Source organism: Danio rerio, chromosome 17, assembly GCF_052040795.2.
Source record: "Danio rerio strain M-AB ecotype USA chromosome 17, GRCz13ab, whole genome shotgun sequence".
NCBI lineage: Eukaryota > Metazoa > Chordata > Actinopteri > Cypriniformes > Danionidae > Danio > Danio rerio.
In genome coordinates, this window is record NC_141037.1 from 50,849,256 (window position 1) to 50,993,434 (window position 144,179).

The following is a 144,179-nucleotide window of genomic DNA, read 5'->3' on the forward strand; positions in this document are numbered from 1 at the left end:
AGGAGAAAAAAAAACAAGAACTAAAGAACTTTTTAGCAAATGGCTGCAATATAATAAGGAGTCAAAAAGGTAATGGGGTCTGAATACTGCTCATGTATAGATCATGTTCAGATAAACAAAAACTAAAAAAGGCTTCTTTGCAGAAGATGAAAGACTTAAATATTGCATGAAGAAAACAAACAAACATCTTTTGCGGGCTGCTTCTTATATCTGAGCTTGAGGGTATGTGTGTGTGTGTGTTTTGTTTGTCCCTCAGGTTGTTGTGTCTGTCTACATTGTATGAGCTCCACACACAACATTGGTCTCTCTAACTGTGCTGAGAGGGATTTGGCTCTCCTGCTGCTCCAAAGAGAATCCACTGCCGTTCCCTCTGCAGGATGTGTCTGTCAATGGGGAGAAGTGTTATTGCAGATTTACCCTGCGAGCTCACACCTCAGGTCCCGCTGCTCGACTGTGAATTCTTATTTATTTATTTATTTGATCACATCTGCGCTGGGTGATTTCGCTTCACCTTGTTCATCATTGTCCTTCAAGAATTTTTTGTATTCCATCCCAGTAGGAAACACAGCTGGATCGTGCTGCTGAAATGTAGCCTGAATGCATTTCGAACGTGTCAGTGAATCCTTTGCACAATGAAGCTTGTCTTACGCGGCACTGTTAAAGAGATCTCCGTGCATCTGTGACGTTTCCCGGGTGTATTGAGCTAATATTGAACCCGGCCCACAACTCTCACAGTGTCTTTTTTTCCATACCTGCTGGGAGACATTTGCATCTTGTCTGATTTCATCACGTCCGAGACCCAGCATGCCCTGGTTAGCCACCAATCGGTTGCTGGGTTGGATGACTGTACTTGTGGAAGTGGATGCTGGGAAAACAAGGGTGTGTGAACATAGGTCCACCGCACTGATTAAGAGAGTGCCTGCATAAGAGGAAGGGTTCCCAGAAAGAGGAGAAAGGGCTTAGGGTGAGGGGCATCTGCGTTTTATTATAGGGAAGCAGATGGACACTTGTGTGGGGGTCCTATTGAGTCTTTCCATTTCTTTTGAGCTGCTTTGAATAGATCTCGTTATTACTGTAACAAGCTTACAGTCTGGTAAACAGTCTTAAAATGCATTTATTTGTCCTTTGTTTAACCAGGTAAAACTTTCAGAGTTGGTTAAGGTGGCCTGGGGCCTCATGTATCAACGCTGCGTACGCACAAAAACTTTGCGTACGCCAGATTTCACGCTCAGAATCGCTCACGTTTGGATTTACTAACAATGAACTGAACGTGGGAATGTGCGCAGGTTCACGGCAGCTTTCTGGCAGGCGTACGCACATTTTTTGTGCGTGTCTGTTTTATTTCCATTGGCGACTCCTAGAGGCAGTTGTGTTAAATTCTTCTCTACAAAGTGTCTGATCCTTGCAATGGCGTCTGTGTGAGACGGGTTCATATAGTAGGTATGTAAGATTTCCATACCATACAGTTGACCAGCTAAACATTAAAGCCTAATTTGCAGCGGTCGCCTGTTTTCCCAATGTAATCTGAGCAATCTACTGCACACACATTGCTATAAAGACACTATCTGAAGATGAATTTGCATGCGTGAATCAGAAACATTTTCATTTAATAAATGTGCAAATAAAATATGATGCACAAACTTATTGATGATTCCTACTTGTCTTTCTCGTGATAAATAGTGGGCAAAATCTGATATGTAGCGGGGAAAACAAGAAGAAAGAATTCATCAGACGCTGGATTCGAACCGAGTTTATGTTTGAACGTGTCAGTTCATGCTTACATGCTTCTTATGAGGTGCGCCACTGAGACTGGTAAGGGTTACCGCAACATTTTACAGATATAAACCACACTATTTCTTTTTTAAATGCACTCAGTGCGATGTTCAGACCCAACTGTGTTAACCGTATCAGCTAAACTCTCCCACTTTATTTTTTTCTTTTGTTGTTAATTCCGGAGAACAAACTTGCAAATAACACCGCTTTTCTCCGGTCTACCTCCGAAAGCAGCACCTCCAATTCACATTCTGTTCAAAGTTTCTCTTTTTGCTTGATTTTGCCGTTGCTTTTTCGTTGGGTTTTGCCATTAGCATAGTCATTAGCATATTCATACGGGGGAGGAGGCAGGGAGGGGTTTTGTGCTCGTGCATGTTGCGCTCAGTTTCACGTTCATTCAGATGTACAAAAGAATATGCGTGAGATTCGGCGTACGCAGTGTTTCATACATCTGAAATTTTTTCTGCGTACGCACATTTACAGCTTTGTGTGTACGCAATGTTTTAGTAAGATTTCCACGCAAGTCTTCGTACATGAGGCCCCAGGTCAAGATGCAGAAGAAAATATACACAAAACACTCTAAAAAAACACAATAAATAAAAACATTTATAAGTGAATTTGTCATAATAAAGCCCCATTATTAGGAATTATGGTCAATTATGATAAGGTCTTCTTCAGGTTATGTTGTAAAGTTATCACATCATTGGGTGCCACAAACCGAATAGGATGAAATGAAAGAAATCAGACACAAGATCTGTGTTAGACTCTTTTCACAAGCTGGTGATTATGCTTTTAATGTAAACACAATTAATATTTAGATTTTTTTAATATATGTACATTAGTATTGTCACAATACTGGGATTCGATACCAATCAGTACTGTGATTTTTAAAAACGCTAATTTCTCTAGCAATTGAAGGCTGTTGAGCTCTTTCCTAAACAGCACTGATTTGCCCTTGTGTTGACATGCTTAACAGAAATGACTGTGATTGGCCGTGAAGGTTTACTGTTTACTGAGTGCAAAAACAGATAAAGGGACACTGGAATGCTTTAAAGCTGTGAAGATCAGTCGATTCATCAGCGGGTCATTCGTAGGTCATCTCATAAACAGACCAGCTGATATTCACCGTTTTAAAACCCTCCATTGTCCCTGAATCTGTGGTTACACTCTGTAAACATAAACTCATTTGTCGATTAAATGATGACATTCACAGCCAATCACAGTTGTTTCTGTTGAGCTATTAAATGTTTCTGTTTACCCAACTATGATGACTTCCTCTGCTGAGATAACCGGAAATGTGAAAACTGTTTGGATTTACAGAAAAAAAAACGGTTCCAACTGAATCTGTTTTCCTAATAAGTCAAAAAAATAATAATTCATTAAGACAGTGGCCTTTAAAAACCGGGCCTCAATCTGATACCGCTCCGTGGATCAATTGGTACCGGGCCGAACAAAGAATCTTAAATTATTCCTGTTTTATTTATCATTTATTAGTCTGAACAATGTTTTTCTTTTCAAAAATCTTGTATTTTGAAAAAATTATCGTATTCTCTTGCTTGCATATTGGTGACTTGACAAACATATTTGGAAAGTTTCATTGCTAAGGAGAAAAGGTCCAGTGAAGGACCAGTGAACTGCCAAGAAATTGATCCGCAACTCATTTGTCAGCAAATCAGATGAATCCATCATGGCTGTGCAAGTAGGTGCTGTTGGAGATCGCAAATGATGGTGGCCTTTTAGGGGCCATTCGTGTATCGCATTGTTTCTAGAGTTTGCACAAGTTTGTTATTTCAAATGGAAGTGCAAGGCTGGCGAATGCAGCGAGCGAACCGTGAGTCACATGACTAAAACTAAGCGATCAGCTTGAGCTTGTATGTAATAGACACATTTCAATAGACTAATTATCTCAGACAAACACAGAACACCCAAACACTGCAGTGCATTGCAATTTTCTCCGTAAATAAAACTTGTATCAGAGTGACAGCAATGTTTTGTCAGATTGTCATCTTCGGAAAAAACGATTGATGGTCGCCTAGCAACCTAACATCAAAACAAAGTGGAAAAATTCAAGCATCGCCCTGTCTGTGGGGATAAAAAAGATGGGGGCCACTGCATAAAGAGACTGGTGATTAACATATTACATTAGTATTGTCACTTTTTATGCCTTGTGAAATTTCGCTGGCAAAAAAAGATCAGTTTTGGATCATCAGCTGGTTAGTAAGGCGAAACTGAGCCACACAAATTCCGCTTAACAACAGTAATTTAAAACACATGAATCAGGTTTAGCTTAAATAAGGTTCATTGTCAATTGTCTTAAGTGCAATAGTGTGGATCTGATCTCTCAGAGTTCAACAAGCAGCTCTCTGTTGTTCAAAACAGCAAATCCTACAAACCATTACATGTGCTAATTGTTGCCCCAATTGTAAATTCTCGAGCATGTGGATTCCTGTTGAAATCACTAAATGAAAATTTGCCAAACAATGATAAACCTGGCCACACCTTGAGGACTGTCAGTTGCCAAAAGTCAGTCTGGCTTAATGATTAAGTTGTGTGCTGGAAAAAAAAAAAAAAAAAATGGGAGACCAGCTGAATCCACCTTTTCCCCAATCATTATTTGAGTAAGAGATTGCTAGGAGTGCCATGGTGCTAAATTGTGAGAGTTATGGCAATTGTATTTGGGCGAGATGCGGCTGTTTTCATAGCCCTGCTCGTCAAGCACCTCGTCTTACGACCAACTGTCAGAGCGTTTGGCTCATGATGAATGAACACTGTCTACATGATAAAGTCTTCTTGGGCGGTCGTTTGCTCACAAATATCTTCTCGGTCTGGCTTGCGATGCTTTCAGTCATAACAAAACACACCGGATCGACCGGCGGCCTGCTAGCCGCGAGGCTTTATGGTTAATTAATCACGTGGGAGACTATTAATCAAGGACTAATTTTGCTTTAATGATTCCTATCCAATTACTCTTTACATTGGGTGGTGTGTAAGTACATGTTGAGAACATCTTCATCTCCAGACTTGCAGAGGTGATGAATTAATAGATTCATTTATTTATTACTGTCTGCTACTCGTGATATTCATTAAGGTCTGTTGAGCACTAGCAGAGGCACATATCTCAAGAGTTAAGTGAAGTTAGTGAGAGGTTAAATTATGTTGTGCCTTTGCAGATGGCTCGCCAATTAATCAGAGCTTTTCAGTAAACAGACAGCCAGATGTGTATGACGATTTGTGTGGAATACAAAAGAGATTGTTAGAAGTTTTGGCAACACTTTGTTTTGATGTTAAAGCACACTTTCAGTACAAGTCGTTTTAAAAATGTGTACTTTTACTTTCTCTTGAGTACATTTTAGTGCAGTATCGTAATTTTACTCCACTACTTTCCCTCAAGCTGTAGTCACAACTTTATTTTTCCTTATCTATGGGGATTGGCTGAGTTGTCTTTTGATTCCTGTCCAATCAAATCGCACTTAGAAGCATCATAATGAACTATCTCAAGACATGGACGATTTATAATTGCAGCAAATTGTTTGGAAGCAATTAAAGTGTCCAAGAATATGTCCAAAATCTTTACACACATTGACCCAGATGAGAAGATGACAAATGTTTACTGTATGATTACTAAAAATGGCCTTAAACACCCAGCAGGCACAGGACGTCAACATGACGTCAGTTTGAAATTTTATCATAATGTCGCGAGGACATTGCTTTTTGTTTGGAAATGAAAATCGGGTTAATGTCAGAACTCAACATCAATGTCCAACCTAAAATCAACCAAATATTAACGTCTAATCATGTTACAGCTTGATGTTGTGTGGATGTTGCAACTATGATGTTTATCAGACGTAGGCCTACCTGACAAATAAATGTCAGTATCTGACGTCATGACGTTGGTTTAAGATGTTGGCTCAACGTTGGGTTTTGGACACTTCCTAACAACCTAAAATTGACCAAATATCAACATCATTTGACGTCATTATTGGACATCTAAATAACGTTGTCCTTAGACGCTGGCTAGACATTGAATTTTGGTCACCTGACATCCAGACTAAATCTAACCTAACGTCTTATCATGTTGTGTGCCTGCTGGGCAATAACTAGATGCACTACAGAATGTTACGTTTACACACATCAACAAAATACATGTGAACACATCAGCTTTTTACAGCGTAATACTCACTACTCAAAACTCTTGAGTACTTTTGAAAGGGCTACTTTTTACTCATACTTAATAGTAATATTTGCAACTAATACTTATTCTCTACTCACACTACATTTTTAGGCAAGTAATGGTACTTTTACTTAATTCTGATTTTTTAGTACTCTTTCTACCACTGCAGGCTAGTTTGTTTGGTGTGTTTTTCATGTTGCCTCTCATCGGACTCACATGGGAAGTAGTTTGCCCAATTCAACATGTAAAATTGTTTGTGAAAAAGAATACTCTGATTGGCTGTTTAGCTACGAATAAGAGCTTGAGAACAAAAATTGAAGTGACAAAACCACCTAACAACAAAAGTCAAGATGGAACACATAAATGATGGCTGTCATTTTGTTTAAGTATTTGCTAAACAATATGGATTATCAGACATATTTGCGTGAGCTCTATGTGGTGAGAGAAAAGAACAGTAAAAATGTTGAGTAAATGCTGCTTTGTTTAGGTTTGTATGTTTGGAGCTTTATTTATAGTTTCCCTTTGTGGGATGACAATACCAAATGCACAAACTCATATGGAACTGACACGAGGCACCAAATCTATTAATTTTTTTACCACTAGTTTTTTTAAATGAACATGGTGTGTCCTGGGCTTTAAAGGCCATGAGTCCCATGTTAGCAGACCACTGTAATCCACAGATGTGGGTCCACACACAAGCTGTGCTTTCATTGCGGGGAAATGGAAACAAAAGCTTCATTGCGGCCTTCATTTATAAACACAACACTGACGACACATCTCTCCAAACAATTTTTCTACTACCCTTACTTCAGGGGTGCACAAACTTGGTCCTGGAGGGCCGCTATTCTGCAAAGTTTAGTTCCAACCTCGATCAGACACACTTAAGCTAGCTAATCAAGCTCCCACTAGGCTTTCTAGAAACATCCATGCAGATGTGTTGAGGCAAGTTGGAGCTAAAATCTGCAGGACACTGGCCCTCCAGGACTGAGTTTGGACATCCCTGCCTTACTTGATAGGAGTTGTCGGCACTGGAAATCTGCAACTGACATTATGAACACCCTAAGACATCGACCCTTGTGGTAAGAGCAGGTGATGGCTCTGCAGTAAGTTCACCCTTTATCTTCACCCTTTACTCTCCCAATGACACCTTTGCACCTTTCTTTGAGAGTGTATCCACAAGCAGGACAGTTTGCTAATTTGGTACCTTTCACCACTGCAGACCATGAAAGTTAAATAATATCATACTGTACTGTTCTGACCTGTACTAATAACTGTAGCCAATAAAAGTACCAGCCGGGTACAAATAATATTACCTCTGGTACTAATATGCACTCTTTTGGGGGGATGTAAGATGTCCTCTTGAGGTAATTGACCAAGTGAGAGACTGCTGTAGCCCTTAAGGAACAATTTAGCAGGTTATTAGTACTTAAGAGTTACTTAGTGAAGTGAGTATTATCAAGTATGGTTTTACTCATACTTGAAATTAATCCTCTACTTTTTACCTGTCCAAGTGCACACACACATTATGAGTGAGGAGCACCGTGTGAACACACACTAAGAGCAGTGAGCCCCAGGGAGCAATTAGGGGTTAGGTGCCTTGCTCAAGGGCACCTCAACTGGGTATCAAAGATGAGAATTCTAGGTCATTTGCTCCCCCCCACCCATTTTCAATTCCTGCTGGGATTGGGAATCGAACCTGTAACCTTTGGATTACAAGTTCAAACCAAGATCATTAGGGCATAACATTCTCCTAAGCAGACCCCTCCTAATATCTGCTCCCATATTACGCTTTTAAAAAAAAAAAAAAAAAAAAAAAAAAAAAAAAAACTTTAATACTTTTGTATTAATGTGAACAAGGGCGTGGAATTGGCATGGACTAAGGGGACGTGTCCCTACCAATAACTTAATTGACTTAAAATAAAATAATGCTCCATCAACTCTTGGTAACCTACATGTGCACAAAGTCAAGTTTGCCATGACAAGTTCACCATAATACTATTAACCAAGGCTGTGCAGTTAATCGAAATTTGACTTCGATTTTGGCCTCCATGATTATGAAAAACCATAATTGGAATAAAACTGTTAGACTGCATCACACACCTCTCTAAATTTTTCTACATTCATACCTCTTCAAAGCTCAACTGCAGTAAAATCATGTAAATTGACTTCTGCAGCATTGGACGTGATTGTTATTTGTATTATTGAGTGTTTGTTTAATAATATTAATTAATTTATTCATGTTTTAAAGCATAAGAATTTGTGCTGTTTAATGCATGAACTCTAGGGATGGATGCCCCCAACAATGTTAGGAGCATATATATATATATATATATATATATATATATATATATATATATATATATATATATATATATATATATATATATATATATATATATATATATATATTAGGGCTGTCAAAATTAGCTTGTTAACGCACATGATTCATTTTAAATATTTAACGACTAAAAAAAATCAAGCAGTTTTCCTGTTGTGACTGACGTGTGTTTAGTGATGGCGCGTGCATAGAGGCAACCTATGGGCCTTGGGCAACAGAATAGTGAGAGAACACCCCGGTCCTCACTTTTATCCGCTACACCCACCCCCTCCCTCACAGTCCTTACTTTCATCTGCGATCTGGTCACTTTCGGGTTGAGGGCAGCATGATTGCTGTTTTGCTAGAGTGCCAGTTCAGCTGGCTCCGACCGTGTGTGTGTTTAACGTGCAAAGAAATTTGGATAAGACCAAGGACCCACTTTTAGAAAGAAAGTTTCAGTATAAAACAATTAATGTCACATCACCAGGCTATCCTGAGTTTTATGCAATTCTGGGTGTTTCATTTTTAATCTTTAGACTTTACTTGCAGTTCAGCAATTTACTTTTATTTAGCATGCAGTATTTTCATTTAGGATGTTTTAATGGTATTTGATACCGCATGACGAATGGAGAGAACAACCTCCGCATTTCGGGATCCGCGTGATCCTTTAAGGTAATCAAAAATTACTGCTTACAGTACATGTTAGGCCCTTAATCAGTATTAAAAGCGGAGTATTGGTGTCGATGTAAATGTACTCAGTGAAAAGGGGCAAGCTGTCAAAGACAACCCTATTCTCTGCGTTTAAGCTGCTGTCATGAGCCCTCACATTTCATAAGTGTGATGTGTTTCCCCATACATGCGATTTTTTTTGTAAAGTGTCTGCTTTATGTTGCTGTGTCAGAATCCTTGCTTGTAAAATATGGCCGTACTTTGGAATGCTTAGTTTAATCAAATTTGATGTACATGATCGTGCGTGTTAATAAATCTGAAGGTATCCCTCCCTCGCTCACCACATGCGCTGTACTGGGCATGTTGCTTGTGTCTGTGTGTTTGTGTGTTGTAGTCCACTTAGAATATAACATGTAACTCATTTTTGTTTGTTATTGACATTGATTATTTTGAAATTCAAATGGCTCTTACTTGCCTGTGTTTTTGTTTCTAAAATAAATACGGCGTTTCGTGATTAATCATGATTAAATAAAAAAAAATGTGACTTACTACTATTTTTTTTATAATTAGACAGCCCTAATATATATATATATATATGTGTGTGTGTGTGTGTGTGTGTGTGTGTGTGTGTGTGTGTGTGTGTGTGTGTGTGTGTGCAAATTAAGCCCAGTAACATTTCTTTGTCCATTACATTTCCTATTTTTGATGTAAAACACATATGAAAATTTGTCCTGTTTTTAATATATTGTGCTTCAGATGAATAATGAATATCATCCTTTGGGATTTCTGCCTTGGTGACTTCTCTTCTAGTCAAGAAATTCCATAGAGAATCCAAGCTAGCTTTCTCTCTTTATCGTTTCTTTGTAGTATCATCTTTGTTCATCAGTTTTAATCTGACTGTCTTGTTGTATTCTGTGCAATAGACTGAGTTCCAATACAGTGAACAATTAGCAATATGCTTTTTGGAAACATGAATTTTAATTAATTTCTTAAAGTATGTTTGGTTATGGCTGATCAATGTACTGTATTAGATCCTTAAATCCTTAACTATTCCTAAGATTTCTTAAAATCAACCATTTTTGTTTGCGATTTGCATGAGTCTTTAAACCTTTTTCTAAACTATTAGGGGACAAAAAAAAATGAAAGGTGGCACTGTAGCCCAATAGGCAGCACTGTCACCTCACAGCAAGAAGGTTGCTGGTTTGAGCCTTGGCAGGGTCAGTTGGCATTTCAGTGTGGAGTTAGCATGTTCTCCCCGTGTTGGTGTGGGTTTCCTCCAGATGCTTTGGTTTCCCTCAGAGTCCAAAGACATGCACTATAGGTGAATTGAACAAGCCAAATTGTCCGTAGTGTATATGTGTGAATGTGTATGGGTGTTTCTCAGTTATGGGTTGCAGTTGGAAGGACATTAGCTGCATAAAACATATGCTGGATAAATTGGCGATTCATTTTACTGTGGCGACTTCTAATTAATAAAGGGACTAAGCCGAAAAGAAAATGAATGAATGAAAATAAACACATTTCTCACAAGAGTCACATTTACTCAGTAGAACTGCCAATTCCTCTGACTATTTCTTTAAGGAGTGTTAAAGGATATGAATTCAATCATGGGCTAATGCACAGATAATCTGCACCCCATTATAAGATACCTTATATAAAAATAACAATAATTAAACATCTGCTTTATTGCAATTAGCTCCACTTGTATGAAGTGAGAATGCCCAGCAGCAGAGGACTTCAGGCCGTCTTCGGTGTACGTCCCGAATGATATATTGTGAATAATCAAGATCATTATCTCTGCCATCAACAGTGTTTTTCCAGTGGAACTGCTATAAAAACACCCTTTTAATTGGGCCTCTAATTACATGGGGGAACAAATGCTCACTAATAACCTAAAAAAAAAAAAAGAAAAAAAAAGAAAACTAGTAGTAGAATAGAAAGGCATTGTATAATGAAGAGGAGGTTTGGTAAGGCCGCTAATTAATTTTCCCTCTCTTTGACCCTACTTTTAAAACAAATTTTAGCCAAAGATTTCTTGGGTTAAAGTATAAAACATGATGTCTGACTTCACTGTGAATTGTGGAAGGTTTAACTAAGTAAAACACATTAAACAGGGTTGGAGAGCATTTAGTGGTTGGAAAAAAAAATCATTCCCACTCTCTTTTATGGACTAGAGGGCTCAAGCAATCCCAAAGCCATAAAGCACTGTAAATCCCAGGTTAACGTTAGTGTATAATCTATAATGATATTAGTGAGCTCTGCTCTGATAGTAAATACCAAGGTGAGTTGCTGGGCTCATGATTTGTTAGCATTTGAACCTCTGCTGAAAAATAAACTCCCCTTGATAGAGAGATGTATCCGAGGTCTTTTTTACATTGAAAATAAATACAGTTGAAACTAGAATTATTAACCTCCCTTTTGAAATGTACTGTTTTTTAATATTTTCCAAATGATGTTTAACAGAGATAGAAAATTTTCACAGTATGTCTGATAATATTTTTTTTTTCTTCTGGAAATATCTTATTTGTTTTATTTCAGCTAAAATAAAAGCAGTCTTTAATTGTTTTTTAAATGATTTTAAGGTCAAAGTGATTAGCCCCTACATATTTATATAGATAGTCTACATATACCTAGTAAAATAACTAGTAAAATATTAATTGCTGTCATCATGGCAAAGATAAAATAAATTAGTTATTATGAATTAGTTATTAAAACTATTATGTTTAGAAACGTGTTAAAAAAAAAAAAAAAAAACGTCTCTCCGTTAAACAAAAATTGGGGAAAAAAATAAATAGAGGAGGGCCAAATAATTCAGGGGGTTTAATGATTCTGATTTCAAGTATATTTATATCTTTATTTTGACATATGAAAATAAGCTATTCATGTTACTTATTGCAGTAAAGACACACTATGTACTTTTTTTTAGCTATTCAGAAAACACTAGAACAGTTTGCTGTCTTGTGTACATATTTCTTCCCAAATATTTCAAAGAATGTTCAGCAGGTGCAATGATATTAGTCCCTTCGTGACCAGCACTACTTTTTGTGCGGAAGTTAGCTGAGTTCATGGAATTTAGGAATCAAAGCGCTTGATTTTTATGCCAGAACGAGAGAAAATAGGAACTTTTAATTTTCAGTCAGTCTTAGTACACTTTGTAACTACAGAAGAGACAATTATTAAATAAGACAATTATCTAAATTCTTTATTAATTTTTGGGCAAGATGCTAATGGTCTAATCTGATTCAATAATTTATGCTAAGCCTAGCTAGAGGTGCTCTCGCCAGACCCAGTTTTTATTTTCAATTCAATTTGTTATTTCTGTAGCGCTTTTACAATGTAGATTGTGTCAAAGCAGATTAACAAAAGTTCTAGTAAGGCAAAGCAAGTTTATTTATATTGCACATTTCATACAAATTGGCAATTCAAAGTGCTTTACATGAACAGGAATAAAAGAGACAAGTACAAGAAAATAAAAACAAATAATAAAAGTGATTACAAACAAATAAAAACAGATTAACAGATTAAATGTGTTAAAACAGGTTATAAAAGAATAAAAATGAAAATAAAGACATAATAGTGCAATCTGTCGGACGAAGATCAGAGCTCATTCAGTAAAGGCACAGCTAAACAGATGTGTTTTAGTAAAATTAAATTGTGTCAGTGCAGTCTCCAGAGTTTAAGTTCAATTTAGTTTAGTTCAGTGTGGTTTACATTTCACTTCTGAAAGTCCAAACACTGAAGAGCAAATCCATCAATGCGCAGCTTCACAAGTCCCAAACAAAGCAAAACAGTGACGACAGTTGCGAGGAGCAAACTTCACCAATTGACCAAAGTGGAAAAAAAAAAAAAAAAAACTCCAGAGAAAGGTTGACCATTTTTCCTCTGGCCAACTTGAAGTCAACTCAAGTCAAGAGTTTTATTTGTCACATACACAATAATACAAAGTATTACCAGCAGTAAAACGTAGGTCAGGTCCGCTTCAAAGTCTGAAGGCTGAAGAACACTGGGCATTCATTGTGGAGAAGCTGCAGGTTTGAGTAGGTCACCGGTGGGTGTTCAGGTTCGTGCACGGGATCAATGCGGAGACTTGTCTGTCGTTCGTTAGGCTCTCCACTCCTCCATGTCCACCACAGCATCTGCTTAGGATACGGCCTGGTCTAGGATTATGGAGACCTCGGGATAATGAAAACATAAGTGTAGATGCTGTTCAAATTATGATGTCTTTTGGAAAGTATTCCCGGCTGACCCATTGATCAACTGTATAGATTCAAAAATATAACAACAAAAGTTAAAAACTAACAAAACTTAAGTGGTCCTTTCAAAGCATTGTCGCTTCAGCTTATCTTTAAACAAATGTATACGCCATTGTGGATCATCTAGACATTGAGATTTAGGAAATGGAATTAATACATTTCATTGCTCGCTGGATACCTGACTTTAGGAACACACCAAGCAGATTTTTGTATTATTTTGAAGCATAAACACCTTTAAACTGAGCTTTGAATATTCCAAAGTTTTTTTCTGTGGTGCTAAAACCTAAAGAAGTCAGAGTTGCTGCTGGTCATCTACATTCAAGAGGAGGTGCTTTCGATATAGTAGTTAAACATTAAGCTTAAATGTATTTACATTTTTTTTTAACATCAGTTAAATGGGTAAAACTGGTAGTTTCACATGTTCCATGCACTTACTGTACTATAATAATTACTATAAATTATGCTCATTTACATCTAACTAACCCAGATCCTACACTGTAAACACAGTATTACAAAGCACTTAACTGGAATATGAACTGTATTTTACTGTAGGACAGATATGAAGTGTGTTACTGTATTTTAAATTTGCATTTAAAAAAAATACTGTATATTTTACAGTAAAGGTATACATATAATTCATCGTAAATACATGTACTGTAAGATAAATAGTGCTGTAAATGTAAATACAGTATTTTTTGCTGTATTGATTGATTTACAGAAAGTTACTGGTGAACTGCTGCCAGTAAGTTGCTGTAGATTTTACAGGATTTATTTTATTTGTGATTATTTATTTATTGCAGAACAAAGCCAGCATACATGGCTAGCAACAACTATATACAAGCTAGGGTTTGCATTATATGAAAATACATAAAGCCATTAAAAATACTAGTAATAGTAAAATAAAAACAATGAAATAATAAATGAATAACAATACAGAGGAAAAGAAAAACTCTGGGGGTGAGAATTATCTAGTTATTATATAAGAAATGTTCTCAATAAAATCAGACCATGCTTTGATTGTATGGGGTTTAGCTCTGTTAATTCTAGCTGTAGAACATTCAAACAGAACATTATTTTTTGTTCAATAAGGCACATTTTTATCCGCTGGGAATGTGGGTTCGTGCCATACTTTAAATATAACCTTCTTGGCTGCAGTTAGTGCAGTTTGAAATATCCTGCATTGGGAAGTGTTTAAGTTTAGATCATACTCATCATTTAATAAACAGATGTTGGGTAATACCTTATCCCAAAATGTACTGATAAGTGGACATTCAAATACATATGCTTATATATCCCCACAGAGTTAGAATTACACAGTGTTCAAAAAGGTGTAGGTAACCGCTTCGTCCGGTGTAGCACATATGGAGTTGCACAAGCCTTGTAGATCTCTTTATTGTGTATAAGTTGATGGGCAGGATTCTTAGACATCACCTGGATACTCAACACAATCTCACGGCAATTTGTAACTTTTTAATTTAGTGGCTAATTCGTACGAATTCATACGATCTAATACGTACATTTTAGTATGATTTGCTCATCCCCCAATGACGTTAGGGTTTAGGGGTGGGGTTAGGTGCCACGCCTCCTTTTTAAAATCAAACAATTTTGTATGACTGAACTCGTACGAATTCATATGAATTAGCCACTAAACTGCCAAAATGTAAAATACTTATGTATTCTCGTGAGATAAGGCTGTATTTTACAGAGTATTGTTAACAGTGTAACCCACATTCTAACCCCAACCGTACACTTAAATACATGTAATTAATTAATATTACTTAGTAGCTAAATTAATAGTTACACTGTAACTGCATCACCTGAAATGAAAAAGTACTATTAAATGCACAATTTTAGAGCCTTTTTCTGGGAATGGTTTTTAAACTTGACTTTATGATAAATTGCTTCCCACACTGTCTGCCCTTGCCTGCACGCAGCTCATTAATAAAGGCAAAGGCCAGGTCTGTGTATTTGAGTGAGACTGTGGATAGCACATGTGTATTAAAACCAATTTTCATTTTTCCTCACTCTTATTTTTTCGAATTGGACTGTTGTAAGAAGGGGTGCAACAATACAGACTTCTCAAGGTTCAGTTTGGTATTTCGGTTTTAGGGTTTTGGTACGGTTCGATATATGATGTGTTCAGTAAAAAGGCACTGTAAATTAATAACAAAATACCACAAACTTAAACCTCTACAAGCAAAATACAACACAAAATTAATACAATATGATTCATTCATTCATTTTCCTTGGGCTCTATTTAAGAGGTCACCAAAGCGAAATGAAACGTCACGTATTCCAGCATAGGATTTACGCAGTCTTTCCATCTTCATCTAGTATTGGGAAACACTCATACACACTTATTTACACACACTACGGCTTATTTAGGCCCCGTTTACACTAATGCGTTTTAGTTTGAAAACGCAAACGTTTTGCTACGGTTACGCCATCCGTCCACACTACGCCGGAGTTTTCGAGTGCCGTAAACGGAAAGTTTTGGAAACGCTGGAGAGGCCGTTTTCATTCTAAAACGCTGCTGCTCCATCTCAGTGTGGATGAAGGAAAACGGAGGCATCTGAAAACGGAGGCGGGGCAGCCGAGATTCGCTAGCTGATTGGGGCTTTTGTGTCATTGCGTATCCTTCCCTTATTCGTCAAGCCCCTATCGCATGACTATAACACACGGCTTTAACGTTACCGGAAGACAACAGACCAGCCTTCGCTGTAAACAACAACATGAACACAGAAATGAGAGCGTTGTTTGCACTATTGTCTGTTTTAGGCGCCATTGTGCAGTTAAACTCTGCCTATTTATACAATATAGTAAAGATAATAATAGTTATAGGCATGTACCAAACAGTAGTTTTCAAATTATTGGTCATAACTTAGGCTTATTTTGTGCATCAAATTCAGCTGTTCAGATATGAGCGCTTTTCAGATTTCCTGGTTTAAGCAAGTTTGAAGGCAAGTGATTTTGAGGGAGTCAGAAAAGTCCCACGTGCGCTCACCCTCTGACATATGGCTGATGGTAACTTTCATTTTCTTGTGACGGTATTTCCTTATTTTAGTGCTCATGGATGGGGAATTTACTCACGGGACGCTGTGTTTTAGTGCATGGACTTGCATAAAATGCACAGCGCCAGTTCAGAGAGTACAGTAATTAAAAGAACTGTCGAAGTGCAAAATAAAATGTGGTCCCACTTTATATTAAGTGGCCTTAACTAATATGTACTGACACAGGAATTAATAGTTTACTATAATGTACTTATTGTGTAAATACATGTATTTACTGTGTACTTATGCTTGATTAAATACCAGTATGTAATTACATCTGTAATTAACTTTTGTAATTACATTTGTAAATACAATGTTGACCATCCCTTACACCTTAATCCACCCTTAAACCTACCCATACCACCAAATCTGTCCATAACCCAACCTCTATCCCAACTCAAGAGCACCACAAGTGTTCTCAAATACATTATGAACACAGTAAGTACATTGTATTTATTTTCTGATGGAAGTACATAGTAGTTAAGGCCACTTAATATAAAGTGGGACCTAAAATGTTTACATTTTATTGCAAAACCATAATATCCATGTGTGTATTGAACCATGGAAGTCATTCCGAATGGTTCAATATTATACAGAGGATTGTGGCATCCCTAGTTGTAAGTATGGCAATGCGATACATGCATCAATTATTTTCTAATCACAATCACACAGTATTGCTTTCTCATTTATGCAGAGGGGTTGCCAATATGCACCACTGCTCTGATGTTTCCAGAGATGTTTGCTATTGTGCCAGGAAGAAAGAATCAGCCCCTCTGAGAATAGGTTGGGTAACTTTTTTTTTTTCCTCAGTTCTTGGTGAGCCTTTGAAAAACTGTTTGTTGGGGAAGGGGTGTCCTTCACTTCAACGCCTGTGCCATCACTGCTGAATTTAATTATCATTACATTTAATTCTTTGTTTCTCTCTCTTTATTTTCCCTTTTCTGAAGAGGGTGCTTAATTTAAAAAGCTCTAATCTTAAATGAAACGGAAATTGACAGTTATTATTTGATGTGCGCAGGAATGAAAGACAAACAATAATGAATGAAGAATGAGGAAAGTTTTGATGTTTCTGAGACAGACATGTGAAGTAGAAGCTCAGTCCTGACATACTGTTTGAATTCAAGGCAGCTCACAAGATAACATTACAATTTCTGAGTGAAAAAAAAAAAATGTAAGCAATATATTTTACTAGAGATCCCTAATTAAATATATATTTTTTTTATTAGAAGTGCTTTAATATGTTTGTCACAATTCATAAATCCACTAAGCTTGTTTTCTATGACAGTGATTTTCAACCGGTGGGATTCAGTAATCCAGCAGGTGGGCTTTCAGATAGCTTAATATTAACTCTCAATGTTTCACTATAATTTTCAGATTTCAGAAAGTAATAGACTTTCTCGTGTTACGTGATTGATTACTCCAAACTTGGTGCAAAAACAGCTTCATGATCGCGTCTGAGACAGGTACATGCAAGTCTGTTCATTCACAAACAGCGAGAAGTGAAAGTGAAATTCTCTCTTTGTGTATTTTTTGTGTGAACAATTTAATATATCCACATAGCTGTCCAAATTAATGTCCTCAGAGTGTTTTATAAAGGACGCAAGGTTCAGTGGTGTTTCTGCGATAGACTGTAAAATAAACGTGAACATGTGCTTCAGACGCGGTCTGGTGGAGCTGTTCACTGTTTCTGACAACCATTTCCCAATAATATACCGCTGCAAACTCAACCACCATCAGATTGACAGTTTGTATGTTTATTTTAAATAGGAGATATTTAAATATAGTATTATAAAATATTTATTATTAATAAATATTAAATACAATATTAAAATATTTTTTTATAAAATATAAAAACAAAAAAAATGTAAAAATAAAGATAAAAATAAAATAGAAAGAACAACAAATGTATATATTTTAGTTAATAAATGAATATTTAAATGAGCATTTCATAGAAACATTTTAGAGAAAATATCAGACAGGTGGACCAAAAATTTATCAGAAAAAGAAGTGCGTCTCGAAGTGAAAAAAAGGTTGAGAACCCCTGTTCTATGTCACTTTGAAATAAAACTTATTGTATTTACAAAACTCCTTTTAAGATTAAGATAAATTACAAGTGATAGGAATCAGTGGCAAAGTTGAATTGAGTCTCATCTGCTCCCTATGCTGCATTTCATTCTTTTTTTTTTATTATTTCCATTTAATCATTTACAGTGTTTATTAAACATTTTTATATTTTTTTTTACAGCTGAAAATGGTTTTGTTGATTAAACATTGATTTATTGCTTGAGTGACTGATTCATTGACTGATGTGGAAACCACAATGCACTTTTGAATGAATGGTAATATTCAGATTTTGTCCATGCTTTCTTTTCTAAAACCAAATGATTTTGCGTTCTGAACTGATCCAAGTTTGGATCGATGATAGTGATTAAATCAGTATTATCAGTGCACGTTTCTTAGCAACAAACCTGCATAAACATCCATAGCCACTAAATTAAAAAGTTACGAAATGCCGTGAGATTGCGTTGCACTCTTAGCTCACATCATTCAAAAGAAAAGGTTCACATTGTCCCTTTATAATATCAACAGACAGGACTGTTTTAGCAACTGACTAAACTTACAGGAGGACTGAGTAAAATTGTTTATACTTTATAATTAACATTCCCAACTCACAGCAATACAACTTTAAAATGAGTACAATTGTTTGTAAGCTACTTAGTACTTTATTATTATTATAATTTTCCATTTTCCATATCTGCAATGCCTGTATTTTGGCATTTTTTTGCAGTCCACTTAGAATCCATTTTTTGCTTTATTGGCATTGATTGTTTTAAAATTCAAATAGCACTAACATGCCTGTGTTTTAATTTCTGTGTTAAATATGGCAGTCAAGCCAGGATCTTGATGGTTTATTGTGGGTGTGTTGTTTACATGAAGAAATCTGTGTTACAAGTCACACAAACATTCTAATAAACAATTATATTTAGAATTTAAATAGTTTTTGTTTTGCATTTACATTAATTTTACATTTGAAGAGCCAAAGTGACAAATTTCAGTCTTTTAAATGTGATTAATCGCGATTAATCACAATTAATTTTCAAGTAAGGTGCGATTAATTAGTGAAACATGCCATTACAAGAAGGTATTGAATTATGAGAACACTGTTGGACATGATGTCAACAATTTCAAAAAAATCATAAATCAAACAGAATAAAGTAAAACTGTACACAGTTTCTTGTGAGGATTGGGTTTATAGGGGTGGTGACATAGAGAATAAAATTTAAACATTATTTAAACCATTGAAACCAATGTAATGTCCCCACAATTCACAATAACAAATGTGTGTGTGTGTGTGTGTGTGTGTGTGTGTGTGTGTGTGTGTGTGTATGTTTGTGTGTATGTGTGTCATTTACCAAACATATTCTTGTGAAATGCCAATTTCTCAACTCATTTCATAGCACTACAAACTATTGGCTCCCGAAATGGCATACGTTGACCTTTGCTCAGATATCTGGACATCTCGAACCTTTAATTGGACCATACAATCAAATTCTAGCACAAATGGCAGTGCAATCGCAGCTCAAAGTATCAAATCTTTCATTCTCTCTGAGATGCAGGTCTTTGAACATATTCAAGTCCACGTCTTCCAGCCAGCCAATAAGCTCCTTCCCCAGGTTCAGCCCGAAAGGGGATCCTTTCTCCCAGAATGCCTCTCTTCACCGGGACGCAGCTGGAGAGAGCAGATAAGAGAGGCATGCAGGGTCTCTGGCTCTCAGTCATACCACTGAAGGGAGGAGAAAGAGCTGTAAAATAGGAGACAGAGAGAAATGGGAGAAGGGAAAAGTCAGAATTGGAAACCTACAGCATTAATTATCACTAAATTGTCAGCTGTTCAATTATTATTATTTTTTTCTGTACAATTTAAAAGATGTCAGGTTCCACACAATCCCTTCATATTTTCCAAAACAAAAAATAATTAAGTTAACTTATTCATTTTTACAAATATAAGTGAATTGAACATAAAAAAGTTGTTCCCCAAAAATCAGAATTGAGAGTGTTTGTTTCACCTCATTTTGAATAAGTAGTTTGAGCAAGCAGCAAATCCCAAATCACATACTTATGCACTACTCTACCCCATTTTGTAGTATAAATAGTGTAAGTAGTGCAATCACACTGAAAACTCTAAAAAATAATAAGTGCACTTGAATTACCCGGATGATGCACTCATTCAACTGGTAAAATGAAGTGTGGAATATTGGACAGTTCACGCACTCAACGGACGATGCTTTGCTCAAGTAGTGGAAAGGGCAGAGCTTTCGGGCACTGATGTTGGATTACTTCAGTTATTTTAAATACATACATTTAAATGCATAAGTGCATAGTGTATAGTGTGCCATTTGGGACGCAGCTAAGATTCTGCTACAATCATTGTTAAGAGCTTATGAAAAGAGAAACTACTTTGTCATGTTGTTGCTTAACAGTCTGTATGTTTATGTGGACAGCAATACTCTAATATTAACATGATCAAGGCAATACTCTGATCTAGAATGTATACAGAAAATTCAAATTACTTTATTCCAGATGAAGTTGCACTTAGAGTAAACACAAATCAAATTAGGTTAATTTATGTTTTATGTATTAATATTATGTTCATTTATTAATTTATGTAAATCAAGAGTTTTCCCAATTTAGTTGCATTTTTGAGTGCAGTAAAGACTTCTGCAGACCTTAATAAGACTAGTACCATTGTGTAGGATTTTTTGCGCCTCATTTTGCCATATTTTACACACATGGCATTGGTCAACAGCTTGATCCCAAAGAAAAGAGCAATATCATACACTCAAAATATTGGTGTGCTTCTTGGTCAAACAGTTTATTTAAATGAGCTGTAGCATTACGATTCTTGAGATTTTTTGGGACAACTTAAAGGGCCATGAAACCCCCCACTTTTTGTTCAGGTCTACCTCAGAATTTTTTTCAAAAGATGCGTGATAATGGGCGTGAAGCTCCGCGAGCAAAGGGCATGAGTGGGTGTGGCCAGCAGACCAGGGAAGAAGGAGGGGAGCTAACAACTGTTGTCAGTTAGCTCAAAATGAGACGCAAGGAGATGCATGATTTTATGGTTTACAAAGTTAAAATGCAAATAAATAAAGAGTAATTTAATGCCCTGCTACATTTGTTATTTATTATTTCATATACAGATAATCCCAATTTATATCTTTTAAAGATAATCGTGTTCATATAAACACTATGAATGGGGACTTTTCCCTAAATCCCTGGGTCTGAATCATAGGTCTGGATGCAGACTCAGTGCAGCAGGTCTCTTGCCCAGTCTATTTTAACCATTAGCCCTGTTGGTAATCTAGAGGATTTAGGTGAACACAGCAGCACGGCGATTTGTCTAAATGTGAACAAACTCCTCATAAAAGACAACGTCCGCCATTCTTCAATTCTCGTACTGCTCTCCCGACAAAAATGCTTTCTGCACACAAACAGCTTTGCTGTATCGGCCCTGACAGCATCGCGGGGAAAGACATGCAACAAACCCCATGGATCATGGAAACAAACACATACAAACCTTCATGAACAGCTAAATACTGTGTGCCGTGGGTCCGTGTGTCACACCTATGCACTGGCAGGTCTGCCTTACCTTCGGAAAGCACGTGCAGTCATGAATAATAAAGATGCCGGCTCTTCTCATAGGATAAGAAAACTCAGGTATGAATAATAATGAGAAACCGACGCGTCATCTTTGCACTTGCAGTTTTGCGCTACATCGCAGACTTTGATCCAACCCCAAAAATCATTTTAAACCCAGAAACTGAAATTAGCTGACAAAAGCTCAAAATTATCCTATTTTTCCCATAATTAAAGCTGACAGGTGCTAACATTGTATTAACTGATGCTCAACACACACAAGTCTGTTAAAATCTCTAACAAAGTACTCAAGGGTTTTATGAACCTTTAATTGTTGTTACAGCTCGGCGTTTAGGGTGAAGATAAAAACAAAGTGCGGATCCAACAGCGTATAACAGAACTTTAATGAAATAACGATTTAACAAAAAACAAAACTAAGAAAAACAAGATCATGAACACACCAGCATCATAGAAGCAACAAATTAAAAAACCATGATCAGAGTGAAAAACAAACTAGAATATACGGTTCTCCTAATAATTAGAATGTTGACCACAGCTGTGTCTGTGTATGTGTTTGGCCTCATGCGCTTCAGCTGGGACCAGGGAGATTAGTGCAAGGCATGCTGGGAGTTGTAGTGTGTGATTATTATTTTATGTTCAATCCACTTAAATTAGTAAAAATAATTATTTTAACTTAATTGGTTGGTGTTGGGACAACATAAACAATTTTAAACACGTAAAAAAGCAAAAGTAATTTTTTGAGTGTAAAAAAAAAAAAAATAACTAGCCAAAACTGCACTTTAAAAATAATGTTTGGTCCAAAGTACTTTTTTAAAATTAAGCTGAAGCAACACAATTCTTGAGGTTTTATTTTTTTTATGTTTAATCCACAATTCCTTCCTGTTGTCCCAACCCAAACCGATTGTGTGGAACCCAGCATTTTTTTACACATGTATGAGGTACCCAGGGGCGCAACTGCACATTTACTGATGGGTATGCGGCTTCAACTTTTGCGCGCCCCCCTTCAATCCAACTATATTTTATAACAGGCAAGTGATAAAATGTGGAAAATATTTCCATCAATAAATTAAAGATATTTTTTCATAAAGATATCAATATGCTTAAAAAAAACAGTTTCGCAGTTCTGAACACAACTGAAATAGTTTGAAGTATAGTAAAAGGTATAATTACATTAAGCATGTTAAGTCACAAAGAAATGCATCTCATACCACCCCAAATTTCTTCTTAATTTATTTTCACTTACTAAATGATTATAGCACCTTGACTAGCCTTGCTTTTGGACTTTTTGTAGTACCATTGTCTAAACAAAATGATAGACATGGGAGTCCTAAAGGGCAAAAGAACATTGCAATTACTTCTCACATTCAGACTGAGGCAGAAGGTCTGTCTTTGCAAGAACAATTGACTGAAACTGCTAAAAGTGAAATAAAAAAGACTGTCAAATGTTTAGTGTAAAAAAACAGAAACAAACAGTGTGAAATGTTCTATTTAATTGAAATGTTATAACTTTGTTTGTAGCTAAAATTAAAATAGTTTTGAGCTAAGAAGTTACCAAAAGGCCTGATGAATCAATATGATACATAATAAATTCATAATAACATGTGGTATAAAAATGGGGGGAGGGGTGAAATTATTTTTCAATTTAATAAAATACAATATTATACGCGTATAAAATGCTAAATACATTTTTTTAACAAAAAAATATATATACATTATTTGAAACTTTTAATATGGATAATTTCAAAAATAGTTTTGGCACAATGGCGCCCCCCCCATGTGTGGCGCCCCTATGCACTGCACATACTGCATACCCCCTTTTTGCGCCACTGGAGGTACCATAACTATGTTAAACTGCTCTCTGGAAAGAATGACAGATTTCATCGCATGTGGACTTGATGTGTGCCATTAATCAATCAAATGTACAGCATATAAAATTGGAACAAGTAAGGAATACTCTAAAACCTCAATCACAAAATATCATTTACTATAGCAATTACCAATTCATCTAGGATTCTGCATTTTGACAACCTGCTCTTTTTTTATTTTTATTTTTTTAATGGACATGGCTGAGTAGCTGTGAGCGATTTGTATTAAAGCCCAATCAGTTTACTGTGTGTTTCAGGCCTTGGTGAGTCTTAATTAAAGTGCAGTGCCTCAGTAACTTACAAATCAATAAAGCATGGATGAATAAACCCCTTTGCCTTTCTAAGCTGAAAGGTACACATCAAAGAAAGCACGGACAAATAAATGAATGTAATAGCCAGTTAAACCGTTTAGACCACCAGTTAACAAAAAAGCAGTCTGTTTCTTGTATTGATACCTGCATGTCTTGTTAATTATTATAAATGGATAGATTCAGAGCTGAATGCCAATTGGCCAATACTCAATGCAGCGTTTGAATACATGGTATATAATACTCAGCAGCCAACACAAAAAGACCAATTGTTAATCTTTAATGGTGCTTTCACACCTATGAATTAATTCAGTTGTTCTGAAACAGGGATTAAAATTGTTACATTGTTGCTTTTTGTTCTTAGTGCGGTTGGCTTTCACACGGCTAAACGGACCAAAAGAGTTAAAACAAGTCACGTGTGAGTAAACTCTCCTCACATTGGTCAGAGTCTCACGATTTATTTTGCAGAGTTCGCTCAGCTGTCAGGGGAGGTGGTGGTTTGGTGGTGTTTGACAAGGTGCGTCTGAAGAGCAAGGAAGTATGCTGTTGGGAGGGGTGAGAAGGGTGATTACCGGAAAATTATCACTCATATGCGGGTATCCGCGAGTCTCTGTGCATTTGCGGGAGACTTAGCATGTCTGTTGAATGACCTCCCGCCCTACTCGTAATTATGTATTCATATAGCCGTATGCTTATTACATATCCATATCGCTTTCTCACTACAATCGATCCGCTCTAGAGTTCGTTTCAATCGAGCCGACACAACCTTATTCAAGCGATCTCAGAGCGATTGGTGGATTCACATATGCCAAGCGAACCGCGCTAACTGGGCAAACGAGACAGGTTTCAAAACAAAAGTCTAGTTGTGAAGGCACCCTTAAACTCACATGGCAGGAACTGTTGACATTCATTCATTCAGCTTTAAGACACACCACAGCATATTATATCAGTGACACATCAGTCTTTAAATGTTTTTACATTTTTTATTTGAGTATTTTTATATTAAATATATTAAAAATATATTTTATCTCGCTAAAATAAAAACGTACGGTATTTAACTGCAAACTATTTTTTTTTTTTTGCATTAGCAGCTTTCATACAAACCTACTAAACATGTGCATTATCTTTTATTCACGTGATAAATTCAGGATCTTTTGCAATATATTTGAATTGCACAGTATAGAATTGCACAGTATAGTTACTTTTGTTGTCATAAAGCAGTTAAAAAAATAATTGAAGATTAAAATGGCTATAATGTAAAATCAATCAAAAAAAAAGTTAAACAGCACAAATTCTGTATTTGGAAATATGAACTTATCAGAAATAAAGGAATCTCAAAACATAAAATTTTATAAAGTATTTGATTGTTTTGGTACTAAATGTACAAATCTTTACAAAAAAAGCAGTATTTTTCACGGTATTATATTGAAAGAGCAGAAAAATCCCATGCAGTATTATCAGAAATAGACAAAAGACTGTTTACCTTAAGCATTTGTATGGGATATTTTTGAACTGGAATGTGTCTCTCTTTTGTTATCTGTGATCTGATTGAGCAAAATATGTCTTGTTACCGTGTAAAGAGGGCAACATCAGTGATGTTAAATTCATAGAGTCCCTCTGTCTCATCTGCATAGTCATCCTTGCCTTTCTCATAGTAATCTTCATAAACTATCCTACATACAGTGCGTGATCGCCTTAATAATAAATAAACTGACTGCATTAAAAAGACCCTCAAATTGTGCAATGACAAGAAATAATATAGATTGTGCCACCAAACACGTAAAAAATGGAGTAACGAGCCTGATTTAAAAATGTAAGGAGTAGAAAGTATATAATTGTGTAAAAATGTAAGAAGTAAATGTAAAGAAGTAAATGTAAAATGTAAAATAGTGGAGTAAAGTACTGATACAAGAAGAATCTACTTAAGTACAGTAACAAGGTATTTGTACTGTGTTACTTCCCATATGTGCATTTGGATGTTTTAAAAACTTGACTATATAAAACCATTTAAAAGTTGATTAATCCACAAATTTAGCAGACATTAGCTATGTTTCCATCCAAAAATGCGAACTTTGTGCACAAAACTGGATTATTGCATAAAAGATGTGCGAAAAAAGCAGCGTTTCCATCCAACCAGTCAAAGCAAACAAAATAATCAATTCCTGATTATCTGGTGCAAAATTTCAACAGTAAAAATGGAATTTGCTGTGATAAGAGAAGCTGTGTGAATCGTTTCTTTGTTTAATAAATGACTTACGCCTCAGAAGGCAATCCTGACACGCAGTGAACACACGGTGGCATTTGACCCTTTTGACACTAATACTGAAATGTTTTAGGCATTTTAGAATGAACAAAACAACATTTCAGATGTTTTACAATGTGCTCAGCTGCTGGTTTGTCCATTTGCACACATTTTCAACATCACATGATCTCTTATTACAAAATCACATATTCTTTTTTTTATATATTTTTTTTTTTATGCACATACTGCAATTTGTTTGGTAAAAGTGTTTCCATTATAGTTTATGCACATCTATTCATATCGAATAAAAAGTTTATCTTCAGTTATGCTGGTATGTTTTTTATACACAATTTCAAAATGTATGCACATCTTGGTGTTTCCATCAACTGGTTTCTATGTGCATATCCAAAATGCACATAAAAATAGGTGAACTGAAATGTAGCTATTTATACTTTTGATTAACAAGAAAAAAAAATTGTTGTTACAAAAAGTTTTCATGTTCTCCTCGTGTTCGCATGTATGCTCCGGTTTCCCCCACAGTCCAAAGACATGGGGTACAGGTGAATTGGATAAACAGAATTGGCTTTAGTGTGAGTGTGTGTAAATGTCAGTGTGTATGGGTGTTTCCCAGTACTGCCTTGGGACTGGAAGGTAATCCGCTGTGTAAAATATATGCCGGAATAGTAGGCGGTTCATTCCACTGTGGCGCCTCCTGATAAATGAGAGACTAAGCCAAAGGAAAATGGATGAATGAGTAATATAAATAAATTTAAAATACTAAGATATATCTTTTTTTGGTAGAGTAAATTAATTGCCTAAATCAAAAAAGTGCACAAATGTGAGTTAGTGAAAGCCCTTGAACATAACAATTATAAAACAGCTGACTTGAAAAATATGGCCTTAATAGCATGAAGTCTATTTCTTTAGATACATTTAGTGGTTTATGAATGTCTCTGCTTCTTGATTGTGCAAGCTAGTAGACGGTGCAGGATCGTTTTGCAGAGTTTTTACAGCTGACTTTACACAGCAGCTCTATTGACTGAGAGTGAGGAGAACAGTGGACAGGGACTCGTTTCCGACTCCTGATTACAGCTGTTTTGTGACACCTCTGAGAGTGATGTGGTGGATGCTTTAAACCTCCATAAATATCCAGGGCAAGTTTACAGTGTGTGCTGAAGTGCAGGCGTAAAAATCAAGCTTTAATGACCACTCACCACTGACTGAATGGATTCCTTTCTCAACCTCTGCTGAGTAGGCTTGATGTGGGGGAATTAGAGGATCTTAGATTCCCATTTCATTACTGGGTTATACTGTCTGCACGGACAGGGACTTTTTCTAGTGGGACAGCTGACTTAAAATTAAGCAAATAAACAACCATTATGGAAAAAAGAGATCGTTTGGAAAGGTACTTTACAATTTATAGTTATGTGTTTGAGTAAAATGCATTTTTTGTAATGTAAAATAATAAGGGGTGGGAAGGTTCACAAAATTGTCAGTTTGGTTTGAATCATGGTTGCGTAGTTATGATTTGTGGCTTGATTTGGCTTACATTGTAAAAAAAAAAATCCCCTATTATAACATTTATTTAGAAATACCATAAATCAGCATAAATTGCATAGCCTTATAATCTGCTGCATACAGTATTTTTTCATAAGTTATTTGCAGTGCCGGCAGAGCTGCCCTTACTAATTCTGTTTATAATTTTTATGGACAGAATTTCAAAGCACAACCTTGGGCTGGAGGGGGTGCAGTTTGGGAACATTCGCAGAAAATGTTGTTGTAAATGTTGTAAATCTATGTTCCTACTCTTACCTATGGTCATGAGATTTGGATCATGACCAAATGAAATACATTTCAGATATATTCAGCCAAAAAGGATCCTGGACACCTACCTAGAGTGTTGTTCCAGGCATGTCCCACCGGTAGGAGGCCTCTGGAAAGACCCAGGACATGCTGGAGGTCCTATGTCTTTCAGCTGGCCTCAGAACATCTTGGGATCCCTTCGGAGGAGCTGGAGGAAGTGTCTTGGGGAGAGGGAGGTCTGGGGTTCTTTACTTAGATTGCTGCCCCTGTGACCTAGCCCTGGAAAAGCGGTTGAAAATGAATTAATGAAATTTATTAATTTGCAATGCCATGTGTTGTAGTTTCAGCCTTAGAGTTTTAGTCTTTTATTGTTGATTAGTAGAACATTCATTTTGTCTGCTGTCATGTTAGAGATTTCTGCCATGATTGTCTACCATCACTTTAGACTTAGTCGACAGTTGGTTATTCTGACGTGGGTATATGGGTATTCTGAATCTGATTCTGATGTTGTTACATCAGACTATATGTTGCAGTGCAAGAACATGGTGAAAAGCATTTGTGAGCTGAGAAAGGGTGAATATTTAGTTTCTGCCATGTCTTGCGCTGGAATCTTTAAAATTATATAACAAACGAGATAGCAGAATTAACTGTGAAGAATTGTTGTCCATCATTTTTATAGACAGAAGTGATTAAGACAAAAAAGAAAATTTAACATGAAGAATGATTTTAATGTTTTTTTTGTAAAATAATTGAAAGTGTCTTGATTTAAAAAATCAAACAAACCAAAAAAAAAAAAGCTCTTCAGACTGGGTTATTTGGACGACAGTAGCAGATTCTAACATAGGCATTTTCAATCTTCAGAGGGGCTCTCACCACACACATCTCTCAGATAAGCACTCTAATTTTGTGCCAACTCTCTACCCGCACATCCCACGGAGAATGATTGGTGTCCTAGTGAGGAACTGTTTCTAAGCAGCTTACGAAAAAATTCATGGACACCTCAGATTTTGTGCACCTCTGGAGGTCTCTGGAAAATCTGGGATTTTACAAAAAGCCCTATTTTTTAAGGCAGTAAAATATTATAACTTTTGAACTTCATCTAAAAAATCACTCCACAAACAGTCCAGAGCTTGTCCTAGACAGTCTGGACACAAACATCCTGTTACATGTTGATGTCAGATGTTGAGATTACTACACATTCAAATGAAACCTTGAGTTTTTTGAGACTTTGCGATTTCACTAGTACCATTCTGATAAACTATACAACACTTATGTGCTTTGTGTGACAAGAAGCTCAAGCTCCAGACTGTTGCACATTATTATTATTATTTTTATTATTGCTGTGGATTATAGATAACAATAGTGTAAACAGTGGTTAGTTTGTTGTGCAGATAGATTGTTTTACTTTATAAGACCTCAGTTATCATCAGCAGCCACAGGTATTGACTTGTTTTCATTGTATGTGTTTTAATGACTCCCAACATGCCCATTATATTAAAACAATGTTTTTATAACATAATCTTGCTTTCTACTAAACAAAAAATACTGTTAAATGGTGACTCTAATGCAATACTGATTGCCAGATTGCCCATTCGAAATATGACAACATGGTGAAGAAGAGAAAACATTAATGAGCAATGTAGTTTTTAAGACTCTCATTTATTTATTTTTGGCACACACATGTTTGTTTGGAGCTTTCTAGGATTTTGGTTGAAACTCTGAAGTCACATGAAATGTTTTGACAACGTTTTTGGTTCTTTTTTCTGCGTTTTAACCCTTGCTTTCTGAAGAGGGTCAGAAAGCTTTCAGATTTAAAATAAATCTAAAATTTATTCAAAAATTTGATCTAAAAATAGTTCCGAAAATAATCAAATGTTTCGAGGCATTACAATACATGAGGGTGAGTAATTGATAACAGAATTTTCATTTTTGGGTGAATGAATCCTTTAAAAATGCAAGTCAATGTCATAGTTTACAGTGTTACAAATAAAATGAGAATGTTCTCACTGTAAAGTCGAGCATTTACACTTTTTAATTAACGTTCATTGTACTTAATAGAAACAATTTACATGGACTTACATTTTGATTATATTAGACTGAACTTAAACTGAATGAGTTTACCCAACCATGCAGATTTCTAGTTCCCAGGATATTTTTCCTCAGACTAGAAAATAAATGTGAAAAAATAAGTGTCTGTGTATTTTTTTAGCACGATTTACAGAGAAAAATTATTTGGACTTTAATGTTGTGTTACTTTGAGATTTACAGAGGCTTCTGCAAAAATTTAATTGTAAAACTTTACTAACTCAGATTACAGATCCAGTTAGGTACCGTAAATTATTGTAGTAAACGATACTTAGTATAAGTAAGGGATTATTTTTTAATATATTGGTAAGTAAAAATACTCAATGCAAAAAATTTAAAATTACTTAATTGAATCAAGGCAATACCTCTGCACAATTAAATTGAGTAAACTTAACAAATGTACATTTACAGTGTATGTTCAATTGAAATGTGGCCAGCAATTGCTTTAAACTTGACTGAAAAAAAAAAAAAAACATCTAATGCTATATGTATTTTGAAATGCTCCCATCGACTGCTTCAACTCTCCATTGTTATCAGATCCTCCCACTGTTTTATTGACTGTCTCACTAGTTATGTTCTGCATAAACAGAGTTACTGGGATGAGGTTTCAACTGACTGGATTTAGAAGTTTTCTGGGTTTTTTTTTGTTGTTTTTTTTAAGCTGGAGGAAAGGCAGCTGGAGGGTCTGGATGTTTCTTTCTCTTGGCAGGTACACCATCCCTCTGATCATAGATCATTGATCATGCTCGTCAATATTCGCAATGCCTCTTGCATATCAATGCTCTCCTCTATCTCTGGATTAGGATGAATGGCCTCCTTTTCTTCCTCAACTGGGCGTCCATTGATTTAGGATGGCATATTGGGATGTCCATGTAATTAGAGGTCCAACTTCTCTCTGTGCGATCGTCTGGCTGGCTTTAGTTTATCACCACTTAAATCACTGTGCTGGCACACAAAGCTGGCAAAAGATCAAGAATTGAAATACAATAAGACCCTGGTTTTAGAAAGAGAGTGTTGTGAGGCATAGTTCAACATATGCTGCAGTTTTTGTGCCATTATTAGTGATTGGATGAAACTCAATTGACAGTTCTTTACATAATGAAGTAATTACTAAGACATGGTTGTTTCACAGACTGATAGGTGTTTCATTGGGTTTATTAAGCTTGGTAAATCTTGCTCAGAGCTGGGTCCAGCAATCCCATTAAATGCAAATTAATTTCTGAAGAGTCTTATTGCACCAATATGGTCAAAACACTAAACACAATTTAAAATACTATTACAGCATTTCCTTCAGCTAGATTTGTGAGCTAGGGATACCTGATATAGGATTTTTGCTGATATCTAATATGCTGGTGTATTCAGCTAATTTTGGCCAATATTCAACACCAATATTGTAACAATGGTGTGACAAAAAAGGCGAGGGTCCAAACGCGATTTATTTACAGCTTAGTCAGGCAGGTGATGGTCAAACAGGAAAAAATAGTATAATAAGGATAACCCAAAACGGCAAACAGGATAAACACAGAACAAAACAAGGGTCAGGAAACATGGCAAGGCTATACTAGGGTACACTTCATAATGTTACAGACAAAAGAAGACTCCGCACTGTGTGTGTAAATGTGAGGTGTGTATATTTAGTGCATGTTATGCATGTTTAGTCTTCATGATATACAGCTGTGTGCAATTAATCAGGGGTGATCCGGAACTGGTGTGTTTGTGTGTGTGAGGTGCCTGATGGGAAATGTAGTGCAGTTCGGTGGCAGACTTGTAGATTCACCATATTCTCTAGTGGCATTAGTGCACTAAATACCATTTCAGTTACACTATTGTATCACAAAACTATAATTTGCATGTTATAAATAATTAACTTTATACACAACTAAATTGACAAAATCAATAAAAAAATAAAAAATAAAAAAAACTGTATTTTTTTCTCTTTTGTCTTAATTTATAAATATATAAAAGTTTTGGAATACACTGTAAAAAGCAACATGTAAAAAAAGTCACATGATCACTGCCATAATGACGCCCTTACTGTCTGGAAACTTGGTCCTAGGGGAATTTAGGATTAAATGGGGTCAGTGCCCCCCCTTCACCTGGCTGGCACGTGTACGGGACGGCAGAGACAAAAAGCTCATGAGGGAAAAGACAGAAAGAGCAAGAAGGGGCGTGAGGGGGTTGACCTTGTACATAGAGGGGTGTTAGGCCGACCAGCCAACCATCTGTCTGAGCTGCCGTGGGCCTGACCCATCATGATTGTCTGACCGAGAGGTCAAAGGGATGAGATGACGTGATCCGAAAGAAGAGTCGAAGAAAAAAAAAAAAGGTTGATTATACTGTCATGGAATTAGGTAGTCTTTTCTCTCAAAGGTGAATCCATTACCAGAGACGCAGCATACCCATTTTTTCCCCAATAATGCAGCAGAGAAGCAATTTGTGGAAGTTTTGCTAACCTTTACCCATTTTGAATGTCAGCACTGAGCACAAAACTGCACACATTAAAACAGGTGATTTTTGTCTTTTCCCAAGATAAGGGAATAATGCATGACCATTTCAAGCTGACTGCAAATGGATGTTAAGTACAACACTTTCTCTCTCCAAGCACTTTGCTCTTGAAGTGCACTGTTATTATCTGCAATCTAGGAAGCTTTATTTATTTAACTATTTAATTAAGTAACATGTTTTAAGAATGTGCAATGAGTTGAACGAATACAAATCAATGTCGTTTGATTGAGATGCATTGTCTAATATTCATCATAGTATTATTAAACATACTGAAATATTTTTTATAATATAAAATATTATAAATAATTAATACTACATGCTTTTGATTGTAAAAAATGTTTTATTAACAAAATTATATATTTTAATACTTTTGTAATATTAAAATAATAGTAGACACTGGCTTAATATAATAATAAAATATAAAATACTGCAGTAAAATACTCTTGCCATTATTTGCTCATCATGAATATAGTTGGTGGAGATTTTAACACATAAGCATGTGAATTGTTGTTTTTAATTACTTAGGTTTCTCAAGTTTTCTTGTATTGGTGAGTGGTTCTGCTGGTTGGAGTCTTACCTCACCGGCAGATCTTTCAGCGTAGCCTGGAGGGGAGATGTACCTTCGCACATTAGGTCACAGGGGTACTTCAGGGATCAGTTCTTGGTCCCCTTTGATTTTCAATTTACACCACATTGCTAGCACCTATCATCCAGTCTCGTGGCTTCTCTTATCACTATAATGCAGAAGCAACACAGCTCGATCTTTCATTTCAGCCAGATGATCCAATGATAGCTATATGGATCTCACACTTTGTGGACATCTCGGCATGAATGAAAGATCATCACCTCCAGCTTTAATCTGGAAACAGAACTTCTCTTCTTTCTTGCAACTCCAGATATTTAATGTAATTTATCATATTTTTCATCATATCTAATATTAACCTATATAACTCAGAAAAGAATCTTGGGGTGATGTTAGATGACCAGCTGACTAGCAGTGTCCTTCAAACAGCACACTGCTAACTCAGCTCAATCAAGCTGGTTTTCACTTTACAACATCAGAAAGATCAGACCAATTCTGAGTAACTGTGCAGCACAATTTCTAGTCTAAACTCTTGTGATTTCAAGGCTGAACTCTTAAACCCTTGATCTAGAACACTGCATCTTGTCTGGTCTTCAACACAGAGAGGCTTGAAGGGTGCTTTCACACTCGGTTCAATTGCCTGGACCCAATCCAAGTTCAATTGTGTCTCCTTACCACCTTCTCGGCTGGTTTGTGTTCACACCATCTTTTTTCCTTCTGAACCCGTTTGTGTCATCAAGTTGCTGTTTTGTGGACGGCTGTTGCTAGTTGATGGCCTTGAAAACAGCACCAAAATGGAAACATCCACATATTACAGTAATTCTGCTTTTACTAAATCTTTTGGTCTTGCTACCAAAACCAAAATACAGAGAGCCACTTGCGTCTTTCTGTCGCAAAAATATTATAAATGTTCAGAACATCATGCGAAGTCTGGAGAAGTCATCTTTGGTGGAGACAAGCAGACATTAATTACTGTTTGCACTGGGTCAGTCCCGCTTGTCACCAAGGTAGGTGATGCTCAGACATACACACACACACACACACACACACACACACACACACACACACACACACACACACACACACACACACACACACACATTAACATTATGAAAACTAAAGTTTGTTGTACAGTTGGTGGTTCAATTCCATTGTTTGGTACGATTGCATACATATTAGAAGTGAACTGTAACAGAGTTCGCACAAACCATACACCAGACCACCTCTTTTAGGCGGACTCGAGTATGGTTCATGTGTGCGCATCCTTGTTCAGAAGACATGTTCATACTAGCTAAACGTACCATATTTTGATGTCAGGCAAACCTGAGTGTGGAACAAAAGTGCTAGTGTGAAAGCACCTTAAATTATTTTCCAAAACAGTTCCATTCACTGTTTCTTGCTGGTGGAATGATCTTCTCAATCCCAAATGGACTGCAGAATCACTGGTATCATTCTGAACTGTTAAGCCCTTTCTTCCATGAGCACTTGAGTACTTCATAAAAGAAAACCACCTGCTTTCTCTCCTTACTCTAGCTCTTACATCTCTAAGCAATTTCAGTACCTTTGTAAAAGTAGCCTTTCTTGCGTGTATTGCCTCCTCATATTGAATCGCTGGATCCCTTCCTCATTTGTAAGTCGCTTTGGACAAAAGTGTCTGCTACATGAGCAAATGTAAATGCATTTGCTGACTAACCATGTCATTATTGGTTGGTTTAAAAGCAATAAAACAATAAAAAAAAGTATAAGCATTTTGCCAATAGCTCTTTATTTCAATATAGATTTCTGAACTAAACCATTCTTTTCACTTATTTTCATTTCTTTATCTTCACAAATCCATAGCAGTCAGTTCTGTAAATACCAAATTAAACCAAATTTTCCATCAGTTTTGAAGCAAATGTTAACTATCCTGCATTTCCATCATCCCCTGAAACCTCTGCTGCAAAAAAGTGTAATCTTCCAGTTCACATGAGTTATGTTGCGTTAATCCAAATAGTGCACATTCTGAATGAAATACACAGGGGAGCTTAACAAATTCAGGATCTTTTACAAGAGCGAGGATTTTATGGCAGTGTGCAATCCAGACTGTGTTCCAGACGGCTGCTAATTTGTAAGGACGTGCTCTTTGTGAGTCTGTCCACACTTCTGCTCCATCTTAAGCCATATTTCATTCTTTGTCTGTCTGCTCTTTGTCAGGCGGAGTCATTTAACTCTCGGATGAGCGAGGCTTGTCACTTATGTGGGACTGACACTGATGTAGAGCTAACCTTTAACCCCAAACGCTTGTGTCTCATTATCACCTGCTCCTCATCTGGGATCAGAAACATTCCGGTCTGTTGTCACACGCTGTCCCATCACAGACTCCTGAGCTGGTGGAAAGAGCACAGCTGTGCTGGCACTATGGGATCAAAATCCCACCAAAAATAATACGCGCAAATCAAGAAATGTACAATATGTGTAAAAATAAAAACGACATTTGTAGAAATGTTCCTTGAATTCAGGTTTCAGTTTTGTGCTATATAACTCTAAACGCATTTTCATGTTTAATTCATGCTTATTATCTTCGGGTACATGATCTTGTTGTTTTTAATTCTGTATTTAGTTTAAATTTACGCTTATAATTTTTGATCTGCGACCGTGATACAGTTGGCATGATTTTGATCCCATAAGGCACTTTTAAATGATTTCTGTAAAAAGATATCATGCAAATATATTCTTATGCAAAAATTGTATAGTTTGCATTCACCTAATGGTAATTACACTTCTGTTATGCTGTGTGCTAACCAGTGATGGAAACAGCGGCACTATAGATGAATTACCATGTTAGTAAACATTCAGAATGCGCGCATGTCGAGGTTGCAGAAAAAAAATAAAAATAGCACTAGCGCTAGCATTTACAGCGAGGGAATGACATCTGCTGTGGTACAGAGTTTGTTGTCTTAGTAATAAGTTATATTGATTACATATTATGGTGACGCGGGGGCGCAGTAGGTAGTGCTGTCGCCTAACAGCAAGAAGGTCGCTGATTCGAACCTAGGCTGGGTATGTTGGCATTTCTGTGTGGAGTTTGCTTGTTCTCCCTTTGTTCGCATGGGTTTCCCCCATGTGCTCTGGTTTCCCCCACAGTCCAAAGACTTGTGATACAGGTGAATTGGGTAGGCTAAACTGTTTGTAGTGTATGAGTGTAAATGGCACCTGTACGGCAGTGTGGTGTATGGTAAAAGTTAAGTTTTCTATTTTTCTAATTTGGCATCCTACCGCACAACACAACATGTTTGCTATTGCAACTGGGAACCTGTGTGACGTCATGTTCCTCTATAAATAAATGGCGTTACTAACGGCGATACTTTATTCTGTAACGAGTAATTAAATGATTACTGTTTCCCCTGCTACAATGCCATTGCTTTTACTGACAATAAAATGTACAAAACTGTAAATGACTACACTGATGCGGTTTTCATGCAAGCTAGGGTTGGGCGATGTCGACCAATTTGTCATCGTGCGATGTCTAATGTGAAACATTGCAATGGACATCGTTGTCATAGTGAATTCATTATTTTTTAATAATTAATTAATTCATAAAACATTAATTATTTTTATCCTACCGTTTCAACTACCTGACCTGCATTGTCTTTGTTTTACCCATAACCAAATCATAAATAAATAAACATAAGTTACACACAAATTACCACTTGTCAATAACTTTTTCGTGAGACTCTGGCATGAATAGACAGAGTAATCTGTGTCAATAATAATGGTTTCAACAAACTTGGTTGGTAAAAAAAAATGTGCTCAACCAACAGTATTTGAGGTTTTTAAAAATTGAGTTGTTTTCTAAAATTACTAAGTACAAGCATAAAAGTGAATGACTGAAGCAGTGTACTGCTCTGACGTTTTATCCTGCTTAAAACATATGCTGGATAAGTTAGCTGTTCATTCTGCTGTGGCAACCCCAAATTAATAAAGTGAGTAAGCCGAAAAGAAAACTAATGAATGAATAAATGAATGAAAAAAAAGGTGTCCAAAACAGATGCTAAGATACTGCAAGATTGTATGTCGATCTTTTAGCTGTCTTCGTTCTAAAAGCATTTTTGAATAATTTTTTTTAAAGGCGATGTACGAAAACACCCCTCACTAAAGTCACAACGTCTAACATTTAATTTAGAAGCAAAAGCATTTTTGTTAGAAATTCCAGTAAATTCACTTCTTTATACACATATGTTTTACTTTAAATCCATAGTTCACACATACATTTTGAGATTTTTTTTTTTCTTCTGTTGTACACAAAACGTCTCGGGTTACGTTAGTAACCATAGTTCCCCGAGAGGGAACAAGACACTGCGTCTAACCACAACGCTAGGGGATCACCTCTAGCGTTCTGGTTAAATGCAGTGTTGAAGTTCCTCAGATGGGGAACATTATATTTTAGTAAAAGGCACCAATTTACCTCCATAGTCTTTTTTTTTTCTACTATGGAAGTTGAAGCAACCAGCATTCTTTAAAATCTCCTTTTCAGTGTTCTACAGAGGAAAGCAGCTCCTAAAGGTTTAAAATGACATGAGGAGAGCATAAATGATCATGAAATTTTCATTTTTTAGGTGAACTATCTCTTGTACATAAACAGTAGTATTTTATGTAAATAACTGCTAAACTAACCCAAAATTGTCTTGGCATCTAGCTGCTAAATCAATACATATAAATGTAATTTCAGTTAACACAACAAAAATAGCATTTAGTCCAGGCATAACTGTAAAAAATGCTAGGTTCAACAAAATTCCTTCAAGTTGTCCCAACACAACTTGTTAATTGTTTTTTACAAATTTAAGTGGTTTGACCAAAAACAACAAAGCTGTCCCAGAAAAAAAATCCTCAAGAATTGTGTTGATTCAGCTCATTTTAAACAAGCAGTTTAAAGAAGCAGCAAAAACATTTTATATTCACCCATCAAAAAAAAAAAAAAAAAAAAAGATTGAAGAATACTAATTCATTTTAATTATATGGTAATATATAAAACTAATATGATTTCTACCCTTAAAAAAAGATATGAATTTAATATTTGATGTAGTGTTGTAAGACTGCTCTGGTTTAGAAGGAATGACCCAGTGGCTCTTTTTACAGCATGTGTTAAAGTCTCTGCTCTGACTGATTAGCGCAGTTACACGAGACCCGCTCTTGTAAAACGAGTCTCTTTCGGGGAAAAAATGGGGCACCATGTTCTCTGATGTGGCTCAGAGATCCATAAAGCACCATGTTGTTGAGCATTTGGTGGCAGTATGCAGAACACAGTCATGGCCTTGCCTAATGAGACTACTTTATATTCACAAAGAGAAAGGCCGGGACGGGAGTTTTAAGCCTGATTAACTTACCAAAATCTGCTTATGTGTTGTTTCTTCTTTTTTTCATGCCAGACTTCAAAGGCGCCACTTTTTCTTAAATTTCCTGGACACTGGTATTAAGTGGACTGGTTTACAACTTGTGTCTTGATCTTCAAAGAGCGCTTGAACACTAAAGTGAATCTGCCGCTGTCATAAGTTCACAGGACATCGACAAGATTAACACAATTTGTCAGTAGAGAGGCTAAGAAAGAATGACCAGGAGTAGCAGGAGGGTAATGAAACTCTTTATGTGTGGGAGTTTAGAGCTTTGTGTTGTAAAATGACCTGTTTTTTTTTTTTTGTTTGTTTTTTTAGCTGCCGGCTGTCTTTCAGTGTAGTGTAATTTGGAGTCTAGTGGTGTATGACCGAACATGTGTTGCGTTCAATTGGCCAGAATCGTTCTGGTAAAGTGGCCAGGTCTTTTCTTGCTGTATATCAATTTGATGTTGCTATTAAAGAGGTGACAAAGATGAGGACAGGAGTTATTTGGAGGATGAGCAGATAGCATGTCACCATCATTACACTGTTATCACAAAATTATATACTGTAGACTTGGAGGCTTGTGGTTTGTTGTATAGATAGCTTAAAAATAGTATAATAATACCAAAATTTCACATGTAATTTCATGTATATCGTCACTAAGATTATTTTATTTTATTTTATTGCTTTTTATTTTGTAGTTGAGTCTTTGTATTTTTTGATCAATTAAATAATAATTATATTATATTATATTATATTATATTATATTATATTATATTATATTATATTATATTATATTATATTATATTATTCATTCATTAATTTTCTTGTTGGCTTAGTCCCTTTATTAATCTGGGGTCACCACAGCGGAATGAACCGCTAACTTATCCAGCAAGTTTTTACGCAGCGTATGCCCTTCCAGCCGCATCCCATCTCTGGGAAACATCCACACACACATTCACACACACACACTCATACACTACGGACAATTTAGCCTACCCAATTCACCTGTACCACATGTTTTTGGACTGTGGGGGAAACCGGAGAACCCGGAGGAAACCCACGCGAAAGCAGGGAGAACATGCAAAACGCCAACTGAGCCGAGGATTGAACCAGCGACCCATCGACCTTCTTGCTGTAAGGCGAACAGGCTAGCCACTGCGCCACTGTGTCGCCCTTATATTATATTATATTATATTATATTATATTAAATTTTATATTATATTATATTACTTATAAATTTTCTTTTCGGCTTAGTCCCTTTATTAATTTGGGGTTATATTTTCTTATATTATATTATATTATATTATATTATATTATATTATATTATATTATTTTGTTAAATCGCATCGTATCGTATCATTTATCATATCATTTAAAAAAAAATATATATACATATATATATATATATATATATATATATATACTGGGCTTTGTATTGATTGCATCCATTAAAAATGAACTCTCACAGGACTCTCCGATATGAAAAGAGATTACTTCCAGAGTCATGGAGATGAACTTCCCATTTTGGAGTTGTGAGAAAAGCACAAGGAATGAATCCAGCAGTATAATGAATGAAGTGACACCCAACTAAAAATGTCTGGATCACAGTGACCTTTTCTCCAGTGTGAATGAGGTGGAACGGGTCCACCTGTGACCAACATCAAGTGATCAGATTCAGCTCTCAATGTGTCTTTTGCCCCCTTTGTTTGGTTTGTCAATGACCTTGTGTTCTTCTTTCAGAGATTTTTGTGGATTGGCTTATTTATTTTTTGTTAATACATGTCTTTTGTTGATGTCTTTAGCAATCACCATACATAATAAAAACACAAATTTAAATTGTTCCAACAACAAGCACTGATTTAAATTTGCAGCACAGTCTTGCTATTGGTAAAGGGTATATTTACTTCAAAAATCTAATTATTTACTTGTTTCTGATTAAGACAACCGTATGATTAAGATGTTTGCATGAGTTGCTGTTATAATATTATTTCCATCTTCACATCTTACATATTACAGTATGTATATCATCGACTAATGACAACATTTTGTTCCCACACAACACCATCCGATGTTCCCTGACTAACAATCTATTACTGTTTTTAAATATGTGCCATTGTGTCAGACACTGTACATAATTCACCCAGCAGATACTTTAATATAAAGTCCCATGACAAAGTCTCTAGTGCACTTTATGGCATTTAACTTTTTACTGAAATCTATGTGATTTTCTAGGTCTCACATATGTGGAGCGGGTAAAGTGTCTAAACACCAGTTAATTTTTCACAGTTTGTCCATATTGGTGTCCTTTTGTCCTCTGCTTAACGTCTTGACTTTGACAAATGAAGTTTTTAGCTTTTAGTTTTAGGCCCTTCATAGGTCGTGCATCTTGTGCAAAAAAGTGCCATCTGTTGCCATTGAGCTGTCTAACAATACATTCAGTTTTGTCTTCACTGGCTTTTAGTTTTGGTATAACTGGACATTCCCCCATTCTTGACAGACCCATTAAATATTAAATATTGGTTATGTTTGATATTTTGTTGCCTCTTGATTTCTGATGTAAAATCTGTATTAAAATGCAAAATATGCCTAATATCTAAAAATGTAAATTCAAGCTTGTTGTTTGCTTAATAAATAAGAGTAACATTTATTATTAAGCCTGTTTTCTAAAATGAGTTCTAAAATGTGTGTATTGTCTTGTTTTTTGTTTTTTTTTTAAAAATAGAACTAGGAAACAATTATACGTTTTTGGATGTTATAAATATAGATGTATTAAATGGTTTAAATAGGATATTAAATGTATTTTCAAAACTATTTCTTATGCTATTTATTTAATTATTATTATTATTTTTTTTATTTTCTATCCATCAAAGGAATTAAAATGGTTTCCACAAAGTTATTAATCAATCATGATTGCTTGATAAATTACAAAAATTCACAGTCAGTGAACAAATCATACAACCTTCTAAATAAATGAATGTATATTACACCAAAAACAAAGTCACGTATTACTATTGTGTGTTATTATTCCGCATATTAACTAGGGCTGGGCGATAAAATCAGAATTTATTGACCAAACACCATTGTCAATATCGATAATAAAAAAGTTTGATATGAAATTTCGGAATGAGGCGTTTTAGTTTTATTAAAATGTGACTGCTGAGTGGCCTTGGAAGCAATGCATAGCTGCCTTGGAAGCAATGCCAATAAGCTTAGGGTGTCAGTTTGCCATTTCCAATGGAGGCGAACATGGGAGCGAAGTACCAAGTTCCAGGTATACCTAGTTGAAAAACATCAGAACTTTTCCGAATGCCGCAAGCGCACCATGATTCATGTAAGTAAAACTAACCAATCTGTTTCACACTTTGTATGTAATATACACAATAATAACAGCAGACTAATTACCTCAGACAAACACAGCGCACCCAAACACTGCAGCACTTTTTATTTTTCTCCGATGAATTTGTCCGTTTGTCATCCTCTGAGAAAACGGTCGCAGAGTTACGAGAGACGCCATATAAATATTTGAAGGAAAGCGCTTGCTCGTGCTAGTCACTTCATGTCAAAATATCAACACATGCAAAAATGAGTGGCGTATAGCAGCAGTGAGGAGATTGTAAATAAAAAGGATGTAAGTATGTCGCCAGAGTGGCTGTTTGGTTTCTTTTCTTGTGCATCCCAGCCACCAGCACCCCATCTGAAATAGTTTAGCATAGTTAATGTAGTCATTCAAATTCACAATCTGTAATGTTGCAATATGTACTTGAATAGTGATGGTTGGCTCCTTTACTTGAAAGCTTAGATTTAATTATCATATTTGGTTTTGTTTACAGAGTTTGAGGTTTACTGTATTATTATTATTAACACCTTACAGATGTTGATGTAGTTGCACACACTTAGTAATATTTTACTGAGAACATTAACACTTATGTTTATTATATTGTAAAGGGATGAGATATTTAGTTTAAATACTTTTGTTTATGACTATTAAAACTACTTGCCTCAGTAATAAAGTGGTTAAATAAAAAAATCCTAATATACCTAAATATATTGTTAAAAAATTATATTGTTACAAAAAAAAAAAAAAAAATATATATATATATATATATATATATATATATATATATATATATATATATATATATATATATATATATATTTGATAATTATCATGAAACATGATATCATGATATATTTTATTTCTTAATATTACCTTTGAAAGCCTTTAAAATGCATAGTCAAATTTCGTCTATGCATATTTTGAAAAATGCATCTCTGGCAGAGATTATTAATAAAAAATCACATTAATAAGTGCACTAAATATGATGTATGTGCCAATTAATAGCAAGCAATCCAAGAAAGCCATTTGCAAAGATAGTGACTCACGATTAATATTGAAGCTTATACATAATATACAGACAAGAATCTTTTGCTTGTTCAACTTTTTATTTAAAATGAGTTGGAACAACACTTTTGGGGATGTCTTAATTGTGTTATGTTCAGTCCACTTAAATTCGTAAAAACAATTAAGTTAACTTAATTGATTTGAATTGGGACAACATAAGGGGATTGGGTGAAACCCAGAATTTTTTACAGTGTATAATCTATATAAAACTCCAACTGCCACATCACATCAGTAACAAGAGATACTAATATTAACTTTTCCTATGTAACTGTCATATATCCATTCTTATTAATATTGTCAACTTCCATTATTAAATGGCATCTGCCCAAAAATGGCATACTAGTTTCTTTCTCGAACATGCAGCTGGGTTGTGAATAGTTTCCATCATATATTCATAGCCTGATTCTCTGTCCCCAAACCTTTTGTCATAACTCTCAGTCACTTCGACATTTCAGGGAACTGTTGATTAATCTCAATTCCAGGTCCCAGGCTTCCCAAGTTTGATCAGATAACTGGTCCAGCGTTCTCCTAATGCTACAAAGTCATTTCACGCAAGGCTCTGAGCTAATCTACTATCACTGTATGGCAGATATGCTCATCTCCTTCACGTATATCTAAAGCAAGCCCCCGCAGACTGGTATCAGGCCTATCAAATGAGGTGCGGTGAAGCTAACGGCTGTGCGGCCTTGTATTAATGTTACATATCCAGAGACCCTGTTGATAGATATGGGAACATTGGTAAAATGTTCTCTTTATCACAGTTAATGGAGCCGACTGGGCATGTGGTGATGCTGTTTGATTTGACTGGTCTGGTTTCGTTTTGAGCGTTTGACGATTTTGACCACCTGCAAGGGAAGTCAGTGGGTTTACTATGTATATTTAATGCTGAACATTCATTATTTTTATATATGAACACAGATTTTTAGTAATCTGTGTTTGTAATCATAAAGACAAAGAAGAATGTCAGATGTCTGATATTCCTTAACTATTATTATTAATATTATTATTATTATTATTATTATTATTATTATTATTACTATTATTATTATTATTAAATATATTGATGCGTTCACCTTGTAAAAATGATTGATCTGACATGACTTAAAAGCACATTCTATTTAGTTGATTGTTGTAGTTTCTTAGTATCCACTCATTTGTTCCATTGCTTTTTGATTATGGTCACCAGTGCCTTGTTTAGTTTCTTATTAACTTGTGTTTGTTGTCATTTATTGTCTTGGTTTAAATGCAAGCTTGTTTGCTACCCTTCTGTACTTTTGTGGATAAATTCTTGTCATTTTTGATTAAGCTGCAGCTAAAAGGATCCATTTTTTTTCTCTTTCTTCATCCCCGCTTGCACCAAGTGCTCTTGAAATGGGTTTTAAAAGGAAAAGAAAAGCTCTTCATACATGCTCCTTCGTGATATTCATATAATTGGAATTTTATGAACTGATACTTAAGAATTTAAGACCAGGAACAGAAATATGAAATTTTGATGTTTAATTGGGCAGTGGCAGGTGTGTCAGTTTTTCTGAAGCTGACTAACTGACAAGCAGGGTGTATCCGGAGAAGTAAACACTGACTAACATATGGCTGGCAAAAATTGAAAATAAACAAGGCAATGAGTTGAGTTTCTAATGTGATTTTAGGAAAGTTTCTTTCTTACACACTTTTTTAAAATTATTATTATTTTTTTTTTAATTTCCAGCAAACATACTCATGCAGAGCCCATACTGGCTCTTTTGCGGACACTAAATCTAAACAGATACTTTGCAAGCTAGACCAGGTATACTCCAGATTAGCTGACAGCCCGCATTAATTGCATGTAGGCCTAGTTTGGGCATTTTAAATTTGTTAAAAATGTTACATTAACTTAATCGATTTGTGTTGGGACAACATGAATAACTTGTGTTCAACCCTTCATTGTTTACAAAAAACACCCTCAAGTATTTGATTAATTGCTAAACGCTGACCCATAAGTGTTGGCCCTGCATGCACTGTAAGAAAAAATGTTGACTCAACATTTAAAGACAACCAGCTTCAGGACAGGACAATTAAGGCTTTTGTACTGTAATATACAACACCAACCCAGACATTGTATCACTTTTAACTATTAAAAATGTTTTCACCAAGTATCACCTCGGAAAAAATTGCCTCTCCAAATACCACTATAACAACTAGCATTGAAATACAGTAGCGTAGTTGGGCTAATTAAGCAGCTACAGCTCTGCACAGCTCAAAATTGAGACAAATTAATTAGTATTATTAAGAATTACTGTGCTTGCAGGTAAAAAATAAATTAATGAATTAATTAATGTTTAAATTAGAATATGCTTTTAAAAGTTTGTCAAAAATGGCACTGTTCTCAAAAATTAAAAAGAAATTGTGTACAAGTTGTAGTATTAATGTATAGTAGCCAGTAGGCCTTTGTGTGTCAGGAATGTCAGGAGTGTTTTAAATCAATCCAGTGCTTAACCTATTCTTACATGTGGCATTTCTGTGATTTGGTGTGAATGTGATCACATCTTTAGTGGACCGTAAAACTCGCCATGTACCGACCATTGTTTTCAAGCGGACTTTGGTAAAGGTTACAGACTGGTGTGATCGTGGCTTCAGGGAACAGTCAATACAGATCACATCAGTGTTATCATACGCGTCAAAGGCTTAAAAGTGTGTTCATTTTAGTCTTTTATCATTCAACAATTCCTTCGTGTACCACCAGAAAAAAGCCTGAGTATCACTAGTGGTTCGTGTACCACAGTTTGAGAACCACTGATATGATACAAAATAATAAAAACATCAGTCACAAAATACAGAAAGCTGCTAATTTATGGATATATTTTTTTACAGTGTGTTGAATTTGTCTTGTTATTCATCTTCTCCAGAAAACTTTTTGCGAGTAAAAATTGTGCATGTCTGGCATATGAATAGAAAGTATCACACTTTTTATTATTATTATATTTTTTAAGAGAATATCTTACGTAAAAATGACTGATAGTAAAGTAAGTAATGTGCCATAATCACAAACCCCTACTAATCGAGCTTCTTTGAGTGCTTTTTATGAAAAAAATACACTGTACATGCCACAGTAAGAAATGAGGCGGTTTGAGATAAAGGGCAGGCTGGTGCTCCAGATGTGCATGTGTCTCACATGAGAGCGACCTATAATTAAACTCTACACACTCAGTAACCTTAAGATTCTGTGCTGCCAGCATTTCCCCCCTCTGGTTTTCCACACTTCCTTTTGAGCGGGCCGCTTGTTTGTTGGCACGGCTCCCCGGGTACCTGCTGAGCTGTGTCGCACAGCTCCAGCACAAACGGGTGGCGTCATGTCTGTGTTTTGTCCGCACCCCACTGGGAGATCACACTCGAGAAGACGAAAAAAAAAAAAAAAAAAAAGACCCTTTCCACTTCTCACCCCTAACATCTTCCAGGCACAGCCGGAGGAGACATCCTATGAACTTTTACCTTTTTCTGATACGCACATATTTTTGCTGTTAAAAAAAGAAGCAAAAAAGCTTCTGTTTGGAAAAAGAAAAGTCCAAGGCAATGATTTAACTTGTAACTGTTTAATCTTTATGCAGCTGTGGTGAACCTACAAAGATCAGTGGAGTTTATTTCCTTCATTTTGCTTTTTCGGAGCCGTGGGCCACATGCATACCGACAGCGACAGATACCGTGCCAAGCCAGATAAGCTTGTAAAACCATAAGGAGCCTTGTGCACATTTTTAGCTAAATGGAGGCAAATGTTGTCAGAATGTGTCAGATAGTTCCCCTCAGGAGCCAAAACTCTGGCAGAGCAACAAAAAACTAAACAAAATGGTAGAGTCAGATGGAAACAGCTTACTGATAGAGAGAACGCTAGCACATTTAGCCAAAATCGTTGCACTTGTGTGACTCAGCAATGCACTGCTGAGGGTTATAAAAGTTTATTTTATAAAGCTTTCGGTAAAAGTTGAAAAGGAAAAGGTTTGAGAATCATTATTAAATTGATAGTTCACTGAATACATATACATATAGTGGAGATAAAAATTAGAGAAAAGATTACGGTATCACTGTATGTTGATGGTCTATTTGAGTATTAGTAGACTGTCTGCTTAATATCTGTAGATACAGCTGCTAAACAGACATTTAACTGCCTATAAGAAATTTTGCAAGTACATGTCGACTTACAATAACCCTAACCCCAACCCCAACCCCAACCTAACAGTCTACAAATCTAATAAGAATTAGTTGCAATGTAATTCAAATTCAAGAAACTGACCTTCACAATAAAGTTTGAACCGAAATACAGTACTGATTCCTAAGTTTTGAGGTCTTTATTTAAAGTTGTCTCAGATTAATTACCTGAAAATCCATTTTTTAACCTCATAAAAGTAGTCGTTTACCTTAAAATTCCCAAGTTTGGTCTGAAGCCTCACTTTATCTTTTAATTCTCCTTTGCATTGTTGCTTATTTAGACTTGATGATTCATTGCGAGATACAGTAAATAACACCAGTTCTAGGATTGGCAGCTTTTCATAACAAAACTAACTGGACGATGATTTTTTTTTTCCTTAACATCACCATATATTAGTAATTACAAAGATTCTGTTTTTTTTTTATTCATTCATTCATTCATTCATTTATTCATTCATTCATTCATTCATTTTCCTTCGGCTTAGTACATTTATTTATGAGGGTTCGCCACAGCGGAATGAAACTGCCAACTTAGAGATTTCATAAATAAAATTATTTTACTGTAATATTGCATTCAAAAAATGGCGTTTGCTGCTTGTTTAAACTACTTATTTACAATAAGTAAAATAACACAATTCTTAATATTTTTGGGATGACTTAATTGTTTTATGTTCAATCCACTTAAATTTGTAAACATGATTATTTTAACTTATGGGATTTGTGTTGAGAAAACATGGAACAACATGAATTGTGTTGAACCCTCTATTTATTATTATTATTATTATTATTATTATTATTATTATTATTATTATTATTATTATTTTACAGTGACCGAACAACAGACAGGTGACAGTAAAAATATAATGGATGTGGGAAAAAACAGAACAAATCTGGTGGAAGTGAACACCAAACTCTAAAGATATTTAATCATTTTAAAGTAAATATTCAATATATCTTTTATCAAACTGTCATCAATTGACTTTTTTATGTAGATTACATATAATTTAAAAATTATTATTTAGCCCCTGCACCTCACAAAGTGTGCTTACCCTGGTTCACCATATAGGGCAGTGGTCAACAAACTTGTTCCTGGAGGGCTGGTGTCCTGCAGATTTTAGTTCCAACCCTAATCAAACACACCTGAACAAGCTAATCAAGGTCTTACTAGGGCTGTTTCTCAATTCCAAGAACGCAGAGAACGGACTTGTGTTCTTGTGGAGAGCGGTCTTGCCAGGTGTCCTCGAAAGAACGAACTCAGGAGACCGCGAGGGCAGAGAATGCGTCCTTCGAGAAATGGGATGCTGCATTCTTCCTGATGGTCATGTGACCTTCACGCGTTTTAAATGGAAATTATTTAAACATTACAGCACTCATGCAACGATTTATTGTTTCCCCCCTCTTCAAAATATATACTTTGCATAAAAACATTATTAATATACTCTGCACAATATAAATAAAACAAATTTTAATACGGATTTCAGCAAACAAACAGCATTAATGTGTTTATTCCTTTATTAAGATTTTCATGTTAATGTTTACTTTCACCGTTTCATTTAGGGAAACTCCTGAGGTAAATAAGTGATATCTCTGAACTTTAATAATAAATCTAAATAAAATGCAGCGCTTCCCACCTCCAGTCGCAATGACTTCTGGGACTTCCAGAGCGAGTTTGGTGCTAAAGTCTGCATCAGTGCGTCCTCGATATCAAGAACACATCCGGGAAGTTTCACGCATCCATCATACTTGCGGTCTTGAGTATTGGAATTGAACTTAGGCAGCTGATGATGACGTTGCATGAAAACACGAGTACGCAAGACCGCTGAAGAACGCATATTGAGAAACAGCCTAGGTATACTTGAATCATCCAGGCAGGTGTGTTGAGGAAGTTGGAGCTAAACCCTTCAGGGACACCGGACGTCCAGGACAGAGATTGGTGACCCTTAATATTGAGCAAGATCATCTGTATATTTGGTAGAATTTGATAGAGTAAAATATTTATATAATACAGCCATATCAAAAAAAAAAAAAAAAAGTTGCAATATGTCAAACCTTTAATCCATTTAATAATAATAATAAAAAACAACCCATTTAAAAGTAGCCCTCTTCTACAGGAAAATCATGGACTTGGCAACCCTGATCAGCTTTCACATCAAATTTAAGATGTACAGTATGTGTGTAGGTAGTATTTTTTTGACAGAACTCATGCAACTGTAGGTAATATACTCCTTTACAGACCATCTTTTCAGATAACCACACTGAAAACTTTTTTTTTTTTTTCAGAATTCCCTTTAGCAGTATTACTATGAGCCTGAATCCCTAGAATATTCACTGTGTCAGCATTACTGCGATTTTTCAAACTAAAGTATATTCAAGCTAACAGATGGTGTTTGGACATATTCTGGGCTTGTCATTGACCACAGGGGATCACGGATGACTTGGTGCAAAGATTCTCTCGTCGCACCACAACACCTTTCAGGGGTTTTGAGGGAATATTAAAACGGGAAATTACTAGCTGTTTATTTTTCCCCCCTTGACTGAGATGCACATAGTCCACACAAAAAATGGATGTTATGATATGATATAAAATGAAATTTTACCAAATTAAAAGCTTTTTTTCTCACAATATCTTCTAACTGAAGTGAGTGCTTATGAAATTATGCTTGTGTTAATACTAGTTTATTTATTTATCTGTTTGTTCGTTCGTTCGTTCGTTCATTTGTTTGTTGTTCATTCATTCATTCATTCATTCATTCATTCATTCATTTCTACTTAGTTTATGGATATGAGATGTAAAGTCAGTAGAACCCATTTGTAATTATCTTGTAAGTGCAAATTATTTCTAAATGATTTTTGGGTTAGTTTGTTCCTTACACTAAACTATTTTTTTTCTTTTTCATTTTTTTTTTTGACAATATACAATAATAAAGCAATTTAACCCTTTGAAAATTGACATTCAGTATAACATCAGTAAATAGGTAAAAAATGTATTTCTACATTTCTAGGCATAAGAGTTTAAATAACATTTATAATAGCTGATTTATTTTATCTTTGCCATGATGACAATAAATAATATTTTCTGGATATATTTGGACATATTCTGGGCTTGTCATTGAACACAGGGAATCATTGATGTCTTGGTACAAAGATTGTCTCATCAACACCTTTCGGGGGTTTTGAAGGAATATTAAAACGGGAAATTACTAAAGTGGGTGCTTGTAAAATTATGGTTGTGTTAATACTAGTTTTATTTGTTTGTTTGTTTGTTTGTTCGTTCATTCGATTATTTATTTATTTATTTATTTATTTATTTATTTATTTATTTATTTATTTATTTATTTATTTATTTATTTCTACTTGGCTATATTGATATAAAGACGTACAGTCAGTATAAACCATTTGTAATTATTGACCTGGCAAGCACAAATTATTTGAAAGTGATTTTTGGTTTAGTTAGTTTCTTACACAAAACTATTGTTTTATTTTGTCAAGCCTCATGTGTAGAGGTGTTGAGAATTAGCAAATTTGCTAAAACACTTAAAAAATAAATGTAAGTAAGTAAACAAACAAACAAGTAAATAAATAAGTAAATATTTAAACAAACAAATAAATAAATAAATAAATAAACAACAAACAAACAAACAAAATAAATGTGTAATGTGTATTTATATAGCGCATTTATTGTGTATGGCCATACACCCAAAGCACTTCACTATCATGAGGGGGGGTTTCTCCACACCACCACCAGTGTGCAGCATCCACTTGGATGATGCGACGGCAGCCACAGGACAACGACACTAGTGCGCTCACCACACACCAGCGAGTGTGAGTGGAGTGGAGAGACAGTGATAGAGCCAATTTGGTGGAAGGGGATGATTGGGAGGCCATGATCGTAAGGGCCGATAGAGGGACTTTGGCCAGGACTCCGGGGTTACACCCCTGCTCTTTCACGAGAAGTGCCATGGGATTTTTTATGACCACAGAGAGTCAGGACCTCGGTTTAACGTCTCATCAGAAAGACAGTGTAGTGTCCCCTTCACTTTTACTGGGGCATTAGGACTCACACAGACCACAGGTTGAGTGCCCCCTGCTGGCCTCAGTAACACCACTTTCAACAGCAACCTAGTGTTCCCTAGTGGTTTCCCATCCAGTTACTGACCAGGCTCAGCCCTGCTTAGCTTCAGTGAGTAACCGGTCTTGGGCTGCAGGGTGATATGGCTGTGGCCATATCACCCCGCATATGTGTTTTTAAATAAATAAAGATCATTAACTAGGCAGGTTAGGGTAATAAGGAATGGTTATTCAATGGTTTGTTCTGTAGCCAATCGAAGAACAAAGAAAGGGGGGCTAATATTGTCCTAAAAAAAAATTGGTGTAAACAAAATCAAAACTGCTTTATTCTGGCCAAAATAAAACAAACAAGTCTTTCTCCACATGTCCTTAATCTGTTTAATATTGCTTGAGAAATATTTGAAAAAAAAAAAAAAACATTGCACAAGAGGGCTAATAGTTTTACCCTCAACTGTATATATAAATGTATAAAATTTGCAGTACATAAACTGTGGTCACAGGGATCAAGAAATACATATTAAAGATTCTCAATGGAGGACGTGAAATCGCTGATCCCGCTGTTAATTCTGAACATTTTGTTCAGTCAGAACCTGTAAGTCACCTCTGTCTTTCCTTTTGTGTTGACCTTCCCCTGAGAACATGTATTTGTCTTTGTCTTCTTATTACCATTATCTCTCCTTCTCTTTCTTCTTGCTGTGTCCTCTCTCGCATCCCTCACTCTTATCCCCCCTCCTCGATTTCTCTCTTTTTTCATTTTCACCCTGTCTAAGAACGATGGCCGGAGGCTTCTTTGAACCCCAGGGGGGTTATGAGGACAGCACTAGACAATTATCTGCAGCGTGAAGGCAGATGCTTTTTTTGACTCATGGCACATTGAATGTTGAGCTGGACTGGTGCAAATAAGTGGTACTTCTCCACACCATTATATAAAGCACTTAACGATGCCAATCACATATTTTACAGATGAATTAGCTGTGATCAGTTTTAGAAATAACTGGTCCCATATACTCCTGCTATTGAGATGTGTTTTCATTTATTCACTCATTCCAAGTGGACAATGCTAAATACAAGTGTAAACAGGGCCTAAAATGTTTTATCCACTCTCAGCCAGTTCAAGAGGTGCTCAAAAACACATTTGACCAGGTTTTTTTCAGACTGTAAATGTTCTTATGGTTGAATGCTTTCAAACAGCCACAATTTAAAAAATCCAGGGGTGTCCAAAATCGGGCAGGTGTCCTGCATATTTTTGTTCTAACCACAATTCAACATACCTGAACCAGCTAATCAAGCTCTTTTTAGGTATACTAGAAACTTCGAGGTAGGTTTGTTGAAGGAAGTTGGAACAACACTATTCAGGACACCAGGCCTCCAGGACTGAGTTTGCACACCCCTGACCTAATCTCAATCTACTGATCTAACATGACTCTTATAGAACATGCAATGAGAAAGCATACCAATTCAAGGTATTTATGTAGTAATTTGCCTAATTGTACCTACAAACAAAAATCCTACCATCCACATACTATTCCTCCACTTACTCTGACCATAAGTAGGGTTGGGTAGTGTTTAGGGTTATTTGGATACCAGTGCTAAATCGATACTTTTAAAAAACAGTGCCTTTTTAGGAAACCGATTGTAACAAACCATTTGAGTTCAACCTAAATGGATTAAGTTCACAGCACTCATACAAATTCGATTCATCACTGCGTACAAAACTCTTTTTTTTTTTTAAATGAGTAGAATTAACTTTCAGTAAGTTTTGAGTTAACTGCACTCATTTCATCTGATTAAGTTGACTGTTGAGTTTTACAATATATATTCTGAACATCAATGACAAAAAAATGTTATACGTTTGCAAAGTGCCTACAACCATTTTTTTCCAAAATTCAGACTAAATCACAACAGCTATACAATAATCACATTCACCTTTTTTTTTTTTTTTTAGGTGTACAGTTCAGTTGGTGTTGTCACAGGAATAAACAGTGACAGTGACACTGCAGAGGACTCTCATTGACACACAGCCTCAGGCTACACTCACCTGACTCTCGATGTTGCCCTTAAGCACTGCACACATACAGTATATGTATCTGTTTGGATGAGTCTGCTATTCTACAGTTTGTCTGTCTATAGTCTACAGACAAAGACAGGATGGATTTATTGATAAAAGTATTGGATAAGGTTATTATCTTCTTGTGTCTACGTGTAAGTGTGAGCATTTGTAAGTATGTGCGATGCTATTGATTTACAAGCAGCGGCAATGAGCTTCTTTGTCTGGACCATGATTATATGTGTGTGGTGGTGGGGGATGCAGAGGGGATTAACAGCCAAGTCAGCAAACCTGTCAATCTGCCCACCCCTCATTTCAAGAGATTAAACCGCAGTGGGTGGCTGATATACGGCTCACTGATATGGATACACATGCCTGTTGCTTTTGTTTTCTGTTATATCTGATCTATCGAGCAACATGCTGATGCTTCAAGCTGTATCACCTTTCATGCTGTTTGCTGATCATCTGATTTAATGGCATCATGTGGCCCATATATATAATTTAAAAACTCTAGGATTTAAATCTCATTTATTAATTTACATTGTGACTATTTACCTCATATAATCTGATCCACTGGAACATGTTGGTACACAAAGTCAACATGTTTTGAACGAACCGAGTGAAAAAGTTTTTGTAATCAAGGCTTTAGAGGTGAAACCACATTTGATGTAGCTCTGCATAATTTCACATGTATTATCCAATCATTTAAATAATTATTTTCATTATTTGGAAATACTAATAAAAATGACTATGGGCTCTATTTTAATGATCTAGGCGCAAAGTCCAAACGCATGGCACAAAAGCATTAAGGGCGTGTCAGAATCCACTTTTGCTATTTTAAGGATGGAAAAAATCTGCTCTGCGCTGCGGCGCATGGTCTAACGCGGTTGTGCTCATTCTCTTAATGAGTTATAGGTGTGTTTTGAAAATAAACCAATCAGAGTCTCCCATTCTCTTTAAGAGTCAGTTGCATCACGCCATGGCACATTTGATATTTACAAGGCGGACTTTGTAAGTAAAACTGAATGCTTTACTGGCGAGAAAACAAACAGACCATCTACAGCGCGAGAATGTGAAAATAAGGCTCCTTATTCTTTACTTTCACTTTTACTTTTTTTTCATAAATATGGAAACGTGTTGTACGCACAGACATCCCTTAGCCTACATAATTAATTTTGTTTGTTAAGCGCAAAGATTTGTTTCAAAACTATTTCTAAATTCAGTTCTAATTTCCAGGAAACTATTAAATAAGCAATAAGAACGAAGTGTGGTCAAACAACTGAGTTATATCCTAAAACACACGTTTCTTAAAATAGCAATGCGCCAAGAATGCACCTTAACACGACTCTTATCTAGACCAAAAAACCCATGAGTCCACAAAACGGTACAAATGGATTTGCTATTTAAACAACGTGGTGAAAAACAAGAAAATTAAGGTTGTGCTGGTCTGAAAATGGCAACACGTCGTAGAAACACGTCTTGTGCCTTAATGCGCCAGGTGTATGATAAGTCCCTATGTTTACACAAATCCCTCTGTCACCATTTTCAGGCATTTTACAAAAGGTGCTCATCTGTAAAATACTTCTCACTGTCTTCACATTTTACATCTGAACGTCGTTTTAGTAAGCATTCTGTTATTTTTAAAGGAATGCAATTTAATTGTAAGCTGCAAGCAGCATTGAAGGGGATCTCACACCCCGACCCACCACAACCCGCTAGTCTTAGGAAAATGAAAAGTACAGTTGATAATAACATTCAGTTGGTAAATAAATTAGAAAAAATAATTTTAAAAAATATTAAAATGACTATTTTCTACATAAATATATATTAAAAAAATCACTGCCTTTATGCCTTCTTCATCTCGGGCAGCTTTTTTTATTTTATTTTTTTATTTTTTATTTTTTAAACATGATAATTTGATTGTGTATGATGTAATTATTATTAGCAGTATTGTTTATTATATGCATATTTATATCTGCTTTGAAAACAAGCTTATATTTGTCCACCTGTCAGGTTTTGGACGATATGGGGCATAGCATGTGTGTTTGGATATATAAGTTTTTGACCACACTTCGATATTATTGTTTATTTTATTTTATTTATTTTTTTTGATGGAAATTAGAACTGAATTTAGAAATAGTTTTGAAACAAATATTTGTGCTTAAACTAAAATAAAATGTAGGCTAATGGATGTTTTCAGTGTAGTGTGTACAGCATTGTTTTATTACTCCATGAAAGGAAAGGAGTAAAGAGTAAATTAAAGTAAAGAGGCCAAATAGAAAAGGCTCAATCTTTATCCTCACGCTGCAGATGGTCTGTTAAACTATTTTCTTGCTAGTGAAGCGTTCAATTTTTTCACTTTCCAAGTCCGCCATGTAAAGAGCAAATGCACCATGGTGTGACGCAACTGACTTTTTTAAGATGAGCCTCCGATTAGTTAAATGCACGTTATTCTCAAAACGCACCCGTAACTCATTAAGAGAATAAGCACAACACTGTTAGACCATGCGGCAGGGCGCAAATTGTATTTTTCCATCCATAAAACAGCAAAAGTGTATTCGGACACGCCCTTAATGCTTTTGCGCCATGCGCTTTAGATTTTGCACTTACATTGTTAAAATAGAGGTCTTAGTGTTAGTGTTAATAAACAACATTGTGTCCAGCAGGTGGTGTTTATGACATCTTATCAAACATGTTTTGGGTAGATCAGACATTATGTGTTTGAATTATATCAAAGCCCTATAACATGTAACACGGAATTTTGTTAAATCAACATGGACAAATCCTTTGATGAAAACTTTAGATCTGATAAACTTCCTAGGAGGAGTTTGTTACAGTGTAAAACATGTGTGGCACTATAACTGAATATTGGCATGTAGATGTCTTCAGATAAGAACTCTTCTATAAAATATGGATTTTGACGTAAATTGGACAGTGCACGCTTGAGTTATAACAGCTTTCTTTTTCTTGGCAAAACATCGAAATTGGCAAAGCCGCCATAACTCTAGATCTTCTCGGCTTAACTTCACACACTTTTAAATTGCACTGCTTAAATTTGGTGTTGATGTGATTAAACCTCTTAAAATAATTTGTTCAAATTAAAGGCCTGGAAATGGCAAAATAAAAATAAAAAACAATAAAAAAAATGTTAAATGTAGCGACATCCACTATCACTGCAGTGACTCCACAAATGTTCTGTTTTTTGAACTGTGGTATTAAATCCCCTTTAATATTGCAGATCCTGCGACGTGACCATTATGGATGTGCACATGAGATGTTGATGCTAAAACTATACATTGATATATTGTGCAGCTCTACTCTAGGCCAATCATAATATTTTGATGCATATGACTCATTTGCTCAATGCTGTTTGACACTCCCATGTCCACTGCTTAGATCTCTGTTTAACTGTATGTAGCGCAGCTGCCTTTGGATGTTTAGTGACATTTTTTTTATAGTACAATAGTTTACATTGAAGTAACCTATTACGATGAACCAGCTGCACAAATGACAATGAAAACATCAGCAAAAGCACTCGTTACAAAAATAACACTGGGAGGCGCAACTATTTAGAGGTCATATTCTGCTAATGATCTCATATTTTGTTTTTATTTTGAAACGTTTAATGGTAAAAGGACAGAATGATTTTTTTTTTATTTTGTGGAATTTACAGTTGTAATTTAATGAAAATTGTGTGGAAAGGACTTGTGAAATGTACAACTGTACCATCTAACCACTGCCAGTTCATTTAGGCACTATGATTTAGTGTTTGTAGTATTTCCACACAAAGCATAATTCTGAGTCTAAGGATATAAACAGTTCATAGTGCAATATCACATGCTCTACTTTGAAAATTTCCGAAATTAGAACATAACAAGAATGCAGTAAATGTATACAGAACTAAACAAGGCACAGGTGAGCTTAATCATTAACACTATAAATGCAAAGGAATTGAGTAAACATGAATAAAATATGAAATTATGTTCCCAAGTATTGTATAGATCTGATCACTTCATTTAAAAAAAAAAAAGTGTATTATCTAGTTTACATAGTTATTACTGCTTTGAATGAACATATAAATCATAATATGAAGCCCAAACAATGGGATATAAAATAAGCAAGACAAAAAAATAAAAATCAAAAAATAAAAATTGATGGAAAAACTGACTTACAAATGCTACAAAATATTTTACTGTAACTCCCTGTCACCTTTAATTTCAATGCAAGCATACTTTTTTTCTTGGATCAAACCTTTGTGCTCCCTCACTGAGGCAGTTTCACCTTGAAATGCAGGTTTTAATACACTATATAATGGTGCGATGTTAACATTTTATAAGGTCAGCAAATAATTTATGCGCATTGTATTTTCTCTGATCAATTATGAATCAGACATGATTTTTTTTTTTTTTCGATTCTCCAGTGTGTGCATTGATAATCATCTGTTTATCACAATCAGCGATGTCAGCACAGGAGGTGGAAACCTTCAAACCTTGAACCAGCATGAAAACATCTGAGTGATTGACAGTAAGGCCTTGCACTGACAGACACAAGAAGGACACGTATGTGATTATTTTATTATTCAAAAAATGTAGTGTGGTTTGGTCCCCAGGGTCACACTAACCACACTGACCTGTCTGTCTTCACCCTCATTACTCATACATGGAGACTGCTGCCACATTACACCTTTTACCATTAGCAGAGCATGGTGTGTTATTAGTTTTACATCTACTGTCAACATAGGCTAAGCATTCAATTCAAATGTGGTTAGATTTTTTTTGTTTGTTTTGTTTTCTTTTTATTGTTTGTATCAATCCAGCCGGTTCTTAATGCATAAAGTACAATTTGTTGTTGTATATGGTATTTCTTTGAGAAAAGATTTAAAGATTGGTCATTCATTCTTTCATTCATTTAAACATTCATTCCCTCCAGTGACGATATACGGTCATATTGCACTGAATGATTCTCTAAAGTAATGTCTAAAGTGATGACAAAACAGATTTTGCTGACATTTTAAGATTAAAAGGCTGAACGGCATGGAATTCCATTAGTCTAGAGACTATTCTCAGTATTTCTCTGTTGTAATCAGAAGATCACTATAATTAACCTCATAAAAGTCAAAGCAACACAGACACTACCAGAATTCTGTTATGGTTGCGATAAGAAAAAACATGAAATGTATGCGAGCATTTCTTCTTGCTTTCATTTTATTAAACTACTCTGCTGTAACGGAAACATGAGACTGATCAGATAAACAAAATACATACATTCCTGATTTGCGAGGCCTATCTCACAGTAAATACACTACATTACTATTGTAAAAATACAGCACTACAACATACAAAAAGATAGAGATCGACTTAGAATGTCACTTACCAGTTTTATAATGATTTGATCTGCTGTAGTTTAAAATTACACTGCTGTTTTTCTACTCTAAGGTTTTAATATGTGGTCTCTGTTGCCATGTTGTGGATGAACAACATCAACCGGCTTTGCTCTACACTGTAAAAAAAAATCGTAAAAAAAAGGTCAAATGACTGGCAGCTACGGCTGCCAAACAAAAACCATGAAATTACGGTAAAATTTCTTTGTTTAAATAAAGTGCAAAAAATATTAAATCTACAGATATTTTCATAAAAATATTTACAGAAAAACAGTTATTTTACAGACTTTTCCTAGATTATTACGATCAAATCCATTTAATAAAGTAACACAATAAGAGTTTTACAGAGAAACACTGTTATTTTACAGACTTTTCCTATAGATTATTATGATCGAACACCATCAATAAAGTGACTGCACTAAAACTTCAAGAAAAAAACAATGTTATTAATTATTTATTTTTTTTTACAATTAAACACCTTTAATAAAATGCCAAGACATGCTCTTGGTCGTAATTTAACAGTTTTATTTTGGATCAAAAAAGTTTGGAAAAAACATCAAACGAGATACAGATTAAAATTTTCACAACTATAACATTATATTTTATTGAATAGTATTACTTTAAAACATGTAGAGGTTTAAGTTGTATGAAATGATTCAGTTCCAAACCTTAAATGAAATGGAACTGTAACGTGGAGGGGACGCTGACAAAGAAGTGCAGATTCAAATGCAGGTTTATTACACAGAGATGGTCAGGCAAGCAAGTCAACACAGGGGCAAACTGCATACAGATGTATGCAGTGAATCCAGAGTCATGGTCAATTAACAAGCAAATGATCAGTCCTGGCAGCAAACAACTTAAACAATTAACAAACAAAGCAAGGCAAAAGAAGAGAAACGCATCATAATGTTCACAGTAACAGTATAACAAGACTAAGCAATTGGTGCGTGCGTCTGTGCTGCTTTTAAAGTGCATGTAATCAGTTCATAACAGTCCTCCGACTGTGTGTGTGCAATCAGCGGAATCTGGAACAGGTGTATGTGAGCACTCTTAGCGTGTTACTTTATTAAATGGATTTGATAGTAATAATCTAGGAAAAGTCTTTAAAATAACAGTGTTTCTCTGTAAACATTTTAATGAAAATATCTGTAGATTTATTATTTTTTGCACTTTTTTTTTCAACAAAGAAATTGTACCTTAATTTTATGGTTTTTGTTTGGCAGCTGTAGCTGCCAGTCATTTGACCTTTTTTTACGATTTATTTTTATTTTTTTACAGAGCAAGTAATTACAATTTATTACTTTAATTTTACGTAATTTTAAATGTACTTAAAAAACAGGAAAAAACACTGTAAATAATATGTCAATTTTTTTGTAAAAAAACAAATTGCTGTAATTTGTCATTACTTATATAGTACATAAAATAACATTCAAGCTGTTAATTTACAGATATTGTTTGTAATTTTTACGAACTTTTGAATATATTTTAAAATAACAGAAAAAATACTGTATAAATAATACTGTAATTTCCCTGTATAAAAAACACAAATGTCAGTAATTTATCTTTAATAATAAAGTACCTAAAATGAAAGTCAAACGGTTAATTTAGAGAGATTGGTTGTCATTTTACTAAGTTTTGAATATAATGTGAAATGACAAAAAATCACTGTCAAAAATTTAAGGATATTTTCTGTAAAATTAGGTTTTTTTTTTACAGTGTACTCAGTATGACAGACTGATGGATGCCGACGCGCTCTATCTCAGAAATGATAAATATTTAAAATAGGCACAATCCTTATAAATAAACTGCATTCTTGCAATCTAAACAACTATATCCTTGCCTAAAAAAGCCTCAAAAGAACATTGTGTTGTCGATCAGCTGCAGTATTTGTCAAACTGTAGTGAAATTATTGATCTGCTGTGACTCTATGTGGGCAGATTAATGCAGAAAGGTGAGGAGGCTGTATGAGTGCTGTTATTGCAGAATGTTGCACGGCGATCGGTCAATCAGATTTGAGAACCAGACAGAACTGTTGTAATATAATAATATTATAGGTGGGCATAGATTATTATTTTTTTAATCTAGTGTAGTTTTACTGTAATATTGGAATTGATCTAGATTAATCTTGATAAAAATGGCTCATTTTAACTATGCCGAAGGCATACAGAATATGTCTGCTACTCAAACAATGACTAAAAGTGTTTGAGAATGAGTTTCTCAAGCCAGGTGGCGCATTAGACCAGGGGCTTATACCCTGTTTCCAAAATGCATCATAAACTGCTTGAGAAGCTGTTCTACTATGATAATTGGTGATGGAAATAAATGATGTTCAATAAGATGTACTTGTGTTTACAAACAGTTGCAGTTAAACATGAATTTTGAACTGTAGGCCTACATAAGCTCAAAACAGCGATTGTTGGTTACCTTAATCTGACTAAAGTCATAACTGCACTAAACAGAAATGAAATTAAGACATGTGGAGTATGCAAATATTAGTGGCATTATTGAAGTAAACACCGCAATCAAACTTTTACTATCATGTAGGATTTTTCGCCATATTTTCAGAAAAGGTCCAAACTCACGGATGTTAGTAAATGACTACACACACACACACACACACACACAAACACACACACACACACACACACAAACATTCATCGTGAAATGCAGAAGTTTATTTGATTACATTTGGCGTGCGTTATTAAATTCCATAACACTCTCAAAAGTCCTTACTCTACTCTTTATTTGCATCTAACACCCCAGTTTGTCACGGGGGCATGAATGAAATGTTCATGAGCTGAAGTAAAACTGCCGAACTGCAGTTAAAGTCACCCATAATTATAGGAAACTCGTACATAAAAGCACTTCACATAAACACCTTAATTATATTATTGTCATATGGGTTGCAACTGAAATCTGCAGGAAGGTGGCTCTCCAAGAACAGGGTTGGCCACCCCTGGTCTAAGCCAAATAACTAGATTGCTGATGTCCATGCAAACGTAGTCAGTAGTGTCTTCGAAGTCAGTTAAAGATTCAGAAGGGCCCTTTTTCAGGCTCACTGGTCAGGTATACATCCGCGCTAAAATTTCAAGGTGAAAGCCATTATAGTTTGCGTAGAATAGACCCAGCTCTCAACCCTATTTCGTTTGAGAATAGATTAATAGATCGAGTAGAGACTTTTTTTTTTCTCGCGCTATGAGTCTCCGTTAACGCAGCCAGTTATACATCCAATAAACATACATACATACACATACAACATACATACATACATACAAACAGGAACTCTGATTTCATCACATTGTATTCTTGTCCTTGTTATTATATTTAAATTATACAATTTTAGTAACAATAACATGAAGAAAAATATCAATCTTTATAGTTGATGGGCATCAGCTATAGTACAGTACCTCATTTGAAGCTATCTTAAAATCTACATTTATTAAAGCATAAACTGTATGTATAAAACAATATATTAATGTTTGTTGCTTAAAACTCCCACTAAATGGGAGAAACAGCTTTTTCTTCTTCCTCTTACCACTTCATCTTCACAGATTATCTTCACATTTCCTTTTCCCATATTTTTCTCTTGAGAAAGCCTGGCATAACGTGTCATGCAGTGTATTGGCTCATGAGACCCTTAAAGGGATTATCTCTCAGTAGTCCTGCATCTGTGATGGGGATCTGTGCCACAGCGTCATCACTGGCACACAGTATGAGCATGGCATTCTGACACACTGCCATAACTATATGATGAAGCTCTGCCACCCACAGCCACACTCAAGGAATGTTTGACCATGTGGACACATTTGGACAGTCACTTGATTAACATTCTCGTGCTTTACACTTTCCCTTTTAATGGAGGTGATGGCTTTGCACCAAAAACCTACCAGGCTGCCTTGACAGAAGCGTAATGTAACTGACACATTCATTACTGGCATGTGCCACACTGTAGGTAATAACATGCACATTATGTGTTCGGCTTCCATATGTCGACAGTATGATTTGAATGGAAGCCAATGGAAATTATGTTGTTGTTGTTGTTGTTGTTTTTGTGTGTGTGTCTTGAAACTGCAGCCTTAGTATTTATGCAATACATTTGCTCTCTGTGCACTGTAATATAATTACTTAATATAAATATATTCAATATTTTGCTTTAAAATATTGAAATGATTGCTGCTTAGTTTTTATATTTTTGTGGAGAAAGTAAAGTAACGCAGGCAGACACGCAACTGTAGAACATTAGCAACATGCTTGTTGTCATTTTAATAGCAATTTAAAATCCTTTCTGAATAAAAATGTCATTAAAAATAATACCATTAAATGAATTAAAATATTACCCACATATTTGAAATTTCATCAATATTGCTATAAAGCAATTTAGAGTTGTAAGTCACCACTATAATATACAGTAACTGTGGAATACTGGACAATTCACCATTACAGTACATGCTCATCTTATAGAAGCCTAAAGGAGAAATGATCGTATTAAATGGATAGTTCAATCAAATAAACTATAGTTTATATTTATATATCACTTCAGTTTGAATGGTGATTTTTTTATTTTTTTTATTTTATAAATTAATATTAAAATTCATTGACATCCTGTAGGAGCAATCCATTCTTCAAAATGTCTTCCTTTACATTCAACAGAGAAAACAAACAAACAAATAAATAAATAAATAAATAAATAAATAAATAAATAAATAAATAAATAAATAAATAAATAAATAAACTCAAACAGGATTCTATGGAGCCAGATCAGTTTAAAAAATAATACATCTACAAAATTTCATACACGCACAGCCCAATTCACATTTACAAAATCCAATTTGTAAATTCAAAACGCAATTCATAAATACAACACACAATTCGTGAATTCACATGCAAAATCATGAATATCTTCACCAAATGAATTGAAATTGTACATTTTTTTACGATTGAACTTGAACTAAGAATTTGTACTAATTAGCCACTAAACTGACAATACGTAAAATAGTTATGTTTTCACGTGAGATCAGGTTGGTATTTTTTAATTGTGTTTTTAATTCCAAATTGAATTTGTGTATTTATAAATTGTGTTTTGAATTTACAAGTTGTATTTGTGTATTTTTAATCATGTTTTAAATTAGTGAATTGGATTTGTTTATTTTTTTTAATTATGTAATAAATCTACGAATTAGATATGAGTACTTTTGAATTGTGTTTCAAATTTACTATTTATATTTGCATATTTATAAATCATGTTTTGAATTTACAATTGTACTTGTGTATTTTTGAATTGTGTTTTGAATTTACAAATTAAATTTGAATATTTTTGAATCGTGTTTTGAATTCCAAATTGAATTTGTGTATTTATGAATCGTGTTTTGAATTTAAGAATTGGATTTGTGCCTTCTTTTTATTATGTTTTGAATTAGTGAATTAGATCTGTGTATTTTTTAATTATGTTTTTAATTTACAAATTAGATTTGAGTATTTTTGAATCGTGTTTTAAATGTACTATTTATATTTGTATATTTATGAATCATATTTTGAATTTACGAATTGAATTCGTGTATTTTTAAATCGTGTTTTGATTTAACAATGTGGATTTGTGGATTTTTTTTATCGTGTTTTGAATTTACGAATTGGATTTATGTTTTTGAATCATGTTTTAAATTTACGAAATGGATTTGTGTATCGTTAAATCGCGTTTCAAATTTACAATTTGGATTTGTGGATTTTTAAATAGTATTTTAATGGGTTTAAATGGATTTTTGAATTGTGTTTTTTTTAAATTCCAAATTTTATTTGTGTATTTTTTATTGTGTTTTGAACTTACAGATTGGATTTTGTAAATGTGAATTGTTTTGTGGTTGTATGTATTATATTTTTTAATGTATTATTTTTACGACTGATTGGGCTCCATAGGATTGGAACAAGTGGAGAACGGGGAATCATTTTTACACCAACCATCCCTTTAAATAAATTGAGATTAAAGTAATTTAGTATTGAAAGGAGATTAAAGCGATCATGAAACATTAGAAGTTAATCCTCAAATCTATTTTAAGAAAAGAAGATGCAAATACGACTGATCCACTTGTTGTTTATCACAGATCGTTTTTCCACCATTTTAGCCTGGCTGCCCCAAGTGTATCACAGTGTTTTATCTCTGACTGCTCTTTCGAACTGCTTGAACCATGACATCACTTTTGTACACACAGGTGGTCGGCCTGTTAAGCATAATTATTATAATTGCCTCGTTCAGTTCCTGATAGCATTAGCCACACTTAAATAGCCATTTTTAAATAGAAAGGATCTACTGAACTAAATATTTACAAGCAATAAAGAACACCGGAGTCAAAAAACAAACAGCATTTCTTCTGCCTTATGATTTTAAACCATGGTGAATAAATTATTTCTCAAATCACATGCCACCAAAGTCTCCGCTTACCCCACAAAATAGATTTTCTTTCTTGTCTCAAAGCAGAAAAGCACCTGGAAAATGTCATTGTCACGTCAGATGACAAAAATGTCATCCTTTGTTTATCCTGAATAAGCAATAATTGCTAATAATTGAAGCTATTAGCGGGTATTAACCGAGCACTTGTGTGGCACTCGGCGGGTTATTCTCCTCTATGCCAACCCATTAAAGCTAAACAGCATTTAAGCTCGGCAGCATATTTAGTTCATTATTCCTTTAATTGCTTGTTTATGTCTAGTAATTACAACCACGGGTGACACAAAGCCTTAGCGCTGCACATTCAAATAGAAAATCCAAAATCAGACAAGGCGATTATGGCAGAAATGGCAGAGGGCAGACAGACGCGCCCCTTCCCTCATTTCCCTCTGAAGCCAGTCAATAAACAATCTGCATATCTTTAGTCCATCAATATTTAATAGCAGCCAGCTAAAGGGCTCCTCTCTCAGGCTCAGTCAGGTTTGATGTTTGATGCTTTGAAATGTGCCACAGACAGCAGTCGCTCGATCCCCAGAGGAGTTTGTGTGTGCTGTGTGTTTGTGTGTATGTGTAGCTGGAGTCTGTGCAGTATGTGTACATACAGTTCTTTTGAAAGCTTGTGGTAATATGTGCATTCTAGGCTATCTAGCAGGAATATCACAATACATTTCACAGTATACCATATTATTCAATATTTTATAATTTCAAGAACAACTAATTTGACTAGTTTTACAGTGATATGTAAACTTAAGCACTTAATATATTATTTTCATACTATCATTTGGATTTAGTAACCCAAATGTTTAGTAACATTTTTGGTCTGAACAGTGTGATTCTGATTTATTTAGTTAACAAAATTGTATTCCTTCCTTTTGTTAAAATTTTACATTGATAAAATGAATGAATTAATTACAAACAAATAGAGTCATAGAAAAAAAAAAACGTTATATTAAAATAAAGAAAATAGGAAATGTAATATAGTTTCACTACAAAATGATAGGTAACATTTAAGTTTAAGTCTTAATTTACCTAATATTGAGATATTAATTGTTTATTAGCTCTAAAATATGATCTTATTCTACATCTCAACTCCTACCCATAACCTAAACCCAAATACTACATTACTAACTATTAATAAGCAGCTAATAAGTTGTTTATTGAGCTAAAAGTCTTAGTTAATGGTTTGATAATAGTGTGAATTGTGACAAAATACAACACAATCTCATGGCAATTCGTAACTTTTTGATTTAGGGGCTAATTCATATGAATCTGTATGATCTAATTCATACAATTTAGTACAATTTACTCATCATCCAGTATCGGTTAGGGATGGGGTTGGGTGCCACGCCTCTTTTTTTAAATCGTACATTTTCGTACGACAGAATTCGTACGAATTTGTACGAATAAGCCACTGAACTGACAAAACGTAAAATAATTAGGTCTCCTCGTGACATCAGGCTGCAAAATAAAGTGTTATGAAGTCATTGTCCACAACATTCCTTGAAGTTGCTTCTCCAGTTTTTTGCGATAAGTATTTGTTACTTACTTACTTACATTTATGTCGAAGTTGATATTTAGCCGCACCATATTGTTGTTTCGTAACATCTAGTTTTTATGAGGTGAGTTAATAGCCCAATGTTCAACCCACAACCAAGAGGACCAGGACATACACATATGGACTATGGACAATTTAGCTTACCTAATTGACCCACAGCACATGTCTTTGGACTGTGTGTGAAAGCGGAGCACCCGGAGGAAACCCACAAATATGGGGCGAACATGCAAAGTTCACACAGAAATGATATTCATTATAAAAAAAAATACAATGAACCTCTGGAGCACATATGAGTTTTGTTTTTAATATATTTAAATATTAAATAAGATGTATGCTTGTCATTTACATGTGTTTAGAAAGAATTGAGTCAGTAGCCAAACAATGACAGTAATCAAATTAGTGTATGCACAAAATTGAAGGACTAGTGCATATGTTTTGTTTATGTCAGATGAACACAGTAAGAGTAGATTTTAATTTTATCCTGACATTATTCATACTGTACAATGGTGTTTGATCGTGGCTTTTATTTTGAAGCTTCCAAAAGCGCAGACAGTGTCATAACACTAAGATGTATACATGCAGCCAGGGGGTTAATGTAGGTTTAACTGTATAAAGCAGATCAATGTGTTTTTGTACCGTTGTTTTGTGCAATTGATGTGTGCAACACATAACACATAATTTATGACATAATACGCATTCATAGCAAAAGCTGCGGGAATAGACACATCTCAAGAGAACCCCTTAACAAACAATTTGGTTACCACAGAAGACCACGAACAAGAAACTAGTCTGCTTGCTATTTACTTTCTATACTTACTTGCTATTTACTGTCCCTCAAGTGATTCTAAACGTTTTAGAGTGTTTTTGTTCTGTTCAACATAATAAAAAGCTGTGGAAGTCAATAGGTACTGGTTTCGAAATAACTTATTTTGTCTTTAACTGGGGTGACGCAATGGGACAGTAGGTAGTGCTGTCGCCTCACAGCAAGAAGGTCGCTGGGTCGCTGGTTCGAACCTTGGCTCGGCTCAGTTGGCATTTCTTTGTGGAGTTTGCATGTTCTCCCTGGGATCGCGTGGGTCTCCTCCTGGTGCTCCGATTTCCCCCACAGTAAAAAGGCATGCGGTACAGGTGAATTGGGTAGGCTATTGTCCGTAGTGAATGAGTGTGTAGATGTTTCCCAGAGACGGGTTGCGGCTGGAAGGGCATCCGCTGCGTAAAGATGTGCTGGAAAAGTTAGCTGTTCATTCTGCTGTGGCAACCCCGGTTTAATAAAGGGACTAAGCCAACAAGAAAATGAATGACTGAATGTCTTTAACAGAACAAGAAAACACAAATATGTTTGTGACAAGTGAAGGATGAGAGGATGAAGATAGAGGGATCTATTTTGACAATCCAGACGCAAAGTCCAAAGTGTCAGGCGCAAAAGCATTAAAGGGCTATGAAACCCCCTGGTTTCAGCTGGGTGTTTTTACACCTCTACTTCGGAAAAAGTCAGAAAAGTGGGCGTGTCCAGCTTTGTTTCGGGGGGAGTGTTGGAGGAAGAAAAGAGGCATGGTGTGGGAGTGTCTATTTGGGCGCGCTGACTTTCAGAGTCAAAACACACACACACACACACACACACACACACACACACATACACACACACACACACACACACACACACACACACACACACACACACACACACACACACACACACACACACAAACAAACACACACACACACACACACACACACACACACACACACACACACACACACACACACACACACACACACACACACATTGATTATGGGGTAATTTTCAGTTTTGGGTGAACTATTTGTTTAAGTGAACCCCTAGCTGCAATGCTAAATCAAGTGGGTAATAGATGAAACACTTTTAATTAATTAAAAAATCATCATTAATTAATTGTTTGATTCCTTTTCTTTGAGAATCACTACTCTTAAGGTTGTACATGTGAAATATTGTATTGTATTAAAAAGGTTGGACGGTCCACTGTGCACTGCAGTGTTTGTAAATGATGTGTGACCATGTATCTGTTAGCAAGTGTGTGTTTGTGTGGCCGGGGTGGTGTTAGCATTAGCCTGAACTGAATTTTAACGATCAAAACAAATGAGCCACTTCAGACCTGCAATTAGGGGACAGTCATGGCTGTGTGTCGCCTCTAAATGAGCAACATGACGGGCTCTTTACCCCCTCTAGAGTAAACCTCTGCCCCTGGAGAAGCCTCATTAACTGGGCTGGGTTATGGGGGGGAAAGGGGGTGACGGGGCTCTTTAAAGCGCAATAACCCTGGAGAGCCAGGGCTTGAACCCAATCCTTATAGCGCACTGCATTAGTTTGAGGCTTTGCTGTCAATCATCTTGTTCTTGTGACTCTCGTTTAATGGCTAATGATTTGTGTCTGGATCCATTGTGGACAGCAGTGTTACATAGATTTGACATCCTTCAACCATATGCACCATTGCATTGAAGAATGCATCAATATGGCATCTTTCATGTCGTGTTTGACTGTATTAAGATACACTTAAAAAAAGATGCAAAACATTTGTAAAACATTGGTTATTTACCAGACTATAGTGAAATAATGTATTATTGTAAAAATTTAGTTTAAGTAACAATTCTATTAACTAGTGGCTAATCAGCTGCCTGTTATTAATATATTGGCTGTTTATTTGACCTTATAAAGTACCTAGTATGCAGTATTCCTATTCTACATATCTAATTTTAACTAATATTACTTCAACACAGTGATAAACGTCCCCTTACCATGTTTTTTGCACCTATTTTACAGTCTTTACAGTAAACTGATGCTTGAGTTTGGTTACGGGGTATCATCTGAATTGAATTGAACATTTGATTAGAAAAGAACAAGTGTCATTAGCCCACATTTCTCTTTGGGACAGTTGATGTGTTTCTTGACACATTTCGAAAGGTTATGCATATGCTGTCTTTGTCAGCAGTGATTCTTTATGGGGGCGTCTTGGTGACAGCTAAGCTTCCGTCAAATGTTTTCTGACTGTCCCTGTACTTACAGGTCATTTGAGATCATCTTTCAACTGTCCAGAGGTGATGATTGGCTGAATCTTTTCCATTCGGACTAGAGGTCTGCATTCAGATTAAAAATTTCCAAATTAATCGTTGGAGTGGTCGGTAACGGGTGTATTTTGAACGGGAGCGGGCAGTCTAACACTATCGCTCCCGACTCCTGAGCGAGCGAGCACGCTTATGCATGTATGTGAATGAGAGAGTGTGATGCTGTGTTTAGCTTGTTTGTTGCTGTCTATGTGTGTGTGTGTGTGTGTGTATGCGTGTAAATGAGAGAGAGAGCTTGGTGCCGTGTGTGTGAGTGAGAGCGTGATGCTGTCTTTGTCACTTGCTTGGTGCTATGTGTGTGATTATACAGACAGCTTGTTATAGGCTCCCTGGACTCTGTATAGCTGAGTGGCTTTCGGTTATGTCCATAATTATGTACATAATTATAATTATGTTTTTTTTTTTCGTGTTTACCAACTGACCCCATTTCAAACTTTGGCCAATAACTGGGCAAAAACAGCAGGTCCGACATTGCCATTGCCATGTTGTCTTGCCATTACACAAGTTCATATACAAATAGTTTAATTGCAATGCACAAATATCACTATTGACATTACAATAATTCAAGTGGTTACACATGTTGTACTACATTCAATCAAAATTGAATCTAACATCAAACAATGTTTGAGATGAGGATCCTACATGAACATGGTTGTGAACCACTTGTCTAATGTATGAGATTTGCAAGTAAAAGCTAATAATTATATGCTCAGTAATTGGTTATAGACCATGTTTTATGAACATGGCTCTTAAGAAATTATTTATACACCAGAACAGTTTAGGAGCCCGGGAGGTACGTGTTTTTGCAGTTTTTGCTTTCACGGATCCGCAAGAGGCCATTGTGTGCGCTTTTTCGCATCTCAAATGTCATTCGTGCCTGCGTTGTTCTCGCATAAACCCACAAGAGGCCTCTGTCGACAGACTGAATGATTGACTGTGTGACCAGCCAATCGACTGACCCACCCTCCTTCTTCTCTAGACCCAACCAATTTTACTGATTGACCCCGCTAACTTCCCTAAACCCAACCAAACGTTTACAAAAGCTGTTCAGAAAAAAAAAGCCCTCGTCTGATTTTTACCACGTTTTTGGTTTTGACCACATTCTCTCCCCTTTTGTTGACTCGTTCATTTTATTTTTTGGATTCTGTTTTTGTCTTATCTGATTTCTGGAACCGCTCATCCCCAGACTCCAACCCGCTCGTCTTCATGGTCAACTCCTCCCTGTGTCTGGACAAACTGGTTCCGGCGGGAAAACTCTCCACACAGAGGTAAGCATCAAACGATGTCGTACCGCCCCATAGCATTCGCTTTAAAAAAAAAAATGAAATGCAGCCATACGTACCTCCAGCTACATAATTTGCAGTCTCCAGAAACATCAGTGGGACTACATTTTCAGAATGAGCCTGTGTTAAATATATATATATAAAGTTAACCGAAATATGGTATGTGGCACCAATTTATTACATTTACAGCCAACTACAGTCCATGAACCAATCCCTTTGTGTAGTTTCAGTTACAGTAGCTCAAAACTATTCAGTTTAATTCAAAACAAATGTCACTGTTAAAGGATGGCACACTTAAAGGCAGCTTCACAAAAGGAAACAATGGCAAAAGAACAAAAGTTCCACCAATTGACATTAATGGAAAACCAACTTTGGGAGAAACCTGGCTCAGTTGGTTAACCAGTTCTCCTCTGGACAAATCGAAAATAGGCAGAGCTGCAGTCTAGACAGTGGTGAACAATGTTGCTGGCCATCTTAATAAAGGAAACTGTCATGATAAAAACCCTTCTGTCTCTAAACGAGCACTATTATTATTTACACTTTAAAAGAAAAATCAATCATCATTTGCATTTTTTTTGTTTTTTGGTATAAATAAGAAATAAAGATGGAATACTCCTTTTTAATCTGCTCATCACTCAGCTCTTTTCAAGCTACTCATTATTCAAAGCTCCACGTAGGACTCAATAACCCAAAATATTTCAAAGTTATTCATAAAACTGTTTTGAAGACATGTGGAAATTGTATGACTATAAATCAACCTTGTGTCTTCACCACATTTGTATTCATAAACAATGCAGGCAAACTCTGGGTAGCTTATAGGCAGGGTTTAATTAGACTAAACATATGTCAGCAAAAAGAAATCTGTTTACTTTAACCAGAAAATCTAATTATTGTCACAGTCTGTTTGTATTTGAGGACTTTCAAGTTGATTTGCATTTTCTGCTGCCTGTGTGTTTTCCTCCCTGTGTCCAGTTCCTCTTTTCTTGGGTTCTGATTTTTACTACTTATGCTCACCTGTGCCCCATTTGGGTTCTTCAATTAAAAATGTGTGCATTTATATTCCCGTTTTTCTGAAGTCAGGTGTACACGGTGCAAATTCTGATTGTTGGAAGACGTGAAAATCTTTCAGACGCAGTGATATACGAATTCCGAAGCAAACACGTAAAATTTCTTAGGCAAAAACATGGACAAAGACGGATTTAATTGCTTTCAGCCCATGTAAACTATCATATTTCATGACCCATAATGCATGACACATTATCCAGCACTCACTGTTCAGTGAGTTTATCCATAGAATGACAATTCGGCTTGTTCAACAACACACACACACACGCACGCACACACACACACACACACACACACACACACACACACACACACACACACACACTTTTATATTTCATGTTGCTTTATAATGTTTTGGCCCAACAGGAATAAAAGCAAACAACAAACCCATAGTACACTTTTAGATCCACAATACAAAAATGTAGTAAATTGAACAATACAGTGGTATATGAAAGTATTTACTACTCCAGCATACTATAAAATTAACTATAGTGAATTGATAAACTGTAGGAAATACTGTAGTATACTTTACACATAACTGTAAGCTAGTCGACTGTGTTGTATTGTATTGTACTTTTTACTATAATATTTAGTATGTTAAAGTACGTTTTTTTTTTTTGTAAATGTACCTTATATGCCATATAGAAAGAACTTGTTGCTTTATGGAAACTAAAGGTACTAATATGGAACAGTGTCCATTATAATGTAGTAAAGGAATTTACGACAATTTATATTTTTAGCAAATCCTCAGGGCAAATCTGTCTTTGGATTGATGAAATATCAAATACATCAAAACATGACTATTGTCAGAATCCTTCCGGACCGTCAGATTCATTCACTGCACCTGCACAGCCCCAATCACCAGAATACTAATCACCTTCACCTGTTGCTCATCACCGCTCACACTATATAAGATTGGAACATTAACTCATTCACTGTCTGAACTACTTATTAGTACATGGATTCTTTTCTCTTCAGCTTAAACAGCATTCACCTGTAATTGTATCCCGTCTGCTTATTTGCACATCAGTTTGTCTGTCATCCTGTCTGTTATCTAATCCTGTGAATTCTGTACTGTGTTTACTTCCACAGGATACAACTTGTTTCAATTTCCCCCTGAAATTAAGTTATGTTTGTTCTGTCTTCTTTTATTATGTTTGATTGATGATTTTCTGTTCTGAATAACCTTTTTTACATTGTTTAAAGCAGCGGTTCTCATACTTTTTTCATCAAGTACCACCTCAGAAAAAATAGTCTCTCCAAGCACCACTATAAGAGCAGTATTGAAATACAGTAGCCTAGTAGGCCTAGTACAGCAGCTACAACTCTGCACAGTAAAAAAAAATGTGGTAGATCACCTCAGAAATATAGGCTATGTGTCAAATATGGCATATTATATACATCATTTTTGATACATTTTGAAATATATGTAGCATGTACATGACATATTTCATTCCTCCGTGTACCACTACAAGGAAGTCTGCGTACCACTAGTGGTACACGTACCACAGTTTGAGAACCACTGGTTTAAAGTATTATTCATATCCATTCTTTCTGTGATCCATTACAAAAATGTTAAAAGGGTATTCAGGGGCATTTTAAATTTCCATAAACATGCATTCTCTTTTTGTAAGCACATCAAAACTGTAAAGCAGAGCTATTCGATTGGTGGCTTTAATACATTACGGTTAATTCATCCTAAAGGCTTTTTAATGCTGCAATTTGTTTATTGTACTATAGTAGTTACTTAGTAACTCAGTGTAGTAGAAGTACCACAACAAACATCACAGTTTACTGGTAAATTTACTATAATAATGTCAAAAGCACTGCATTATTTACTACATGACATTTATTACATCCTGTATTACATTTACTCTCAAATACTAAAGTGTGTTTTATATCCCTCCTGATAGACCCCCCTGAAAAAAAAAAAATAATAATAATAATAAATCTTGCAGCACTCTATTTTTTTCCTCTAACATATATATATACAGTACCTTTTATGTTAGTACACACGCACACGAACAAACAGCTGAATGCAACACCATTCAAAGTGATAGCGTGTGCATACAGGCATGCTCAGCACATATGAACAAGAAAGGTTCATCCAGCGTCTGCGCTTTATCTATCCAAAACTACTGTAACAGTTGGAGATAAAAAGCACAGAATTAACTTTTTGTGTGTGTGTGTGTGTGTGTGTGGGACTGAAAAACAATTGTTCAGTGTTGATACATTGAAGACAAAGTAAGGCATGTGCAAGCCATGTGGGCTTCTCCGAATAAATCCTAAAACTATAGTACATTAAAAATATGTTTTTGTACTGTTTATTAGTATTCCAATCAGTCTTGGTGGCTGGTTTTTGGTCTTTTAATGAGGAGCTTTAGCAGTTAGAGCCATCAAGATTGTGTTTGAACATTCCGCATCCACATAACTGTGAAATATAAGAGCCATTCCCGTCTCTGTGGAGTCGAGACTTGTTGTGAATTTGACCCACGTACACCAGCTTCAGCACTCCTAGGGAGTGACATTGATAGCTTGCGCAGCAGAGGGAAGCTGTCTATTAACATTTAAATGATCTTCCTCAGAAAGAGATAATATTATGAAAGAAAATGAAGAATTAGTGTAATACTCAGGTCTTAGCTGGTTGGAACGAGCTCTCACTCGCCTTTGGAAGGTAATAAGTGCCTCCCAATTATGCCTAATGAATTCTAATGGCCCTTCGCCATTTGCAGTTCATCTATGCCCAGTATGGGGGCTCTAGGTCTTATTTCTTACGCCATTAACTAGTGACTGATGCGGAGGTAATCGTTTTGACACGTTCTAATGAATGCAACTATATTGTGTTTTAAATGCTGTTCAAATCGTACTTTTTTAATTTGCTGTTGAATAGTCGATATAAAATACCGTAACTGTATATGAACTTACTGGACACTTTATTAAGACACTTTATTTACATCTTACTAGTACCAGGTTAGACCCGTTTTTGCCTTCAGAACTTCCCTTTATCATTTGTAGCTTATATTCAACAAGGTACAGCAAATATTCTTTAGAGATTTCAGTCCATATTTACATGATAGCATCACACAGTTGCTGCAGATTTGTCTGCTGCACATGCATAGTGTGAATCTCCCATTCCACCACATCCCAAAGGTGCTCTATTGGATAGAGTTCTGGTTACTGTGAAGGCCATTTGAGTACAGTGAACTAATTTTCATGTTCAAGAAACCTGTTTGAGATGATTTTATTTTTTATTTTATTTTTTTTATGACATGACATGTTATCCTGCTGGAAGTAGCCATCAGAAGATGGATACAATGTGGTCATACAGGAATGAATATGTTCAGCAACAATACTCAGGTAGGCTGTGGCATTGACACAATGCTCTATTAGTACTCATGGGCCCAAGGTGTTCTAAGAGAATATCCCCCAACATCACCAGCCTGAACCGTTGATACAAGAAAGGATGGATCCATGCTTCCCATAATGACGTCAAATTTTGACCCTACCATCCGAATGTCGCAGCAGAAATCGAGACTAATTAGACCGGGCAACATTTTTCCAATCTTCTATTGTCCAATTTTGTTGAGCCTGTGCAAATTGTAGTCTCAATTTCTTGTTCTTAGCTGACAGGAGTGGCATCAGGTGTGGTCTTCTGCTGCTGTAGCCTATCTGCCTCAAGGTTTGCATGCAGTGCATTCAGAGATGCTCTTCTGCATAACGGGTGATCATTTGAGTTACTGTTGCCTTTCTATCAGCTCAAACCAGTTTGGTTATTCTCCGCTGACCTCTGGTATTAACAAGACATTTTTTTCTCTTTTTCGTACCATTCTCTGTAAACACTAGAGATGGTTGTGCATTAAAATCCCAGTAAAACAGCAGTTTCTGAAATACCAAACTAGCCCATGTAGCACATTTAAAGTCACTTAAATCACCTTTCTTCCCCATTGTGATGCTCAGTTTGAGCTGCGGCAGATCATCTTGACCATGTCTAAATACCTAAATGCATTGAGTTGCTGCCTTGAAATTGGCTGATTAGAAATTTGCATTAACAAGCAGTTGGTCAGGTGTACCTAATAAAGTGGCCGGTGAGTATATGTTTCAACCCAAATCTGGGTCAAATATGTGTAAAACTAGAACTGTTGGGTCATACTGTGTTCACACCAGACGTGGTATGCATGGATAAATTACGGTATTTGAGCGTAAATAGACGCGTGAACATTTTACTTGCTTCAATCATGTATGAAAACCTGCTTGATTCATGTGTCAAATTCACTGAGCAATAGACGTTGATTCGGTCATGGGCAGGGCTTCTGTCTGCCTGGTGACTCTAGCTTTGTTGCTAAATGGCTAATATGGATTTTATTGAGAGAATAGATGTGTTTATGTGCTTTAGGAAGGCTGATAAACAGTGTCCATTGACTTGGAGCTGTGTCTGAGTCCACTAGATTCATTCAGAGGTGCACCCAGCCCTGTAAGTTCATAAACTCCTCCAGAAACTGTACCTGGATGATGGAACCTTTCAGCAGTGCTTACAATTGAGCCGAGCTCAGTTTGATGAACTGTAGAAGAATTTTATTTTCCCCCAGGACACCAACAACAGGAGCTAGGTCATAATCACATCCCTTACAAGAGATAACTCTTGATTGGTTAACGCGGTGCGAATGTCCACTGAAGTTCAGACTTTCCAACTCGAGTGATTTGCTCGAAACGTGTGATACGCATGTCAATCACACAAAACACTTAACTATTCTACTCCCTATTCACCTCTTTGCATTGACTTAACATGTAAATCACTCGTGCTTGATGCTTCTTCCGCATCTGCTGTGAACGCAGTATTATAAATCACATTTTTCAATGATTAAAAATTGCAACCCAGTAGCTGATTTCTTATTTCCTTTTTTTTTTCAACTAATTGTCATTTTGTGCTAATATCTTCATTTTTAATTTAGAAGAAATGTCAACAGCAGTTTTGAAAAGAAAGTTTGGTTTATTTTGGTGTACAATTCACACTATTGACAAACTATAAACAAACCGTTAACTAAGACTTTTATCTCAATCAGCTACCTATTGGCTGCTAATTAACAGTTAGTATGCTAATAGTAGGGTTTAGGTATTGTGTAGTATTTGGAATGCAAATTAAGATCTAGTAAGTTCTAATAAACAATCTTAAAAACAGGCAAGTAATAAACCAGTAGTAAATGTTGTTAATTGGTACTTACAGTAAGCTAAAATGTTACCCAACGCTTTTATTAAACATATAAATATAGATATTTTGAAATGGTCTTTCTTTTTTTCGTAGATTTATCAACATCTCTAAATATTATACTTAGAATAGAATTAGAGCTACTGACACAAAATATTTCTGTCTCCCATGCTTCAATGCAGTTTTCTTGTGTTTTCAGTATTTATGTTGGCCTTGGGTGACGCAGGCCATATGCTGTATGTTGAGCAGTATTTGGTTAAACATCCGTGAATGACCGGCAGCTGAGATGTGATTCACTGTGTCCTTTGTTCTGTTGAGTAAGCTGGATCATAGAGGGGCTGTGGGGAGAAGACAGGCTCCGATTAGACAGCATTGGAACACTGCCATCATATGGAGGAGGTGGAAACTATAGCCTTCACTGGGATCATTTCATAACCGAGAGATGACTGAAGATTGTTAGGATAAAGTGTAGACGCATATGTTTTAAAAAAAAAAGAGCACTATTACTGTAAGGGCTATATGATATTGGACAATTTGACATTGTGATATTTTATTTTTCGGCGATATAAATGTATCTCAGCAGATGACTTCAATAGCTCTATTTGGAATGCGATTATTCATTTAAAATAATTGTGATATTTTTGTTGTGGAGTGAATCAAACAAATTGCAATCATAAATACATAAGATAGAGGAAATATAAAAGTGAAATAAGCAGTCCTTTATGGTTTTCCAAAGAGTCAAACGGTAATGTGATAATCAGGTACAGTAACTGAATAATCAAATGCAATGTAAAATTCGACATAACACTGTACAGGCTGATCCCAACTCAACATTGCAGATCCTGTGATGTAACTATTGCATATATATATATATATATATATATATATATATATATATATATATATATATATATATATATATATATATATATATATATATAATTATTAGCCTCCACCCTCGTTGATGTTTAACAGAGCAAGGACATTTTTACAGTATCTCTGATAATATTTTTCTTCTGGAGAGAGTCTAGTTTGTTTTATTTTTAACTAGAATAAAAGCAGTTTTTGATTTTTAAAAACCATTTTAAAGACAAAATTATTAGCCCTTAAAAGCGTTTTTTTTTTTTTTTTCCACCACTGTAATACAATAACTTGCCTAAGTACCCTAACCTGCAAAGTTAACCTAATTAACCAAGTTAAGCCTTTAAATGTCACTTTTAGCTGAATATTAGTATTTTGTCATAATCACAGCCCCACAAGAGCAAGCTTCTGATTGGTTAACGTGTTGGGAATGTCCGCTGAAATTAATTTTTAGACTTGAGCGATTTGTGCAAAACGCACTTTAAGCATGTTAAATACCACAAAAACGAATAAAACTCTTGCATTGACTTAACATGTAAATCACTTGCGCTTAACGCTTATTCCGTGTCTGGAGTAAACAGCATTAGGAAAGCAATCAAATGCTTTTATTAGAAATGTGTGGAATTTTAAAGTGTCACTTCTGTTATATAATGTAATTAAACAAAAATCTTAATGAGAGATTAATTTGCTAATCCCTTATTTTGACATCCCAATGTTGACAGGTACGTCTAACAACACAATTCATAAAAATCAGAAGTTATGAAACACTACCATGGTGCGGCTAAATATCAACTTCGAAAAAAAAAAAAAAAAACGGCCCTGAGAGTAAGTAAATGCAAGTTAAAATATCACTAATGTAAAACTGGTTAAAACTGGCAATGAGGTCTTAAAATAAATGGGTAGGGGTCTTAAAAGGTATTCAATGCACTACTATGATTTCTGTTTACCCTGTAAGAATTTCTTAATTTAGTTGTCTTTAAAATGGTGGTTATGTTTGTGTGTGTGTGTGTGTGTGTGTGTGTGTGCACTGAAGTCACTCTTTATACCATTATATGCACAGATTACTAAGGGTGAAAGTTTAGTATACATTTGCTCGCCATTAAAAACAAACAAAAAAAAAAAAACACTAACAATGAAACGTGTAGTTGTGATGTCAAGCTTTTGAATCTTGTATGAAGCTTTTATTTGCTCAGATATTGCACCTAGTTTGTCTGTTGAATTAGCTGGATGTGGATTCAGAACTAGCATCCTAGCTATTAGCTTTGGAATGGATTTCACTTAAAACAGAGGAAGAAAGCTTTAATTAGCATGCTAATCATGAACCAAGTAAGCATTTCTAATCTGATTAACCAAATGGAATTGTTTTTTTTTTTTCTTTTATCTAGCTAATTAATATTCTGTAATTAAACACAATCCAGCGTATGCAGCATTTGTTGCTTTTAGTGCTTTTATTATCTATAGCATCAAAGGCTCTCACTAATTCCAGCAAATTGCTCGAAAACACTTGTAGATTGAAAGCACGGCTAGCTGTTAGCTGTATGCTACAAACAGTTTGTTTGCTACAAATGCCACTAGTATTTTCATTAAATTTAGCTTCACTCTCAGATGAAGCGGCAGTGTTTTTGTTTTGCTTTAAGTGAGTGTCTTTTGACTTCATGTCTCCATTAGACAACGGAGCACCATTGTGGAAATGCTAATGAACTCTGGTGTCTCCACGCGGTGATGGAGTACTCGCAGTGACAAATCCTTTATTCAGCAGCGCTACCCTTGATGTATAGCGCAATTTCCACTTTTTTTTAATTTAATCTATAACTTAATTCCAACAAAGTAATAAAATAACCTGAAGGCACCGTGCAGAGCTGTTTAGGGATGTCTGTTCAGATGATGTGAGTGGCCTTTAAATGCACATTGGTACTGTTTTATGGCTCAGTGGGTTAGCAGATAGATGCTTATCACCATGTCAGATCCCAGCTCTCCTTAGCCGCCACAGATGTGATGGGATCGTTTTTTAGGGTCAGTTGAGGAAATTTGTAGATGATTTAATGTGGTTAACCTGGGGTCCGTTCTTCGTACGTGGATTACTCAGTTCGCTGGATTTGGATATTGACGATTTGACACGATCCAGGATCGTTTCGTTCTTCAAAGCTGATCCGAGAGTTGTTGGCAACAGATCTGCTAGGTCAAACCTGATCGGGAGCAGGTTCAAATCATATAAACAGGATTAGATCGGCTCAGTTCAAGCAAAGATAATACAGAAAGTAAGTACCGAGTTCTGATATTTTCTTACAGTAAAAGTTATATACACTTATACACTACAAAATAGTAGTTTTTAACTATATATTTAAAGTTATAGTCATTAATAAAATAAATAAAGTTTTACATATTAATAAAACGTATGCAATCTGCACCCTCGAAATGAAAGTACAAAGACTGCCACCTGGTGGTGCAAAGAGAAAACTTATTGATATGAACTTTTTAGATCGCTTTAGTACAAATTGTGTATAATAGAAATGCACAATATGTGACTTTTTTTAAAAGCAATAATACATTTATGCAGTCATAAACATGTTTTGACAGTTAATATGCCAGTGATTTGATGCTTCACAAAAGTTGCAGACGCCTTTACCAATATCAAAATGCTTTTGGAAACAACCAGTTATTCTTTACACCGATTAAAAAAACTGTACTATAATAAAGAAAATCTTTTCTAAATGTAGAACTAAATACATTGATTTGCATTGAAATACATGATGAATACTCTTGTCTTGACAAATGAAAGTGTAAAGCCTGCAGCTCACAACAAATGTGAAGTTACTGCGTGTCATATTTAACAAGCCGTTTACTGCTAATTTGATGTAATTTTGCTCACATGGATAATTGAATATTAATCAGATGATGTCATTACGCTGCTGTGACGTCAGCCAATCGTTGCATTGCTGATCATGATTTCGAGGATCGATAGATCTGTCCTTAACAACACACGCAGCGATCTCAGATCAGTTCATCCAGACATTCTAATCTGATTCGCGAACTTGTTTGAAGAACCAAATAAGCGAGAGATCAGTTATCAAGATTAAAAGATCCAAAATCTGCCAAATCATCTTAGATCATTTAAGCGAGGTACGAAGAACGGACCCCTGGTGAACAGCTTGAAATAAAGGTGGTGGTGGGTGGTTTTTCAAATATGAACATAAAGCTGCAGCATTGATTTGGGTTTTGCCTGTTAATATTACATAAATGCAGGGCCAGACCAAATATGTAGACTTTTTTTTGTTTGTTTTTTTGCAATTTTAGTTCAGAATTTGTACAAAAAACAATCTGTGGATTTATCTGCACAAATAAGTATAAAAAAATACATACAAAATTCTTGACAAAATTATTCTTACAAAAACTACAGCAGCTTCCCTTACCTCCCAAAATTAGAAAATATTACTTAACAAACTACATTGCACATAATTTATCTAAACATTTGCCTATTAGTTAATAATATTACTAAAAGTGTGTATGTGTGTTTGTGTGAATATATATATATATATATATATTTATATAGAAAATATTTTGTTTATTTTCCCGACTACTCGAAGAAACCAATTAGTACAATATCTCTGACATTTTCACATAAAACATTTTTAATGCACAAAAACAGTACGTCTGCTCTTTATCGCCACCCTACAGGTAAGATCATTTAATCCGTGGCAACATAAGACCAACACACCGCCAACCTTACCCACCCAGCAATTCAAGAAGTCTCATACCCTATTTATCATCAGTCTCTGAGAGACTGGGAATAGGATTGGGATTTGCTTTACCCATATCCTGACCCACTGAACATTCCCAAGGTGCCCTACCCGGAGGTAAAAAAGCCCTTTAGCTCTCCTCAACAGCACACCTCTTATTCTCAAAGGGCCTCCCCGGGGAGGATTCAATTAACCAGTCAGTGCGTTTGGGACGATTTAATCCCTGAAGCCTCATTTATCTCCATAGCCACACATCCAAAGGCCAGACTCTGGAAGAGCGCCGCCCTGGATTAGGGCTCCACGCTCTGCACATTATATACAGTGCTCTTCACAGCAAGCAGATTAGACGGGTGCATATTCAACATGCTGGATTAACCCTTGCTACCTGTGTATACATGACAACAGCAGATACGTGCTCAGTTGTGATTGATGTAGGCAATGGGAACAATTGAAATGCTGAGTGGCTTTGGGTCTTGTTTGACAATATGTACACATCTCTAATAAAAAAGGGTAAAACTTTAAAATAATGTTAGGTAATGTATTTGCTAACATGAACAAACAATTAGTGGTACATTTATTACAGTATTTATTCAACCTTTTTATTGTGACTTAGGATAAATTCACATTAAATAATGGACAATTATTCTAAATTGTTATCAAAAAATTAACCACCGAGGAAAGGAAACACAGCAACAATAAGTGGAATAGGTAATAAAAGGGTGAAGTTGTTAAAAAATGAGTGTCACATGCTAAAATCAAATACAAAGTATGTGGGACACATTACATTAACCAAAACAGCTCTTAATACCATATGTAAACAGATTCACATGAGCTTCTCGTGCAAATATGTGATTTTAAACATATTTATGTGGAAAAAAAGTTATCTTTTTTTTTTTTTTTTTTTTTTGATGTGATTGTTTTTAAAATGAAAATGCTATTCATTACATTATTGGAACAGTAAAATCAACAAAGAATACTTCAACAGTGTTAAAACTTCAAAATACCTTGTCAGCATTTCATATGACATGCATTCGCACGGTCAGCATACATTTACATCATTGTAGTTCCTATTGTGCTGGATTAGACCCTTAAGTTCTCTCCAGTGTAATTTTTAAGTAACATTGTTTCTACTTCCTGCACAACACCAAAAAGCCAAAAAGGTACATCAGCCAAAGTTCTAGGAACCATGAAAAAGTTTGACAGCCCTATAAATGAACCAAAAGCAGGACACTGTTGCAATAAGTGATTGTAAATCTGAGCTCACAGTTTGAAAAAAAGACATCAACAAATCTTTGTTTCATATACGCTTAAGTTCTCATGATTGTCTGTCACACATACAATGAGCACATTTGCAGCCATCATTCATTCATTCATTCATTCATTCATTCATTCATTTGTATTTTTCCGTTTAGGTTTAAAATGGGTGTCAAGGAAGCACAGTGTGTAGCACATACGCCTCACAGCAAGAAGGTCGCTGGTTCGAGCCCTGGCTGGGTAAGTTGGCATTTCTGTGTCGAGTTGTTGTGTTCTCCCCATTTTTTCTTCTGGGTGTTCTTGTTTCCCCCACAGTCCAAAGACATGTGCTACAGGAAAATTGAAGCTAAACTGGCCGTAGTGTGTGTGTGTGAAGGCAAGAGTGTATGGGTGTTTCCCAGTGTTGTGTTGTGGCTGGAAGGGCATCCCCTGAGTAAAACATATACTGGATAAGTTGGTGGTTAATTTTACTGTGGCAACATGATTAGTAAAAGGAGTAAGCCGAAAAGAAAATCAATGAATGTTTGAGGCTTGAAAGAGGCTTTGAAATTAATGAGTTTAGGCTTAAAAATTGTAGTGTTAACACTAAACTAAACCAGACTAAATAATGCATATAATTTCCTTTTGTCCATCTTCTCACATAGTGAGAAACAAATAAATAGTTTTATTTTTTTTATTCTGGGCAGGGTGTTAGTTTATTTATTTATTTATTTATTTATTTATTTTTTTAGTTAGTTTTAGTTTTTTAATTAATGATCTGGGGAAAAAAACAAAACAAAAAAAAAAAAAAACACTTTATTGAACTAAACCAGGGCTTCTCAAAGTCCAGACTCTGGTCTGGTTGATAAATAAATATATATATAAAGTGCTGTTAATCGATTGAAAATAAAACTAATTAATGACACTGTTTTTGCAATTAATAACTATTAATCACGTTTAAAAGACTGAAACTTTAAATTTTGGCTATTTAAATGTAAAATAAACATTGTTGAATTAAAAAAAAGAAAAAAAATCAATGCCAAAAAATAGGAAAATTATTTCTATGTTGGATTTTAAGTGGACTGCAAAAAAAAAAAAAAAATGCCAATATACAGGCATTGCAAACATGGAAATTGGAAAATTATAGTAATAAAGTATTGAATACAAACAATTGCACTCATTAAAAAGTTGTATTGCTGTGAATTGAGAACATTAATTATAAAGTAGAAACAATTTTTCTTAGTCATCCTTTATATTCAGCCAGTTGCTTAGACAGTCCAGTCTGTTGGTATTATCGGGACAATGTAGCCCTTTTATTTTGAATGATGTGAGGTGAGTGAGAACAGTCTCTCACAAGCAGAATCACAGAATCAACATATGAATTTCTGTGCCTAATTTTGTTGCCACTGGTGCTGCGACAAGGACATAAGAATTATCAAGCGGTACATCAAAGACACCCAAATGTTGTGTCACACCAAAGACTAATTCTTACAGGGACTTTGGTCACATCATCTCTAAACATTTAAACCACTTTGTGGGATACGTATGGCGACATCTGCGATGTTTATGTGTTTGTTCTTGTTGCTAGGAAACGCGCATAGGCACACACACAGACACACACACACACCAATATTTCAAATTAATCGCATGCGTTAGTGCACTAATTTTGACAGCATATATATATATATATATATATATATATATATATATATATATATATATATATATATATATATATATATGAACTGATTATCAAACAGTCAAAATAATGAAAAAGACTGCATGTGTGTTGCATGATTTTGTGGACACATCATATGGAAAAAGCTTCTCTATTCTCCTGGGATGAACTGCATAATCCTATGATTTGTCTGCTTGCAGCTTTAAATATGAGAGGATCTCGTCCTCATGTCCTCCTTATACCTGGATCTACATTTTAATGGGCTCATTACAGCCTGGGCTGTTGAGTGGCAGAGTGAAGTCTAAATGGGCGCTCTCTTTCCTCAAAGGATACGATCCAGGCCGCTTCAGCGCGTGTGTTTGTAGCCCATGGCGATCCAGACCTTTAATCCATTTTTCCACCTTACTTGTCTTTGTGTTTGGGGCAAAACCATGTGAAGCTATCGATAAGAGCAGCTCAGCAGGGGTTAAAGCAGCATTCATCTCCAGCCCCTGCCCCAATCTAACATTAAATATTCAGCAGGCCAATTGAGTATTATTGTTAATACCTGGCTGCACATACTGCTGAAATATTAATTAGCAATATGGTTGCTATAATTTAAGCAGAAGTAAGTTTGAGAACTGCAATTAAAGTCACTCTTAAAAAAAGCTGACAGTGGATTTAGCAATGCTGTTATTCACTGCAGATACAGATATTCAGCTTTACATAAGGAAATAAGATTGTTTGGGTTGACTAGAGAAATGTTTGATTTTTATTTTATTATTTTTATTTTATAACTGATTAGTTCAGTATGGGAGTCCGGCAACTTGCAAAACAAAAAAAAAAATTAAATATCAATTCACTCTGTCTTACTGAAGAGTACAATTCATTTAAACTTGCATATTGGTGTGAATTCATTAGCAAATTAATATATTTTTTATTAAACTAAGAAATTTAAATGTAATGTACCTAAAGAAAATTGAAAGTGCATTCATTTTATTGGTAAAACTTTCTCACTAAACCACCTACTAACTTAATAACTAATAATAAACTTATTTTTTTTATTTTATTGAGCCAAATGTACCTACCGTATGTTATTATGAATTTGTGAGCACCTTCTATTTCGTCACATATCACGTGCGTGTTGTCATGTAGTTTTGTTTTCCTTTACCTCCATGTGTGTTTGTTGTGGCATCAGCTGTTTTGATCAGCTCACTACAGCTGTTGATTGTTTCCGGAGCTAATTCATGGTGGTGTTTTCCTTGTTTCATTGTCTGTTTATTTATTTATTTTTTTTATTTAATTTTATTATTATTATATTTTTTTCTCTCTGTGCCTCCATCAGGACTCTTTGTGGGATTGTGGGTCTGATTCTCGCCAGTGCTGTTCTCTCTGGACTCGACCATACACTGGACTTTGCACAGCACCCATTACTGCAACAGCATTTTGCCGTTTGTATTTTCCATTTGTTTGTATTTATTTTTTTCTGCACCTATTTATCTGCGAACCTGCAGACCTTTAAGGTTTCATGACAGTAGCGTGCACAAGCAGTTATCTAGATTATTTAAACTGAACTCAGATTAGTTAGATCAAATGATCTTCAACTTGCTGTTATGGAACCAATTTAAACGTGGACGTTTAGTTCGGCTCATTGATGTCAGTTTTTTACTTTAATCCCCGCTTTTCTAAATGACTTTTATGAAACCGCCCCCAGGTCACTAATAAATTTACACTCGCAATTGTTGACATTCTTTTATTCAGCATGACAATATACCCTCCTTATACTGTGAATAACAACATTCCCTAATAATCAAATAGATGTTCGATTCTTCACAGAAGTCACCCAAACGAGATTTTACTAGCAGTACATGCTCTGAGACAGAATATAATAATGATAACCTGCTCCTGGTTTCTTTTTTGGTTCTTTGTGTGTGTGTGTGTGTGTGCTTGAGCTCTGCCCTTTTAAACAAACAGGAGCATGTGTTTTTGGCATTGGTATTGGCTTTCAGCCACATCTAGCTTTTCTATCCATCTATTCTGAGCCTTCGGCACTTTAATATAAGTGGCTTTTCTAAGGTCACGCAACCACAACCTCTCAGTTTTCATCTCTACATCCCTGATTTAGGTAGCAGCTCCTCTATTTACAGTGTAGCCTTTTGCTCTACTTGTTACCTTTTAAGACTTGTTGATTTAGCTTTCATTGATAAAAGTATATATCTACGTCATACATACAAGCACCAAAAAACTTTTTAATTTATCATTACATTTCAAAGCGCATCAGTGTTATCTTATGTATTTAATCTGGAGAGCTTACATGGAGGATACAGGTTTGATTCTGACTTGTGTTGGGTCCTGATCCCATTTATCTTTGTGTCATTACTGCGTCTGTCAATATAAAGTAGATCCCCCACTGTCATGCCCATCTCTCATTGATTTTAACTAACAGTGGGTGGTGGCAAAATGGAAATGTACAGCTTGCAGCACCAGGTTTTGCCAATACATTTCAGTCACTTATAGACATTTGCAGCCATTTATAAACGTGTTAGGTGTTTTACCCCATGAAAGCTATTGGGATACTCTTTCCAATTTCCATCAGTGCCCCAACAAGGGTCTAGCTTCATATAGTTTTATGCCGTTTGTGCCATCTTTGCCTCAGTATTTTAGTTTTGACCTTGTACAACGTATTTGCTAAAACTAAATACCTCATTCCACCTTTGGTTAGGTAATGAAGTGTAAAATGATTATTAAGCAGCCATTACAGCATATTAGTGGAAACTGGTAATGATTGGGATAATTTTCACTTTCTACAAATTTGATTGGATAAAAATTATTATAGTAGAAGTTTTCTATATTTTAAATTATCTGACTGTTTAAAACGGACATGTAAAAGCTGCTGCTCTCTTTCTTGGGTGTCGCCTTGCTGCTTCGTGGTTGAGACACACTGGTTAATGTTTGCATACATATATGACCAATGGTACCATGCAACATGGCGTGGCAAATATTTTCATGAGAGCTCTATAAAAAAAATCCACAACCTATTTATTTAATACATAATAAAATTTATTAATTTAGCAACTGAAGGTGCTGACTACTTCTTAACCATGGTTGTGTCATGACAGTTACTCTGAGTTGCTCTTGTTGTCACAAAATAATACAACAACAAGCACGTCAAGACTGAAAGCCTCTGCATCTTGTGGTTGTGTGTGCGCAGTCAGTGGAGGCTCATGCTGCAGAGCCAGGAAAAACTATAAAAAAGCTGTAGTTACAAGTTATAAAAGAGTAGCATACAAAATTTGGCCAGACAGTGCTGTGAAAAAGTGCAAGATAAACAAGATGGTGTATCACTGATTTCAATTTTTGTACAATGAGTCACCTTTTCTGTTGATCGCACGCATACAAGTGATGCGAATTTGCAGGTCAGAGTTCACCAAGTATGAACTCTGGAGCTCAGCAACATGTGAAACTTGTTTCGGTTTGTCGTATTCAAGTACGTATGAATGAAAGTCATTGGAAAAAAAATGCAACTTAGGCCTACAGTGATTCAGGATTAAAAAGAAAGGGCAAAAAAAATATGACGACAGTAGAAAAGCAAAACAAAAGATGAATTGCAGACATTTTAGGAGATTTAGAAACTAAACTCTTGCCAGACACATTCTTTTAGTCCCAAAAAGAGATCCTTAAGATAAAAATGTGCACTCTTTGAAAATGTACCGCTATAGTGACATTTTTATTCTAAATGGAAAAATCTTGATAACATTTCAAAGGAACAGTATGTGATTTCCACCACTAGAGGGCATGCATTTACAACAAACAAATGCATGGTTTGATGATGCCATGGCCGAGTGTGGAATCACGGGAGTTGTTGTCTTTGTTACATTCTACAGAACTAAATTGTGTTCATGGATGAGCTGAAGTATTTAAAACTTATTATTACAGTAGTTTGAAGCAGAGTAATGCTTTGTTCACACCAGACGCTATTTGAGCATAAATAAACACATGAACATTTGAGTTTACTCAAAATCCACTTCATTTGCGTATCAAATCAGCTTCTGTCTGCATGGTGACTGAAGTTTTATTGCTAAATGGCTAACATGGATTTTATTGAGAAAATAACTGTTCATGTGTTTTATGAAGGCTGAAAAACAGCGTTGATTCATTTGGAGCAGTGTCTAAGTCCACTAAACCCTTTCGGAGGTGCACACAGCTCTGTGAGCACATAAATTCTTCAGAAACTTAACCTGAATGATAGAAGCATTCAGCGGTGCTTCATACTCAGCCGAGCTCAGTTTGATGAACTGTTGTCGGTATAGGCGGGAGGATTTCCCCCCGGGACATCAACAACAGGCACTACATCATAATCATCTCCTGATTAATTAACGCACCGTGAATTTCCGCTGAAGTTTAAATATTCGAACTCTAGCGATTCGCGCGTTCATTGTGTCAAATACTCAATTCATGCCATGTGCACATTTCGCACCGCAGGATGTCTATTCACATTTTTGCATTGATTTAACATGATAATCACTCGTTCTTGATGCTTCATCCACGTCTGGTGTGAACGCAGCATACGGCTGAAAGATGACAAAGTAAAATGGCATGAAAGCAGAAAAAAAACTTTTATTGGTAAACTTTAATTTTATTGTAGAAGAAGCAGTGCGGTTTTATCATACTAAATCCATTTTAGGTTCTTTTATGATAATAAATTGCTAATAAAATGCACAACATATTAAAGTGGCTTTGGTATTTCCCTGTTTTTGTTTTTTTTTATTTTAATTTTTTTTTTAACAAACTGGAAATCAAGAGTGTGTGAAGTCATTAGCATGACGACACAGAAAACGGTTTGTGTCTATAGTTAAAATTGCTTGGATTGGAAAACTGTGAGAAACGTTTGGGATAGTGTAAGTACATATGTCAGCAAAATATATCACTGGATTAAATGTTTTTTTAGATATTGTAATGAAAAAAAAAACATACATATATTGCCTTTAAGTGGACCTCAGAGAACAGAGAAAAATACCACTTTAAGTTTAAAATGATTTTTAAAGATGTTTGTGGTCATCATCCTTTATAAGTATTGATCAGACCTTTAGAGGTGCAATGTGTCAATAGCCGCATTTCCACTATCAGGCCAGTGCGAGCCAGGGCTTATATCGGGCCAGGCCGGGCCAATCGCCCGGGAGGTTGAGCAGTGAGGCCGAAATCATGTCGCGTTTCCACTGTGGGGCTAGTAGCTGGCAGCGCGTCACGCAAACCCCGCCCCCAAAACATCCCCCGAATCGAACGTCACTCAAACCGCCCACTTCAGCGAGAATCATGCAGATAAAGCACACCAACACATCATCACGAAACTATTAAAATTAGGACAACCAAAACAAACAAATTACACGTTACTGTACAGCAGTACAACGCATGTCTATACGCACATGCCTGTGTGTTTTCATTCATCATATTCATTTACTCGCCGACCGACTGGCATCGAAATCCAGTGGTCTTGCCACCAACGGAGGGACTCGGAGCACAGGGAGCGCACACATCCATAATATAACATCACATATATAAATTTCTCCGTTAATAACTCGATATAAAATGTATTTTATAACATCTTCTAGACAGAATCTGTCCAACATTCATCCCAAATGCTCCGGAGAGAACTGAAACATGATTTTTTTCCCCCCTATAGGCTTTATGACACTTAATAGGTGATTCCCTTTATTTAAAGATGTTGCTTATTATATCTTAAGTAAAGGAAAGTGTTCAGTGTTTCAGCACAAGAGCAGCACGTAATAAAATATAGCCTAAATTTCGTTGCGCTCAGCAGCAATGCACTAATAAAGCTCTTTATGTATTTAAAATTTACTTTTTTAATTTTACCACGTTATATAAAAACATACACACTTGTTTGAGGACACAGAACACATTTTGAACTTGCAGTTTTTCCCGTCAAAAAAGTGCTGCGCGGCTGCAGACAGAAAAAAAGGTCGCCTATTTCTGCGTTCACTCACCCCGAAAATGCTCTATTTTCATGATTGGATTAATTTCATCGTATCCAAATACTTTATAAATAATATTTAAAACATTTTCCGGTGTTTATTTATTTTTATTTTTTTAGAAAATATCTAAAATCTTTTTTTCAAAGAGGCTTTTGAAAAATGAAAGTTTAATATAAATTTGAAACAGTTTGATATAGTACCTATTTTTTTATAGCTATAGCTTTTGTTAGTTTTATATTGGTTTATTTATTTAATGTGATTTTATTATAGGCCTATCTAATATTTGTAATTCTTTAAATTATTTCAATATAGGGCTATTTTATCTAGATATGACACTATTGATTTGAGCCTACAAAAGTGGACATGAAATTTGTAAAGTTTAATGTCCTACTGTTGTATTCATATAGTGTATTATCTCGAAAATAAATTAAAACAATAAAAATAAAAGAAAAAATCCGCTCGCGGCATCAACAGAGCTATGAATGGAGCGCTCTTTTTTTCGGTCTCACACACATACACAGGCATCTAAACGCGCAAAAACACACTTACAGTATTAAACTTGACAAAACCTCTTGAAAACCTTTACTGTCTGCTGTGTCTTTAATATGGTGTAAAGATTATTATGCGTTATTGAAACATCAAAGATGCAGCAAAGAAAGATCATTTTATGCAACAGCCTACATTTAAAAGAGAAACTTAAGGGCGATCATATGCAAAAAAGACCCCAGCCTATAATTTGTTCCAGATGTTTTCTTTCCCTTATTTATTTATTTGTTTGGCGCATGTACTCGAGTGCGATCGGAAAACTGTGCCCGCCTCTCCTTTCACTCCGCCCCGAAGCCCCGGCTGGCCCTCCTTGGCCCAAGGTATTCGGCGGGCCGAAAAAGGCTGGCCGTTGGCCCCGAGAAAGCCCCGCTTTGGCCCGATTAGGCCCCGGAAGTGACAGTGGAAACGCCACTGGCCTTGGCTCGCCCTGGCTCGCTCGCTTTAGGCGCGATAGTGGAAACGCGGCTAATGTATTTCCATATACATTCACATCTATTATTCACAGAGTCAGTCTCCTACTGCGAGATGCATGATTTCACTAACACATACAAAATGCAGACGTCCATCTCTAGAGAAAAGAAGAGTGACACCCACCGAAAGCGGAGCAACATGTTTCATTCTGCTGAAAACATCTGTTATGTTAGTTACTGTTAATATGCGCTGCTACACTCAAGAACATGATAGGAATACTCATTGCGTATCCCCTTAATTCAAATATAACACATGAAATCACGTACACATTTGCAAAAGAGAAATACACATTTGTTCCACCATAAGTTCCCTGAAGGGTCTATTAATGTGCAATTCACTGATAAGTTTGTGCTTTTATTAAATCAGCAAAGCTTTTAATGAAAGCATGTGTCCTGCTGCTTCACGGGGAATGGACTCACTTTAAATCAATACTCTACAATGTTCAATTATTAATCATGATATTCAGTGATATTCAGTGCAGGAATCCCTCAGGTCTTTTTTCTGCTTAATGTTTTCTCTCATTTCCAACAAACGTTATTATAACTCTGCAATTTTTCTTATTTTTATTTTTTATTTGTCACAGGAAAGCTTTTATTATAATCCAGAACAATTTGTATTATTTACTTGAATATAGTGTTTGTCGAAATGCCACAAACAGAAATTGGTGTAGTTTTTTTTTTTACCCACTTCCTATACAGCTTTTAATTTGCTAACATTACCTTTAATACTTTTTTTTCTGTTATTTCTTTATTTCTTCTTGTCTGCCTTTTCCTCCAATTTCCCTCCATTAGTGACTTTCTGAAGCCAATGTTTGTTTAACCGGGATTGCCAATCTTCTTATGACAGCTGTTGATTTCTCGGCTCAAGCGGGGCTGGTGTGTGTAACCTCTGAACCCTGACCTTTGACACTGGAAGCCAGTCTTTCTTTCTTTCTTTTTTTTTTTTTCGCTAATCACGCAAGAGGCCACAGTGTCATTTGCTGGAGGGCTGGAGTCACTGTACCTGATGTGAAATACTGTTAACACATTTCATTTCCTCTCTGCCTCAAGGCCTGATAAAAATTCAACAACCATAGAGCACAGCGAGCGGCCACAGATCACAACCCACAACAACTGGACCTTCCGGGTCTTTTACTGGACATCATGGGTTTTGAGGCCATAGAAAACAAAAAGGATTTGTATAGTGTAAAAGTAATTTTGCACATGAATACAATTGCTACTACTAATTTAAATAACATCTGCATCCTTATCGCTGACAAACATTTTACAAATGAATTGACTGTGGAGAATTCAATTCGTCTTTATTTACATAGTGCTTTTACAATGTAAATTGTGTTAAATCGGCTTAACATAGAAGTTCTAGTAAATTTAAACTGTGTCAGAGTTGAGTTTAGTTAAGTTCAGTGTGGTTTAATTTTCACAGCTGAAAGTCCAAACACTGAAGAGCAAATCCATTTATGCGCAGCTCCACACGTCCAAAACCAAGCAAGCCAGTGGTGATAGTGGTGAGGAACAAAACTTCACCAATTGACGAAAATGAAGGAAAGAACTTTGACAGAAACCAGGCTCAAAAGGGCACTTCCATTTCTCCTCTGGCCAAACATCCTGTAGAGCTGCAGTCTGGGCGCCGGAGGCTGAAGAACGCTAGACGTCCATCGTGGAGAAGCTGTAGGTGTGAGTAGGTCACCGCCAGGTGTTCAGGCTGACCCATGGGATCAATGGAAAGACTTACTTGTCCCTGGGTCTTTCAGCAACCAGTCTCATGTTCTCCGCTCCTCCATGAACGCCACAGCATCTGCTCAGGATATGGCCTGGTCCAGGATTAAGGATACCTTGGTATCATCTCTTCACAGGTTGTCTCTTGAGGGCTTAGGATGAGTATCTCTATATGGAAAATAATTCCTATAGTCATTGATAGTATCTGCCTTAAAAAAGCTTTCTGTCAGATCCACATGTAAGTATTTATACTAAAAATAATATGTAATGGTAATAAATAAGATCTTGTCAAATGTTTGTATTCATAAATCAATAATAATAATAATGATAATGACAATAATTATTATTACTATCATTATTGTTATTGTTGTTGTTGTTGTTGTCAATGTTAGTATTATTATTATTATTGTTTTTTTTTTTTTTTTTTTTTTTAGTAGTAGTAGTAATAGTAGTGGTAGTAAGCCATTCTGCCACAAAAATAATTATATTAATAATAATAATAATAATAGCCAAACCAATAGCACCTATACTAATAATAGCACCAATAGTTATTATTATTATTATTATTATTATTATTATTATTATTATTATTATTACTGTTGTTGTTGTTTTTATCTGTCACAATCACCAGTGATGTAATCCTGGCAGATCCCTGATAAAAACACAGCTCAATTATAAAAGTAACTACAAATCTGCCTGTACATGAACTACAAGTTCAATTATGCACCACTCACACACAGCTGAAGCTGTTTAGAATTAATTACATGGACTTTAAAAAAAAGCCAACACAAACTGAGTCTTGTTATACTTGCTTTGTTGTGTTTGACCCTCGCCTGGTTTGTTTGTTAAGTTATATTGTCTACTGCCCGCCTGTAGAGACCCTTCACCTGTTATTTGACAATGACTCTGGATCCTCTGTAAACATCTGTTTGCCCCTGTGTTGACTGTTGCATGCCGGACCATTCTCTGTTCAATAAACCCTGCATCATTACATTATTATTATTATTAATATTACATTATTATTGTAAAATGTTAACAAGCTATTTTTGAAAACGTTCTGCCACACAAACAATAATAATAAAAATAATAATAATAAAATAATAATAATAATAATATGGTTATTATTATTATTATTATTATTATTATTATTATTATTATTATTATTATTATTATTAATTCATTTATTGATTCATTTATTTTCTTGTCGGCTTAGTACCTTTTTTAATCTGGGTTTCCCACAGGGGAATAAACTGCCAATTTATCCAGCATATGTTTTATGCAGTGGATGCCCTTCCAGCTGCCACCCATCTCTGGGAAACATCCAAACACACTCATTCACACTCATACACTACAGGACATTGAAGCTTACCCATATAACCTGTACCACTTATATTTGGACTGTGGGGGAAACCGGAGCACTCAAAGGAAACCCACGCGAAAGCGGGGAGAACATGCAAACTCCACACAGAAATGGCAACTGACACATCCGAGGGTCAAACCAGCGACCTTCTCGCTGTGAGGCAACAGCACTACCTATTGCGCCACCGCGTCGCCTTATTGTATTTTTACAGCCATTCTGCCACACGAACACATTCTCTAAATACTCAGTGTCTTAATGTCAGATGTCGTCATTTATCACTCAATAGTCCCTCATGCATCTTATCAAGCTCTGCAGACCACATCTTTTCCTCCATTTCTGCCTTTCCACATCTTACCTTTATTATCACATTTAATGCAAGCACCGTCTCCATCTCGGCCGCACCCTGCTTTTTTTCTTTCTTTTATTCCCAGAGCCCATTATGCAGGATAAATAAGTGAGAAGCAATTTATTCTGTGCCGTGAAGGTTGAAAAGATGTGTATGATCAGCGACAGCCATTATCATACCCCGTGTCAGCATTATACCTGTAAACGCACCACTGGAGCAGCGCACGAGCCCAAAGCCTGATAAAGCCATCAATAACTTCATTCAAGGGAACACACACGCACTTCCAACAGTGGATGGAGAGGAAAAAAGGGGCGTCCTGAACTGAAGAGGAGAAGGTCATCTTTGGTCATGAAGCCATAAGTGAATACTGATGTTGTCTACCCCCTCGGGTTCACCAGTGGCCTGTCTGTCACCCCCATCAGAGAAACACCGTCCGACCACCCAAACTGTCACCCCAGAAGAGCGCAGCCCACTTCACACGCGGGATTGGACGTCTGACAGCTCGTATAAGAAATTTACAGCTCTATCACTGCTATTTAATTCGTTTTTCACACTATGATTAAATTGAAAAAGGGGGCGGTTTTATTGAGGGAGATGCTGTTTAATGTACAATGGGCAGGAGGAGATTAAGAACGGTATTGCCTAGTGATGTTTCTTTTTTTTGTGTGTATTCAAAGTTGTTTTCATTTAAGAATACATCGTTAAAAAAATTACAGTTTGGGGATATTGAAATGTTGAAAATGCAACTAAAATATAAAGTGTATTTTACTGCTATTTCAACTAGTTTGAAATGGCAGATTGTACAGGAAATAATTTATACAAAAACACATGTCAGTATAAGTCAGTTTGTTAAGTGTTTAATTTTTTTAAAGCAAAGAGCGAGGTTGCATGTAAATTCAAAAGTGTAAATCAATGGAAAACACTTGTGTATTACAAAACATGGACTCTTAGAAATTAAGAGCTGTCACTGGGGTGGTACCTTTTCAAAAGGTACAAATTTGTACCTAAAAGCTCCATATAATACCTCACGGGTACATATTAGTACCTAAAAAGTACAAAAGTGTTCCTCTTAAAATTTTTCGGTACTAATATATACTTTGAAGGTACCAATATGTCCCCTTTAAGTAAAAATGTGTACCTTTTGAGAAGGAACCACCTCAGCGACAGCTCGCGTACCTTCATATCTGTGAGTGTGGGGATTGGTAATAGCTTTTTTTTTTAACAGTGAAACAAGACAATATAGTAGGAATATTCTAATATACTACACTGTTAGACATTTCTGTAAATTATACAGTTATTTACTGTATTTCACCCAGTGTAATACTGCAAATTCCTTTTACGGTAAATAACTGTATTTACCGTTGCATTATGGGAATTTAGTGTGACGTCGAACAACATATACAGCGATGTACTGTATTTGTAAAAATTCGTGTATTACACTGTATTTTCCACAACTGCTTTAACGCCACCTTGCGGCGATTCGACTACTCTGCACCACATTTTGCCTGAGGACCCTGGAGCAATTCTGGAGGACAATTTATTAGTGTGCCTGAAGAACATACTGGATTTATCAAACTTTACACTGGTAAGCTGAGGCAGTGTTTCATTTTACAGAATGTTTTGTGGACGAGAATAGAACAAAGTATAAAGTTGGCTATTATTATTTTCTCTGGCTTGGCGTTATTTGAGAAATATATCATCTATTAAGATGTTACCTTTATTTAATTTATTACATTAACACTACTATTACTTTAAATAAGACTGTTTATGACTATTAGCCATTGTTCGTCATATCTTTTTATTTATTTACATAGGAACCGGTGTTGCAGCGGGTTTTGGTTTAGGAGGGAACCAGAGGTATGCAGACAGTTTTGGAGGACCCTTAGCACGAGACAACGGTCCGGCAGAGAGTGTTTTCCCCCAGAAGAATATGAATGAAAGACCATCAAATAATCCAGGTAAAAGCGCGTCTGTCTGTGCTGACAACACTCGACATTGATTTGAGCACCTCTATTAGCATTTGTTTGCTCGGCAACATTGGCTGAAGCAATCTTAAAATGGTAATGTTAACTGTTAGCTAAACTGAGCTAAGTTTATACTGAATTGGACTCACTCATTTTAACATGCAACGTTTAACTTATATTGATTTATACTATATATATATTAGATGTTGTGAACTTATTTTTCTCTGGTTTAGAGTAACTTAACTTATAACGTTAGCTTGAGAAAATAACATCGCGACGTAACCTATAAGAACGTTAACGTAAATCTATACAATATGCATAGAGGTAAAGTTGGTTTTATTTTCGCACATTCGTTCATTTAGAAGACTATATACTGTTTACCATGTTAGTTTGAATATTCGATCAGAATTAGCATGCCAGTATGACTTGAAATCAACATTAACACTGTTTATTTGACCGTGAGCATGTTGTACTTTGATAGTCATTAGCTGCTAAAATGATTTCGCTATTTAGAGTTTGCAAATAATACTTTTTTTGAAATTAAATTATTAAGGGGGAAGTCTGAATCTGCTAATATAAAACCAATTTTACCTCTATGCATTATGCTAATAACCATCTTTTTACTATTTATTGTTTGCTAATTATTTTTTTATCACAACTCTTGACATTTGGTTTAACATAATTGTTACCATTATATTTTTTTCTGTTTAGATATGGCACTGGCACAGCAGCAGGTTTTGTCTGAAGAAACAAACAGCATTTCGGAGGAACATCTTGATCAGCACAGCCTTATGCTTAAAAAATAAGCAAGACCAGTAAGCAACCAAGGTAAACAAATAAAAAAAAAGTTGTGTGGAGGTTGTGGATTGTAGCATGGTATTCTTATCTGTATTTTTGGCTTTTTTATGGTCTCAATATAGAATACTGGGAGCCTGCCTGTGCAAACTGGACCTCATACAACAGTAAGTACTGTACATCTATTTGTTTCTCAATATAGTAACTTTACTTTTAATACAAAATGTGTCACATGTTTAGTTGCTAGCTAAATAAAAAATATTTTTCCCTTTTTTATTAAACCATTTAGTAGGGTTTTTTTCATCTTTGTTTATAATATTTTGAGCAGATTGAGGTCTGTCATGGGTCAGACATTTCAAAATACAATAATTAGTATTGGGATACATGCATTTGTCTATGTATTAAATGTCTTTTTCCCCATTTCATGTTGCCTAAATATTTTGTAATAAATAAAATAATAAAAATTTTTGTATAAATAATTCCAGAGGATGAAACAAAATGCACAGCAACAACCAGAGTGAGCCAGAAGATAGCAGGAGAAGTAGTGAAGAGAATGACAACCATGAACAACAGTGAGTTATCCTTCTTTCACCAGCTAACTGAGAACTTGGATTAGGTGAGACACTCTCAATAGTTTTATCAGTATTCAGTCAGTTTTAGTTTATTAGGAATACATAAAACAAATAGTCTAATCTGTCCTGCAGTGAATCAACCCATCACAAATGCTACAATGTTTTTGTAAAACCTTGTTAGGGAAAAAAAGTAAACAGGACATTCTGGTTAGTTATCTTTTAAACATGGTAGTGAGCAGGTTATGAGCAGGAGCCAGTTGCTCAGTACCAGCTGAAAACTACCCCAACCTAGCTGCCATGCTTCAAAATAATTAACCAGTATATGATTTATTTTTTTTAAACAAGCTTCTTCTATGCTTATGTTAGTCTGTTTGTCCTTATCCAGAGTTCTTCATAATCCTGGACTGGGCCAAATCCTGACCAGATGCTGTGGTGGTCATGGAGGAGTGAATCCTAAAAGACACATGTGATCAATGAGTTTCCGCATTGATCCAATGGGCCAGCCTGACCACCCGCTGGTGAACTTTCGAGCCTCCGGTGCCTAGACTGCGGCCTTGCACAAGTTTGGCTAGAGAAGAACTGGTCGTGCCCAACTGAGCCTGGTATCTCTCAAGGGATTTTATTCTACACTTTCGTCAGTTGGTGAAGTTTCTTCCATGCCACTGTCGCCACTGGATCGCTTGGCTACGATTGGTGGATCGGTGGATTTGCTCTTCAGTGTTTGGACTTTCAGCAGTAACATTTACTGCTTCAATTCTGAAAACTGGACTGAAGCAGCTTCAATTTACAAGAACTTCTATATTAAGCTGCTTTGACATCATTGATCTACATTGTAAAAGTGCAATAGAAATAAAGATGAATTGCATTTGAACATGTGAATTCAGACCTTGTTGAGCATTTGACACCAGAATTAGTAATATTTTAAAGTTGGGTTGTTTCTGAGTCGGCTAATAGTTACAAATATTTATTTTTCCAACAATATGCAATTCAGAAGTTTACATTTTTATTGTACATATATGTTCTAGTGCTTTGTGTGATTTATTTATTTTTAATGTGTTGATTTTATTGCTTAATGTAATTTTCACACATTTTCCTTAAATGCTTTAAGCATTATTAATGTTTTAAAGAATGGAATATTTTGTAATTGTGTCTGGTTTAATGTCAGTAGTACTTAGTACAATTGGGTTTTTTTTTCTCAACAATATGCAGGTCAGACACTTAAATTAGTTTTGTACATGTATGTTAATGTGCTTTGTCATTTTCAATGTTTTTTTTCTTAAAATAAAATATTTTGAATGATTGCAATGTAATGTTTTTACACATTTTTAAGCTTGTTTTAAGCATCTCCAGTGTTTTAAATAAAGAGTGTTTATTTTGTTAATATTTTGTAATTGTGTCTTTTTTAGGTCTATAGTATTAAAATAATATTAATAAAATTATATTATAAAATATTTAGGACAAAATTAAAAGGTTTACAGTAGCTAACTGTTAACTTAGGTTTTTACAGTAGTTAACCATTTTCAGACACTACGGTAACATGCTGTAAACGGATTTACAGTTGTATACTGTAAATCTAAAATACAGTAACTTACTGGCAACAGTGTTGCCAGTAAGTTACTGTAAAAACCCTTTGAAATGTCTAACAGTGTAGTAACTACACTCTAAAAAATAACTCAAGCGATCTGTTACCACTACAGAGTTTAATACATTGTTGTAACTTAAAAATTCTATATTGCTGATTATATTAAAACTTTTAAATTGCCAGAGTAATTTTATTAAGTTTACACAACAGGAAAATATTGATAATTACATCAACTTAAAAAAGAGGGTAATTTAAAGATAAATATATCTGTCAATTAGTTTAAAACAATATTTAACTTATAACAACCCAAAAAAATTGCGTTGATAACTCAATTTTTCCACACCAATGGAGTTCTGGATTTCAAAGCTCCTCCCTCACTGAACGATCAAGAGGCATGTCCGGACAAGTTTTAAGCAGACCATTTGGCACAAAGGATACTTTAAGGTGAGATATCTGGGTTTTATATCATTTCCAAATCAATATTCTACATTCCATTAGTGTTGGCTACTCCTGGTAAATTATAGTTGATGTTGGCAGTGTTTTTTGACTAGAAAATAGTAGATAAGAAAGTAAAAACACATACGGTAAGCCAGAAAGGCAATTTAGTATATATGTCAAAATAACAAAGTTTATATAGTAGATGCTTTTTTCATATATAGTATTGCTTTATCCTGCATGTTTTATGTTAGTTACCCTAGCAGAAATATATATTCTGGAGCTTGCTCACAGTTGTTATCCAACCTGAAATTTGTATTTTATTCCTCCTGTTCTTATGGAAAATATTACATTTATCTACTGATTGCTAAGATTTTCATACAAAGTTCATGCAACTGTATTACAACTTTCTAGGCTGATCTGTATTTTAGATATAAGTAGGCTTTTATATAAAACAGGTTGGGGGTGCAAAATGTGTAAATTTGAAACATCAACATAAATAGTTTTGCTAAAACATTACAGACTACACCATGGTAATTGTGGGCAACCATTTCCATGCCTCTGTCAAGATTGTTTGTGTTTTTTCAGAACATGGGGCAGCCTTAGATCACATTTATCAAGACATCAAACTTAGAAAACCTCCAGATTTGCAGAAAGTTTTTATTTTACTTGTCCTTGTTGCAATGCCATGACAATTTCCATAGAAATTAAAAAAAAAAACACGAAACTGTCATCTGTGTATTTCAGAACTGCAATTTCAGAACTAACATGTATGGTACATTTGCTTCCCACAGAAGCCGAAAACATACTCCTCACTCATTGCATGACTTCAAGGCAGACATAATAAAAAGGTATGTATGTTCATTCAATGCAGATCAACACAGTGATGTGGATGGTCAAAGTGGGGAGCTGTCTGATGAAGGTCAAGATGACAATAATGATGTGACAGACCTGCCAAACTGCATAGAAAAAAAATGGCTTTGTTGTGTCTAAAACTGGAGAGCACTTTAAATGCATCTTACAGGTGTATAGAAGAGGTTGTTAAAGAGTTAAATTTTATATCTTGATCAGCATCTGGACCCATCATCAAAGGTATTTTACAGGCCTGCTTGGGTTGTAAAGCCCATCTTACAGTCCACAAATCTGTCTAATGTAAAACTTTTGCATGAAGTAACAAAAATAAACAATTTTCAAGTTATTGCAGATAAAATGGGCAAGAAATAAGGGATATCTTGGAGCGCTGGCCTGCATTATCAGATGCAACACAGGTAAGTTTAGTTTTATTTTTAGTCTAGTTTCACAATTTTGCAAGAAAATCATCTTCAAGTTATTTATGCTAAAAACTTCTTACAACAATAACATATTACATGTTATTTGTTGTGTTACACATTGTATACAATTATTCCATTATTTAATTATTCTATTTTTTCTACAGATAAATGAAGAATTCAAGAGGATAACCACTGTAGGTCTTGAATCCACATTTATGGCCACACTTGACAAATGCACCCAAAACTAATGGACCTGGCCTCATCCAGGGGAGGAGCTAAAGGGGAAATAATCGGAAGGATTAAGGATATGCTTCTTGAGGTATTGTAAATAATTTGTACACACTAGAATAGTTTAGATTTGTGTTAAATTGTCAGGTTGCCATCAGTTGTTTGTTCAGATAAAACTATATTCATTTACTGTAGGTACTTTATCTTGATATATATTTTTCTAATTAAACAGAACAATGCAGTTGAAGTATGGAGAGAAGTAGCCATTCACTGTCTTGTTGTCTATCTTGGAGAGAAAGAAGAGGATCTTTTTAAGGAGTTTGCTGTGAGTATTACAATGTTTTAAAATTAAAATTAAAATTAAATCTTCCCTTGACAGTGGAAACATACAAGACAAAATATATGCTCAATGACTGCTCTCTTTTAGTTTAATGTGTAGGTATATTACATTGTCCACACACACTGGGTTTACCTAGGTCTGTGTTATAATAACAATGTACTATTTAGTTCAATAAACAGATGTTGACAATAATGAGAAAGATTTGTAAAATGGGCATGACTGTTGCGTTTCACTTTTCCATTTAAATTACATTGTGAAACGAATTATTCTTATGATTGAGTGGCTGGGTGCATGACCATGTAAGGGGTAAAATAAAACAAAGTTTCCAGAGATTAACTGAAATCAAATGTAAGTAAAATAAAAAACTGAAGTAATTATAAATGTAATTATCTCTATCATGCTAATCTATTTTTTTATCTTGCTTTACAAGAATACACAAGAATCATTGATCATGCTAATCTATTTTTTTATCTTGCTTTACAAGAATACACAAGAATCATTGGTGATCTGTCAACTATGGAATTAAACCACAAGACGGGAACCATCATTGTTGAGGGAATCAGAATCCTGATTGGAATGGATATCTCAAGGTGTTGTGCTCTGCTAACGGGCATAATATATGCTCTGAATCTGAGCTACCCCAAGGAGCTTAAATATACTTGTTAAGTGTTTCAGAAGCTGTTTCTTGAACTTGATGGACTGAAGCCCAGTGCAAAAGTAATGCGTCTCAAGAACAGCATTTTCTGAAGCCTCTACTTATTTCAAAGTACATTTTGCTCTTTATGTTGCAACTATATTGTTTTGTATTTTGAAGTCCACATGCTGATCTTTTTATTTCATACTGTTTATATGAATGGTGGCATTTACATATGTTTGTTTAAAATAATACAAATGTTACATGTTTTACAATTAAGGTTAGCTAATAACAAGTAGTTTGTAAAATGTACAATTTATAAGTTAATAGTTAGCTTTAAGTGTATCAATGCCTATAACTCTTGTTTTGTTGGAATTCATTGTGATGGCATAGCTATGCATGCATGCACATTTTTGAAGGCAAAGCTGACGGGTCAGTTTGTTTATAATTTGTGAGACAGTACACATTTGTGTTTTGTAAACTTTGAGAAGTGCAATATTTAAAATAAAACATTGAAAACTGTGTTTCTAAATAAATAAAAAGTTACTGAAACTAAAATTGCTGTTGTTTAAAAATGTATTTCTTACAAGCACCTAAATTAACAATAATATGAAAACAAACAAAAAATTTAATTTCAGCTACTTAATTTTTTTGAGATTTTAAACTTGAAAACTAGCATGTATAATTATGGTAATTAAGTACATAACACTGGTTTTTGTTTAAATGTTAATAAAAAAGCTAGTTGGAACAACTTAATTTTTTAAGTACTCAACTTAAAAAAATTGAGGTTATGCTATGTAAAAATACCTCTGATTGAAGAGGTAAAGGTAATTTGGCTAACATAATAAAGTTTGCTGTCTGAACTTCATTTTGTTAGATGTTGCCGTAACTTGAAAATATTGATGCAAACTGTTGCGTTGATTTTTTTTGTTTGGTCTAAGCAATATTTTTTAGAGTGTAAGCAGAGAATATAAACTATTTTATTTATGTGTTTATTTTTTACTTAACTATACGTAACTTTGAGGTACTGAAACCACATCTATGCAAACTGAACATAGACTTTCTGTAGACTTACTGTAATAATAATAATAATAATAACAATAATAATAATCACACATTTTGGGTTGCACGATGACTCAGTGGTTAGCATTGTCTCATCACAGCAAGAAGGTTGCTGATTTGAGTCCCAGCAGGTTCAATTAGCGTTTCTGTGTGGAGTTAGCATGTTCTCTCAGGGTGCTCTGGTTTTCCTCATAATCCAAAAATATGCAATATATGTGAAATCATTCATTCAATTTTTATTTTTTTATTTTTTGGCTTAATCCCTTTTATTCATCAGGGGTCACCACAGCGGAATTAACCGCCAACTTATCTTGCACGTTTTAGGTTGCGGCTGTAAAGGCATCCGCTGCGTAAAACATGTAGTATGCAGAAGGAAAATGAATAAATAAATAATACATTTTTATTTTATTTTATTTATTTTATTTTTTAATTTTTGTAATGTTTTGGGGGTAAATCAACAAATGATTATGCAGTAGAAACAAACAAAAAAAAAGAGGAGAAAACTGTCCCAAATAATGCATTACATAAACTATATATTTATATAGGCTGCTTAAGCTCTACATACTGTACTTTTCTAGTGTAGAGCCCTTAATCCTTCAGTATGTAATAATACCTGTGACAGTTCAGTGCATGAAGTGTCCAACATTTTAATATTATTATTAAATAGTGTACTTATCAGGTATTTATTACCAGGTTTTTTTATTTTTTTTTATTTGTTGTTTTCAGTGATTACCAGGGCCACACAGAGTCTGCTGATATTCTTCGGACAAGACAATTCACACATCCATTCCATAATACCGGTAAATTCTGACATCATTAACTAGAAATGACCTCTTAGTGGTTGTGGCTGTATTTGTAAACATAGAAGAGGTCGGGCTTTTGTTGATGGTTTCACTTGTATTTGAAGCCTTAGTATCATGCAGCTGCTTTGTCCCAAAGACATCCAACGACACAAGCGCGAACCACGGCTTAATGTTTACACATCTGATCCATTAAAAATTCTGTGGATGGATAAGTATCGTGAACAACTTTGATGAAAACATATGGAGGAACGCTTTTGCATCTCGAGATGTACATAATATGTATGTGTGTGTGTGTGTGTGTGTGTGTGTGTGTGTGTGTGTGTGTGTGTGTGTGTTTGTGTGTGTGCTGGAGCTCACCAGGTGCTTCACGTGCACACACGTCAAGCAACTGAAGCAGAGCTTGAAGGTAAACAAACAGCAGTTTATCGATATTTTTTGAAACAATTTGCATTAATAATGAGCATAGAAACATTATCTGACTAACATCTAGCAGCTAAATGTATCTGGAAAAATGTATCTAAATGTATCTGGAAAAAAAAAAGTTTTTTTTTCATAAACAGCAGGATCGTGAATGTGTCTAAATGTTCTGATTGGCTGGAGTAGACATCTCACATCAGCATGTTCTAATCATGAACTCACTCTTTATGGCAAATTTCCCTATGTGTTCACACAGAGCAGCATTTCGGTAAATTACTGGTAATGTTACAACTTATGTTTCTGGAAAATTGGCGGAATTAATTTACCTGTATTTACAAGGAGGAACAATTCACACATCATTCCTTTCCTAGAAAATTACCTGCAATTTTCCAGAAAGGGATCATGTGTAAACAGACCCAATGAAGAGCTAAATAATCTGTGGAAATTAAGTATGCATATTGAAACAAACCTGCTGCTTCCAGTTTATCCATTACACTAAAAGTCAGTCATGCCCAATGAATGATGGATATAACATCTGACAAAAGATTTTTCTGTCTGAAATTCTTGTTTTGTCTAATATGTTAGCAATTACAAGATTCCACGTATACTGTAAATAAACATTGCCCATATATATATATATATATATATATATATATATATATATATATATATATATATATATATATATATATATATACAGTTCAAGTCAGAATTATTAGCCCCCTTTTGATTTTTTGATTTTTTTTTTATTTCCTAAATGATTTTTAACAGAGCAAGGAAATTTTCACAGTATATGATAATATTTTTTTCTTCTGGAGAAAGTCTTATTTGTTTTATTTTAGCTAGAATAAAAGCAGTTATTATTTAAAAAAAAAAAAAAAAAAAAAAACATTTTTGGGACAAAATTATTGACCCTTTTAGCTATTTTTTTTTTCGATAATCTACAGAACAAACCATCGTTTTACAATAACTTGCCTAATTACCCTAACCTGCCTAGTTCACCTTATTAACCTAGTTAAGCCTTTAAATGTCACTATAAGCTGTATAGAAGTGTCTTGAAAAATATCACGTAAAATATTGTTTACTGTCATCATGTCAAAGATAAAATAAATATGTTATTAGAAATACGTTTTAAAACCATTTTCCTTAGAAATGTGCTAAAACAATCTTCCCTCCATTAAACAGAAACTGTTGAAAAAAATAAACAGGGGCGCTAATAATTCTGAATTCAACTGTGTATATATATATATATATATATATATATATATATATATATATATATATATATATATATATATATATATATATATATATATACTGAAACTGTATATTATTACAGTAAAGTATACTATACAGTATATTTCAAAGAATATCTTGAGCCCAGATACCAATTTCAGGTATTTCTGCAGTTCCTTCCTTTTTCCTTTTCCATTTTTTCCCTCAGTCATTGATTGTGACACTTGAAAGGCAATTGAATTCTGTGATTTCACACATTCTCTCCCCTCTCTCTCCATCAGTCTTTCCCCCCAGTGTCTTTTCTTTTCTTTGTCTTCCCCAGTGTGCATCAGAAAATGGTGCCCCCTTCATCGAGATCCATTCTTGAGTAAATCCTGTGCGAGTTTAATGCACTTAGACATGCATAAAACCACAATGAGCCTCTATTGTTAATGCTCAGTCGATCAGAGATGTGAAAAGCAGTTTTGCTATAGAGAAAAAAAAAAATGTGTGGATGAAAAAGACTTTGGTGGCTCTTTTAATAACATACTTATAAACACAAACTTTGGCAATAATATTTTATATCTTATACCAACATGTTTGATTATATTAAGACACATCATGCATATCTATCATAAAAGAAAGTATATTTAATGTAATATATATTATATAGGCACACACATGTGAGATTTAATAATTATGTTAACCAGTAAGCTACCACCTCAGCTAAACCTGGCCTTCCAGGTGATGATTGAAACACATACGGCTTAAACAGGATTTTCTATCTACTATGTACATGGATTTTAAGAAGATTTGCATAACTCAGTCCTTTAACAATGCCTGGATATTTGGCTCTAGCTTTTGGATAATCTCAAGCTTTGCAGTTCAAAATGATGGAACAATACCAGTGAAATGTACACTGTTAGACCTTACCAGGTTTTTTTACAGTAGAACACTGGCAACACTGTTGCCAGCCACTCACTGTAAAAGTTGGGTTACAGTAAGTAACTGGCAACGGTGTTGCCAGTTAATTAATGTAACTGAACCATTACAGTGAGTGGCTGGCAACAGTGTTGCCAGTTATTTACTGTAACTGAACCATTACAGTGAGTGGCTGGCAACAGTGTTGCCAGTTATTTACTGTAACTGAACCATTACAGTGAGTGGCTGGCAACAGTGTTGCCAGTTAATAACTGTAATAGAGCAGCAGTGGTAACTAACTGGAAACTGTACAGTTAATTACTGTATTGTAGTTTTACAAATCACAGCATTATACTGCATACACATTAATAGTATGTCATATATAATTATTGTAGTGTTACTAAAATTAATCAGTATTCTTAGCTGTTATTAAAAAATAGAAGGCATATTTTTAGACAAATTTATTTTATTGTTTTGGCACCAAACAAATAAATAACAGAAAAAGTATAACAAAATTAAGAAATCAGCAGATATAAATATTGTCTTACATATTACAGGTCTGCACAGTAAGCTGCGGTCACATTAACGTTTGAGCTTGCAAAATTCTGTCATACTGCACTGCGAAGTGGAATTAAACAAAGCGAGTAGTGGAATTAAACAAAATAATTAGAGATTGAAAAAGCAAGCCAGAGAGGTCATGTTTTGATCTGTGATTGGTCTCAAGCAATCACATGATGTGATTTCGCATGTCAGCGTTCTCCAAGCTTGATCTTTCCAATGCTGCGAATTATGAAATTTGTCGCATGAGCTATCATTCCAGGTCTGCAGTACTCACATGTGTATGAATGGAAGTCTATAGGGAGAAAAAAGCAGTGTGACCGGGACTTTAAGCTGTAACTCTAATTAAACACACCTGATCAAACTAATTAAGGCTTGTTAGAAATCTACAGGTAATGTTGAAGCAGGGTGGGTACTAAACTCTGCTGCGCTGCAGTTCTCCAGGAACTTGGAGTTTGACCCCCATGGTATATAGCAGGAGTGCTCAATCCTGTTCCTGGATATCTACCTTCCTGCAGATTTCTGTTGCTACCCATATCAAACACACCTACCTGTAATTATCAAGTGGTGTTCGGGTCCTAATTAATTGGTTTAGGGGTGTTTGATATGGATAGCAACTAAAATCTGCAGGAAGGTAAATCAGCAAATGAACAGCAAAAAACACAACATAATTATTTTAAATTTTAAAGTTTTAAATAATTAAAAACTGTGCCAAATCTCAATAAAAAGTTTAAAATAATTATAAAAAATAAAAATAAAGTTGGCAACACCGAAAAACCAAAGGATCCAATCTTTTGTTGTTATAATTATCTCATGACAACAAACTTTTTTATTGTTTCTAATATAAATTCATAGGTGGCAACACTGCTCGGAAAAATACTTAGCAACAAACTCACAACCTGGGACCGGACAGTGGAGCTTTTGTGTGTGGATGGCTATGTGTATCATGTTTTTGTGATTCCCTGTGATGATGTGCACATGTTACCTTACTGAGATGAAGGAATTTAATTTTGGCTTAGTTGCCAGAAAGATACATACAACTGTTAGCATCTGTACATTATGGCAGTATGCAATATCCAATAAATACTTAAACAAAAGTAATGTAAGAAGTTATATGAGGAGAGGCTAACTAGCTAACAATGTAGCTTTCAAGTACACAGTTCAAGATAAAAACAATATAACTTAAAACACAGCCTTATTTTAGAAACCCTCAAAAACATTTGAACACATTTTACTTACTCGTTGTAGATTCTTATTTAAAGCCTAAAACATCAGACTCTACATCTGAATTGATGGACAGAGAATAGAGCACACTCAGCAGTAAACAAATCAAACACCTGGCTCCCTTAAAGGGCCAGCATTTTCTGAAAACTCTTTCTAACACCTTTGTGTTTAGAATAAGACAGACAGCCTGTGGGAGTGTGTGGTGATGCCTAAATCATTATTTTCTGCCTTTAAAATGCACGTCTCTATAAATAGCAACATAAACCGTCAGAGAAGATGGGACAGTAATGGTTGAACACAACAGTAATTTGCTATTTATTGTCAGTTACTTTCTAAAATGAGTACATAAAGTAAATTACTGGAATTTATTCTTTGCACTACACAATTTCATACAAAGTCTACTCCTTTTACAGTAAAATAATATGTGTTAATAAATAATAAATGTTTCCTTTTATTACAGCAAAACACTGGCTATTTTACAGTTATTTACTGCACACCTACAGAGTAACAGTGCAGTTATACTAATTAAACACACCTGATCAAACTAAATCTAAAAGTAGTGTGTTGAAGCAGGGCTGGAACTAAATTCTGCTGGGCTGCAGCCCTTCAGGAGTTTGACATCCCGTGTACCTAGCATATTTTCAAAGGAATTGCCTACATTTATCACAATCATGCACATATCATTGAATAAAAACAATAAAAATATAAAAACTTCATCCAAAGCAAAAAAATAAATAAATAAATAATCTGATCGTCATGTTGTTCCAAACCTGTAGTAATAATAATACTAAAAAAACAAATAACCTGATTAATACATTTATTTAGGAAAGTCTTTATACTATACTGTTAATGCCATTTTTACCTACTTCATTTGAAGTTTTCCAAACAAATTCATTGAGTCTCTGCAAAAATGTATGTATGTGCTGTTTAAGATATTTTTTAAATAACACATTTTTATTTAGCAAAATACTAATATTCAGCTTAAAGTGCAATTTAAAAGCTTAACTATAGGCTAAACTAGGCTAATTATAATAATTATAGAAAAGTAAACAAAGTTATAAAAATGATTGTGATAATTTGGTTGCTCTGTGTGAATATTTTTGCCTTTAAATGCATCTCGTCGATATCTTTACCTTTCAATTAGCTCTGTGACATTGGTTGACTCCTGATACTCAATGTTAAAAACATAAAAGGAACCAAAGAAAACACAAAGATGGCGGCAGAGAAATTTAGCTTATCATCAATGCATTGTCTCACTTTCTCCTCAATACTGACCATTCACATACCAAAACTGAACAGTATAAATATATATATATATATATATATATATATATATATATATATATATATATATATATATATATATATATATATATATATATATATATATATATACATGGGGTAATAATGGTTGAGCAGTAATTTACCATTTATTATCACAGTAACTATCTGTAATGGTACATAAAGTAAATTACTGTAATTTATTCTTTGCACTACAAAATTCCATACAAATCCTGCTCCTTTTACAGTAAAATACTGTTTCGTTTTATTACAGCAAAACACTGGCTATTTTACAGTTATTTACTGCATAATCTACAGTAAGGGTTAACAGTGTAGACTGAAAACAATGGCACCAGCACTAAACAAGCTCTGACTATATATATTGATGGATAATAGTGATTGACAAATATATTTATTATTTTCTGTCATAAGCATTTTATTTGTGACTTGGATTGCTTGCTCAGAGTTGGAACTATGGATTGCTTAATTGATTGATTGATTGATTGATTGATTGATTGATTGATTGATTGATTGATTGATTTTTAGTTTCAAATAAGCATCCTTTAAGACAGTAACAATTCTTTATACTATTAATACGTATTTGCTAAAAATGTAACTTTTTAATGTTAATTTATATTTACAGAATGTTCAAACGTGTTAAAGAGCCCATATTATACATGAAATAAGGTCATATCTTGGTTGTAAGGGTCTCCAACAACAGTCTAATATGCATGCAAGGTCAAAAAACACTTTCATGGTCTTATAATCTGCATTTATTTTTATCTAATTATCCCAGCGACTCCTGTATGAATCGTCCAGTGATTCATTTGTTCCCAAACCCCTCCTTAGCGCGAAGCTAATCTGCGCTGATTGGGCCGATGACAGTCTGTCGCGATTGGTCGACTGCCTTCAGTCAGAGAGAGAAATGGCCAATAGCTAATCAGCAATTTAAAAAGTAATCACAGTTCATACACGCTCGATAGTGTAGGCGTGGACTTTAGCTGCCACACTATGGCGAGTGGATAGTGCCACGGATAACCGAACGAAGGAGACAGTCGTGTACTCGCCATACCACACACACACAAAAACACACACACACCTCCGGATGACAACGCTCCCGCTTCAGCCCGCACCCGCCAGGTTTTAGCCTGAGAACCCGCTCCGTTTTCTGCCCGCCGCGCCCGGTCCCGATAGAGCGGAGAACACAACCAAATATCACCCAGTATACAGTCCAGACAGCCAAGCTGCACAAAGCACAAAGTACACAAAGCTCGTTCGTTCGTTCGCTCTCTCTCTCGCTCTCTCTCTCTCTCTCTCTCTCCCTCTCTCTCCCCGCGCCAGATTTCTGCGGCGCGGGAATACATTTCCGAATAAATCGCGGGAGCAGAACTCTAGCACGGAGCTCCATAAACAAACAGCACGCGTCGCGTTTTTAACGTGACTTTGCACGCGATAAGATAATATATCCAGTTAACCTGATACAGTACAAGCGGTTACAAGTAACAAATCACAACTAAATACATTTGCAAGCTAGAGTCAACGAGGCAACTTTAACCGCACGTACTTACACTTGAGAAATGTAGGAAGAAACCCATCCTGACGTCCATCAGTTACTCTTTACTGATCCTTCCTTTAACAAACTCAGATGAAGTATTCTTTGTAGCATGTAGCTTCCAGAAGTTTCCAACTGCTTGGTTATAATGCTGATGTTTCATCTTTGGGTAGAGACTCAATATATCCATCTGCAGTGTGACTTCAATCGACCGGCATGTTTGTGTGCGTGTGTTTGTGGGTGTGCGTGTGTTTGTGGGTGTGTGTGTGTGTGTGTGTCTGGGTTACTGCGTCAGAGGGCGGGGCCTCAGGTTTGAAATCTCCCGGGTTTGCGCGTGCACGTGAAAAACTTTGTTTCGTTCGTACGTCATGGCGAAACACCTAATGAGTCGGTATCAAGGCGACTCGTTTGAAGCACTATGATTCGACTCTTTTATAGATGAATCAACAGTTTTAAACACTGTATTCTTACAGATTTAAGCCTTAGCTGAATACTTCACTTCACTTAGAGCTGTGTTACACACTACATGGAGGGGAATTTTCAAAAACCCATAATATGGGCTCTTTAAATGTTTTAACAATGTTAGAAACATGCTAGATTATGTGACCATAATGCTTATTTACGCTAGGAATATATCTACGTTGTGTTAATAATGCTAGAAACATGCTAACATAATATTACATGCTAAATTATGTTAATAATTGTTAAAACTAACAAGAAGACATCTTAATTTATTTTAGCAACATGCTAATCCATGCTAGCAATGTCTCTACATTGTGTTAACAATGCTAGAAACAGAATACTAACATGCTAAATTTAGTTTGTAACTATTAAAACAAGCGAGAGGACATCTTAACTTATGTTAGCAACATGCTAATACATGCTAGCAATGTGTTTGCATTGTGTTGCTAATGCTAGAAACATAGTAACAGCATACTAACATGCTAAGTGATGCTAGGAATTCATCTACACTGTGTTAATGCTGGAAACATACCAACAATATGCTAACAACATGCTAAATAATGTTAGTATATATTACAACAAGCTAGAAATTACTGGTTAGTTAAAAACAATAGATTTCAGTAACAATGTTCAAATAGTGTCACCTTTAATCAATCCTTGTTGAATAAAATAAATATATATAAACAGCTTAAACCAGCCTAAGCTGGTCAGGTTGGTTTTAACTGGACACCCAAGCTGGTTTTATCAGGTTTCCTGGGCTGGTCATAGCTCCTTTGTCAGGCTGGTTTTAGAGGGGTTTTGGTCACTTTTAAGCTGGTCTTACTTGGTCAGGTTGGTCTTAGCTAGTCTTAGCTGGTCAGCCTGGTTTTAGAGGGTTTATGGCCACTTTTGAGCTGGTCTTAACTGGTTTTAGCAGGCCAGGGAGGTTTTAGAGCGGTTTTGGCCACTTTTAACGGGTCTTAGCTGGTCAAGCTGGTCTTTGGTGGTTTTGTTAGGCTCGTCTTAGCTGGTTAGGCTTGAACAACAGGTAAGCCTGACCAGGCTGGGGGACCAGCTGAATCAAGCTTGACCATTCTGGGAGACCAGCTAAAACTGGCTTGACCAGGCTGGGGGACCAGTTAAAACCAGCTAAGCATGGTTTTAGCATGGCAGCTAAAGTCCAGCCAACCAGCTTAGGCTGGTTTTAGCAGTTTTTTTTTTTTTTTTTTTTTTCAGCAGGGTACATGGTAACCTTCATGTAAGTAACAATTCACATTACTAAAAATTGGCTTATCTGTCTGTTTTTAAGATATTACCTGTTTACTGGTACTTATAGAAAACGATCCCTAATCCTACCCAATATCTACACCCAGCTAACTTCACTAGCTGTTAATAAGCAGTATATTAATAATTAGTTTGGTCTTGTTTAACGTATTTTTTTTTTTAATTATGAGAATTGTACCTAAATAAATTGTGACCAAATGAATCTTAATGACCACCATGTTTAAAAGTTCGCATTTTATTTATTGCAAACACACAGGCATGCGTCATTTTGATTAAACAGACTTTTAGATATCAGAAAGCTTAGTTTATTTCTGTTCTGTAACATCAGGCCTGCATACTAGAGACTTCATCCATACTGAATGAATGATATGCCTTTTCATAGGTTTCTCCCAATTAAAAATCTTTAGTGGTGAGGTTATTACAGTGCGTTAAATTTAGCTCTGATAAATGCCTATTCACAACCATGGCTTTCATTCAAAAAAGTGTAATTACTGTTAATTACAATTTGCATGAATCTTTTCAGCCAGCACCTGCCCTATAATTACATATGTAAATGAATTGTAAGCTGAAGGGACACCAACTGTAGCTATTTGTGGAGGAGTAGATGATATGAGATGGACAAAATAATGATAGTGAAGAATGATAGAGGTGAGCTTTAGTGAACCACTTTTATTTTTAGCTCTCAATCACTGTCTGTACCTTCTGATAGTGTGTAATGATGGCAATAAGAACAGCCATGAGATTGTTTGTGTTCTATTACATGTTTTCAATCAATGTCAGTTTAAGGGTTGCCCAACCCAGCATGAGCTCTGCTCTAGCTGTTGCAATGCATTTCTTTTGAGAAGCCTGTGGTTATGCTGTGTTTGGCCTTTGGTCATCTTTAGTTTCTGTCCTATAATGATGTATTACTTCCACCGCTGTAGGCACTGCACACACACATACAACAGTGAATCCTTCTGAAAACCTCCTTGGTCTCCTAAACCACACTTCCAAGGTGTTTTGCAGCTATGTTGTCTTATTCCTTTTTTTTTTTTTTTTTTTGTCTGAATTTTAAAATTGGAAAAAAAGTTAATATTAGCTGACCTTAATTATAAGTAATGTGGCTTTTAAGGTTTTGTTCTGTCAATCTGTGTGTGCTAGAAGAATGAGGGAAGGAAACAGGAATCCGTAATTTGAATATTGACTAATGTCAAGATCCACACTCATTTAAATATTTGTGTTTTATATTTCATTTACTTAAGATTATTCAGGGAACAAAACCTCAAACATTTCGGCTCAACACTTTCCTCAGTAGAAGGTTTTTAATCCAACCCAGGCTCATTTTAAAAATGTACCGCTTTATACATTTCTGGAGAGCACCAAATATGTCATAGGAGGTACATTTTATTTAATTTTTTGTTTTCACTAAACCACCAGAGGCCGCTGCGTATGCCTTTCAGATGTCAAATTTCTCTCGCGAGTGGCATTCATGCCTGCTGTTGTTACTTAAATCCACCAGAGGCCGATGTTGACTGACTAAATGACTGACTGACTGACTAACCGATGGACTGACTCACACTTTAATTTCCAAAACCCAACCAATAGTGCTTTCAAAAGCACAAATTAAACCACCCACTTTTCTAAACCCAACCAACAGTTTTAAAAGGCAATCCAGAAAAATAAAAGTCCTCATTTTTTTCCACATCTTCAGATTTTACCACATTCTCACCCTGTTTACTTGTTTATTTATTTATTTTTTGTCTTCTGTTTTTGTCTTACCCGCTTTCTGGAACTGTTCTTCGCTGCACTCTAACCCCATCGTCCGGGTCAACTCCTCTCTGCGTCTCAAGTCCACTGACATTAAATATTTAAATGAGTGTGGATAACTGCTTCAAAAGCTATCAACAAGATCAATGCACCAGGCATTGAATTGGCAATGCAAGAGCGCAGTGCAAACCATACTATTGAACTTAATATTGTATAATGCAAATTTACTCTTAGGAAAATGTCAAATATGAAGTAATTACCAGTTGCATTTGGTAAATGCTTAAAGTACAAAAAAATTACTTTAAATTTAACTCATATCAGACTCTAATTTTAGTATGAGGTGGTTTAGAATATTAATATATTTCTTTTTTTTTCTGACTCCAATTATAAAACATTAATATGATTATTTTGTTTTTTTTATACTACTTTAGATTATGATTGAATATTCTCTTAGATTCGTTATTGTATATTATTCTCGTTCATTCGGATTCCTATTACATCCTGAATCTTGTAACGGCTGAATACAATCTCTTAAACACAAGCAACATCAGTCTTGGTCACTAAACAGATTCAATTAACCAGTATTCTAAATAGGCAGAACCCTACTTACTCAGTTTAGAATATATATATATATATATATATATATATATATATATATATATATATATATATGTATATATATATATATGTATATATATATATATATATATATATATATATTTTTTTTTTTTTTTTTTTTGTGGTCCCCATAGATCTATCTACTAAATCAAAACAAAACTATTTAATCATGCCATGATCATTACGATGGAAGTATGCAGACCAATCTGCTTCAACTATTAGTAACTTTAAGTAATCACTATACAATTTTATTAGTATTAATAGTTTAGAGATGAAGGTCTATCCATATAATATCAATGTGTTAGTCGTAGCTTACGAACATCATGTAGCATATCATGTTTTAGTCCCTTACTAACCTGTACAGGGGCTTGTGGTGTTTTGGACCTCATGTAATCTTCTAGAGATAATAACATGAAATCTGTTTTAATAATTCAAAACATACAAATTTATTAGTCAGGTAAATGTGTGTTATGCCAATTCATTCAGTCAATTCATAAACAATCAATACAAAACATCAAATCCAAGATCAAAAGATGCAAACCTGACTTCAAAATATACATCTTATGGGGCATGAGAGCTCCACAGTAGGGGCTAATCTGGGTACAGAATCGCCCCTAACATTTTGAAACTTTCCCTTAAGTAGTCAAACTTTGGTGGGGTGTGTGTCGAATAACAAAAGGCATTTGCTTTTAGTGACATGTTTAATCTGAAGAGTTTCTGCCTCTAAGTAAAGGCACACCCTTTGCAGTGGTTCAAAAGATACCAGAAGTTATATATCTATTATTTTGATTATGTCCATTGCTGATGGAATGAGACCATTGTACCAATCACACTAAGACATTTCAAATGATATCAAACATAATAAAGTCACTTGGATTGATTTAGAACCTTCACACTTTGAAATGACCATCCTGTGCGAGTATGTATGAACAGAGGGTGAGTGAATGGAGGGGGTTGCGGGGATGCTTCAAATGAAAATGAAAACCCCAGACCCCACCTCTTTCAGACGGACTCGGATACGGGTCATGGCTGTGCACCCGAGTTCAGAAGACACATTCACACTAGCTAAACGTACAGTATTCTGACGTCAAACTAACTCGGGTGCAGACCAAAAGTAGTAGTGTGAAAGCACCCTAAGGGGCCGATCACACCTAATACGATTTATGCGTTGTGTAACAGCCCGGTTGGAGAAATAAAAGGAATAAACTCATGCACTGATGTTGCACTGTCCTCCTTTGTGCCTTTATTGTTGTGATAGCCGTCCTTAAAGACTGTACAACACCGTAAGAGCTAAGAACAGATGAATAAACACAAATAGAAAAGATGTAATGAATAATAGTTCACATAATAAGACAAAACAATAAACTTAGTGACAATATTATAAAGTATCTGCAAATATATGACTAATTTTACGATAAAATAGCAATTTAAATTATTAGCAAGCTAACAGATGCATCAAATTTTAGCAATATGTATAAAAATGTCCTCATCTACCTTGTTCTCCCTTCCAACCAGGTGTTCAAACAATGAAGATGAACAGAACAAAAAACAAACTCAAATATGCATTAAATCTCTCCTAAATCAGTCCTTAAATGTAACATTAGCTCCGTGCATTTCTCTGTGCAAGCGATCGCTCTCTCCCTCGTGCTAGGCGCGCTTCTCCGATCTCCCTGCTTCCGTGATCTGCGCGCGCTCGCGCACCTGACCACTTCCGGCAAGCCGCGCGTCAAAATAAGGGTCTCTATAGGCTAAATAACTTAGTGCAAAGCGGAGTTCAAATAAATAACAAAAACACAACAATTTTTAAAGAAATAGAGAAGTAATTAAAAGCAGCATAAATAATTAAGACTGAAACCTAACTTAAATAACTTGGGGTTATTTACACTCCCACCAATCATGAGTGATTATGAATTTTAACCTTTTAATCACGAATGATTTTAAATGAATTATAATTACTACTACTATAACCATTTAAGACTAGATGTAAACAACACTAAAACATATATTACTATGAACTGTTTACTCAAAGGATATGTCAGTATGTTCAGGCTGCCTCCATCAGCAGGACCAACTTCTGTACTGGACGTTCCACCACAGATGGTTTATGTGGACTTTTACCATCCTTCCCCAGATTTCTGTCTCCGAACTGTATTTTCACTCTTCTCACCAATCCGTCCTTGTCAGTGACTGCCTCAATAATCCTTGCCAAGCGCCACTCATTCCTGGGCAGATCCACTGCCTTCTCCAAGACAATATCTCCTACTTGCATGTTCCTTCTTGGTGTATGCCAGCACTGTCTTGTTGTGATGTTAGACACATACTCCTTATGCCAACGTCCCCAGAATTGTTCCGCTAAGTATTGGACATGCCGCCATCTCTTACGGGCATACACATCTTCCCTGACAAATTTGCCAGGAGGTGGTAGGGCTTGAGTAGGTTTTAGGGTGAGGAGGTGATTAGGGGTTAGAGGTTCAGGGCTACTTGGGTCAGTTAGACTATCAACCGTGAGCGGACGACTGTTTACAATGGACATGGCCTCGTAAAAGAATGTTCGCAGAGAAGAGTCATCGAGCCTTCCAGATGACTGTGACAGGGTGGAGCGAAGAACACTTCTGACAGTTCTAATCTGTCTTTCCCAAACTCCGCCAGTGTGGCTTGAATGAGGTGCATTAAAAACAAAGTCACACTGTTTTTCCGCTAAGAATGTTACCAGACGGTTGGTGTCAATCTCCTCCATAGCTTTGGTGAGCTCATTCTTGGCTCCAATGAAATTACTGCCTTGATCACACCTTATTTGATGGACTGCTCCTCTGATAGCAATGAAACAACGCAGGCCATTGATAAAGGCATCGGTGGACATGTCATCCAGCATCTCAATATGGATGGCTCTGCAACAGAAACAGGTAAAGAGAAGTCCATACCTCTTGTTTGACTTGCGACCTTTGCTGGTGATGAATGGACCGAAAACATCCATCCCGCTGTATGTGAATGGAGGGGATGGCTCTATGCGCTCTGAGGGTAAGTTAGCCATTTTTTGCTCTTCTGTAGGTCCACGTAACTTGCGACATCTCACACATTGTCGTACAAAGGAAGCTACAGTCCTGTTAACTCCCGTAATCCAGAATCCTCTTGATCTGATTTCATTTATAGTCATTCCCTTTCCTTGATGAGCCATCTTCTCATGACAATCAGCAATCAAGAGTTTTGTAAGTTGGTGCTCCTTCGGAAGTATCACTGGATACTTAACAGCATTAGGGATAGATGCCTCACAAAGTCTCCCTCCCACATCAGCAATCCATCTTGGTCGACAAAGGTGTCAAGATTGTATAGTCTGTTGCTGCGAGGTAGTTGTTTGCCCTTACGGAGTAAAGTTATCTCCTCTGCATATGTCTGCTTCTGTAAGTCCTTGATTATGATACATAGTGCATCATTCCGTTCCGCCAATGTACTGTGATTATGTGACTTGTCTTTCCTGACACGACGTATTAAACGTGCAACAGCTTGGATAGCTTTGGACCATGAGGACAACTTGGTGAGACGGTCTGACAAACATGAATACTGTACAGTTTGCGTGTTGAGTGACTGAACCTTCTTGACTTCAGGGTCGCCAATTGGAAGCTGCTTGCTGATTTCCATAGGTGGAGGTATTTGCTTTTCCCATAAAACTTTAGGTCCTCTAAACCAGTTGGAAGTGACAAGATTGTTAACACTTAGACCACGCGATGCGTAATCGGCTGGATTTTCATCTGAGCAAATGTACCGCCACTGTTGAGGAGTTGTGGTGCGGTGAATCCTTTGTACTCTATTTGCCACAAACGTGTGGAAACGGCGGGCTTCATTGTTTATGTAGCCTAACACCACTTGTGAGTCAGTCCAGAAAAACGCTTCTGCATCTGCCAGGTTCATTTCCTCCTTCAACATGTCATTCACTGCAACTGACACCACTGCGGCAGCCAATTCTAGCCGAGGAATTGTTGTGATCTTGAGTGGGGCCACTCTAGATTTTGCCATGAGCAACGAACAACTGATGTCACCTTGCTCGTTCTCGAGTCCGAGATATGAACACTGACCATATCCACTCATGCTGGCGTCTGAGAAGTGGTGAATCTCTCTCCTTATGATTCTCCCAAAGCCAGAAGGCACAATACAACGAGGCACTTCAATCTTTTCTAGATTAACTAGATCTGCCTTCCAGTGTTCCCATGCTGATTGTAGATCAGCGGGTAAGTTATCATCCCAACCCATACCACTTCGGCACATTTCTTGCAGAATGGTCTTTCCTTTGAGTACAAAGGGGGCAAGAAAGCCTAAGGGATCAAACAATGAGGCCACTATGGACAGTATCCCTCTACGAGTTGCTGGTTGGTCCTTAACAGTGATACGGAATTTGAAATTGTCTTGTTCCAGACTCCAGTATATGCCCAAAGCTCTTTCCAAAGGCTGATCAGTGAGAGCAAGATCGACAGCTGTAACATCTACCGCACACTCTGAGGGTGGTATTGTCTTCAAGACTTCCTTGTCATTAGACACAAACTTGTGAACCCTTAAGCTTCCCAGTGCACAAAGCTGACGAGCTTCTTCAGCCAATTTGATGGCCTTCTCTGTGCTTTCAATGCTGGAAACTCCATCATCCATGTAGAAATCTTGCATATTAAATTGCGAGCCCAGAGGATACAGACGTTCACCTTCTCTTGCAAGATGCTTCAGCCCATAGTTAGCGCATCCAGGGGACGATGAGGCTCCAAACAAATGCACTGTCATGCGGAAGGTTTGAGGCTGTGAATTGAAATCTCCATTTCTCCACCATAGAAATCGTAAATAATCACGATCCGCATGGTCTACATGAAATTGGTGAAACATTTTCTCCACGTCACACATTAGGACTACAGGGTACTGTCTGAACCTCAAAAGGATGCCAGTTAAGCTGTTCATCAGATCTGGGCCAGTTAGAAGATGGTCGTTCAAGCTAGTTCCCTTGTATCTGGCTGAACAGTCAAAAACTATACGCAATTTCCCTGGCTTTTTCGAGTGGTACACTCCGTGATGTGGTATGTACCATCTTTCTCCTTCTCGTCCTTCCTCAAACACCTGTTCTGCATTACCCTTCTCTATTACTTCCTCCATGAATGTTACATAATGCTCTCTGTACTCCTGATCCCTCATTAATCTCCTCTTCAAATGTTGAAGTCTTATGACAGCAAGAGGTTTGTTATCTGGAAGATATGGTCTTTTCCTGAATGGCAGGGGCATTTCCAGATGACTATCCTTGTTCAATCTGATATTCTTTTCCAGCTTTCTCAGAAACATGATGTCCTCCTGAGACGTCACTTTAGTGTGCCCTTCTGTATCCTTGAAATCAGATTCCAGCACTTTTATCACATCTGTGGGAGTTACTGCAGGTATTTCCTTGATAGACACTCTATGACACATGGCAGCACTGCTTTGGGACTCAAAATGTGTTAAGGAAGGACCTATAATGCTCCATCTGAGGTCCGTGCGAACAGCATATGGTTCATTCTCCGTTCCAAGAATTACTTCTCGGGGCGCTAGCGCTCTGGAACAATTGTATCCTATCAATAGTCCAACCTCACAATTTTGAAGTGGGGGAATTTTGTCTGCTAGAATGGCTAGATGTTTCCAATGACTTGCAGTCTCCATTGTAGGGATGTGTGCGTGATCCACAGGAATGCATTCTTTGGTGTATGCAGGGGGTAGATCTATAATCAGTGAGGAATTGAAACCTCTAACTCGAAGACCAGAAATCCTTTCACTTGACATCAAGGAGTCCTTTCCAACTAAAGTAGTGAGTTTAAGCGTCACGGGACAGGAGTCGACTTTAAGACTTTTGCATACTGCAATTCAATAAAGACTGAATCGCTTTGTGTGTCTAACAGAGCATAGACGAGCTTCTCAGAAACTGGGTCTTTATGTGTGGACAACCACACTGGCACAATCATAGAGGTGTTAACAGGCGTGCATCCAGATTCTACTCTCAATGACATGGTCGCAACTCCTTCATGGACATTTTCTGGGCTCTGAGCAGAAGAAGACCTCACCTTTCTATTGAAGCTGTCATCATGTAGGCAGGTAGGGTGTCTTCCCTTACAGGTGTTGCAGCAATGTCGGGAGCGGCAGTCCTTGGCACTGTGACCCAGCCTCAAACATCCATAGCACAATCTTGTATCCTTTACGAACTGTCTACGTTCTTCAAGAGACCTTGCAGAGAATTTAGAACATTCATGAATTTGATGTTCACCATTTTGACAGAACAGACATGGCTTATTGACCTTTCCAGTGGGCTTTGAATTATCATGCTGTGTGACAGTCTTTGTATGGAAGACATTAGCTTTAGGTTTACTGACCTTGAAATAATTTTTCTCTTTGTTAGGTTCTGAAACATGAAGGGCATGAAAGGATGTGACTGGATTACAGGCAACTTCAGCTTCAACAGACATGAAATGGGCAAATTCTCGAAAAGTTGGAAAATCTTGTGTTTCACTCAGCGTTTGTGTGGTTTGACGATTCCAGCGGGCAGCCGCCCAATCAGGGAGTTTGCTTACAAGCTTCCTATTCTCTTCGCAATCATTCAATATTTCCAGTCCCTTTACATGTGGCATTGCATCCTTACATGAGTTCAAGAAATCAGAGAAATTTCGAAGTCCTACCGAGTCCTTGGATTGAATTTTAGGCCAGTATGCGAGTTTCTCTCTGAATGCTCGTTGTATGATGAATGGCTGTCCGTAGCGATCTAGAAGCCTCTTCCACGCGTCCTTGTAAGCCTCCTCATCATTTCTGTAAAAGATACCATCTAGCACTTTCAGAGCAGGCCCAGTAACGTACTTCTTCAGGTAGTATAACTTGTCTCCTGAAGAGATATGTCTTTTATCAATGAGTGATTGAAATGAAGCCTTCCACTCTATGAAGTGAATGGGGTCACCACTGAAAACTGTGGGCTCTGGCATAGGAAGTCTGTTTAGTGTTATGCTATCTTGGACAGCCTGCGCTAATTGAGACACATCAGCGTTGGGACTCTGTGATAAAATGTTAGGCGTTGGATTAACGGAGGATAAGTATACTGGTTTATGCGTGGGAGGGCTTACAGGTTGCTGCAGCCCTTCATCTTGATTAACAGTGTCAACAGTTTCTTCCTTGTCATACACCTCCAGTCTTGCTCTAGCTGCTCTTACCTCCTTCATCGCTTGGAGCCTTTCAAACTCGCCTTTTTGAGCCTCAAGTTCTTTTCTTTGCTTCTCTTCTAGAAGTCGTAATTTTCCTCTTTGCTCCCTTTCTTCTATTACAGTAGCATATTCTGCTTCCTTAGCTGCTAGCTCTGCTGCTGCCTCTATGCGTTTAGCCATTAGTATAGAATTCAGAGAGGGTTGACTTGAAACAGTAGAACCATAAACAGAGCGAGCGTAGTCTCGTTCAAGCAGCTCACGTAAATGCCCCTTTACGGTTTCATTGTCAAAGCCTCCATCTACCCCTGAGATCCTCTCGTATGCAATTTTTACTATATCCTTTGTAACAGCATCACAAGCATCAATTTTCCTTCTCATATCAGTGGGTGGAGTTACATAACTTCTAACCCTTATGTATGCATTCATCACACTGTCCTTTTCCTTTTCCAATGAGTCTATGAGTGATGCTAATTCACTCTCAGAAATGTCTAATTTCAACTGACTTCTTGCTTTCCGAGCCTCAGCCTTCCATTTTTCATATGCATGCATAAGCTTTCTTTCTGCTTTATGAGACTCCTCCCTTTGATATGCAAGCATCCTGTCTGTCTGAGTTTGTTCACGGGTAGAGCGACGTACATTTGTGTCTAATTCTTCAGATTGAACTTCTATTTCTTCATCAACTTCTTTGTTTTGAACATTATCAATTTGTTCGTTTACTTTTGCAGGAGTGCACAAATTGGAACCGTGATCCGTCATCATTTACATCAGCAAATAATGTCAGTGGGTGTAAGCTCTTACTGTAACAGCCCGGTTGGAGAAATAAAAGGAATAAACTCATGCACTGATGTTGCACTGTCCTCCTTTGTGCCTTTATTGTTGTGATAGCCGTCCTTAAAGACTGTACAACACCGTAAGAGCTAAGAACAGATGAATAAACACAAATAGAAAAGATGTAATGAATAATAGTTCACATAATAAGACAAAACAATAAACTTAGTGACAATATTATAAAGTATCTGCAAATATATGACTAATTTTACGATAAAATAGCAATTTAAATTATTAGCAAGCTAACAGATGCATCAAATTTTAGCAATATGTATAAAAATGTCCTCATCTACCTTGTTCTCCCTTCCAACCAGGTGTTCAAACAATGAAGATGAACAGAACAAAAAACAAACTCAAATATGCATTAAATCTCTCCTAAATCAGTCCTTAAATGTAACATTAGCTCCGTGCATTTCTCTGTGCAAGCGATCGCTCTCTCCCTCGTGCTAGGCGCGCTTCTCCGATCTCCCTGCTTCCGTGATCTGCGCGCGCTCGCGCACCTGACCACTTCCGGCAAGCCGCGCGTCAAAATAAGGGTCTCTATAGGCTAAATAACTTAGTGCAAAGCGGAGTTCAAATAAATAACAAAAACACAACAATTTTTTAAAGAAATAGAGAAGTAATTAAAAGCAGCATAAATAATTAAGACTGAAACCTAACTTAAATAACTTGGGGTTATTTACACGTTGAGAGGCGCCTCTTATGAATGGTTTACTAACGGACGCAAGCATTTTAAGTGCTGCTTATGCACCCTGCACGCCTCGCGTTTTTGCTGTTGCGCGCTGTGCTATCTTAGTTGAAAAATAGTCAACTCTCAGTGGAAACAGCTCGTTACGTCACTCGCATCTGTTTCATTCCCCAATCAAATGACAACAGGTGCTGGGTTTCCACTGAGGTGCCTGCAATGTTTATGTGGCCAAAGCAACAAGGGAGATTTTTGAAGATGGAGGAGAGACCTGTGGTTGCTGATTCAAGTTATCCAGAGCTGTATGACTTCACAAATATTGAATATCACAATATTATTCGATATTAAAGTTATATCGATATCAACAGCAACACTCTCGCAAAATACCCAGCTGATTCAGTCATGGCCTAGCAAAAAAAAAAAAAAAAAAAAAGGCAACAAAAGGCAACAAAAAGGCAGTGTGGTGCGCCTTGTAGTTTTGCAATGTAAAGGCACATTCGTGTGATTGGCCCCTAAGACTGCCATAAATGTGGTTGGTGTTGTGATCTCATTCCTTTCGAGTATGCATGGTCATTAGCTTGGGCACTCTGATAAAATGCAGTTTTTGTTTGATTCAAATGTTTAGAAACTAAACTTACAAGACAGATGTTGTTTAATTTTATTGGTGATTCCAAATATGTAATGTAATCATACATTTGGCAAACAGTTTTAGAGAATTTGATGTTTCCTCATTCAGACAGAATGCGATTTTTCAGATGTTTCAGAGATGGTGGAATGACTTGCCTTAAAGGGACTTTGGCTTCAGTGAGATGCACAAGGGGTTAGGAACTCATCCATAAAAAAAAAATAAAAAAAAAATTCAAAGATCTCTATAGTTTATTGTTTACAGATACAATTTATCATTTTAACACTGAAATGCAATAGCAATAAAGATGTGCTGTTCAATACCTTAATTAAAAATGTTATATAGGAATGACTATTTAAGCATTCACCAACAACCATTGCTTCACATTTCCTAAAGGTATTTTTCATGTTTGGCAGCTGAGTGAGCAGAAAGATGTAATCTCTTCTAAACAAATGAGAAAGATGTGATGATATGACTGGCCTGGATAATCAACAGCTGGCTCGTTCCTCTATCTGTCGTTCTCCAGGGTTTTCAGAAGGGTAGGCAAATAAACGGTAATGTATCAACACATTCAAATCATCTGACACGATCATCGTCTAGACATGCATATAATCTGGCAAAAGCACTTTTATCCAAGCCACACACACCTATATGATCATGAACATATGCAGACGCACCCATCCTGAATCATTCATTCAGTGCTTTTCTGAAATGTGGTTGAGAAACCACCTAGCCTCAAAATGCTATATGTATAGACATAATGCATACGTTATATCAAGACACACAGGATACTTAAATTCAGTGCATAAATATTGATTCTGCATTCTTTTGTCAGTAGGGAAAAATGAAGGTGCTGATGCCGTGTGACACTGAATATTTCTTTAGCATGATACTGATGGATGCACCTCATTGATTCCAATTACAAAACCTTTAAGGCCAAATAAGGACACCCTCGATCATCTTTACCCTCCTGCACATAAAGGCAGTAAAAATCCCTCCTTCATTTCATCTAGTGTCTAAATTACCACATCTGACCAATCCATCAGGCCCTGTTTGGTATCGGAAGCCATTAGCTTCTGCATGCTAAATTGAAAGGCGACTTCCTCGGCTTTGCATCATCGTTTGATTAACATTGCTAATGGAGGGCTAGCGCACCGGAGGGGTGGCGGCTGATGCATCTATGCCAAGCGGCGTGGTTAAGAGGTGACAGCAAATAAATTGGACTCCACCGAGATAAGCATTTCCGAATACCAGTCTCATTTGATGACAGCCATTAGCCTTGGTGTGCCAAATTGATCAAGTTGTCACAAAAGGCTGAACTAGCCAACTTATTAACCAGCATGAAGTCTTCAGTAATTTTATGTAGGTGAATAGATATGATTGTTAATAAGTGTGGGTTTTGCAATTATGGATCACAAAATCCTACTGTCTACTGCAGGCCTGAAACATTTCATTTCATTTTCTTGTCAGCTTAGTCCCTTAATCAATCCGTGGTTGCCACAGCAGAATGAACCGCCAACTTATCCAGCACGTTTTTTTTACGCATCTGATGCCCTATCAGCCCCAACCCATCTCTGGTAAAGGCCTGAGACATATCATATCATAAACATGTCATATGATCGTGAGTCTTTGAGATGCATCCCCAACTCTTGCATTTATTTTTGAGTAAAGGATATTGTATATTTGCAGTATTATCTCTGAATTGGCTTTCTATAATACAATTTTACCAGACAAATAAAATATTCTATTTGATTTATTTTGAATTTGACTGAAATCATTATTACCGGAAAACTGAGTGGAAACTTTTGTTGACCTTTAATGTTTTACGACTATGAAATCACAAATAAAGAAGTGAATAGCACTTATTTGTTTGCCTTTAGCTTTAGCTTTCTGACTACTTTTGATCTGGCAAGTTTCACTACCTTTTCTGTCACAGAGCAAGCAGTAGTTGGCAGGGTTAAAAGGCACCAGTTGCCATCAAACCATCAAACCTCTAACTAAGAATAAAGCTCGCGAGCCCAAATGGGGAAGGGCTGTGAAATTGGCCAGGCATGGACTCAGAACGACAAAGGATTCCTAATGAAAGAATAACTGATAGTATAGTGTACAGTTGAAGTCAGAATTATTAGCCCCTCTCTGATTTAAAATTTTTATTTATTTATTTATTTATTTTTAATAGATTAATGAAATTTTCACAGTCCAGTATGTCTTATAGTATTCTTTTTTTCTAAGTCTTATTTGTTTTATTTCGGCTAGAATAAAAGAAATAAAAAAATAAAAAACATTTAAGGTCAAAATTATTAGCCCCTTTAAGCTATATATTTTCCGATAGTCTAAAGAACAAACCATCATTATACAATAACTTGCCTAATTAACCAAGTTAAGCCTTTAAATGTCACCTTAGGCTGTATAGAAGTGTCTTGAAAAATATCTAGTAAAACATTTTTACTGTCATCATGGCAAGATCAAATAAATCAGTTATTAGAAATGTGCTATTAAAACTATGTTTAGAAATGTATTAAAAAAAATCTCTCTGTTAAACAGTAATTGGTGGAAAAAAAAAAAAAAAACAAGGGGGCTAATAATTCTGACTTCAACTATATCTGGAATAATCAAATATCAAAATTTACAAACCTTTGGTGAAAGTGATCCATTACAACACAGTCTAAATTTTATGATCCCTTAAAATTCGAGTCAGATAAAACTTAGAGCTGGAAGTAAACAAATTATAATAAACAAGACAATTATTTTCAGAAGAGCTACGAAAGGCTTACACACATTAACCTTTGACCATGCTGTTAGTTTTATCCTTGGGCTAATAGATGGACCTTTACAACCCAAAAATGAAAATTTCCCTACGCTCTAAATAATTACGTTTGCTGTTTGTCCAAAGTACTTAATTAAAATGAGCTAAAACAACAAAAAATGTTGGGGGGTACAACTTAATTGCTTTATGTTCAATCTGCTTAAATTTGTAAAAACTAAAAACGAAATTCCTTCATGTTGCCTCAACACAAATTGATTGTGTGGAACCCAGCATTTTTTACAGTGCACATTTAGTCGTCCCCAAAATTTTAATTTCTCATTTCTGAACACTAAGGAAATCTAAGGCCCCATTTACACTGATGCGTTTTAGTTTTAAAATGGAGTTATAGAACCAAAACGCTCAATGTCCACACTGCCATTCATTTAGCATTTCGCACCAATGTTAACGCACATCACATGACCACACACTCTAGCATGCGCAGATATGCGCTCGTCTGAGCTCCAGGCAGTCAGCGGGTGCTTTGACCACAACACATAAGATCTACTGCTGGATTTCAGCTCACTAAAGTTGTTAAACATGATATTTTTTTATCTTGTCTATATATAATGATTAACAAATGACTTGTTTTCAGGTAACATGTTTTGGCTTAGCGCAAAGGTAAGTTAATATGTTAATTTATGTAACCATGTACACTGATTCTGCATATTTGACTGATTGCTTGCCGTTATTTTTTACATTGTATTAAAGGGCACCAATGGTGAACAATCTACTTCAAACTGTTTGGACAGACATATGTGTAGGTATAGTATATAGACAGTCATTTTGGGGTAATATAAACACACCCAGTCCTTTTTTTTATTTCAATTTAACAACATAAACTACGATCCCTTCGCCCACCAATATTGATTCACAGGCACACATTACCATACCCTTAGTTTGTTGTTTGACATCTGCCATTTTCAGCGTGCGAGTCAAAGTGATGTCACCAAAAGAATTACGCTTGCTCTATTTTTAGATATAAGGCTCATTAGGCTTAACACAAGATCAACATTCACCACATGATCGCTCTTATCGGTGCCGTTTTTTGTGACTTTAGGTGGGTTTGCAAACGTGTACTTTTCACTGCGTCTTCCTTAAACTTCAGCCTTGGTCACAGAAGCTCTTTGTCATCTTAACATTGCCTCACATGCGCATACCTCCATTGGAATAATCGAACTTGCCTTAAGCAGGTCGTACACTAGAAGCGCTGCTTGGCGACTTGCAGCACCATGCATTTTAGAATTCTAAACACCGGCGCCCAGCCACGACTCAGGACACTGTTCATATTTTTTCCGCGGCACAAAGCGCCATCTGAATAGTTTCATTTTCAATAACATGCGAATGTGAGCGTCTGGTGTGCCGTGTCACGGCTCTGATTTTCGCATCTAGTGTGTGACGCACTTAAGTTATAGCCTCAGTCAAAGTTAATTCAGTGTACGTGGTTATTAGTCTCTGTATACAAGCTTGGAACTTCAAACCAGCACACAGTTGGCTGTAGAACTATACAAAGACACAAATGAGTTTGTAGTCTCTACTTGGTCTGTGTCTGAGTCGTACATGTACGGCTAAATGCTGGTCCTCTCACTCATGTTGCTTCTCTCTGTCTGCCTGTCTGTTGCCATACACAAAGCGGAGGAGCTCTTGGCTCCGCCCCCTTGTAAAGTTGGGCGGGAAGTGGAAACAAATTTTAATGTGAAGCAACACACCCCTAAAACAACGAGCTGTGTACACAGCCCCAAAATTACATTTTTTAACACATTATACTAAAACAAATCTGAACTGTGTTTTGAACTGAACCTGAACTGACACACTCAGAAGAACCATAATATTAAATCTTAATAAAGGGGTAAACTAGGTGCCCTTTAACTTATTGTACGTTATACTTTTATAAGGGCCATTATGGATTATTAAAACTGACATTCATCGAAAGAGACAGGTATGTTTATTTTTTTTTTATTTTATTTTTTTTTATGAAAATGAAAGGAGGTAGTTATGTTATAGGCTTTGTTTAGTTATAAATATGCATACAGTAAAGATGGATTTGTAGCAACATGATGCCTTAACATGTTTGGTGTCTGGTAAGTTGTTAATATCAAAATGTAAATTGGCAGTTCTTCAGATCCTGTTTTCATTCTATTGTTAAGAAAGTGAAACAACATAGCCAGTGGAACGCAAATGATGTTATAAAGTATACGTTTCCTTTGAAGATTTACCCACCGTGTCATCGGGAGTTTGTTTTCCATATTAAACTTGCAAAGTATGAACTTGCAAGCTAAGAATTTAAGACTTTAACTTTGTGTACTTATCATTGAGAAAAAGTCCCAATCAGATCCGCCTCCATATTCCGTATTCAGTCTGTCTCTGTTTTCCCCCATCCACACTGACATGGAGCAGCAGCATTTTAAAACCAAAACGGCCTCTTTAATGTTTTCAAATTGATCTGTTTTCGGGGCTCGAAAAACCAAGGGTAGTGTGGATGTATGGCGTAAACGTAGCATAAGTTATACATTTTAAAACTAAAATGCCTAGTTTGCACATCTTTGAAAAACATGTTTTGAGCCTTAAAAGCCAGACTGAACTAAGACTTCAAAATAAGGTTGTGTATTGAGGTTTTTTTTTTTTCATTCTTTTTTTAAAGCACTCTTGGTGGGCACTTGCCCACTCCAGCAGCTAATCTCTCTGAATAGAAGAGAGAACACCAATCTTGATAGCACAGAAGGGCAGACAGATAAGAAAACAGACTGCCATTACAGAATGTCTATCCAGAGTAAGGGCAGAAAGGAGAGACTGGATCCTGTATATAAAAAAGAGAGTGTTCTTCGGTAGTTCTCTTCGTAACTTTCCCCTAAAGTGCTGGAAACCTTAAACGGGTGTTGCTGTAAAGCCAGGGCTTTGTAAGAAAGCGAGGACTCTCAGTGTCTCAGCTGCTCTCGGGTGACATTGGGTCTCACTGACTGCATGTTAACACAGCCTGTCCCAGAATCCTCAGGGAGGGCCTGTCTCCATGTCAGCATTATCTTGCTTCCTTTGCCCTTGCATGCAAATTCACTGCAGTGTCATGCCTGATAAACAGGAATCCCATGAGAGAAATTGTGCATTTTTCTACAAATTTACATTTTTTGTTTTTCTAGTTTGCAGTATTTGATTCATCTAGTCCTTTCTCACTTCAGGCATTTTTATAGTAAATACTTCAATAGCATAATGCTTTCTCTAATGATGTTGTATACAGTTCCAGAGTTAGCCAATGACTGTGAAATAATCAGTCTAAAAATATAAAAGGATCATTAAAGCATTATAAATACAAGCATCAATATGAATATAAAATAAATAACAAACAATCTAATATACAATGCTTCAAATCAACAGCTCATATTTCACTAAACACATACACAAGTGTCAGATAAAACAACCGGTAAACATCAATATGCAGACAAAGATGATATAAGTGAAGTAACAGTAGCTATAATCCTTCAATCTGTATATTATTGTATATGTATCACATCTGTAATTGTTCATTTGTAATTATTTATGTGTTTATGGTTGAACTAAACATTTAAAAGAATGTTTCAGTTGCTCTTTTCCATTAAATTACTAATATCTGATTTTTGATGAGCCTTTATTTGTAACAACACTGTTACATGCAGCGAAATTGGACCCCTCTGACCATACACAAGCATCATACATCCATACATACATACAAGACAAATCAGTCTAGAGGTAGCATAGGAAAATAGGAAATAACATATGTTGGGGAAAGAGGAGGTAAAAAAAAATCCCCTCCCAGATTGTCCTAAAATAGGGCAGTGTAAGATTGGGGGGAAAAGCCCCTACACTAAAAAACCCAATAAGTTAAGGTAACTCAAACCGTTCAAGAAAACCGATTGCATTAATCCATTTAAGTTAAAAAACTAATCCCAATGAGTACTGTGAACTTAATCCATTTCAGTAACAAAGCAATTTGAGCACAGTAAAACCCAATAAATAAAAAGGAATCAAACCAACTGAGTACTGTAAAACTAATCTATTTGAGTACTTTGAACTTACTGCATTGAGTTAAGTTGAAGTAATGCGGTTTTTAATTAACTCGTCATTACCTTCAACACTGAGTTCAAAACTCTTTTCAAATGAGCAGAATTAACTATGTCAATTTTGAGTGAACTACACTCATTTCATTTCATAAAGTTGACTGTTGGGTTTTACAGTGTAACAACGGATGCTATTGAAACCTTTTTCGGATCGAAAATTACCGGTTGTAAACGCTGTAAACGGAGTTCTAAACATTCTACCGAAAGACGCTGGTCACTATGGCGCCCTCCATGCAGCAGCTAAGAAAAAGGTCTATAATTGTAATGAGTAGGGGTGTGAATCTACACTGGTCTCACGGTTTGGTTTGGTTAGGATTAATATAACATCCATTAGGTTCAATTCGAAATCACGGTGCATCTCGTTGCATTGACAATGCTTTCCATACATATTTCGATTTTTTTAATTATTTTTTTCTATCTATAAATATATTTATATTTATATATTTTTTGTAATATAATATTGTCCTTTAACACAGCAGTAAGATATGTGAACTGTACCTTTATTTTATCTGCTCAAAGAAAACACTCTTTCTGAATGTATCAAACAAAACTCCAACACATGCACAGAAAACAGCATAAGCATTCATAGCAAATAAACTAATGTAAATATTCTCCTGTTTGCTTTTTGAGCGCTGACAGGCAAGATCTCTACACCCCTATGATTGGTTATTGTCTTTAACAGAAAGGTTATTCGCTCAACAGAAAGGGCTGTGATTGGCTTTAGAAATGAAAGCGCCATTTATCGATGACAGGAAGAACAGCCGCGGTTACAGTCTGTATGCTCATAATTTGCAGTTATCACAGGTAATCCGTAATAGACACCGTGGAGAAAACAGCCTAGAGGAGAGGAAAAGTTACCTCACAAACACACCAGCTGTGTCCAAAGTGAGTGAGAGAGAGAGAGAGAGAGAGAGAGAGAGAGAGATAGAGAGGCAGAGATGGAGTTTAAAGCATTTCTCCGTAGTAGTGAAATAGCTGCTTATGTGCTGGCCGCCTTCATTTTCAAAGAAAGACACTCGAGCAAACTCACAAGCAGTTGAATTGTGCACATTTATCTAACTTTTTTGTAGTAATTTTATTCGCCCTCGCATCCTTCGCCAAAGTATTCTACTGCGACATCACGCATAGGAGATAAATGACATCAGTTCGTAATAACCGGTTATGATCTATTACTGAACTAATATCAATAATTTTGACAACCTTAGTAACGAGTAAGCACATAAAAAATCAGCACATAAAAAATCTATCGGAGTAAAAATATTAAACTCATTGAAAATTTGTACTGAAGTAAACGTGGAAGTAGGAGAAAAAAACAATACTCCAGTAGATTACAGATATATTACAGATCTTGGCATATTTCACAGAAGACAATTTCTTCCATCGTGGCTAGTGTGGCGCATATACTAAAACCCACCTTTACGCATGCGCAACGTCGTAAATTGTATAAAAAAGTGTAATTGCATAAATCGCATATGGGTCACAATTAAAATAAAGTGGAAACAGACAGGCAAAAAAATCAGATATAGGCAACAAATCGGAATTGGTCATCAAAATCCGACAGTGTAAACAGGGCCTAAGTAAAGTAACAGTAGCATTAATCCTTAAAAAATAAATAAATAAATAAATAAATAAATAAATAAGCAATCAAAATGTTAATTTATTTGAATTTGATTATTGGAGTATAATGGAAACTCTACTGTACACGAATATGTTAATCACCCAATAACCTGTTATATACCTGAGCACCAAGGCTACCAATCTCCATCTGCTATCATCTCTATAAAGCACTTTCACAGCACAGTATATATTTTACACTCTGACTTTTTCAGTGTGTATTATTTCCTTCTTTTCACACTTCATCTCTCTCCATCCAGCTGCTTTGCATCATGTGATCTCCACACTCCTGACAAGGTCTGTGGGTTCTGGAGGAGGAGCCGGCGACCTTTGCTTAACTAACGACTCCTTCATCATGGCTCTGTTCGCCACCAGCACAGGCCTCCCCTTTATTGCTCTTTATTTCAAATTAAAGCAGCGGCAGCAGTCATCCATCATGGCCAGTCCTGACCTTTATCAAAGGAGATGACTGGCCTCATACGTGCGCACACACATACAATGCATATGGCATCAAGAATGTCCTTTCTAAAGGAAATAGACACTTGAATATTCAAGCAATGTAAAATGCATACAACTTTACATAGGGCTCTATGGAATGTGTTTTGTTTTCTCAAATTTCATTCAAGTCAGAATTATCAGCCCTCCAAAATCATTAACACTCCTATATTTTTCCCTCTAATTTCTGTTTAAAAGAAAGACATTTGTTTTAAAACAATTTCTAAACATAACACTAATTTCTAATACCTGATTTATTTGATCTCTGCCATGATGACAATAGATAATATTTGACTAGATATTTTTTCAAGACACTTCTATACAACTTAAAGTGACATTTAAAGGCTTAACTAGGTAAATTAGGCAAGTTAGGGTAATTAGGCAAGTCATTGTATAATAATGGTTTGCTATGTAGACAATTGAAAAATAATATTGCTTAAGGAGGCTAATGATATTGCCCTTATAATAATAAAAATAATAATAATAATAATTTGAAAAAAAATGATAAAAACTTTATCGACGAAACTTTCTCCAGAAAAAAAAAAAGTTATAGGAAGTTATAGGATTTATATATATATATATCAGTGTTGGGCAAGCTACTTGAAAAATGTTGTGAGCTAAGCTATTAGCTATTCTACTTAAAACGTACTAAACCCCAGTGTATGTCACTACACTAAGAGATATCGTCATGGAAATGTAGCAAGCTATTTGTTGTTAACCACCGTAAAACAGAAGAAAAGAAGAAAGAAAAAGAAGAAAAAGAAAGTGTCAATCTTGCCATCATATGGATTTACTTTCATTGGCTAGAAACCGGCCTCACAGCTCCGTGAATGTCAGTGTCGTCACTTATTGATCAGCGATCGGTAAATGTAGCTTGTGGGGATGCAAACTGCACTACTTGCTTAAAATAATAACTTTGCTACAGAAAAGCTATTTGGTTTAGAAAATAGCGAAGCTTACAATTTCACGTTTCATTCTTAGCATTCAGTGCTCGCATTTTATTTACTTATATGTAACTTTTTATTTATTTATTTTTTGGCTGAGTTCACTGCTGCAATCTAAAATGAATAATGTGTATGATTCAGCATACCGTGAACTTACCTGATATAAAATGAGGACTGCAGAGTCAAGCATTTTAAATTAGGTCATCACTTCATTCAGCTCCCTTTTAGCCAAAGACGTCTGTGGTTGGCATTAAAAGCAGTGTGGTGTACGGTAAAAGATAAGTTTTTTATATTTGGACTTAATATTTCCAATTTGGCATCCTACCGCACAACACAACATGTTTGCTATTGCAACCTGTCTCTTTTTGCAACCGGGAACCCGTCAGGTTTTACATAGGTTGGTAATTTGTCTAGAAACATCAAAGAGCCGATCCTCCCGATAATCAACTCATAATGCCGAACAACCAGCTCCTTGCTCTTAAATGTGAATCTGATTCGTTTTATTTTTTTTTTTTTAGGCATGAAAACTCTTTGAAATAAATATAAAAATGGCAGGACTCTTCCTTTCTATTATAAGCGCTGTTGTCCCTCCTATGCAATCCTCAAAGCAGGCAGTTCATGTAGCGGTGCGTGCCTGTCAGATGCAATCCATAGTGATACATAGACACTGTTTTCCAAAGGGATTCTGTACACGCGATTTGAAGTGGAGCAAAAGTGTGGGTTTTGTGTTTGAACAGACATATACGCATAATTAATAATTATAAAATCAAAAGAAATACGTCTTGGAGAGCTTCTTTTACGCACAACAAATTTTGTCTTCAATGAGCATAAACAATTAGGAAAGCAATCGAACGCTTTCATTACAGATGTGTGTATTTTTTAAAGTGACACCTCTGTTATTTAATGTAATCAAGCGAAAAATCTAAACGAGAGATACATTCGCTGCTCTTTAATCAGAGTGTTTAAAGTTATACGGTGAAGAAAAGATTAATGGGATATGATAACTTCTTTACATTCATAATAGCTATTAATTTTATTAGGCAAAACTTTTTGCTAATTTATTTTATAGCTTTTTCTAATACATACCATTCGTTCTATCCTTTGTTAAAAATAATATATATTACTGACCGTTTAACTGTTTATTTACAATAAAACATCTCCAGATGATTTAAATTTTAAAGAGTGTGAATGTGTTGAACTCAATGTGTTCTGGCTGATTTAGCTATAGCAGAAGCATTTGTAATAATTATACAGCATATATATTATTATTTTATTAATATATATTAATAATATATATTATTAATATTATTATATTGTTATTATTATTTTCTTTTTTTCCCCACTGGATGTGTTGTTACCGATTTAGCTAGCAGAAGCTTACAGTGCTATGCTAAATAGCAACTGCTAGAATAGGTTATTCACAGCTTGCTCATGGCTTTCACGTACTCTTGCAGAACAATCAAATCTTTCATGTCCAAATCTCTGTTCTCAAAGTGAATTAAGTGAATTCTCTGCCACAGCGTACATCATTTTAATCCACTCTTTACTTTATTGCTAGCCATTACTTACTGCCTCAAAATGTTGTTTTTGAATGAACACCTCTCTTTCATTGTCGTTCTGTACTAGCGATGTGAAAAGCACTTTAAGAAGAATACTTCACCATGATACCTTTTATGCAAATTGCACAGAGAGAATAGAGGAAAGTATATTGGCCGCTTTAAAGCAGAACTGTGAAGCGATTTTGTCTGTATGGATAATTACAGATGCGACAATGCTCAAAAGCACCAAAAGAGGTTCAGCACTTAGCACCGCATGTTACAATGAAATATAATATACAGACAGACAATTATCATCAAGCTGCACTGTCTAGCAGATTTACTTTGCAGCGGAGCAGCAATTTCCTGAGGTAATGATGATTTAAAAGTTGTGGTAAATAGACAGCAAAACACTTGACGAATTTAACTAGATTGCTAAAGCAAGGTATTTTGTGTTGGATTTCCAAAAAACTACTTTGGACAGATGTTTTATTCCAGTTTTGAAATGTACATGTCTGAAGATCAGTTCTAAAATAATATTGGGTTAATCTAACAAATTTGCTTATGCCATTGTTTATTTAATCTTATTGACTTTAAAAGGCATTGACATTTTTTATTGTCAAAAGTGTTATGGTGTTACATTTCACTTTGTAGGAGTCTAAATTATCATATGCATTTGTTTATATGGCAAAAAAATAAATAAAAAAAAAGCCTTTTTCATCAAAGAAGACTCACACAAAGTCCAAAGGCAGATACTGATTAGATCAGGGCCTGGTGTGTGGACTTTGGGGGTTTAAAAATGTGGTCACATGTTGATTGGTCAGTTTGAATCTCTCAGTATTTGGGCTTTGGTCATATGGTCAAGAAAGAGACAAAAATAGCTGGTAAACTTTGCTCTGTCTCTTTTTTTTCCCTCTGCGCTTTCCTGAGCTCTGCTCCTCTCCTTCTCTGGAGGTTATCTTCTCTGGCTCTACTGCTCCCAGGCTCTTTGAGGCCTACTTAGGCCCAATCTCAATTCTACCCCTTAAGGCTGATTTATACTTCTGCGTCAAACACCGGCGTATGCTACGGCGCTGACGTATAGCCCTTCGCCGTGGCCGTCTGCGTCGCTGACGTGCCCCTCTCAAAAAATGTAACTACACGTCGCAACGACGCGTAGCGCAAGCTCTGTGATTGGTAGGCTTGGTAGCGCTGACGAGTCTGGGCGGGACCGAGAGCCGCGCGAATGGCGCGAGCGATTGTTTACAAGTGTGGAGTCCTGTGAAGGAGCTCCGGATGGACAGTTTTGTTTTGTGTTTACCTCATAGTTAAAGTTGTTGCACGTCCGCCGGTTCCTGCCTCAAAATGAGCGAGTTTGAGTCACTTGTACAACCAGGAAGTGTTCAGGAAAAGCAAAACAGCAGTGAAAAAACTCGACACAAAGGAACATTTACACCTCACTGACAACTAGCGTTTTGGAAATGTTAATGCAGACCAACAGAGACAGCGCGCAGAAGTATAAATGCACAGCTGCGCCCGTTGCCTGCGCCGTGAGCTACGCCGGTCACTTGACGCAGAAGTATAAACCAGTCTTTAGCCCTTCCCCTTACCCCTACCCCTCGTTTTGCGCATGCCTGTGAAGGGGTAGTGGTGTCCCAATTCTCTTTAGCTCGAAGGCGTAGGGCTAAGGGCAAAGTGTATACACCCCTTCAAACGAAGATTTTTCAGGACCATTATTTTTTGTCATTATTACGAATTTTTACAACAAACAAACAAACAAACACGCTTTAAAATATTGACAATCCTGTTCGTGTTTTACCATCATGCTTTAAAAAAAAAAAACGCTAAAATAAAAATTTAAATTTTCACGATCTATTTGTGATCTTTAATCCCTAATAATAATTATAACTCCTGTACAGCAGTCCCACAACATTCTGACACTCGATCACACTTGAATACCCTGTCAGAAAAGTCTAGTGGCTGAGAATGAGCTTTTTACAGATTCTGTTTTAATGTTTATGTTGCTTTTGCTGTGTTTACATAGATGATTATGGCCACTGTGTAAATGCGCAGTAAAGTTATTATCGATCTTATTGCCACATTAGATCATTTTGATAACATAATATATGCCTTCAGTGATTTCCTGAAGATGAATACCAAAAAAATAACACAACTGGAATAACTACAGCAGTAGCAATCGTCTGATCTCATATGAAGCAAGAGATGGCGATGACATATGATGACTTGTGCATGTGCTGTAGTGCTGTCCCAATTCTTGGGGGTAAATTTTAAAGGCCTTCCCCTTAACCCTTGGTTGTAAGGGGGAAGGGGATGGGGTTGGGAACAAAAATAGAATTGGGATTGGGCCTTACTCTCTTTGTCTCTCTCTCCCTTCCCCTGTCTCTCTCTGTAACTTTATTTTAATTTAAGCTGGGTACAATTGTCACATGTTTTTTTTTTTTATTTTTTTTTTATCATTTCACATTTGATCATTTTATACAGTTATTTGTAACTAATTCAGTTGTAACCATAGATAATTCATTTCATTGTCAAGTATTTGTGAATTACTTTTGATTTAACATCAAAACTTAATTGTTTCATATTGCAATACAATACAATTACATAATAACACTGTTCTCCCACATTATTAGCTATTAATGTTGCCCTTATTTCCAGTTTTGGTATAGGACTGCTGAAGAATGGTTTGACTAGAAATGTACAGTTTTTTTTTTTTTTAACCATCATACTGATAACTTTTTAGTCATTTGGAAAAACTACAATTCGAACCGCTGCAGTTAAAACCCAGTCTTACAACTTTAATATTGAAGTAGTTAAATTACATGGTCTACAAAAAAAGTCTACAGAATGATAAAACCTTTATATGAAATTCACATGTTAATATTGTCATAACAACTCTGAGAGATTTATGCCCAATCCCAATTCTATTTTTTAACTCTACCCCTTCCGCTTGGCCCTTCCAACAGAGAGTGAAGGGGAAAGGCTTTAAAATTCACCCCTATGGGACACTACTTCATGGGAAATGGGACACCACTACATCACCTGCACACATCATTGTATGTTGTCGCGAGTTCTTACTTCGAATGACTTCGATGATCGCGACCACTGTAGTTATCCCAGTTGCATTATTTTTTGATATTTAGCTTCAGGAAATCACTGAAGGCAATGCTATCATGTTATCATAATGATTTAATATGGCAATAGGCTCGTAACTGAACTGTGCATCTACACCGTGGCCATATCCATCATTACATTTACATTTATGTAAGCACAAAAAGACAGCAACAATGACATTAAACACTTTAAAAAGGTCATTCCCAGCCACTAAAACAAGAATGCCGTTATGAATGTATTAAAACATAAGCTCCTTTGTTCTGAAAATTCTTAGTAATGGCAAATAAATACTCAATTGAGCATCTCCTGACTCGCATATGCAGCCATGTTGCCATTGTAGATGGTCTATTCTGGTTTAATACCCCTTGGTCTTTAGTATGGTACCGGAAAATCTCAGTTTTAAGGGTTATCTATCTTCTCAGTTTGGTGTCCTGACAGATGTGTGTATCATATAACAGGAATGTAAAGTACTTTAATGCACCCAAAACATCCGAACTCAACAGTAAAATACTCAGAATGATGACTTTCACAACAGCAGCTACAGAATCACCAATCTGTGGTTTGTATATTTACATTCTAAAATCTGAATGACAAGAAGCCATTAAAACTTCTAAATCAAGACCGCAATTTCCATATCCTGTCCATTTTGCAGTTTATAGCCCATTTCCACATCAGATTGCTTGCAGTTAGAACATAATACAAATTTGCTTGCTGTTTACAAGCTGGCTGCTCAGTTTTAGGACAGTAAAAGCAGAAGATATCAGGCTGTGAATAATGAAAATAGTGATTTTTACAGAAGTTCAATATTGAATTCTGGCTTTATTATTCCCCGGTGTGCCTTAATAATGATGAGGTTAATGAGGCAGATGCACTGAGGCAATTCACTTTTAGAACTAATTCTTCTCTCTCTTTCTTTTCTCTTTCCACTTGATATTGGCTGGTTCACTCAGTGTCAGCTTTATAAAGGGCACCTCTCAACCTGCTTATGAATGCAAATCTCTAATGAGCCAATCAAATTGCAGCAACTCATAAAATCCTCCATAGCCAAGAGGTTGAGTTGCTCTTCAAAACAGGAGAATGGAGAACAGGATGGTTTACAGAGGGGAGTTTACATGATATAATTTTCAACTAAACACTGTAAATGCTTTTATGCCATTTTTGGCAGGTCGTTTGGATGAAAGTGGCATTTTGGAGGTCTAGAATTGTAAACTGTTAAAAATAAGTGTAAGCTGGCAGGTATTCATTTATAATATGATTATAAATTTTGTGTGCACTACAAAAAATGATTTAGGAAAAAATGGATGCCTCTATATGCAGGCACATATAAGAATAGATATACAGTATGATATATAAATTGATGTGTTATCATTAGTAGTTGTTTCAATGTTTAATGTCCATAAGTTGTCCATCACTCTGAAACACTCAAAGCCAGTTTGTAAAACACTAGAGCAGAAGTTGACTGTGTGACAGCCACTAACTTTATTTATATACAGGCATTCTATTTCTGCAAAAAAAATAAATAAATAAATAATAATAATAATAAAAATAATAATAATAATAATAATAATAAAAAGTTAAGAAGAAGATTTTGATTAGCTAACAGATTAAACAAGATAAAGACAACTTATATATAAAATCTACCCAAATAATTATTATATTGAAAAGTGTGTATATGGGATTCAATTAAAACATTAATTGCAATTTCTCTTTTGTTATTAATTGCATTTTGCAAAAATCAACAAAACTGTGTAACACTTTAAAAAGGTGTTTTAAAGCACTGTTCTTTTTTTTTATTTTTACAGTTAAATTATCTTAAAAAAATATAACTAAAACATCAATGTAATTTAATTAAATCTAAAACCAAAATGATGTGCTTGTGCCAGTGCATTTAGAGATAATTAAGTGATCATTACCTCAGTAGTTCTCAGTTCCTGTCCTAGCACAACACTGTATACAGAAAAACAGCTTGATAGATAGACAGTGTTCATTACTCCTTACCAACCTGGGGTGCATTTACAAAAATCATCTTTAGCCAACTAAGGTCACAAGTTACATCGTTACAAACAGTTTGTTGATTTAACATTTTCTAAATCCGTAGTTTCAACAAACATTCACAAACTGCGTCGCAAACTTGTACACTTGCGACTACAGCTCTAGAGCTGCTGGCGGTGTTCTATTCCCAGTTACCCCCCTTATGCCCTATTCATTTAAAACATTCCAACATTTAAACTTGGAATTATTTAAAAAATAAAGCATTTAAGTCATATCTCTTAGGTGTAATTTGCTTTAAAGCATTTTTACAGTTCAGTTTTAGTGATCTTCATGTAGACCATTGCGCTCCCTTTACAGAGCACTTTAAAAACATTTATGTCATTTTGAACGTCGTGATTTATGGCGAAAGCTATAAGTGACCTGTTATTTAAAGGCGGAATTCATGTTACGTCTCCAAAGCTTGTGAAAAAAAAAATGCTTTTAATTTATAGTAGGTTATTTATTAAGTGTCTGTACTGTATATGACATAGGCCTGTGGGTTAAAACATTTCTGCAGTGGTTTGCATGTGTCAAATTGTAAAAGTAGACTTTAAAAAATTAAATAAATAAATAAATAAAATAAACAATATCCTACTTAATAATAATAATAATAATAATAATAATAATCATCATCAACAAAATAATCTTTATTAATATTATTATTAAAGATAGGATTTCCTAATAAATAATAAATGTTAAATTTTATTTGGTAATAAATAGCTTCATTATTTATTTATTTATTCATTTATTTATTTATTTATTTATTTATACGATTTATATGATTTATATATGATATTTGAATGTGTCAGCTTTCGTAAGTGATTTTATGTTTCAGAATAGAATGTGTAATGTTCTCAATAATATTTGTAGGGTAACACAGGCCCTATATATGCAATTTAAATTTCAATTAATATGGAAAACGAGAGCATGTTTTAATCAAAACTTATATTGGATTTTTGTATATAATTTGCACAAAGAAATTATGGGGATCTTCTCTAAAGACGTTACTCCACCCATTTAGAACATTTATATGGGTGTTTCAAGTTATAAATAATGTAGTTCAAATGAGGGATTTGCGACAGAGAAACTACGGTTTTGGGAAACCCTCGTCAGTACATCGTTCTTTTCCCAAACGATGCATCATACTATGATAGTTCAGCCGTGAGTAACGTCGTTGTTTGGGAAACAAACCCCTGAGTGTGGGAAATCTTTACGCTACACAATATTTACAAAATTTATATTTAACACTTGCAGTGTGTGTATTATAACTAAAATATGTTGGCTTCACACCAAAACCAAAATTTAGTATTCACTTGAGCAGAATACATAAAAAGTCATTGCAAACCAGCAAGTATAAGCAAATTTCAATAAGACCACAGGAACAATGCGGAAGACACGATCGAGGTCAATTTTACAATCTCAAACACATTACGCATTCCACGTCATTTACATTCAAGGAATCTAACACAAACAATTAAATTAATTGCATCTTTGTTTCTACAGTAGAGCTCTTTTAAAATGTATCTTGTGTCAAAGCAGCTTAACATAGTAGTTATAGTAAAATGAAACTGTGTCTGTCCAGATTTCTAAGTTGAGAAAACAAACAAAAACATTGTTTTAAGTAAAAAAAAAAAAAAAAAAAAAAACATCCCACAAGTATTGATGTGATGCTCTACATGTGAAGACACCCATCATAGGTTCTGTTCAATACCCAACCCCTCCTGTGACCCCTTGTTTATCTGTGTGTATATTTGTTTCTCTTAAATATCCTTTAGTGGTTGGTGGGTCCAACTGTCCAGCCTAATCCATTATTTGCTCTTTATAATTCTTCTATATCTGTATGTTGCCCTTTGCATATCTCCATATAGAGTACTGCACTGGGAAAAAAAGCCACGCCGAACTGACAGCTATTTCTTTCCTGCCTACAAAAATTCAGCTAGATAAAGGCAGATAACTGTCAGCCCGTTTCATCAGGATGGAAATGCTCTGCATGGTATGTGTGAGATTATTCCGGAAATCCATGACCACAG

The 144,179-nt window shown here is 35.7% G+C and overlaps 1 protein-coding gene and 3 long non-coding RNA genes across 4 annotated transcripts; 2 read left to right on the plus strand and 2 right to left on the minus strand.

Moving 5' to 3' along the window:
- Positions 1 to 18,426: 18,426 nt before the first annotated feature.
- On the minus strand, positions 18,427 to 112,383 carry LOC141378418 (uncharacterized). The gene is made up of 3 exons (XR_015513818.1): positions 112,140 to 112,383; positions 28,199 to 28,388; positions 18,427 to 20,036 (listed from the first exon to the last, which is right to left on the minus strand). It is a non-coding gene; the product is annotated as an uncharacterized LOC141378418 (long non-coding RNA).
- Positions 97,175 to 99,978, plus strand: LOC137488144 (uncharacterized). Its single transcript, XR_015513794.1, has 5 exons — positions 97,175 to 97,227; positions 97,945 to 98,061; positions 98,154 to 98,195; positions 98,514 to 98,600; positions 98,986 to 99,978. It is a non-coding gene; the product is annotated as an uncharacterized LOC137488144 (long non-coding RNA).
- si:ch211-92l17.1 lies at positions 100,492 to 103,596 on the plus strand. Its single transcript, NR_138544.1, has 7 exons — positions 100,492 to 100,626; positions 101,412 to 101,468; positions 101,642 to 101,709; positions 101,813 to 101,885; positions 102,053 to 102,207; positions 102,349 to 102,441; positions 102,941 to 103,596. It is a non-coding gene; the product is annotated as a si:ch211-92l17.1 (long non-coding RNA).
- A 7,058-nt stretch (positions 112,384 to 119,441) lies between the features above and the next one.
- LOC101883153 (uncharacterized) lies at positions 119,442 to 124,692 on the minus strand. The gene is made up of 2 exons (XM_087291041.1): positions 124,512 to 124,692; positions 119,442 to 124,307 (listed from the first exon to the last, which is right to left on the minus strand). The coding sequence occupies exon 2, from the start codon at positions 121,988 to 121,990 to the stop codon at positions 119,444 to 119,446; it is 2,547 nt and encodes an 848-aa protein (XP_087147167.1). The 5' UTR covers positions 121,991 to 124,307; positions 124,512 to 124,692; the 3' UTR covers positions 119,442 to 119,443.
- Positions 124,693 to 144,179: the final 19,487 nt, after the last annotated feature.

Excerpts from the sequence above, each read along its gene's own strand:
- LOC101883153 (XM_087291041.1), bottom strand. The coding sequence starts at position 121,990 with ATGTCAAGTGAAAGGATTTCTGGTCTTCGAGTTAGAGGTTTCAATTCC.